This window comes from Vanellus vanellus (genome assembly GCF_965231255.1).
Source record: "Vanellus vanellus genome assembly, chromosome: Z".
Lineage (NCBI taxonomy): Eukaryota > Metazoa > Chordata > Aves > Charadriiformes > Charadriidae > Vanellus > Vanellus vanellus.
The window spans coordinates 62,970,351-63,109,507 of record NC_138908.1 but is presented as its reverse complement, the minus strand read 5'-3'; the positions used below and the strand labels follow the sequence as shown (position 1 = coordinate 63,109,507).

At 40.5% G+C, this 139,157-nt stretch overlaps 1 protein-coding gene across 1 annotated transcript; it reads left to right on the top strand.

The window, feature by feature from the left end:
• Positions 1-55,250: 55,250 nt before the first annotated feature.
• Positions 55,251-120,685, top strand: HOMER1 (homer scaffold protein 1; the record flags this gene model as incomplete). Its single annotated transcript, XM_082497999.1, has 9 exons — positions 55,251-55,282; positions 56,176-56,332; positions 63,667-63,798; positions 68,502-68,594; positions 76,579-76,721; positions 100,581-100,737; positions 113,801-113,911; positions 115,596-115,676; positions 120,181-120,685. The coding sequence occupies 9 exons, from the start codon at positions 55,251-55,253 to the stop codon at positions 120,367-120,369; spliced, it is 1,095 nt and encodes a 364-aa protein (XP_082354125.1). The 3' UTR covers positions 120,370-120,685.
• Between the last annotated feature and the right edge of the window lie 18,472 nt (positions 120,686-139,157).

The window sequence follows — 139,157 nt, the reverse complement described above, 5'->3', positions numbered from 1 at the left end:
ACGCTATTTCTAATACAAGCCAGGATGCCATTGGCTTTCTTGGCCACCTGGGCACACTGCCGGCTCATATTCAGCCGCTTGGCAATTAGAACCCCCAGGTCTCTTTCTGCCAGGCAGCTTTCCAGCCACACTTCCCCAAGCCTGTAGCGCTGCATGGGGTTATTGTGGCCCAAGTGGAGAACCTGGCACTTGCCCTTGTTGAAACTTGATGTTGGCCCAATGGTCCAATCTATCCAAGTCCCTCTGTAGAGCTTCCCTATCCTCCTGGGAATCAACACTCCTGCTTAACTTGGTGTCATCTGCGAACTTGCTGATGATACACCCTATGTCCTTATCGAGATCGTCAATAAAGATGTTAAACAGAAATGGTCCCAACACTGAGCCCTGAGGCACACCACTTGTGACCGGCTGCCAGCTGGATTTAAATCCATTGAGCACCATTCTTTGGGACCTTCCAGTCAGCCAGTGCTTGATCCAGCGGATCGTATGCTCATCCAGGCCGTGCGAAGCCAGTTTTTCCACAAGAATTGTATGGGGGACAGTATCGAATGCTTTTTGAAAGTCCAGGTATACAATATCAACAGCTTTTCCCTCGTCCAATATTCTGGTTATCTTGTCATAGAAGGAGATCAGGTTTGTCTGGCAGGACCTGCCTTCCATAAACCCATGCTGACTAGGCCTGATCCCCTGGTTTCCCATTATGTGGGTTTTGGTGGCACTCAAGATGACCTGCTCCATGACCTTCCCTGGTATCAAGGTTAGACTGACAGATCTATAGTTACCTGGATCCTCCTTTTTGCCTTTCTTATAGATGGGTGTTACATTTGCCACCCTCCAGTCCATTGGGACCTCCCCAGTTAGCCATGATTTCCTGTAAATGATGGAAAGCGGTTTGGCGAACACGTCTGCCAACTCTTTCAGCACTCTTGGGTGTAGCCCATCTGGTCCTGTAGACTTGTGTGCATCCAAACGGCATAGCAGGTCACTGATCTCTTCTTCTTTAATCGTGATGCTCTCATTCTGCTTCCCCTCCCTGTCTCCTAGCTCTTGAGGCTGGGTGTCCAGGGAACAGCTAGTTCCACTGCTAAAGACTGACCAAAGTAGGCATTGAGCACCTCAGCCTTTTCCTCATCCTTTGTACCTATGTTTCCCTCTGCATCCAATAAAGGAGGGAGATTTTCCCTAATCCTCTTTTTGTTATTAATGAATTTATAGAAACATTTTTTATTATCCTTAACAGCTGCAGCCAGGTTGAGCTCTAGCTGTGCTTTGGCTCTCCTTATTTTCTCCCTGCATAGCTTCGCTACATCTTTATAGTCTTCATGAGAGACTTGCCCCCTCTTCCAAAGGTCATAGACTCTTTTTTTTTTTGAGATCCAGCAAGAGCATTCAGCATTCAGCCAGGTTCAGTGATGTTCATGTACACCTTTATATGCTTTCTTTAGTGCTTTTTAAGTGAGAGAGTTGATATATTTGTTAAGTACAATATGCTAATTTTTATATATGTATATACATATCACATAGTATACAGTATTTATGAAATTCAATTAGTGTATCATAGGCATTGATATGAAAATGTTAAGTAATAGTGCAAACATATATGTTATATCTATGAATTCCAACTTAAAATTATAAAATACATGTTTTATAAATCTACTGGGCTGATTTATAGCAAAATATATATTTACAGTTTTCTTTATTTGGGATGATCTAAAACCACGTCTACATATGAATGATCCCTGTATCTTTTTCAGATGAGTTGTTTGGACGAGGCCGTTTTAGATTACTGTTGAAAATACACTATTTGTTTTTGATAAGAATTACGGCTGTTTTGATAAATGGTTAATGCTGTGCACTGGTTAGATTAGTGAGTATATTTGCTAGTAATTTCATTACTTCAGTCCTTTGGTTTTGTAACTTTTGTAATTAAATTCCTTTAAATACATTTTTAAAGGAAGGTCTAATTTCTGGATTTTTCTGAATTTTAATATTTTGTCTTGCATGTGACTAAAGACAAGTTTTAAAATAACTAAACAGGGTCATGAATTTTGATTGAAAACAGTGGATGATGCCAATTAATTCTTCACAAATCTACAAAACTTTTTTTTCACTTAGTTTTGTTTTAATCCATTGTACTCTTGGCAAGATATTCATGTTCCCCAAGTCCTAAACTAGTCAGTAAAGTTTTTGAAGGATTTGTCCAATATGTCAGTTCCTGAGGGTTAGGTATTTAAGAAGGAATTTGGTTATTGTTGCAAATGTCTAGTAGATATTTCACTCTGGCCTGTTTTTTCTCAGTGGCTGAGAAAAATCAATTTAGGGTTAATGTATCTGGAGGCAATACCTACTCATTAACTTAATTTGTGCATATATTGACATCCCCAAACTGGGGGACAGACAGATGTAAACGTCTTTTCTCTCTTGAAATAGGCATTTTATAGAGATAGTAAGTATTACGTCTATTTTATACCTGACTTCACTAAGCATGCACTTAGAAGTTACAAGGTCTCAACGAGCATATTTAGATTTGAACAACTTGGGAAGGTCCTACTATGAATTAATAAATAAAATATAACTTGCTACCTGCTGTCTTTTTTCCTAATGTTTCCTATGTGCTATGCCAAAGGTTGAGTAGAGTGCAAGAGCTAGCTGTTGGTGGTTATCTTAAGTTCTGTTGTATTTAATTTCTTCACTGTTTTTGTCAGATTTTTATGTCTGGTTTTGATTGCTTACATGTTTTTGGAAAATGCATCTGAACACCCAGTTTATTTGATTCAGGAGTTTTCCCATGTTTAAGAACTAAATTTCGTCACGTGGATGTAAATGGTGGCAGTATTTTATGGAAAAAAAAAATTATGTAGTAGCTATGCTGGCAAAGATGTGTGCCTGTTGACTAAGAAATTCCTCAATTATAGCCCCCCAGAGCAGATTATTAAAGATATTACTATTCTTGGCATTACAAGTCTCCTTACACAAATGCTGTTGGAAAGTTTGCCAAATTTAAAATACGTTTGGCAGAATGAGGAACATTTCCATGTATCATAAAAACTTTGAAATAAAATGTGTTTAAGAGTTTTTATTCAAGAAAACAGAACACTTTTGTTAACAAATTCAAAGATTATCTTAAACTTTGCAATATGTGTAAATGTGTTTTCTTCAGGGCTTTTCCATGAAGCCTTACAATAGGAATAACTAAAAGCATAATTTTTACTTAGCATTTAAGTAAAGCAGCCTATAAAGAGTTGGACCTATGTACTTTGGCTCTGAAAACCCAGGTCCTCTCTCAAGTTGCTAGCACTTATGTTACTAGTAAGCTATAAAAGGGACTTTCATTTTAAAATACAGGCAGCCAAGAGATGGACACATATCTGTGTACCCATACACACTTGCTGGTCTGTTACAGAAGTCTAACCAAAAGGTATAGGTTCAAAATTGGAACAATAATGCAGCAGTAATTCACAGCGTTGCTTTTATTTGCAACCAGTATTTTTCCAGGTGCATTTGGTATATATTCTTTAATGAGTTGTAATTCAAATACACTAGTATTTTTCCCATTTTACATTTGCAGTTGTGTTCCTTCTTGCCTTCAGTTTTAATCTGGCATTTTTCAGGCCAGATAGTTTTTCATCCAGTGTCATGGAGAAAATGAACAAGGGCTCCAAAGGGAAGCTGCCAGCACCGTATCTATGCAGAGGCTACCGCATATCCATAATACATTACACTAGCTTGAGGCAAGTTCAGTCTTTGTTGTGAGCTATGTATTAGTAAAGTTTCTTCTGAATAATTTATAATGTTGCTGCGCAAACTAGGTTAGTATTAGGAGCCCTAGAAATGTCAGATTTCAAAATAATCCTTCTATTGGTAAAAGTATTCAGTGTGAAATACTATATTAAAGCAAAACTGAAGCTGAGCTTTTGAAATCACAAAAGGCAGGAAATGCAGAGTTAAGGTTGCCATGGAAACCCTAACTCTACACCTTTAGGTAGGTAGTATGCTATGGTTTTAATTACTTCCTCTTTATACAAGTCTGCATAGGTGTCCTCCTTTTATTATGTGAATTCTAATTATATTGAATGCTATTTATAACACATTAATTGCACTGGCTACTCAGCAAACATCAGAAATCAGGTGTTAGCTGCTGCTGTCTGTATTTTTAATATTAAGGTGACAATATGCTGTGTATCTAGAAAAGAATATTATGGCTAACTTACTAGCCAAGGTATTAAAAAGTGCTTTTTCTGAGTTAGAATTGCACAGTATGGCCATCACATTACAGAGTATCATCACAAGAAGAGGAAAATCTTAGAAAACACAGGCAATCTACAGGAGATAAAGTGAAAATGGTACTTCATGGAAATTTAACCAGGATGACAGTACTCTTCTTCAGCGAAGTGTGAAAATACAGCATTAGTGCTTTACAAACATGCATTGTTCCCTCCAGTACTTCATCTTGTACTTCACAGGACATAGCTCTTGCTCCTTCTCCTCCAGTTTCCTTTCCAACAGCTTGGTGAGCAGCATGAAGCCTCTGCAAAGTTTGCGTTAGGCTACAGACCCGGACATTCTCCAGCCCAATTCAGAATTTCTGTATCTGCCTGCAGATTTATATGACGTTTATGTGAAGTTTTGTCTTCTTTGGCATGATTGGCATGCAAGTAACATTGTTGACACGTTGAACATTAGGAACCTCAAGCCATGACACCTAGCAGCAAGACAACATCTTTAGTATTGTGTCTTTAAATGTCACAAATTATATGGTCAGAAAAAGTCCTCTCTCCATGACATAATTCATGTATGTCCGGGAGAATCTGTTTCAGGAGAGGGCACACTTGCAACTAAAATTTTGAGTATGTTCATTAAAGTTTGGAAGATTGTAATCTAAAGAGTATAAATAAAAGGGATGCGCTGTGAGGAAGATGTTAAAATGAGAGCACCGCTAATTCTTGTTTCCGAAACTGCTGGTAGCACTTTTGGCAGCACTGTTTGGGTAACAGTAAATGTATTTCCAGAACGTATAAATCATAGAATCATATAATGGTTTAGGTTGGAAAGGACCTTGAAGATCATTGAATATTAAAACAGGTGAGTGTGATGTTCAGGTAAAGTAAACTCTAAGTCTACAGTCCTCATTGGCAAACACTCCTTAGGGTGCCACAAAACAGGTGTAAAACGTGAGAGCATCTCGCCGCCTCCTGACGGCCGGGGCGGCTGCCCTGCCAGCCCTCTGCCCGCGGGCTCACCAGGAGGACTCAACAGCCATGTTGTGGCAGGCCACGGGTTCACCCATGGCACTGTCGCACTCGCCATGTGCCGGCAGCAGCCACTCAGGGCTCCCACCCCTCTTTTAGAACGCCAAGTTTTCTGGCTTGGTCCACCACGGCCCTTTCTAGCTGCGGGGCAGACCCTCTGAGGAGACGCTCGCGCTGCCCCGCGCGGCACACAGCCGGCTGCGGGCGGTTCCCAGGGACCCGCCCCGGGGAACAGCTCAGCCAATGGGAGCAGCCGGTGGCGCCTGGGGCGGGGACAGTTGGGGCGGGGCCCCAGCGGCCCCTCAGGGAGTGTGTGGGGACGGGCGGGGGCGGGCGGAGCCCGCGGGAACGCGGCGCTTCCTGAGGTGGAGAGCGGCGGGAAGCGGCACGGTGTCGCCTGGGGGCACAGCGCGCTGTCCCTGCAGCGTGTGTACCAAAAGTTTGAGATTTCCTGCCGTGACAAGCACAGGGATATATGTTGTGTTAATATGCTGGACCTGCAGAACCGATTTGGCCTTCCAGGTCAGATTTTTTTTTTTCTCATTTAATTCCTCAAAATGTGAGTTGTGCTCTTCACGGTACTTACTCCCCATAAGGCAAAAACGTAGATTTGCACAAGAAGGATTCCTAAGGTTTACATTGGTTCCTATGAAATAAGGGAATCTGCTGTCAAAATTTAACAGGTAACCGCAATGGAAGGCAGGATGGGAGGGGAGGGGTTCTGCTTCTGCCCTGTGGCATCTCTCAGGGTACTGCAGTCTGTTTTAACTTTCAGACCACATGTGCTTGGCAGTTGATGCGTTATGGAGTGTCTACATTGATACAGCTAAGGTTAATATCACACAGCACCCACTGAGATTAAGGCTAAATACTTGGTAAAGGTGGTTCAACCTGCTCCGTCCTGGTCGTTTGCGCTGATTTTGAGCGCTTCTGACTGTGATGACAGTGGACAAACAAGGGCCTAAATGTCAGGCTGTGCACAGGCCCAGGAAGAGGCATGTCTCTGCCTTTGAGGCTACATCTGGTCACCATCAGTGCTCCTCAGGGCTCAGTTCTAGGGCAGGTTCTGTTCAATACATTTATCAACAATCTGGATGCAGGACCTGAATGCACCGTTAGCAAGTTTGCTGATGACACCAAACTGGGAGGTGCTGTTGACTCCTTTGAGGGACAAGAGGCCTTGCAGAGGCATCTAAGTAGATTGGAGCATTGAGCAATTATTAATGGGATGAAATCTAACAAGCCCAAAGCTAACTCCATCCTGCACCTGGGATGGAGTAACGCCAGGCACAGGTATAAACTGGGAGAGGAGCAGCTGGAGCACAGCCCTGCAGAGAGGGATCTGGGGGTGCTGGTTGATGGCAGGCTTAATCTGAGCCAAGCAGTGTGCCCTGTCAGTCAAGAGGGCAAACTGCATTCTGTGGTGCTTCTAATGCAGCATCACCAGCCAGTAAATAGAGGTAACGATCCCTCACCCTGAGTACTGTGTGCAGTTCTGGACCCCACAATTTAAAAAGGATGTGAAGGTCATTGAACGTGTTCAGAGGAGGGCAACAAAGCTGGTGAGAGAGCTGGAAGGCATGTCCTATGAGGAGCAGCTGAGGACTTTGGGCTTAATCTAGTTTGGAGAAAAGGAGGCTGAGGGGTGACCTCATTGCTCTGTACAGCTTCCTGAGCAGGAGAAGTGGAGAGGGAGGTGCTGAGCTCTTCTCCCTGGTATCCAGTGACAGGACACTTGGGAATGGTTCAAAGGTGCACAAGGGGATGTTTAGGCTAGACATGACGAAGCATTTCTTTACCAAGAGAGTGGTCAAACACTGCAGCAGGCTTCCTAGAGAGGTGATCGATGCCCCAAACCTGTCAGTGTTTAAAAGGCATTTGGACAATGCCCTCCATAAATATGCTTTAACTTTTGGTCAGCCCAGAAGGGGTCAGGCAGTTGGACTAGGTAACATTGTAAGTCCCTTCCAATGGAATTAGTCTTGTCTATTCTGTTCTAACTGTGGGATGCTGTGCAGTCTCTGAGCAGCAATGCCCTGTCCTGTCCTGCCAGGAGGACATGACCAAAGAAGGGGGAGGTTGAATGGGACAGGACTGAAGGCTGCATTGACTGCCCTACCCAGCCCACAAGCTATGAGTCTGACCAACGAAGATGAGGCAGAGGAAGTGAAAGGGCAGAATGAGGTATTTGGCCCCATCAGGAGGACAGGGGAAATGGATTTTTCTTCGGGCTGTTTGAGAGCAATGTCAGGCTGGCAGTATACTGGCAGCTGGTGGGGCAAGACAGCAGGCACTGACATGGGGCTACTACAGAGCTTTTTAAGGTCATTAAATGAACAGGATTGAGAGTGTAAAAGTACACTGAAAAGACAAAGGGAAACATAAAAGCCAGAAGAAAATGGGAACAGAGCTAGAGGAGAAAGGCAACATCCCAGTCTGATTTCTGTATTTCACTGATTTGTAAGAAGGAAAACCTCAACCCCTTTCCACAAGTCTTTGACATAGAAAAAACTATGACAGACTATGCCAACGGAATTCAAATAGAAAGCCAAGGAGTCAGGGTTAGAGAATGACAGGAATGAGGCTGCTTGTGTCCTTTCATTCAGCTGCTTTGCGTGCGTGTATTATGCTCACTTCATGTATCCTTCAGTCTGCTGAAACAGAAATCCTACTAACAATCCTAACAGCTAGTATTCCCAACATCTCGAGTCTCCCAGAAGATGGAGAGCCCTCCTGCCAACTTTAAAGTCGTCCCTCAGCTAGAATTACACAGGTATTGTGGCAAGGAGGAGTTTGGTTCCCCTGAAGAGAATTCAGCTCCTAGAACTATAAAGTCATCCCCTCTTTCATTTCATTTGTCTTCCACTTAAAACCTACCTCTGTGGCTCTCCGTAGAGCCTTTATAGTACAAGCCTTTTGTCGGTGCAGGTAGAGACTAAGTTTCCACTAGGAAATGCCTACCTTCCAAGCAACGGCACACACAAGGCTTCTCAGAGGGAGGTTTTCCTTTGCTGCAGATCGTCTTCCAAGCGGATCGGTCCGTCCTGTTTACTGACTGGGGTAGGAATTCTGTGCAAAAAATAGCTACAGTCATGTTGTTAGTTCATCATAATGTGTATATATATATACACAAAAGGGAATTACAAACTTTGCCTGTACATCCTCATCTGTGGCATTTCTAACCCTTGAGAGCCTAATGATACGACCTTTCAGTGCGATCTCTGAATGTCCTTGAAAAATCTGAACCATAAAAGACAAATCCCACCCTCTGACTGACCTCTTATGGTCCACATGGGCCATAGTAGATGTCATTTACCTTGACTTTAGCAAGGCTTTTGACACTGTCTCCCATAACATCCTCATTAGGAAGCTGAGGAAGTATGGGCTAGATGAGGTGACAACGAGGTGGATTGACAGTTGGCTGTGGGACAGAACTCAGAGGGTTGTGATCAGCAGCACAGAGTCTAGTTGGAGGCCTGTAACCAGTGGTGTCCCCCAGGGGTCAATACTCGGTCCAATCTTGTTCAGCATATTAATCAATGACCTGGATGAGGGGACAGAGTGTATCCTCAGCAAGTTTGCTGATGATACCAAACTGGGTGGGGTGGCTGACACCCCAGAGGGCCGTGCTGCCGTCCAGTGTGACCTGGACAGGCTGGAGAGCTGGGCGGAGAAGAACCTAATGGGGTTCAACAAAAGCAAGTGCAAGGTCCTGCACCTGGGGAGGAAGAATGTAAAGCACCAGTATAGGTTAGGGGTGGACCTGCTGGGAAATAGCTCTGAGGAGAAGGATCTGGGGGTCCTAGTAGATAGTAAATTATCCATGACCCAGCAATGTGCCCTTGTTGCCAAAAAGGCCAATGGAATCCTGAGCTGCATAGGAAGAGTGTGGCCAGTAGGTCGAAGTAGGTCATTCTCCCCCTCTACTCTGCACTGGTGAGGCCACAACTGGAATACTGTGTCCAGTTTTGGGCTCCCCAGTTCAAGAGGGACAGGGAACTGCTGGAGTGAGTCCAGCGAAGGGCAACTAAGATGATTAAGGGATTGGAGCATCTCCCTTATGAGGAAAGGCTGAGAGAGCTGGGACTCTTTAGCCTGGAGAAGAGAAGGCTGAGGGGAGACCTTATTATGGCGTACAAGTATCTAAAGGGTGGGTTGAAGGAGGATGGAGCCAGGCTCTTTTCAATGGTTCCAAGTGACAGGACGAGGGGTAATGGGCACAAGTTAGAACATAGGAAGTTCTGTTCAAATACACGGAAAAACTTCTTTACGGTGAGGGTGACAGAGCACTGGCACAGGCTGCCCAGGGAGGTTGTGGAGTCCCCTTCTCTGGAGATTTTCAAGCCCCGCCTGGATGCAGTCCTGAGAAATGTGCTCTGGGCAATCGTGCTTAAGCAGGGGAGTTGGACTAGATGATCTCTAGAGGTCCCTTCCAACTCTGAAAACTCCGTGATTCCGTGATGTGCCACCGGCAGGATAGAGTCATGTTGTTACTTGACTCTTCAGAATAGCTAGTAGGATTTAGAGTTTACCACTATTACACGGGCAGCACTGGACAGGGGTGAAATGCCAATGGAGCCTGTGGGTTTTACTGCTTTGTTCTGACAGCAGAGGAATGACATGCTGTGTCCTTTACTTGCATCTGGAGGAAACACCTGCCCTGCTGAACAGACTGCCCATCCAGTTTCACCCATAAAACCATAAATCAGGCTTTAAATGTGTTGATAATTCTTAGCGGGAGAAATATTAATTGTTATTTAACACTGAATGAACAATTACAGCCCTTACTAAAACCAGTTATAAGGAAAAACAAATAAAAAATTAGACTTTAACAAACAGTACTTTGAAGGAGGAGAAACACTTTGGAGGGAAACTCTGGGATCTTAAAACCCATACACATTAGTCAATCTAGTATAGAACTCTATTATAAATGCCACTGGCTGCTCTGTGTAAACAGAAACAAACTTCTGCAAAATCACAGAATCATAGAATCATATAATAGTTTGGGTTGGAAGGGACCTTAAAGATAATCTAGTTCCACCTTCCCCCTGCCACGGGCAGGGACACCTCCCACTAGACAGGGTTGCTCAAAGCCCCATCCAACCTGGCCTTGAACACTTCCATGGATGGGGACTCCACAGCTTCCATGGGCAAAAAAAAAACCCAAAATAATCATAAGCTACAAATAATTACTCATGTATTAGTAATTGATTTTATGAAAGGTTGCAACATGACTGCTGGACATAAAAAGTAAAATTCAAATTATTTTCTTGGTTTCATCTTCTCTATCTTACAGTAAGATTTGATACTTCCTTAATGTTAACTATGGCACATGCTGGGGAATTACAAGGTAAAAGGATGACTATAAGTGGTCAAACTTGCATGCTGTCCCTTCTCCTCCTTCCATTTTTGAAACAGAATAAGGCACAGGTGGAATGCTGGTCAGTTCTAGTGTGGTATCCATTATGCTCTTAATCTGTACTGTTCAGTGGCTCTTTCAACAAAGAACTGCACCAGGACTTCTGCTGAGACAAGTTGACAATGTCGTTCATTTCAATTTCATTGATATAGTTTCTGCTTCAACTACTGATGCCACAGCAAGCTGGGCGGTATCTACAGCTGAGATTTCAGATACAGGAATTTCATCTAGATCTTTTCTTAATAACTCAGAAAATGGGACAGACAGATTTTAATGGTCAGACAACTTAGCCCCATATAAATCTTTCCAAGTAATCTGTAAAGAAAATTTGCTGATAATGAACAGTTCAAAAATGACTAAAAAAGCAGATCCAGTTATTAATTCTTTGTTTCTAGCTATCAAGTTACAGGCTCAGAGAAAGCCTCAGCTCTTAAAAATTCTTCTTCGTGTGATAAAATTACAAATTTGAGAGCAGCTCTGAGCAACATCCTTGGAGCTTTTGAGTCAGCAAGGCAGTGCACAGATGCAAGCTGATACAGTGACCATCCAACAAGTGGCTAAAACTGGCACCTGCTTCAGGAGCCCTTCAGGTTGGTGAGGCATCTGACATCCAGCATGTAAGCAGAACAAAGGGGAATACTGCTATTATCTGTAGTCACAAGAGTCCAAGTACAAAGAATCCTCCATGTGATATATCAGTGAAGACAGTCCTCCTCTGGGTTAATTTATTAGAAAGGGAAGAAAAGAAAGTTGATATCTGACTTCAGGCTACAAAACTGACTTTAAATCTTGTTTGCATTTCAAGTGTCATAGTGATTAACATGGAGTCATGAGGAAAAAAAATGACCACCAGAATCTCCTATGGTTAAAAATTACTGTTAAGAGAAAGCACCTGGGCAAACTGTAAAATGGGGATTTTAGAGCCTTAGTTGAGCACTAACAATATTTGAATCACAGTATTCCTAAGCAGGGTAGATTACTTGTAGTAGGATCTTCGGGCAGCATGAAGAAAATAGCAGCTAGGAACAAATACCTCCTAGGTTTCACTATTCCCTACTGAGAGCTTGCTATGTATCAGTGTAGAGAAAAGCTCAGAAGTGCTAGAGAGGATTTTATTAAAAGAAGGATGTTGTTCTCACTTTTCTTGCTAGCAAACTTTGGGTTAGAAATTGACATCTCCCCACAGAGATACTGTTTCTTCACAGTATCTACACAGTCTCCCTTACTGCACACTACAACTATATTCCTTCAGGAGACCAAATGCACTCTTCTGTGCCCAGTCCTGTCCCAGTAGAGATCCTGTTGGAATACACCATTGCTCCCTCTGTCTGTGCACTCAGCGTTTCCTAAAGAAAAACAGAGCAGGTGGGGGAAAAAGGGAAATGTTGCTTCCCAACAGGTATCTGGGCTGTGGCCAGGGAACATGTCCGCTTCCTAGTGAGGTTTAGGAAGTTCTTTCCTATCTCCCACAGTTTAGATATGTCTAATGGCCATCTGAAGCACCTCCATGGAGCCTCTGAAAGAAAACTATTTCAGAAAGACTGATTTCCCCATACTGCCTCTGCAGTGAATGTATGTTTCTGTAGAGCAGAAGGCTAACTTAGCTCCCTGTTATGAACTTCATCCATAGCAGGGCTACCTTTTGTGCATCAGCATGAGCGAGAACCTTGAGAAATAAACTTCCCTGAGTTTATGTAAGCTTACAGAACCATTCAAAAAAACTAACAACAATGAACCAACCTATACTTATTATGTTACCTTGCCAGACTTTAGAAAGTATCCAAAATTGTTTATTACTGCAAATGCCATAGAACCCTACACTAATCTTTGCCTATTTTGCTCTTATATTTACTCAGAAATCCCTGAGACAATATCTTAAGCTAATAATAAAACAAGCACTTAAAAATATTCCATGTAAGTGCACCTAAGCTCCTGCAGTTCTACTGGTCTATTCAACTCAACTAAACAAGATAAAGACAGTGAATGCACATTGTTTAATGTACCGCATTTTGTGCAGTTAATGCACCACTCGACTGGTGGTTATGTGCATACTTCTTTTGCTGAGTCTATATCCAAAATTTTTCACAATCAATGCAAAGGATGAACTAAAATAAAGCGTTTGCTCTGTATACCTTTTGACACTAATTTCCTTGTACCCATAATAGATGTTTCTTTGTGGTGAGATTAAATGGATCTAAACTTCGACACAATCCAGATAGTTTATTGTACTAATAAAATCAAAGAAAAATGACAAAGAAATAATACGACCAATGCACACATCAGCCAGGAAGCACATTTAAAGAGAAATATTGTGGCTGACTTGACAGGCTGTTAGTTTGGGCCTCAGAACCCAAGTTTGGGCCACGTTAGCAGACCTGCTGGTTTCTGATGACCTTGGACAGGGTTATTAATTCTGTGATTTTTTTCCCCAGACTATCTGTTACATGGGTTAGTGATACTTAGTCTAAACATCTGAAGTTTCTTAACCTCTGACCTAAGAGCCTCATCTAAGAAATATTACTAGATAATGTAACTGAATAGTGTCATAATTTGTATTTGGAAGCAAATATGCTATTTCTCCTTTCTTCTTAGTTTCCATAGGACATTAGTAAGGATTACAGAAAACATCAAGTTTTATCTTTTATTTCATTTGTTATATAATCCCCTGTATGATGACTGACATCTTGAAGCTGAGAATTTGGGTTTTTTATTTCTCTTCTCCTGCCTAATCAATATTAGAAAAAACATATATTTTTTTCCTTCCCAAAAGAAACTGTTCCACCTCTGTGCTTCCATAATAACCCACTTATCGAAAACCTAGCCCACTTAAGTCAGTAGCAAAATTTCAGTTTAACCAGCTAGTATTCTCCTTAAGACTGTATTGCTCTGGAGGGAGCAGAAAGATAAAAAGTTGTCAAAGCTTTTGAGTTCTCAGCAAACTATGGAATATGCTTAAATATAAAATGAGTTGAATCAGCTTTTTCTTATAAAGTTATACCAATTTGTGTATCAGAAAAATTCCAAGCTTGTTGATAAATGGCTTAGTTATTTTAAAATTTAGTTTGAAGAATTTTGTTACCTCAGCATGGTTTTTCTCATGTAGGACACTGTCCTTCATACCGTCATTTCAGGCCATAAGAAATAGCCATAGTGGAAGAAAGTATAAATACAGTCCAATTCACCATGACTAAAAACTGTGTTTATAATCATCTCCTGCTGAAAGGCTTGAGGGTGGTGGGGAAAATGGGACTGAAAGAGGAGAAAAATATTTTAGGTGATACTTCAAGATGAGGGGCAATTACAACTAACTGCAAAACTGGTATTCTCCTCCCACGTTGTAGTGCTGGAGTTATTTTTTGGCCCTCCTGCTGAGCACTGAAAGATGTATCAGAGGTTCTTTTTGTGTCCTTCCCTGCTCCTTGCTATCAGCCGATGCTAGGATGCTTATAACTTTGTAATTCATCCATGAGCTGCTTTTTTCATTGCCACACACTGAATAACCAGCTGAGCTGATATGTAGACACATATAGTTTAATTCTTTTTTTCTATCTCTTTTGACAGTGGTGGTTGTTCTTTTCTTTTTTATATGGAACTGGCAGCCTGTCCTTGTTTCCTGTCATAAGCAGGAAAAAAGATGCCTCTAACTCTTTGCTAAATTTAAACCCTTTTCTTTCTCCAAGGACAAATAATTTGAAAAGGACTACCTGAAGTCTTCACAATTATTAAGACACTTTTTACTCATATATAGGATCTAATGCAGCAGTACTCCAACTTTAAAAGTCTCCTTTACTGTTAGAATGTTCACCCACCCCTCTGGCTTTTATACATGTGCTCCATCTTCTGCCCTTGCCCAGGGTTTCTTCTCTTGCGTGTAGGTAACTGTCTCTGTTCTCTGGTCTGCTTTCTACCATGGTGGCATGCACTTCAGTGCTCTCAACATAATTCTATCACCTTTTCTCTCCTCAACAACCTCAAACAGCAACCCACTCATACACAAAACTTTCAGTAAAGTCTATCCTGACTATTCAGTTCAAACCCCGCACTACCCACCTCAGGTTCCAGCAGATGATCAGCTTCTTGTACTCCTAGAAAGAAACACTTTCCTTGCCCCCACTAAAATCCTATGTATTCCAGCTATCAGGCCTCCTTCTTTCTGCTCTCAGCCTCCTCCTCTGCTCACAGTACCAAGTTACTCCAAATGAATTTGTGTTTCATTTCTTTTATTTCATATCAGAATGAATTTTTCAGATGTCTCTGTAGCATCATACTTAAAAATTGTTACCTAGGCATGGCTGGCATGAACAAATCAACAAATGCTAGACACACAAGATAAGAAAAGGGAGAAAAAGCTAAGAAATTTCAAATTATGTGGCTATAGAATCAGCATGAGGACTAAGAAGACCATCACCTCAGAGTTTCTGCCATGCTAAGGCAGGAGTTGGAAGCCAGTAACTAGCAGTGGGGTAATACTGTGTCCAATATTTTTCAACATCTCTGTTAATGAATTGCATGATGGGGCAGAGTGTACCCTCAGCAAGTTTGTTGTTATGCCCGGAGGGTCATGCTGCTACCCAAAGGAACTTCAACAGGGTGGAGAATTGGGCTGAAAGGAACATTATCAAGTTCAACTAGCGGAATTGAAAAGTCCTGCACCTGGGGAGGAGCAAGCCCATGCACCAGTATATGCTGGAGGCTGACTAACTAGCAGCTTTGCAGAAAAGGATCCTGATGGACACCAAATGGAAAATGAGCCAGCAGTGTGCCTTGGTGGCCAAGAAAGCCATCAGTCTCCTGGGCTGTGTTAGAAGAGTTGCCAGATGGTCAAAAGAGGAGAGAGCTGGGACTGCTCAGCCTGGAGAAGAGAAGGCTCAGGAATGGTCCCATCAAGCTGTACAAATGTCTGGACGGAGAGTGTAAAGGAGATGAAGCCAGGCCTTTTCCACTGCTGCCCAGTCACGAGGCAATGGGCACAAACGGAAACACAGGAGGTTCCTCCTGAATATCAGGAAACAGTGTTTTACTGTGATGGTGATAGAGCAATGGCATAAGTTTCCCAAAGAGTTGGTGGGGTCTCTATCCCCGGAGATCTTCAAAAGCCACCTGGACACAGTCCCAGACAAACAGCTGTAGGCAGCCCTGCTCAAGCAAGGGAGTTGGACAACATGACCTCCAGAGGTCCCTTCCAAGCTCTGGGGCTTTCCTGTGGCAGACAAGGGGCAAGTCCTTCTTCCCTGACAGCATTCTTGGAGGAGCCCAGTCAGGGCGCTCCCTTGGAACCCGGGAGGTCACTGGGGTTCCCCACCTGCATTACTGGGCTGCCCATTACCAGGTTGGCAGGCAGTCCCAGAGAACCCTGTGAAGTCACTGGGGGGCATCTGAGATGGCCCCATCCTTGCTGCTCTTCAGCAGACACAGACTCTGTCCCGGCACCTTTGGTCCAGACCTCCTGGCAGTGCACATGCACAGCGTGCAAGCTCCATCAAGACTGTGGACCTTCCCCTGGAGTGCTGCCTTTGTGCAGAGCCTTGACTGGCAGGGGTGCTGTGGGTCCTGCATGGTGGCTGTCCCAGGGCTGTGGGCTTGAGGGGGTTTGTAGGGGCCCACTGAAGGCTCCCAGACAGTTCCTCCACTTTCCCTGACCACCTCCTGCAGGTATCCTGTGCAAGCTCGAGTGGTGCTGGTTGTCTGGGAGGAGAATGCAGGAGGTAGGGGGGTCTTGGACTGTGGGCAGCACCCCTGCGGGGAGCCAAGGGGGACAGGCAGGTGCGGAGGGTGGCCCTTGGGACTGGCTGTCCCACGGGGCTGCTTCTGCTGCCACTTTTCAGCCCACAAGGAGACCCTTTGGGAGGCCCTTACCTCCCCTCTCCCTCCGCTTCCTGGGGCTTTCTTTGCTTTTCTGTTCCCAGCCCCAGGAATGCTCAGGCACTTTGTACATCTCTTTTGGCAGGACATGGCGTTGGGTGCTGAGGGGCCTCCAGTGCAGAGCAGCTCTGCTGAAACAGCAGCCACCAGCCAGCTGCAGCAGGCAAGGTGGTGGGAGGCAGCAGCAGACGACCTGTGCCCCATCTGCCTGGGCGAGATCAACAACGCAGCCTACATCAACATCTGCTTCCATGCCTTCTGCTTCAGCTGCATCCAGCAGTGGGCCACCATGAGAGCTGCGTGCCCCCTCTGCAGGTCGCCTTTCGACCATGTCCTGAACATGTCAAGGGTGGATGACAACTTCTAGTAGTACATGGTCAGCTCATCTGCCCACGGGCAGAGGACCATGGCCAGGGAGTGGGTGTGCAGCAGATCCCCACAGTGGCGCTACCACCTGCGCCCAAGGCCCACCATCAATGACCCCGCAGTGGGAAGAAGGACCAAGTGGTGTGAGGGGATGCAGCTCCAAGGACCTCCCAACGCCTCCGCTCAGCAGGCTGCAGAGGAGCACCCGGCCAGCCCAGCAGATGGACTGACCTTCCACTTTGACATGCTGGCACTAAGAGCATGGCTGATTGCTCCATGGAAGTCGAGTAATGATCCAGAAGCTTTTCAAGCTTCAAGAAGCTTTCAAAACCAAAGCACAAGCTGTTGCAGTGAATGCTTTCCAGCCTTCTCACTTCCCCCTTTCCAACCACTGGGGCATGACTGTCCAAACCTCTTGGCCACCAGTCAGGCCACCTGTCCTGAAGCTGTTCAAAATCGTGTGCACCAGACAGAGGCCATGCTGACAGCTTTGTCCCCACTGTGGCCTCCTGCCGGCACCTCCACACCCGAATGGCCCTCATCACCCTCCAGTCTCAGTCCTCTGAGCCTTTCTCTGACACTTCTCTACAACAACAGCCTGACTCCTCCAGCCCTAAGCTCTGTGGCCATGGCTGGGGAGCAGGAGGGAGTTCCTCTTCTCTTCTGGGGACAGGCTGCCTGCTTCCCAAAAGCCATTTCAGGGGAATGAGTCCCATCTGTTGATTTGCACACCTTGGCTTGGTATCAGTCAGGAAAGCAAAGCTCCAAACCCCAAGAATCCTGGGATTTCTGCAGCCATCCAGAGGCCGACTGCCATTCGAGCAAAGTACACTTCTGCCATGGGCTGTGGCAGATTGCATCCTCAGCAAATTTGCAGATGACACCAAGCTGAGTGGTGCAGTTGATATGCTGGAGGGAAGGGATTCCATTCAGAGGGACCTTGACAGGCTTGAGGAGTGGTGCCATGCAAACCTCATGAAGTTCTACAAGGCCAAGTGCGAGGTCCTGCACCTGGATTGGGGCAATCCCCAATACATACTGGGTGGTGAATGAGTTGAGAGGAGCTCTGAGGATACTGGTGGCAAAAGAATTGGATGTAAGCCAGCAATGCGCACTTGCAGCCCAGAAAGCCAATCATATCCTGGGGTGCAGAAGCATGGCCAACGAGCAGGTCAAGGGAGGTGATTCTCTGCCTCTACTCTGCTCTTGTGAGACCCCACCTGGAGTGCAGCATCTGGCTCTGGGATCTTCAGTACAAGAAAGGCATGGACCTGTTGGAGCAGGTCCAGAAGAAGGCCACAAAAACAATCAGAGGGCTGGAGCACTCAGTCTCTCACTTTTGAGCCTGCCCCCAGAAACCCCAGCATGAGCCTTGCTCATTTCCACAAGCCTCACAACTTCATCCCAACTTTTGGGCACCCTCAAGAACATCTCCCACAAGAGGAAAGGCTGAGTGTTACAATTTCTTCCTGAGCCCCTTCATCTGGATCACAGAATCACACAGTCACAGTATGTTTGAGGTTGGAAGGCACCTCTGGAGGTCACCTTGTCCATCCTTCGTGTTCAGGATCTTAACAATGTGGACAAATACCTGACGGGAGGGATTAAAGAAGACAGAGGCAGCTTTTTCTCAGTGGTATTCAGTGACTAGACTAGAGACAATGGACACAAACTGAAATACAGGAAATTCTATTTCAAGATAAGAAGAAACATTTTCACGGTGAGGGTGGTTGCACTATTCTGTGATCTCTGAAAATATCTGGCAGCTTATCTGTATGCAAAGTTCATACATGAGAGATGAAGTTCAAATTTGTGGAAAATATTTTAATCTTTGGTCATAATTATTCAATGTTCAATGAAGTTGAAGATGCTAGCCTTCCTCTTAAGCTGAAATAGAAGGAAAAAGAGGAGGCATTAGTGCGCATTAGGTATCTTTTCACCCTCTCTGCCTGCTGACTGATGCTACATCCCACGTCCATTTCTACTGTGCTGTGTAGATCATCAGGAGAAATGAAGGATCATGCTTAAAAGGTAATCCACAGAGTAAAACATAGGAAGAAGTGAAAAAGGACACTTGTATTTTAGCTTATATTTACTTTCTCAATCAAACCTTAAAAGTGTCAGGAATAGATTAGCAAGGCCCTGGAAGGAAGAAGTGGTCTAGCCACATCTTCCAACTTTTTGCTGTGAGGATAATTACCCTTTATCATTTTTTGTCTCTGCCCTGGTATTGGGGAGACGAGTCCCCAGTGCTTTTTCTGTGGAATAATCCTGCAGATACTTTTCCCTCGACTACATTTTTTTCATTGAACTTGGAATGTATGAATCTATTTGCTAACATGCCCCTGAAAAAATATATTGAACAAAGATCTCAGCAACACCTATAACACAACCACATAAGCTGCTCCCCCACATCCTTCTCATGCACAAGATTTCTTTAGTGACCCCCCCAATGCAGGTTCTGAGAAGCTATATTTCATGTACTGGCAGCACTGAGCCTTGGTGCCTGTCACAAGGAGGACATGTTCGTTTGGTGATTTGACTCCTACCATGGGAGAAAAGCTGCAGCACTGCATAGCAATGGGGCAATCTGTGCCATATAGCAAGGTCTTACGTTTCCCTGACCGCAGTTGTGTCCTTCCCCCAGTGATGTACCTGACGCTAGGATTGCATGCAGCAGGTAAGGAAAAGGTTGATGTTTGTAACCTAGTTACCTAAATGTTATAGAGTTTTCTCCACTTGCCTAGGTAAAGGTAAGTTAGCATAAGGGATGTACACAGTGATGCAAGTATGACTGATGGTATGAATCAACACAAAATCCATAGTTCTAAGCAAGCAAAATGCCTTTCAGAAAGTATAGGGAGATAAGGAGGGAGGGAGATAGATCGGTTGATCGATCAATCACATAATTCTGTTTAGAAGCTTTCCAGTTTTTTAGTTTCATAGGTTTTTTTTCTCATTGAGCAAAGTTTACCTGTATTTCCCGTGCTGCCCCCTTGCTTACTGCCCATGAAGGTCTCAGTGCTTCCACAATATAGTAAAGGACGGCGAAAGAGGGCTGCAGAGCTTGGTGCTCTGTTACTGCAAGGTTCAGGGAACTCAGCGGTAGTGGTTTACTGAAAGCCCTTGAATTAGCCAGAACATTTTGGCCAAAATTTATGAAACAATAAATCCTGTTCCCTCTATGTCAGTTTCCACAAAGAGTTCAAAGCTAATGCCAGTATTTTTCCTTACTAACACTGTAACATACCTGTGAGTGCTACTTTTTTGATAAATTGCTTTTATATTTGGGGGTGTGGAGGTGTGAGGGAAGCTGGTGAGTTTTGCTTCCACCAAGGTAAATCAAAACTATGGTAAGAGGTTCTGAACAGCAAAAAGTAATGAAAAACATACTTCTAATAGAGAAGAGGTAAAACTGTGTAAACTGTAATTATATGCTTTCCATATAATTTCCGAATGTCATCCATGTTCAGAGAGGTGAAGAGATGTAGGAAATAATACCCTAATATATTGTTTGTTAGATACCAGTACAAGAGTACTGGTGGGGGCAGTATTTTTTCTGTGCATATGGATATGCTGCCAAGCCTTGGGATAAACTATAACTTTTAATGGCAAAAGCATCTGTCGATACACTTGCTTTTACAACTGATGTAATAAAATAGCTGACTGCTCACCCTCAGAAATAACATGGACCTGAATACTACAAACAGGTAAGCACATACTTTCCTATCACATATACCAGACAGTTCATGTACATAACTATTTGCAGTCTGAGGGCATTAGAGGTTAAGTAAATGTGCTGACTTCTCTGCTTCTCATCATTTACTAAGGACGTTTTCTTTTGATTTTTGAAGAACCATAGTGGTAAAAAGGTATTAAACTAATTCTTCCTGAACGGACACATCATGCTTTTCCTTCCTCATTTAAGCTTTGTTTTATACTCGTAACTAATTTCACACTCAAGATCTAACATTACCCTAAATACATGTGGCTGTAATGTGGCTACTGCAGCCTTCAGGATATGCTTCTTTTCATACCAAATAGGTGTAACTTCTTTAAGATCTTAACTGCTGCTATGGTACAGAGGGTAAACAAATAAATAACGGATAAAGAACAAATTTATTATTTGCCTACAAGAAATGGAGAGGTGAGCTAGCTATAAAATGAAGACATCAAACTCAAATGCCAAAATGATAGCAAAATATGATTTTCTCTCTTTTTAAACAACTAAGACCACATGCATTAGGAAAATTAGGACATGCTCGTATCCTTTAAAAAAAAAAACAACAACAAAACAACAGAGACCACACGTCTCTTGTGCACAGTTGGCTGTGGCCGAGGACTGGGCATGTTTCTCTCCCTTCGGCAAGGGCTGACGCAGCTCCTCAATGAACTCTTGCACAACTGCGTCCCTCCCCAGTGTTTATAGAATCATAGAATGGTTTGGGTTGGAAGGGACCTTGAAGATCATCTAGTTCCAACGCCCCTGCCATGAACAGGGACGCCCTCCCCCCAGACCAGGTTGCTCAAAGCCCCATCCAGCCTGGCCTTGAACACCTCCAGGGATGGGGCATCTACAACTTACCAGGGCGACCTGTGCCAGTGTGTCACCACCCTCAGAGTGAAAAATTTCTTCCTAATATCTAATCTAAATCTACCCTCGTCCAGTTTGAAGCCATTACCCCTCGTCCTATCACTTGTAAAAGGTCCCTCCCCAGCTCTCCTGTAGGCCCCTTGAGGTACTGGAAGGCCGCTATAAGGTGTCCCCGGAGCCGCCTCCCCTCCAGGCTGAACACCGCCCACCCCTCAGCCCGTCCTCACGGCAGAGGAGACGCTCGCGCTGCCCCGCGCGGCACACAGCCGGCTGCGGGCGGTTCCCAGAGACCCGCCCCGGGGAACAGCTCAGCCAATGGGAGCAGCCGGTGGCGCCTGGGGCGGGGACAGTTGGGGCGGGGCCCCAGCGGCCCCTCAGGGAGTGTGTGGGGACGGGCGGGGGCGGGCGGAGCCCGCGGGAACGCGGCGCTTCCTGAGGTGGAGAGCGGCGGGAAGCGGCACGGTGTCGCCTGGGGGCACAGCGCGCTGTCCCTGCAGCGTGTGTACCAAAAGTTTGAGATTTCCTGCCGTGACAAGCACAGGGATATATGTTGTGTGGTTAATTAATATTATGGTTTTGCTGGGCTATTACAGAGCTTGTTAAGGTCATCAGGAAAGTACGATCAAGAGTGTAAAAGTACACTGAAAAGACAAAGGGAAACATGAAAGCCAGAAGAAAATGGGAACAGAGCTAGAGGAGAAAGGCAACATCCCAGTCTGATTTCTGTATTTCACCGATTTGTAAGAAGGAAAACCTCAACCCCTTTCCACAAGTCTTTGACATAGAAAAAAACTATGACAGACTATGCCAACGGAATTCAAATAGAAAGCCAAGGAGTCAGGGTTAGAGAATGACAGGAATGAGGCTGCTTGTGTCCTTTCATTCAGCTGCTTTGCGTGCGTGTATTATGCTCACTTCATGTATCCTTCAGTCTGCTGAAACAGAAATCCTACTAACAATCCTAACAGCTAGTATTCCCAACATCTCGAGTCTCCCAGAAGATGGAGAGCCCTCCCGCCAACTTTAAAGTCGTCCCTCAGCTAGAATTACACAGGTATTGTGGCAAGGAGGAGTTTGGTTCCCCTGAAGAGAATTCAGCTCCTAGAACTATAAAGTCATCCCCTCTTTCATTTCATTTGTCTTCCACTCAAAACCTACCTCTGTGGCTCTCCGTAGAGCCTTTATAGTACAAGCCTTTTGTCGGTGCAGGTAGAGACTAAGTTTCCACTAGGAAATGCCTACCTTCCAAGCAACGGCACACACAAGGCTTCTCAGAGGGAGGTTTTCCTTCGCTGCAGATCGTCTTCCAAGCGGATCGGTCCGTCCTGTTTACTGACTGGGGTAGGAATTCTGTGCAAAAAATAGCTACAGTCATGTTGTTAGTTCATCATAATGTGTATATATATATATACACAAAAGGGAATTACAAACTTTGCCTGTACATCCTCATCTGTGGCATTTCTAACCCTTGAGAGCCTAATGATACGACCTTTCAGTGCGATCTCTGAATGTCCTTGAAAAATCTGAACCATAAAAGACAAATCCCACCCTCTGACTGACCTCTTATGGTCCACATGGGCCACCGGCAGGATAGAGTCATGTTGTTACGTGACTCTTCAGAATAGCTAGTAGGATTTAGAGTTTACCACTATTACATGGGCAGCACTGGACAGGGGTGAAATGCCAATGGAGCCTGTGGGTTTTACTGCTTTGTTCTGACAGCAGAGGAATGACATGCTGTGTCCTTTACTTGCATCTGGAGGAAACGCCTGCCCTGCTGAACAGACTTCAGTTTCACCCATCATATTTGAACAGTTCTGTCCCCTCTATCTCATTGACTCCTCAGGTCTGTATCATCTTTGACTTGCCAGTTTGAGCTTCTAAACATCAGACTTCTCTATTCGCTGCCCTACCAGTTTGAAGCCTCCCTTCTACCCTCCAGCTTAGATTTTCCCCACCCTATTTTTTCATCCAATCAATTTCCCTGCCTGTTAAACTTTTTCAAGCTTCTTTCACTGGATTTTAGCCCTGGGTCTTTATCTGATCTCTGCTTTATTCTTGATTCTGGTTCCCACTCTTTTGCCTGCCATTTGTCTCTCTGGTCCTTAGTTGTGGTTTCCACTTGGACTCCTAACTGTTTTTCCCATAATGTGAAAAGCTGGTCTGACTTTTTATCAAGCTGGTTCCAGTCTCAAAGTCATCTCCTCTCTTAAGCCTGAGCTGCAGAATGCCACTTTTGTAGATAAATTCCCAAGTGTGTGAAAAGTAATTTTTTTTTTCAAGGTTCAGCCTGTTGTAAATTGGACCAAACCACTAGAGGAATGGAAGAAGACTAAAAATGAAAAAAAAGAAAAAAAGATACTCGGAATATTTATGGCCAAATTTAATTTTTCTGCTTCACAGCATGAAGATATTAGTGCTTCTTGAAGCTTGGTTAACATTTTTTCACGTGGAGAAAAAATGTTGTATATGCTAGGACTTCATGCTCAGCAGCAGCTGAAGCCCAAGTGTATGGAAACTCTGTGGAAATAGTTGGAAATTTTGGATGTTCTTGATGGAAAGATTTATAGAAATACAGCATAACTTTTTCCAAATATGACTTTTTCAAAGTCCCAGGAAAACTCACCTCTAAGAAGGACAGCTCAGGCAGAAAATTAAGCAGTTTATTCAAATATTGACAGATGCTCTTATTGGAACATCTACAAGAACTTTTAAAAAATAAGTATGAAAGAAGAATTGCTAAAACCAGCAGCTAATTATTCTAAGGCAATCTCATAACTTCACTAGTGAATGAGTATTTCATACACTACAAGCTTTCAAACCCTGAGAAATAAAAATACTAACCTATTACTTCGAAGACAGGAAGAATGGATACAGAAATCATGGGTGCTGCTTGGAATTTGTTAGTTCTACTAGAAATCAGCTTGGTCTGATTTGGCAGGAGTTATCAAAAAGAAAAATGCATTATGATTGCTATGACTTACTCTTTCTGAAAACACAGACCATATTGTCTATCATGTAAATATGACTGAAAAAGCATGTGGTTTCTCAGAGGTGATCCACAGAGAACACACTAGAAAAGAAGACTCATATGCAAGTACAGTTTTGCCAAGAAAGGAATGCTGTTGGAGAAGTTTCAGATTCACAATGCCATTATTGCTATATTTCAAAACTCATAAGTAAAAAATACACTGTTTTTTTACAGTATTTTCAGCATCTTCAGCTGAAACTGCAAAAATATCTGCAAGGATTTGGGGAAGCAAAGCTGAGTGATGTATCTAGATAAACTCAGAGTAATTAAACAGAAATGACAAGCTGACATAATCGGTCTAGTGGCATAAACTGTGCTCTCTCTATGGTCAGAAAAAACACTGGAGGAAATAACAGCCACGGATAAACCTGACTAAGAAATGAAAGCATTACTCAGGGCTCAGTATCTTTAAAAAAATTCCTGTAGGGGTATAGTGCCGCAGAGCTGTGTAGGAGATGTGCAAGCTATTTCCGGTGGTAAGACAATGAAATGTTGGAATTGGGTGCCGGAAAACGAGCATTCACTGGCAACAGGACAGCGTTAGAAATATTGGACCATAAGGCATCTCAGGGAATTATGTCATACAGTTGCTTTCAAAAACAAATCTAGTCTTAGTTTGACAGTACCGCATTTACTTGAATATAAGGCAACACCTAGGTTTCTTCATCTATTCCAGAAGAAAAGATGGTGAATATAAATTCCTCCAGGATCCCACCAGGCCCACCTGATGTGACAGTGGAGATTTTTCTAGACTGATGAAAATGCAGACAGAAATCTTGGGCTCAGGGAAGAGGATACAATTTACTCCCTTCCCCTCTTTTCTCTACTTCATTTATAACTTAATTGCAGATACTCCAAGGAAAATGATGGAGAAGTGATCCCACTCACTGAAAGAAACGTGTGTGTGGGGGGGAGGTTTGCAATTAGACAGGAGAAAGGAGGGCAAGGAAAAGGCATAAAGAAGTAGGAGGAGGAAGAGACACAAAATAGCAGCAATGCATGAGAAGTGAGGGAAGTGTGAGGTGCTGGCTCCCTCATCTTCAAAAGGGATAAACATCCTCAGTTTCCTTAGGGATTTTGGAATTTACACTCATCTGGTATTAAAACAAACAGCAGCTGATGTGAGGGAGCAGCAGTAGTACCCCAGCCCAGAGCCCTGGAGGAAGCAGTGTCTGCAGGCTGTGAGCCATGGGAGGAAGGATGTCTCTATCCTTTCAGCCACCTTCACCTCCTCCCACGTGGAAGCAGTGATGGGTGCCATCTGTTCAGTCATTGTTTCTTTTGCACCCCATCCTTATTTTGGAAGACTGCTCTTGAAGCTACCAGCTCCTTGAAGATCAACAACCTTTGGAGTGCCAGGAAAATATATTTATAGCGACTTTATACTAATTTATTCTTTTACTCTTTAATAGCACTTTTTGCTCCCTTGCTTGTGTTAACCTCACCCAAAATATTTGGAGAGAATACATAATAGTAGTTTGTATTGGATTTTAGTTTGACAATCCAAACACAATAATTTTTAATTTTTCTACTCTCAAATCACAGCTCTGAGGTTCCCTAATCATCCTTAGAGTGTCTCTCTGTTTTTGGCGTGCTATAATTCCTGGTTTTTTGAATGTGCTGACCAGAGCTAAACAAGGAATTGCAGTTCAAATATTTTCAGTGCTTTATCCAGTGAAATGGCGTTTCCCTGTCTCTTAGAAGCACGTTTGTCTTTCTGTAGGAACGGTAGCTCCTAACCAATGTGCAATCAACCGTTACAGATCTGGTTTTGCATGGACAAAACAGAGGTACCATAGAAGGTTAGGCAACGTGCAGACCCTTGCAGTGCTTCTTGCTTTTCCAGCTCTGTTGTGCTGCTCTTCCAGGACTTTGGCCAGACCAGTGGCCATGTCAGAACTCAGCAGGCTTGAGGTTCAGACAGAACAGCCATCTGTTTTTTTTCCATCTACAGTTATCCCACTGGGAGGTTCGACCCAACACTCCTTTCAGAGGTATCGATGCTGCTGCCAAGTTTACAGGTATTGCCCCAGCTGGTTGGCCATTCAGGGCATGGGTGTCAGAACAGGGTTTGGCAGCTCGATCATTGGCTATGAGTGTACATGCCAGGAATACGCTACTTCAGAGCAGCAAAAAAACTTTCTCCTGCACTAGCCTGTGCTTTGCCCTGCCTGAAGCCATCAGTCTCTTGTTTGATTGTGGCATTGCTTGGTGTCTTTGCAGAGTAACAGCTACAGACCTGCTGATAGTTTCCATCAGGCAGCGTGCTCTACAGCTCAAGACTGCCTCCATCGGAGTGCTCTAGACAAAAAAGTGTTCTGAAGTAGCAGGGGAAAAAACCCCAAACAAGCAACTCAGAGCTGAGCCTCTTGCCTTCACTATTAAATTTCTCCACGTTATATTACTTCAGTCTTCGCGATGAGGTGATTGTGTATTGTTTCTCCTATTTGTGTCAACGATTTAATCGCCTAGTTTGCTTTCTTTGTATCTGCGTGTACAGTTCAGCCTTAGCTGATGGATGTCACCACGTTTTTGTATCATAATAGTAATTTGGGGAATGGCAAGACAGAGAAGTGATTTCAGTAAGCTTGGCAAGCATAAACAAAGGCTTTTTGCACAAGACAAATAGTGTTAACTCAACCAAATCAACCCAGAGACTGATCAAAATTGTAAAACAGTGTAATTGAGACAAAGCTTAAGGCTTAGAGAAAGCTCAGTCAGACCTGGAGGAACAGTAACAATAAATATGGAAGGGAAGTAATCAACTATGTGGAGCTTCTGCACTTCATTATAATAATCAATTAACATTGTTTAAATGAAGAATTAAGAGGAAATAAAGATGAACCTTGAGATTTACTTGGAGCGATGCTTTCATTGTCCCTACAGCTGTGTTCCCCCACCCAGCATCCTATCTGTCCCAGTACTCATTTTTTTTACAGAGGAGCATGAAATGTATAGAGCATTTTACAAGTCAGTAAAGACACCCTTGGTATCCCACATGGAATTGTTCTGGAGATAGCAGTGGGGTTTTTTGCCCCTGAATCTGTTCACACCTCTCATTCTCAAGTGAACATGCAATTCTTTCCCCCCAGGGCTCAGTGTGTGTTTGGTTTCTTTTATATTTTTTCTTTTATCTTCAGTCTCAGGGATTTCTGGTTTTGCACCCATACGGTGGGAAAACATACTTCATGCAAGCCAAATATGTGAACAAGTTGAAAGGCAGAGACAGATGGAGCCATCTCTGTGATATCTAAACAAAATACTTTGGACATAATGAAATACTAAAGCATTTGCATTAGTGTGTGAGCTTGAGCTGAAAGAACAAAAATGATGCAACAGAGTTACTCATATGTGGATTTAGAGCCTTAGTTTCTTTGCTTCTGACCTGCTGTTACTGCATGCAAAATGTCATGTGGGACTTTTAGAAGCTAATGAATCTAGGCTCCTAGCTGCTTGACATCAAGCAATATATTTATAAGCTGTGTGTTGTTTAGGCTTGCCTAGTCTGAATTATTTTTGATCCTAGTCTCTTTCACTGTTACCACTCTTATCACAGGGAAGAAGAAACTGTTGTGGATCTTCATCTTTCCCCCACCAACATGGGGGACTGCCTCAAACAGTTTTACAGGTAGAAGCCTGTACATCTAATTTGATTTTTAGTGGAAAATACATAGAGCTTTGTGTGATTCACAGTTAGCACGTGAAACCCAATCAAGAAATGACAACGGCAGTCCAGAAAAGTAATGCAGCCTCATCATAACTGTGTGTGTTCCAAGTGTTGCCCACCACAAACCCTGGACTGTTGCCACTCAGTCTGAAGTCTTTGTAGCTCAGTGCCTTCACTCTAGGTTATGAAGTAGTGTGTGAGAAACGGGAAACTGAGGAAGCTCTTGCTTTCTCCCTTGTAAGGCAGTCTGCCTGGCTGCGACTGCTAAGAATGATTCATGCCAGGTTTCTCACTCTTGTTTTTGTCTGGAGAAGGTTTCCCTTGATATTTAATTTGTCATCTTCACTCTTCCCATAGCTGATTACTTTTATAGGTCAAAATGTTGAAGCGAGGGTCTGTAAAACACATGCATGTGTGAATTACAATAACCTTTGAAAATGTGTGTCCTTACTCTGGGGAGAGCAGATTGTTCCATAAATCCTTCCGCTGTCTTTCATTCCAGCCTCTTCATGGGATACACTTGGTCCCAGATCTTACCAGAGAACAAACGACCTTTTGTTAAAGCAACAGCTGTGAATGTAACATTGTTGTTTTTGTCATGTTTTACAGTAACATCCATTAGTAAACTTGGGTCTTCTTCCATTTTTATGTGGGGAGTCACATCTAGTATCATACTGATATCTCCCTTTTACACTTATTAGAGTTTGTTATGCCTCTGGTGGCTACAACATCGCTGAAGCAGGAAAAAAACACTGAAAATATCAATAGTGGTCCTAGACGAAGCAAGGAGCTGGGATGCATGTTCCACCATCCCAATGCCGTTGGTGTTGTGTAGCAGTTGCACCTAACCTTTAGGAATTCAGGAAATATTGGGAGAGTTAATGGAAGTATTTGCTGCATCTAAGATGAGGTAGGTGCCCTGCACGGTAGTAGCTGGTGCTGGAGCTTGGGCTACTCTGTGGAATTAGCCGCAGCAACATACGCTGTTTGCACGGCACCAGTGAAGGACTCAGCCAAAAATACCAGATCTGTCAAGCTCGCAGTGCTGGCTGTTTCTCTGCGGTCCTACTAGCACGGACGTGCTGGAATCACCTTTTTTTTTTTTTGGGGGTGTGTGTGATTTTAGAATGGCTGCTGCGTTTCCTCCCCGTTTAGCCGGTAAACGCTGTCGGGTTTGAAGTGATGGCAGCTTTGGGGGGGTGGGGGGGAGCAACGCGGCCGTCCGATCCCGACAGGCGACCGACAGCTGCCTTTGGAGCGGGGCGCCTTTGCCGCCCCCACTCCCCCCGGGGCGGCGGGCTTAGAAAAGAGCCGCAGCCTCGCTGCGGAGCGGTGCGGGCCCCGCGCCGCCTTCACCCGCGGCCGCGGGCGGCGCACATCGCCCCTCCGCGCCCAGCCGCAGGTCGCACCGCCCCGGGGCGGGCGCGGCGTTGCCATAGAGACGGCGCCGCAGGGGGCGGGGGCGGGAGGCGTCTGTCCGGCCGCCCCGCCGCCAGCGCCCCGAGGAGGCGCACGGAGGCGGCCGCGCCGCGCCGGGCCCCGAGTCCCGTCCCGTCCCGTCCCGTCCCCCCCCCACCTCCGGCGCTGTCCCCCCGCCGCTATTCCCTATTATAGAAAAGCTTCCGGCGCCATGGACCACTCTGACATCATCCCCCGCACCCCGGTGACGTCAGCGCCGGGAGCGGTGCGTGACGTCGGTGCGTAGGGGAGCGCGGTGACGTCTGCTATTTAAAGCTCCCCGGGCGGAGGATGGAGGCAGAGCGAGCAGGTGCCGCCGCCGGCAGGAGAGGGGCAGCGGCGTGCGGCGGCGTGTGCGGGGCACTGTAGGGGCAGGGCGCGGCGCGGCGGGGATCGTTCCGGCCCGGCCCGGCCCGGCTCTCGCATTCCCTCCCCTCCCCTCCCCTTCCCTCCCCTTCCCTTCTCCTGGGAGGAGCGGGACGGAGGCGCGGGCGGCGGCCGTGCCTGCCCACCGCGGGGGGACGGGCGGGCAGGCGGCGGAGGTGTGAGGCGGAGGCGGGGGATGCGAGCGGGCAGAAGCAGCGGCTCGGGGGCGCCGGAGCAGCCGCGCACCGCCTGACGCTGCGGCGATCGATCGCTCCCTCCCTCCCTCGGTCCCACCGGCGGGGTCTGAGCCCGCGGCCCCGCCGCAGAGGAGCGCGGGCTCAGCGGCGGCAGCCCCTCCCGCCGGCCGCCGGCAGTGACCGACCCGCCGCGCCCCAGGACGATGCCCGCCCGCTCGCCGCAGAAGAAGGCGTGACGGCGAGGAGCGGACCCGCCGCCGCGGGAAGGAGGAGCGGCGCCCCGTATCTCCGCAGCCGGGGGTGGGCGGGCATCGGGGCAGCGAGGCGCTCCGGTGCCCGCGGGGGACGGGCGGCCGCAGCCCGCCGCTAGCCGCCTCACGCCGGGAGCCCGATGCCAGCGCCGGTGCCGCGGCTCGCTCAGCCTCCTCGGGAAAATGCATCGCTGCCCGCCAGGCTGCCGGCGGGGGTGCTAGGGGGAGCGGCGGCGTGGAGTCCTGCGCGCACCGCCTGCCCCATCCCGCTCCGCCTCTGAGGCGCACCGAGCCCTCGGCGGCCGCTCACGTCCCGGCGAGAAGCGCCGCAGCCGCCGCCAGCCCTTCGCGGAGAAGGCGAGCGCCTCCCCGTCCGCCCGCAGGAGGGGACCCGTCTGCCCCCGGAGCCGCCGCCACCGCCCGCCCGGGTGCCGGAGCCGCTGCTGCCTGCGGGCGCCTGGCGGGGCCGGCGGCCATGGGAGCCCGGCCCGCGGGGGGCGCTCCCTAGGGCGCGGGCGGCCCCGCTCGGCCCGGCAGCCGCCAGCCGGCGGCGCCCCCCCCCCCTCCCCGCCCCCCTCACACCCCCCCCCCCGGGCCTGCGCGGCGCGGCGAGCCCAGCGCAGCGGCCCGCCGCCACGGGGCTGCGGAGCTGCCGGCGCGGCGAGGAGCGCCCCGGGGACGCGGCCCGCGCGGCACCGCCGGTGCCCGGCGCCGCCGGCCGCCATGGGGTAAGGATCTCGCGGGGGCCGCCGGGCTCGGTGGCGTGGCGGGGAGGGTGTGCGGTGTGGGGGTGTGCGTGTGGGGCGGAGGCGGCGGCCCGCCCGGGCGGTGCGGGATGCGCACGGAGGCGGGTGGTTTCAGTGGCGGGGCGCCGGCGGAGCGGCAGTGCTGCCGGCAGGGATGGCGCGCATCAGGGCCGGTGGAGGGAGAGCAGTGCGCTGGGCGGGGGGCGCAGCCGCCTCTGCAGAGGTTTGCCGCCGCCGTAAGCCACATCGGGTGGCTGAAGAGGCGTCTTGGCTTCCCGTCAAATCCCCCCGCCGTGAGGACCACCCCCGGGTCGTTCGGGGGTGGTCGGTCCTGAAAACGACTGCTTTGGGCTCAGTGTGACGAGGTGAAACTTCAGAGCAGCCAAGGCTCGTTTTCACTCCGCTGGAGGCTTCAGGAGATGTAAAACGACATGTGAATTTCCCGATAAAGTGAAGAAGGCTCGAAGGAATTCTGCTTTACAGCAGGTCCTCTTGTGAATTGGGACATCCACTTCAGGTTTTAAGGAAATGAGAAGGAATAAAATCTTTAAAATGAATCCGATGGCATCTAAATGAGCAGATAAAAAAGGTGACATAGATACCTGTGAAAACTTTCCACAGTTGTATCCTTACTAATAGAGTGAGATGCAAAAATAATCTCTGCTACCAGGCTTGCCTGGTAGCTCCTCAGTGGATGGAAACTCATCCATGTTCAAAAGCAACAGAAACCTGGTATGATCTGGTTCGCTGCAAGGTGGAGGCAGACTTTTTGTGCATTGAGAGGATGCTGGTTTTCTAAGACTTTATGACGTAGTTCAGGGTATAAAAGTTACAAATCACATCCTTTGTATTTTGGTCATTCAGGAATTTGATATATTAATATAATTGATATATTAATATGGAAGTTAAAAGTGGCTCTTTCCTCAAGCCGTTATGGACACTTGAATTCTCCAGTTTATTAACTTCCTTCATGTGGGGTGGTAACTGCTGCATCCTTGGCTATGTCCTAGTCACTGGGGTTCATGGTACAAGATATAGGAAGGAATGACTTCTTCAGCTAGCTTTTATTTTCCTATTGTCTTCCTTTCCATGTAAAAAAAAAATAATTAAAAAACCCCAAGCAGAGTAAACCCAAGCTTGCAGCTACGTACTTATTCAAGAAAGTGATAATGTGTTTCAAAAATGTGCCACAAGGCTAAATGATATTATAATGGGATATATTCTTAAAACTGCTAAGCAGACACAGAATTAGGTAGCTTTTTAAATTCAAGTAATGGAAAACATCTCATTTATTTAAAATCACTATTGTGTCTGTAGATATGTCAGTTAAGTATTACAAATACAGAGAACTGTTGAGGAGGAGTAAATGTTCTTTCTCCAGAATTAAATTGAGCATTTCTGAAAACAAAAAACCTGACTTAAACAACAACAAAAAAAGAATCCCTCATTTCATCAACTCCAGTACTGCTGGTGTTTTAGTGTTGTAGCTTCTTAACAAACAGTACAAATCCATATCTGTAGAGGGAGTTGAAGTAATCCCAAATACTGAAGTTGCTGGTGTGATGACTGGGGTAGTACCTTGGTACGTTGAGGTCAAGAAGACAAAACTTGCTGGCAAAGATCATAGAATCCTAGAATGGTTTAGGTTGGAAGGGACCTTGAAAATCATCGAGTTCCAACCCCCCTGCCATAGGCAGGGACACCTCCCACAAGTTTTTGAAGACTCTTTAGACAGTACATATTGGGGTATTGTAGTATTGAGTTCCTTTGCAGACTATCTTCTAACAAGGTGGACAAAACCAGAAACAGAGGTATGTGTTACTGGTAAGCTGCGTGCTCTCTAAATGTGAGCGAGTGCATCCAAGCCAGGGCCAGCACCAACTCTGTGGATCTGCCATTAAGTATCAGATGTTTGCTAGTGTTCAGAGCAGAGGTCTTGATTCAGTAGCTGCTTGTATTAACATCTAAATGCAGTTGCTGGTGGATTTCTGAGTATTTCTGGACCAGGTTGTACTGGACTTTTAACACTACGGTTGTAAAAACAGTCTTCTGATACTAAGGTCTTAAAATTGAGCGCTCTAGAAGCAAGTTGCAAAATGGTTGATAATCCATTTACTGTGCCACACGAAGGTCTGTATACTGTATTCAGTATATACTGAGTACTGCTGTCGTGCATAGGCTTGTACAGTGAGCGTGTAGAACGTGGCTGGTGGATAGTTTACCTATTCCAATGGTCAGAATGCAGAAAACTTGAGATGGGGGAGAGGAATTGGCTTGCAGACCAACAGTGGCTTTATTAGTCTCATTTATTATAGTGAAGAATTCACTGTTCTGCCAGCGTAGTTCAGCCTGCTTGGCACGTTGAATACCATCAGGCAAGCCAGGTAATAATGTGCTCTGTGTGTGGTGGGTACCAAGCTGTGGGTGGCTGGTCTCTGGGCCACTGCTGCTGTGAAAGACTTGTTTTGAGAAACTGGAAACTAGAGAATAGTATACAGGGTGCAGTAGTTCAGGAGACACTCTTCTTAGTGCTGTATTCCATATGTCTGTGAGTGTCTCTTACCTCATTGGTGAAGCTAAACGAATTGAGCCCAGGGGATTATATAGGCCAGGCACAGAGGATGTCCACTCTTGCTTCTCTACCTGCCAGTCTGTCTCCCCTCTCCTAGTTCCTCATCCCTGTTGCATAAAGATGAGTTCTTACCAATAGTCACTGTTAAGTGATATAACCATTTATTTGTGAAGTCCCTTCTCTTGGGTTGACTACACAGAACATAGCGTTCTTTCATAAGAAAACACGTATTTTTCTGTCAATAAGATGACCTCAGTATGTTCTGTCCTAGTTCATAATGTGTCTTTCTTGTATTTCTCAATACTGGGAATACAGAATTTGTTGGTATTGCACAATCAGTTGTCTTTGAGCAGAGATTTGATTACATTAAAAATCCTCAAGAAATAGATCTTATGTAAACATACTCCAGATGTATATTGGTAGCCTAGATTACTGTGTATATTGACCAGGTAAATTCTGTGTTAAAACCACCACTGCCTTTACTATTAGCTGGGGCAGGGGAATTAGAGGTTTGTATTTTTGGACTGTGATGCAGTCATTGCTTAGGCTGAAATGAATACACGTCATGCTAGACACAGTATGGAAGCTGCACAGCCACAAATTCTCAAATTCTGCTAGGGGTGAGAAGCTGATGTCCTGTTAAACTTAATCTCTTGGATTAATTCCTGGTTTATTTATGGGTAGTCTCTCCATAACTACTTTCCTTTATGGCCTTCTGTGCTGTGGACAAGTATCCAAATTTATTTCACTAGCTTTTCCCTTCACTCTTGCTGAATGGTAAGGAATTACAAGGTAAAAGCTTCTGTAAGATCTGCTTGTCTCTGTCATGTCACGTTAATCAAGATGTCTTTACAAAGACTTCAGCTTTTCTTCACTTTTGTTGGACTATATTTAGCATATTATCTTCATAAAGGTGGTTATGATATGTGTCGGTTTGAGATGGCAGAATTAGAATACTAGGGTTCTTCAGTTGGCTGGAGAATATTGTGGAAGATTAGTATTTTAGGATGTACTTATTAGCATTGTAGTTGCCTAGAAATAAGTATTTGATTTTAATTTTTGGCAGTTGGGAAAATGTCTGTGGCTGGTTGATCTGCTCCTAGCTCTTACCCTTTTTGAAGGATGGGGAGTTAGGCAAATGCGTTTCTGTAAAGTGCTCAGGATGCAGGGTCCTATTTTGAAAAGAGGATACTGTAGTTGTAGGGCAATTGACAAATCATGCTAATTCTAAACTGTAGGATGTAATAATTTTTACAAAGCCCATTTGAAGCTTTTAAAATCTAAAAATATTTGAGTCTGTCGTGTTTGAACATATGGGATAGACAAATCTTGCTGTGGAAACTGGTTTTGGTTTGCTGCCTGTTGACTTGCTTTTTCAGGTGTTTCCAAACCAGGGTCTTGTCCTTAGACTTTCCAGTTTCCTTTCTCTATAGCTGGATAGCAAGACATGAACACCATAAAGCTGTTAGGAGCTAGAAGCATTGTTGACTGTTGGATTTGACCTGGTTCAGGTTCTTGAACCTGTCTTATTCCCTCCCACAAGGCTTAATGATAGCTTTCCCCAAACTTTGTCTTAGCAACAGTTCCATCAGCTGTGCTCCTCTGACACAGAAATGTTTCTGTAATAGAGCAGAAGGTACAGCTTCTTGACAGTAGTATGGTGTCACTGCAGCTCCTGGCCATCTTGCTATCTCAGGGGTAAACCGAGATGCTTATTGTGTGAAAGCAATGGCAGCAAAGTAGTTTATGCTGTCTTCTGTAGCAGCATGGAGAGTGTCACAAAAACAGATCAACATCATTTACTACAGGTAACACCCACAAAACCTGATCATCTGAAAAAAACCCTAGTAAGGTATAAATACCTAGACAGATGGACTGTATGTAAATCAGCTTGAAATGGTTAATGAGCTACTTTGTCAGGCATCAGTGTGTGGAGACCTCTACCATGCTTAAATTATCTTCTGTCATGGTAGTTTTATGACCATGAAATAAGCATGAGAAATCTAAACCAGCTCTTTTGGCCTGGCAACACATAAACAAGTGTCCGGAACACCATGGGGGATGATATCCGTGCTGATATAGTAAAAGTATTTGTAATGCCTTAAGGTTACGATTGATCTGTTTCAGTATTTCCGTGTATTACAAAGATTATATAGACCAGCTCTTTGACTGAAATCCTAGTTCTGCTGAAAATAAACGTTTAAGGCCTTCACATTCATCATGTTGAGATTATTTTTATTCTCAGTGTCTCAAGGCAAGCATCAGATGAATGCTTTGTGTGTGTGTTCTTGTGATTTCTCCCTTCCAAACAGCGCTTGCCCTACCACAATTGCCATTATCTTTGCAGGACTCATAACCAGATGTCAAGCCAGTACGTGAGGAAACATGCAGTCGCAAAGCCGTGGAGATTGCAATAGCCTGAAGTACTGTAACACAACTCTGTAAGCTTTTAGCTGATGACTCTGTAAATCACAGCTTTCCCAACCCATGTTAGTGTACTACAATGAGAAGAGCATTGTCTGGTGATGTAACACTAATTTACTAGTAGTTTCTCATTAGTTTAGGTGTCTGGGACATCCTGACATAATTTTAGCTGAGCCTATGGTTTTCCAGTGTATTCCAGATCAGTGACTGTCTAAACAATGCTAACACTTCATACACATTAGAAACTTAGTTCTTCTACTCTTTTAGGTTGTTGGTCTGTTGAGGCCTAAAGTAATTACCAAGGGCTGAAGTCTCTTCTAGTCCATAAGTTTCAGTTTAAGAGGGGCTTAGCAAGGGAGCAAGTGTGGTGTGGAGATACCCAGTGAGGCTGAGATCTGATCTGGAACAGAACTCACATGAGTATATGTATATATATGCACACAGAAATTAAGTGTGCTTGCGTTTTAACAATGTGCCTTTTGTATCTGAGACAGTCCTGCACTAGAGAAAAATCTTAGGCTTCCTCATGTGTGTGGTTATAGTCTTAGTAACGGGAAACTGTAACTATGAACAAAGGCACAAAGTATACTGTATTATTTAAAGTAAAAACAAAAATCAGAGTACTCAGTCTGTCTTCTTTTTTTTTTTTTTTTTTAAACAGATACCATGTTAAGTTGAAATGTGTATTTAAAAGACCTACTTAGGTGAAAGCCTTCTGTAAAAAAAACTTGCAAGAACATGCTTTCCAGTTCAGGGTTTTGTATTGTCTCTCAGCCTCTCCCTGTGAAGCTTTTTCAGATGTATTCAGCCTTAAAGGTAAGGTGCAATGGGTGTGGAAGCATTGCACTATGAAAAATCCGCTTTTAGATCTAATTTTGGTAATAGGTTTCTTTTCCCCATTCTGTTGTGAGTGTTTCAGTTTTTATTTTTTCCAAGACTGGGCAGTGTGAGATCCGCTAAAATTGTGTTCAGGAGAGGGAGGTTAGGAGGTTGGAGGAGAGAGGAGGCTAGAGGGAGCTGTGGTTTTATTCCACCTGGGCCCTGCACTGTGCAGTGTTGGGCTCTGTTGTGCCTGCACAGAGCCCTGGTAGTCGTGTTAATGTCGTCTGCTCCATTCTGCGAAGTAATGGAACTGTGTTTGAATACTGTATTGATTTTCGGGAACTGCATCACAAATACGCTTCTGGCAACACACTGCATTCTGACACGCTTCTCTGGTGGCAAGTAGTGGCGAATGCCAGTCATCATTAAAAAAATTAGTCTAGGGAGACACTATTTAAACATGCAATAGATGATGCTGGATTGCCAGATACAAGCATAGATTGATATTTCCAGTGTGTAGTCCTGATTTTTTTTTCTGTAGCTACAGATACCAAGTTAGCTAACTTAAGCAGTCCGCACCGCTTGTTTTACTAATGGCTTTTACCTGAATAAAGAGGGAAGAATTTGGAATACATAGTTCCTCTCATGTTTTTCTTCTTCCTCCATATACATGCAAATGATTCGCAGGTAATGTTTTGTCTATCTTTGTGACTGTACTCTTTGTCAACGTCTTGATTATTAAGTTTTCACTGAGCTTGCAAGTAAAAAAGTGGGAAGAACGGAAGACGGGTTGCTTTCTTCTGTTGTCTTCTGCAGCACAAACAGAAGTGAGTGAAGAAGTGTGCAGTGAGCAACATCAGTACTGTAACCTAGCTGACTGCATGGCTGTACAAATACAGGGGGTGGCACAAGGGAAGTGTCATTACAGGTGGGATAGACCTAACTTTTGCTCCAGCAGTGTCTGTTGATTCTGGTGGGAAGTGTTCAAAAAGATCCAGACTCAGAGCTATCCCTGTCTGAGTTTGCTCCTCACTTTTGAAGCTCAAGTCTGGAAAGGTTTGTTTTTGAGGCTGTCCAGTAGGTTGAGTCTCAGCTTGTTGAGAAATGTCATTTTTTCCCCTTCCCATAGTGTCTTTTGTGGTAAAAAACATAATAGGTAGTATTGCTGGGGTTTAGAATTTGGGTTTTTTAAATGCTTTTAAATTACTTACTCTGTAAATAGTATGCTGTAATCTTGAATCCATAGTTAATCTTGAAGCTATTTTTGTAACAGGGTGTATGATGAAATCTTTCTTGAGTTTTGAAAACTGAAGAATGAGCTTTAAATGGTCAGCACTTCACAGTGAAGTGTTGGTGAAATAAATAATCTTTGACATGTATTCTCGCAATTCCTACTTCTTGTGCAGGTACATTTCCCGCAGTCTGCTAGCCCTGGCTTGTCTGTACAAAAATCTAAAAGGAGGTCCTGTGTGATATTGGAGAATCCAGTGTTTCCTCCAACACGTGACTTACTGTGGAGTGTGCAGTCGTGTCAGGGCTTCTTAGGCTATGAAGTGTTTTCCATGCCAACAAAAATAAGCTTATGGAATAATACGTGCTGTGCAGCTCTGTTGTACAATCATTGCATGCAGTAACTGAGGTCCTAAGCAGCTCTTTGGCCATTTGACTTTGAAACTGGAACACCTGTGCTTTTGCACTAACTGTATTTTTCACTAACTTGTATGTGACTAGAGGAGTTAACCTGCAATTAGACAGGAACAATTTTCTCTTGGATTAACTTACTTCCAGCTTCTGGATATTGATTTTGAAGTGCTTTTTCAGTATATGTCCCTCCCATGTCAATATTTGTTCTTGTTCTTTTACAAAAGATGGAAGGATTTCCTGTATCTGCTTTAGCAGGCCTCCTACGTGGGTGTCCAGAGCTCTCTGCATCTAGACATACGTGGGAACTGGGTTTCCACCAGGGAGTAATTGCCAGTGCTTGGGGAATAGGTGATGTCCTGCTGATTTGAGTTCGGGGTAGGCTTGGTTCTCAGAAGCACTGCACACCTCAGATGGCAGCATGTCTGGTTATGCACAATAGGAAAACTCTCAGGATCTTTGGGAAGTTTTCTGGAAAAAGACACAGGCACTGAAGCACATGGTTAAGTAATGTTCCATTTTGATGGGATTTCTGTGAAACGCGAGCAACAGACACTAAATTCCCTGAGTTACCTCACATCTGCTGCGCATGTCTCTTACAACAAACCTTAATGGGCCACTCAAAATCTGAGATAATTTTTACTGATAATTATGTATTTGGTGACCTTAAATGTGAGATATGTCTTTAAAAAAATCCTCCCTTTTTGTCCACATTAATTATTAATTCTATTATGGGATGGGTTGATGGGCATTGTAGGGGCCTTTCTATAACATTGATGACTTACTTTTTTTGTTAACAGGATTTGATAATGAATATTTTTCTGGAGCGAAGTTCTTAGGAAGTAGCAGATTGTTTTCATTGTCTCAGTTGTTCTTACAAAGAACAGTTTTACTTAGCATGGAAATATATTTAAAGAGTCCTTCTCTTCTGCTCCATAGTAACAACCTTAAATCCTAGATTTAAAGAATACTGCTGCTCTTGAGTGCTGAGAGATAGACATGGTAATCCTGGAATCACTTGCACTAATGCAGCCTTTACAGATAACACCCAAGTCTAGATTTTGTAAAGGTTGCCTTGTGTTCCACTGTCTTGCCTGTCTTCATGTCTTGCTACTTCCGCCACTGGCTATTGTCTTCGTAAAACTCAAAACTTTGCTGTCTCTTAGAGCAACATACGTAGGATGTTGCGTATGTTTCTGGAATAATTTGGAACAGAATAGTTGAACACCCTGGCGGGAGGATTCTGTTGAGGAAGGCTATTAACTGTCAACACCATGTTCAAGTTCAAGTGGTTTTACAAAATCCAACCATCCAAACAGTTCTGCAACCTTGGAAAATGCTATTTATGCAGTGGGAACCTGGAACAGGTGATAATTTGATTTCCTATGTGGCTCTGGACAAATCTGGACAAATAGACTCATTAGTCTATTTAGACCCTAAAAATTGCTGAATTGATGGTCCTGCAACTTCCATGTGATAATACTCCTCTGAAGTCCCTTAGGAAGAACGGGTGGAACTTACCCAGTTATTAACATACAGACTTTTGTTTTCACCCTGTACAAGTCGTGCTAGCTTCCTCATTGTAGAGAAGAAATATTGGGAGGGATTGAATGATGATTTCAGACTGTAAGTTAACTGATTTTTGGAAAACCATGTCATTGAATGTTGCATCATATGGATACCAGTTTTGCAGCAAAGTACACGACTATATGGTTCTATTAAGAACTTGATGATAACACACAGTTTATGATTAACATTGCTGGTTGTGATCACAAAATGAAATTTTGTCTTTCGCATTTGAAAAATGCAGCTAATATTCTATGAGAAGAATTGTTCTTTGTTCTATTGAACAAGAAATACCACTAACCAGAGTGGCACAATTACTGAAACTTGGACAGTCATGGTGACCTGCGTATGTCACCTGACACCTTTATGAAGGCCATTGGAAAAAAGAAAAAAGGCAAGGATTCTGGTTTCAGATACCATTATGCTTATAAACTAGTGTGCTTGTATGCTAGAGGCTTGGGAAATTAGTGGTCAAGATCAAACTTCACACAGAGCCAATTAAGTAATGATTAAAACCGATGCTTTAAACTGTAGATAAAAAAAATTTGCTCTAAATCATCTTGTCTTATATGTATGCTTTTCATCTTCCTGAAGAACTATTCCTCGTCATTTGCTTGTAAACACTGAGATTTTTTTTTGCAATTAAGTATGGTATTAGTACCTCCTACCCATGGCATTCTATTTACTAGGTTAAGCGGTCGTATATCATAGTATGTATTCAGTTTCTAAACACAAAACCTGTTAGAGAGTGGGAAATGGCAGTTTCTGCTTGTATTTGAAGCTTCAGTTAAGCCTCTTTTGGAAGTAAACATGTGAGCATGTATGTGCTGCAGTTTGGGAAGACTATACCATGTTTAGCATATATGAGTAAAATGTTTTTAAATACAGCTTTCTTTAAAACTGATTTGCAATGCAAGCATTCAGTAAGTAGCTAATAAACCTGCTTGTTTCTGGCCTCTGTTTATTTCATGGATACAGAAACACTGGGGCTTAGCTGCTTACATTTAATATCTATTCTGATATTTATGCAAAGGAGTGGGTGATGGAGGCTTTTCTAGTTCTTATCTGGTACCTAGGTTTTGACTACATTGAACCTCACCTGTTCATTCAGGTACCATGTCAGGAAAATAATTCCTGTTCATAAAAAAAGTCATATAGCAAGTTATAACTAACTAGCTCTTAACGAGCACTGGTTCCTGGTCTTTGATTAGATGCTTCCTAACTGTGGTAGCATGTATTTATTGCTTGAATTTTTTATTGAACTATTAAATATAGACCTCTAATGTAGGCAATTCCAATTCCATATGAAATAGCTAAGAAAATTCCAGTGCTATCTGTCACACAGGCATTTGAGCCAGCACTTCTGCACAAACTGTATGGTGTGCATTCTGTTGCTCAGTTTGTCAAAATGCTGAGCAGTTTCCTGAGATCTGATTTTTTTTTTTTTCCCTATAATTACACTTCCAACAAGTAAAGTAACTTCCATCTGAGTAAAGCCCTGATGCCTACCTGCTGTCTTGGGGTTAGAATTACAGTCATTGTAGGTGCCTTTCTGAAATATAAGCTGTATTTTGAAGTATGCTTTGCAAGGTGGTTAATAATCTAGTTCCAGTACAACTAACACGTAATACTTTCTCTTTACCAGTCTCCACCAGCGCAATCAAAGCAAGTGCATGAGCTGTCAGTGAAGAAATGTTTCTTTTCGTGGTTTGGATAACAATACCCAAGGGTAGTACTGATGCAGCCACTGTGTTTCCAGCACGGTCATCTTCCCTGTGAACTGCTCATCAGTGAGACAGCCTAGTCCAGGTTTGGCCATTCTTTTTCCAGCTGTTGGGGGCCCGTCCCCATGGCACAGCACTTGGCAGAACCCCTGGGCTGACCCTCGCTGTGCGGACCTGGGTACCTATTCCCATGTCAGCCCCTGTAGCGGGCTGTGCAGGGCACCGTTTCTTCAACACACCATGTGTGGTCATACTGGCATATTTAAAAACGGGTTGGGTCCTGTATGCTTGTTGTAAATCTCACTATTACGGCGGGAAGCTGCCTGACAGCGCAAGGCACATCATTGGAGGACACAGGATTTGGAGCTGTCCTAGGAATGTCTTTGGTGATCTGACGAGCAAGCTGCTCTGGAGGCCCATCAGGAACAGTGTTTGGCTGTCCTGCCTTAGGAGGAGTCTCACAACATGTTTGGTATATGCGTGGTGCAAACAGTCCGGGAAACGGAGATCTGTCACTTCCAGTTACAGCTCAATATAGATGCAACCACTGCTTCCAAAATTCAATGGTGTTTACTAGGCTGTAAGTTATCAGAAGGGAGGGACTTGCTGGCATGGTAATGGCACACTCAAAGTGAATTAAAGAGGCTTTATAGCTCCTGCAGTGCTCAGTGGGATGATTCAAATTGATTTGTTACCTATGAATATAAAATTAATTTGTTTACCTTTCTAGGAGTCTAATTCAGTTCCTTGATACAAATGAAATAATCCAATTCTCATCTTGTGATGTGGACCAGTGATTCTTTTTGAAACTTAGCATGCAGCTGCAGCAGTCTGGATGGGATTGCAAATTGTTTGAAGATCAGTTGATGGTGATAGTGATGAAATGCATGTTTATTCAGCCTGGTTCATTCTGCTTACTCCATATGTGAGTTCTGATACAGTTCCACTGGTGCGGGTGGAGGCATGATTTCAGCTTTGAGGTGTGTGTGGTCAAAGTGCAGGTCATGGTAATGATGTATTTCAGGGTATTTCTGAGAGTTAAGTGTAAAAGCTCTAAAAACTGACTGTTAACTGACAAATTTTTAATGTTAAATAAGGGGTTTGTGAGTTTTAATCTGGAATTGAAAGGAATGACAAGTGCCAGGCCCACTAAAATAAAAAGCATTTTTACATGTAGAAGGCACATCAAAATTAGTAACTTGGAGATGCAGAAGAAGGTGAGATGGACTTGGTTGACAGGGTGAGAAGTGGTAAGGAGGTGTGATAACTTATGTATGAAGACCTACATGGAAGCAAAATGGAAGTTTAAAGCCAATAAGGAGGGTAATGAAAGAAAACTGTTAAGAAGTATTACAAGGAGGGGTTGCTGAAGATTGTGGTGCCAAGTGAGGAAACCTTTGCTACAGAAATATGTTTGAGACAAATTCCAAGTGTCTCATAATAAGATATGTATCCCTTGTTTTTTCTGTAGTGGACAAGTTGCTGCGAGATCTAGTCTTTAGAGTAGCAAAATCATGACTAGTATCAGTTGTTTTCTCTCAAAGATGATTGGAAAAACAGCAGTTAAGCTTAACATCATCTAAAAATGCTAATTTTTAAATAACATCACTGTTTACCATATAATTGCTGATTATCTCAGTGGAAACACGTGATGAATTGATTCTATGATACTGTCTTCCTTTTATTCCTTTTTAGGCTCCAAAATTCTCATCGGTCTCTATTGTGAAATGCCCCACCTTTGTCTCTGTTGCCTCATACCTGTGAAATGCAGCCATCAGAACAGGAATTCTTATCATAGGCAATGACGAGACTTGATGGAGCACACACAATCACGCTGAACGTCAAATTAGAAAATACTGCATTTACATTGTTTACATGAACTCTTCCGTGTTTTGTGGAACTTCAGCTGATGTAGGATCGCTACTCTTACTATTTCAGTGCTCTGCATGGCTGTGTGTCCTAGCGCCAACTTTCTGTTCTTGGAGCCTTCTTGCTTTGCTAGGCTGTGCACAGTGACACTTGTCAGTGCTGTTAAAGGATTTCATTACAGCCCCTAAATTGATCTAACCAAACTTTAGGACAGAGGGTGTTTATTTTTGGACAGTCTCATGCTTTCATGTCGGGACAAAGCAAGGAGTTTTAGTCTGTTGACTGTTTGAATGTGCTATTCTGTGTGTCATTTCTGCCACTTCTACCTTCTATCCCACCAAACAGTATCCTTAACATCAAAGAGTTTTCATGTGCTTGCAGGGTGCTGTTTTTCCCCATCTGTGCCTCAGCGACAGCACCTAAGTTGCCCCATCCGATTTGGCTTAATTCTCACCTTGTTTAGTCAGCATCAATTGGTCTAATTAGTTATTTGTGAGTGGCAGTAACAGCTCTTCTCACAAACTGAAAATTGCTTTGCAAAGGAAACTACTGAACTTTAGATCTCAAAGAGTCCATGAACTAATTTGAGGGTGTCTGTGAAATGTGACAAGGAGAACACGCCGGATGGGAATAGGCTTGCATTCTGGAGATAGCAGTACGTTGAAAGGCCTTGTCCTGTCTGGAGCCTTCCTCCTCATCCTCCTCCTCCGCTGCCCTGGAAGGGAAAGTGCATGTGGGCCTACTTGTAAAGCAGAGCATCGAGTCCTGGCTCACCAGCAGCATCTCTGGATCCCAAAGCAAATTTGTGCTCTCCCCATCTCTGTTTCTCTATTTGGAGAGCTGTGCTTGTTCTGCTGGTGGAGGGGTTTTCTTTCTTTCTTTTATCTTCTTTTTTTTTTTTTTTTCCCCCCCCTTAAAACTGTAGGTCTTGTAACAGTTCTGAAAACTATAGATACTGTCCCTGAGGACCGTGTCTGGAAGATGTCTATTCAAACTCAAGAAAGTTGGTGGTGCAGAACACTGTAACTTACTGGTTGTATGACTATGTTAGAGTGCTGTGCCAAATAACTGTAGAAGTTCAAGCTGAACAGTTAAGCTGCTTTATGTTCTCCCTTAAAATATTTGCATGGTTCTGTAAGAGTAATCTGAGTAATGCACTGCATGGGAGATTTTAGATGCCGATCGCAAAGGAAAGATTGCCTCTATACAGAGATTATCAAGGGACTAGGGGAAATAAAAAGAAAACCTGGTTATCAATAGCTTTTGGACCTTTCCAAACTTTTTTTCCTGATGGGTATGAATGACTTTATTTCTTCCTTTGCTATGTTGTGCTGTATGGGCTTTGTTCCTCTCATTTCTGTTTGTATTGCAAGTGTGGCTAAGTTGCTTTTCCATGCTGTAGAATGGAGGGAAATGAGTATTTTTAGACCATTGCCTGCCTGTTTCTTATTACAGATGCATCTTAGCTTAGTTTACTCTATGTAAGGGCTGTTGCAGGAATGTTAACATCTAGACTGCTTTCAGAAATGTCTTGCTATCCTGTTTTTCCAGGGTTCTTTGTTCACAGAATGGAACTTGACATTAGGTTGTTTTTCTGTTTGCTTCTGGTTAACACTTTCAGTGACTAGATGTGGAAAACAGCTATACATCTTAAACCTAATTGTCTAGTCATAAAGATAGAAGAAATCTTCTTTTGACTTCCTTGACAAGAATTTTTGGACAGAGCAACATCCAGGAAAAAACACGACTTTGGATCCATTTTTGCTGTCATGATTACTTAGTATTTTCACTATAGGTATATACCTATCCTAAAATTCAACCTAAGATAGTTTAGCTGCTCTTAAGTCATTAAAAGTTGCTGATTAGTTCTCTCTGATCTCGTAATTTAAAAACAAATTTAAGGTAAAAGTTAATTCAGAGATAATTTGTCCACTTACTTGCACGATTTAGAGGAATAATCACTTGGATACCTAGAAAAATTCTGAAGATGCCTATATCCCTGGAATAACTTAATAAACTGAAGTGAAAAGCATGAAGATAAAGCTGAGTACTTGTCCTTGGTAATACCCTTTTTGTTCTCTCAAAGCTTTCACTTGATTCATGCTATGAAAACGAGCTTTTGAAGGTTGGGTGGAAGGGCAAAAAGGAAAACCTTGGAGAGATGGATCTTCAGGCGGCTGTTGGAGGAACTTTCATATTCAGTGTCAAACTTTTGGTGTGGATGTTTTCTGTAACACTTCAGCTGGTTGCCTACCTGCAGGCTTCAGCAGCGTGTGATAGCTGGGGTCGTTGGAGAACAGGCATTTCTTAAAAACCCACAGAATTATAGAAGTGAAAGCAAATCCAATGTTTATTTATTTTCCTTCCTTTTTTTTTTTTTTTTAAATCAGGTTAACATTACACTGTCATATCCTCCTGGTACCTTTTTTAGTCTTTAGCACAAGCAGCTCCATGTTCACTGACATGATACCAAAAATGTAAGAGTTTTGTTGTGTTTTTTTTCCTTGCGCTAGAATATAAGCCTTAATTTTAAGTGGTATCTATTTTATTCAGAATGTAGGAGTTTGCATCTCAACTGGCAAATGTAATTCAGTGTGTTCTGTTTTGATCAGGACTTTGAGGGCATGTTGGCTCTGCTTGTTAATGCTCAGCAGGAGTGCCCTTACCATCTTGGGAGCCCCAGAGAACAGCGGTGGTAGACTGCAGGTTGTGCGGTGCAGTTAGGAGGCAGACTTCTAGCAGAGGTTCAGCCTGGCGAGGACAAGCAACTGTTGAGGTACTGCCTAAATAGCAGGATGAAATGGCTGAGCTACAGGTGTAATTGTGACTCACATCTAAGTAAGCCGAATTTTACTGCAGAATCCTGTGCGCCATGTCCTGCTCTTTCTCTGAGGGATGTGCCTGCGTTTTCATGTTTCAGTTTTTGCTTTCTCCAATTTGGGAGAAAGCAAAACATGATTTTTTTTTTTTTTTTTGGCTGTTGCTTTGGATATTGAGCGTTATTTAGTAAGACCCATCTGATTTCACTGTATCAATGTATCAATTTGATCCATTGCTTGTGTGAAGGAAAATGAGTGGACACTGTCATTCAGATTTTCATTGTATTCTGAGAAATAGTAATGCAAATAGAGAATTCATTTGTCTTCTACTGATATCTTAAATTTGCTGTGGAAATTAAGAAAAGAAAAAAATGTAAACATCTGGCATGCAGTGAAGTTAACACTGACCTACTAAAATCATTTATTCCATCAATCTCATTAGTTTTAAGTTAACATATTAAAGCCTTCCCCACCTGATGTTAGGCATCTGAAGACTGGATGAGACAAAAGACAATTTGTGGTTTCTGAGTGCTTTTGCATTTTCTGTGCCTTGTGATATGGTGAGGGCCAAGGAGGGCTGCGAGGGGGTTGTTCCTAATGCAAGGTAATTGAGGGCAGAATCTGTCTGCTTGGTGTGCTCAAAGTATGCTAACTGATTTAGTGACCAACTATATTATTAACACGCTTTGGCATATCTTTGAGGTGTATATATGTGTGTGTGTGTATGTAAAAATACTGATCGGAGCATGTCAAAATGAATGTGACATTAAGGCCATGAAAGCACAAGGACAAAGAAGAGTGTCAGAGAGAAATACTTCGGGGACAGTTGTTTAAGGGACCCTATTTACTCATGATTTATAGGGCTTTCCCTGTCAGATATTTGAACAGACGTGCCGGTGAAGCAGATTGGAAAAGTGTGTTTTCTAAGATGGATGGTGCCAGAGAAGAGTTGGTGAGGTCAAATGAATGACTTGCAATGAGGCAAGAAGGTAGGTCTGAGGGATAGATCACAGCCAGGTCGCTTGGGTCCTGGTCTAAGACTCACTCCATTCTCCTGTGCCTGGGTCTGCCAGCACGGGCGGTGTCCTCTCCTGCCACCACCGCTCTCACGACAATGAACTCATTGTGCCTGGCTTTTCTTCTCCTCTGTGGAGAGTGGGAGCCGGGGCACTGGTTTGTCCTGTGCTTTGCAACTCTGTCAGCTTCCACGCTGTTGATGTTACAAAATTTTAAGACTGTAATCTCTGTGTTGTGCCACAGTTAATTTTAAATCTGTGCTGGGAAAGAAGCTCTTTACTATTCTAAAGTTTGCCAGTGACTACTGTCCTTCACTAGTCTCTTATGAATGGGAAGCTCAGACACAAGAGGAATGAGCTTAAATGAACTTCCTCTTTGCTCTTCATAATTAAGTGGTTTTGGGGGGTTTTGTTTCGTTTAATAGCAAGAGCCTTATTTCCCCAGGTATGGGAATCCTAGCTCTTGCGATTTTATATGATGACTATAAATTGTAAGTGTTGTCTGCAGTTGTCTTACAGTGCCTGCTTGTAGGATACCCCTCTGCCTTTCTTCTCTCCCTTGCTCCTCTGGGAAGTCTGGTGTATGGGTTTCCTGAGCATTTAGTTGAGATTGGCACATATAGAGTGGTTCATTTTCTTCCCCAAATGGACTATTTTATAGGATTACATGCTCATAAAGATGCCATCCACATCAGTGGATGTGCCAAAACATTATGCGAAGGAGTCGGTTTCAGAAACGTGTCCTGCCCAGCATTTTGAAGTTTCCTGCTTTCCTGACTTGTCTCCTGTGTCATACAGAAACTGTTACTCATTGATACGAATAATCATAAGTAGACAGTTTTTCTACTAATGAAAGTCCATAATCACTGATTTCATTAGTTCTGTCTGCTCATAGGTGTCAAATTTAGCCTAGCTTGTATAAAACTATATTCTTTGCACCTAGCTGTATACATATGTATTTTGCATGTACTTCTTAACCCATAGTAAAATGTGGTGAGTTCTTTTTTATTTTTTTATTATTTTTTTTTTAAAGCCTAGGGTTTTAAGGTATGCAAATAGAGTGCAACCGTTCCCCCTCCTGCCTGAATTGCTCTCAAATTTCAGCTAATCTTTAGAGGGACATTGACATTTCAAGGATAATAGATTTCTGAGAATTTTATCACAATAAAGAGCCGTGTCTGAAACGGTGCTTGTTGAGAGAGCAAGAGCTCGATTTCTAATAGTCACAGAGGAATCTCTTGGAATCTGCCCAAAATGCAGGAAGGTTTCAGATGGAAGTTTCCTTTTGTTAGACACTGGAGGACCAACTGTGAGTTTGAATTTTGTTTTAAACCAATTTTTATTAATACTATTTGTAAAAATACTTCAAAAAGACCCTCCCAAAACTCGGTAAGGAAGAGGAAAAGGGGGTTGCCCATCATCACCAACAGCTCCTTACTGAATGAACAGAGTGTGGAACTGTGTGATATGCTGTCTCTTTAGGATGATACAAAATGATGCAGGTGTAAAATTGGATGAATACGAAGTTCTCTGTCACATTCCACTGTTCTGGGTATTGTGGTATTTCTGTTACATCTAATTGTCTGCCTTCACTATAAGTAACAACAGTGCTCTGGAATCTTTTCTTGTAAGCTGTTTTCCAGGGACTTTTCTATGAACCCATCACAGAATCATTTCCAGTTGTAAAAAGCATTTTCCAACTTGGGCGGTATCTTAGAGCATGTTGTGATTTCCCATTTGCTGGACTAAAGCTACTAAGTCAATTTGAATTCTAAAACGAGCTGTGACTCAGTCCGTTTAACATTAGTGGCACCATTGTGCAGTGCAGTTTAAGAGGGGACTCCAGGGGACTTTGCTTATTTATATATCCTTTAATGTTAGAAGCTGTTTCATCGATTCAGTATGGGGTTTGCCATTATCTTCTGAAGTTGTTTGACATCTATGGAAATTTAAAAATCTAATGTTTGAATAATTCTTCAGTATTTTCAAAGTCTGATCTGCAATTTCGTAGGATTGGAATTAATTCATACTATGTTCAGTATTTCTACCATCTTTGAAACGTCTTTGTTCATGTTTAAGACTGGAGCTAATGAGCAAAGAACATGGGTGAAGAAGCATAGATGCTGTAGCGTCGGCAAAGGTGGAGGGGCAGGGGCAGAGGCAGGCTTTATGCGCTGGGGTTTGAACTTTGACTTCTTAAAAATAGGCAATATGGGGCATCAAAATGTCTACTGCAGATTTATAAAAATAAATGTTAAAAACATAGGGCACAGCTTACCCTTGGAAAAGCGAAGTGTTGGAGCTGGCCAATCTGATTAAAACCCAGCAGGCCATGCCAGTGTCTTGTGGCATGTCAGCACAGCCTTGTCTCCTCATCACCCATGATAAAACATTAACTTAATAGAAGTGTAAGTATGCGCAGATCAGTAAATGATTATCTTCTGACTTCCTGTATCCTGTGTCATTTTAAGTACTGTGTGGTACCAGATTTCAAGCTGAAACAGTTTAGTTGGTCAAAACTTCATATCATTGAAAATCTAATGTACAGTACATAATCATGTTTCTGTAAAGGTAAATTTATTTTTTACTTAACCTTGCAGGTTTAATTAAAGGTTCTAGATCATTTTTCTACCTTCAAATCCTGAAAAATTGCTGGTATTATTTGTGATGTTATGCTAACTCAGAAGTGGTTAATGCTCTAATACTAAAAGCTGATTGTTAAACGGGAACAAAACAGTTTAGAAAACAGCTTGAAGGCACTGCTCTGTGCAGTATTATGTAGTTATAAACATATTTTGTGAAGTAAGCCATTGAACTTTATAGGTAAATAAGCACATACATGTATTAACTTCTAACTGAATACACAAAACTTACCAAGCTTTTAGGAACACCTTCCTGAGCTTTTACTGACCTTGAATAAACCTGACTCAACCCCAAAACATAACAGCAAGAGCAGGTCTAAGAATGTAAGTGTAAAATTAGATAAACCACTGGTGGTATAGGATAGATTTCAGTTTGGTTGTGCAATTGTAACTTCTACTTTTCTTACTATCTCAAAGCTTGTTTTGAGACATCAAAGTTGTTATTGTATGTACGTAATATAGAAAGCAAAATCTTAAGATGTACTCGTTTCACAAGTCTGCTGAGTATGATTTTTTCAAGTACTTTATAATTTTAACTTTTATTTCAAGATGGCAGTCATCAGTCACTTTCTGTCCAGAAAAAGATTTTATTACAAGAAGCCAATGTTATGCAATACTGTCCCAGAAGCTACCATATACGGTATTCGTCAGACTTAAGAGCATCTTTATGAATAAGGAAAGTTCTGTGTTTTTCTGTTGCTTTGAATTGTGTTTGCAGAGCTTGTTGGCTCAGACTCCTGAGAAACGACTGGTCGTGTTTGGATGCCATAGTTGACAAATTAGTTTTGACTATAGCTGCACTTCTAATCGCTCTCCTCATTTCTTCTCAGGGATCTCTCCTCAAGCCGCTTAGAGTAACAAAAGCTTGCTACAGCTTTAAAAACAAGCTGGGGAGAGTATTTTTGAAGACTGTAGCAGGGAATTGGGAGAAAGCCGTAGTCTTGGTATGCTGTTATTTTGAAGAAGCAAAAAAGTCTTTGTCCTACCTGAGGATAATCGGCCAATGCCTGACAGATCATGCAGGAGATTCATGTTGTGTGATTCAGGGAGAAATTACCTTGGATGACAGATATTATAGAGGCTCAGAACTCACTGTGTGCAAATTTACCACCAGCAAAAGCACGTGTGTGATGCCCACTGAGAGAGTTTGCAGTCCGTGGGGCTGCCAGAGTTCGCGCGTTGAGCATGCAGGCTGACGAGTTGGTGGCATCTGCTGTGCCTGTGGCCGTAATGGGCTGAGGGCAGCACACCTTTTGTCCAGCCTCCACTGAGGCAGGGGGAGCTTGAAGTGTGGTTGGACTCCAGTTCTGAGCACAGGGATGTTGTCCTGTTTTTGAATGCACAGGGCATCATCTTCCTCTGAAACTCTGAGACTGAAGTCTGGAGGGTGGGATCTTGCTCTCTTTGGGACATGCAAATGGGGTGAAAAGGACTACCAAGGCAAATTTTGTTGGACTTGTCTTGAAAACAGCCTGGTATGTGGACTCTATGTGCATCAAAACCAGTAAGTCTGGATAATGCACTTTGGAGTTTTTTACGACTCGTATCAAGGAAATAGAAATTGCAGAAAGGAGTGACATAAACGTTCATTCTCATGGACGTTTTCATTGCTCCATACATAAGTTGGAGCTATCAAAGCTGAGCTGAGAGTAGGAGGACCCCATCACACCAGACCTGTTTATTCATCCCTTTTTGTTCTACTGGTTGGGAAAAACCAGTCTGCTTAGAGGTTGAAAACCTCTACTGTATTTGAATGCTTTGAGGATTCAAGAGGCTGTTATATAAAGATTTAAGTCTGTTTTTTGTGTTTGTGGCAGGGAGGGAATGTCAGGCACAACAAAACCATTTTGATTCAGGAAATTAAGTTCAGTCTGTTGCCAATGAAGATAAGGACAAACAATTAAATAAACACAGAAAACACCTCATTTTCCCTGAGAAGACATCAACTCCTTCATGATCTCCCATCCCCTCACCACAGGTGTCACTCAGAAGATGGTGGTCAGTGCCTGTGGTGGCTCCCTCTTTTTTTTTTTTAATTTTTTTTAGCTCAATTCCTCCATGGGCCAGAGTCCCCTCAGTGTTATACCTGCCCCCATGTCTGCTCCTGCTTGGGCAACTCTTTGCTCCAGCCCCTGCTCGAGTGTCATCTCCTGTGTCTCTTTTTTTTTTTTTTCTCCAGCCCCAATCCTGGTCTGTTCTTGTGTCTGCTCAGGTAGTCCCTGACCTCATCCCACACAGTGCACTCACTGCCAAAACCCTGTCAATTTAGCCCAGTATGCAGGAGGAAGGGAGAGGGGTGTGTAATTTAAAAAATATTTTTAGCATCATTAACACACCATAAGGTGCAGCAAGTAGGACATCAACTAATGTTGTAGAAGTTCATACCTTCTTTTCAGCGGCCTTATTGTTTTTATGGTACCTAAGACAACAGAATCCCAGCCTTGAGAAGTTATGGATATTATGGCAATGAAAATAACTTGAGTCATGGTAAACAACAACACACAAGAACTAAGTGGAAGGAGGTCTTCAGCAGTAGTGTTGGTGTGATTTGGAAGTATGTCAAAGAATAGATACTTTAAAAAAAAAAAAAGCAAATATTAATTATGGATAAGCAAGGAAAGTTCTTTCTAACCTTCTGTACTAACTTAAGCTTCTTTTGTGAAAGCTTTAATTAGTCTAACATATGGAAAAACGAAACCTTAGGTTCTTATATTCAGTAGTCTGCATTTTTTGAAAAGGAAGTGTTAAGATGTCAAAATGGAAAGAGAGGTTGAAAACACTGTTCATTTAACATTTCTCCTAAGCCTAGCCTAGGACTGATGACATATCAATGAAGGGATATCTGTATCAATGAAAAAAACTGGTGTGACTCTACCTGCATAAGTGGTCCTTCTCATACTTCTTTAGTCCTCACATTTCTGCTCAAGTCCAAGAGGACTTAACACTTAACTTCCTTTTAGTCTGTGTTTGACCATTGTAATGTTGGAGCCTAAGTAAATGAAGAACAGCAGCATATTAGCCTTAATGTTTCTGCCATGCCTAAGTGGACATTTCTAATAGTCAAACTGTGTTACTATGGCATTCTGTTAGTTTCTTTTCTTTTTGTTCAGCATCAGGATATTTCTGGAAAAATTAATGACTCCTCTTTGTAATTAGTGATGAGGCCTTGTCTTAGTTCCTATTACTGTTTTTAACTAGTACTAAATACTTTCTGATAATAAAAGAACAGCAAGAGAAAGCTGAAACAGAAAGAGAAGAGAGGGAAGAGTAAGGAACTAATAGGAGTTTTTTATGGGATTGTTTTTTCATATCTAAAGCTGTTCTCTTCTTTCAATCTCAACTCTGTATAGGCAAAAGTAAATTTTTAATTCTTTATGTATATAAATATATATCCTACAGGAAAGTACATTTTTAGTATATATTAATTATCTGAGCGCTTAGCAAGGGAAAAGGGAAACTATTATCCTATTTAACTACTACCAGTACTCCTGTAACTACTGCTGCTTCAGCTGAATTAATTGGAACTTTGAGATTGGGAGGGTATCATGTCCTGTGTGGATAATGGAAGAACAAAAAGTTTGAGTAAAGATTGACTACCTGAAGTTACAAATCCTGTATGTGTTTTATATATTACCTTTTGTTCGTTTCTGTATGTAATAGCAAATCTAAAATTTAAGTAGCTCTATCACATGTTTCTACAGAAAAGTACAGATGACCTGATTGTACAGCAGCTTCGAATGACTTCAGTGGTATACCAGTGACTGATTGTATAACACATTTAGTCCTGTGGACATAAGGCGGCAAAATCATGATTTATCCAGCTAGTTTAATGAAGGAAGCTATGCTACACAGAGTGTAGACAGCTTGTCATTCAGCAAAGCCGTAGTTTCAGTTAAAACTTGGAAAGAAAAGACTGTAACTCTAGTTTATCAGAAGCGACTAAAAAAGCATACGTAAGCTTCATTTATGCTGTTCCATACCTAACTGTAGTGTCTGTGCCAGACCCACACGTGTGCACTGCAAAGTGCTCTGGTTTGTCTTTGAGCAGCGCTGCTGAGCAGTCGGCAGGAGTACGCGGGCCACCTCGTCACACAAACGGAGGATATTGAGCTGGGGATATGGAAGACTTTTGTGCTGACAGTGCAGGAGAGCAGCAGCTCCGGGCTGAACAACTGAACTTTTACTGCCACTCCCACTTGCTTTAGTCCTACGGTTTTCGCTTGCCTTTTACATACTGAAATCCTAACCTACAGTATGTTGAAGGTCCCATTCATGGGGAGATATTTACTGTGACGTAATTGGATATCAGTGCTGGTCAAATGTGTATTCATTAACCACACATCTACAATTTGGATTCAGCTCTTCTTTTGTCTTTTTAGTTAATGTGGTCAGAGTATTTATTTTCTCCTCTCAATGTCATCCAAATAACTAGCAGGCTTCTAAGATTTTTGTTTTGATGGGCTCTTTAACTTTCCAGAGTTAAAGGACTGGTTGCATTATGGAAATACACATCACATTACATTTGGATAGCTTAATTGAGAAGTAAATGCAAAATGTATCTCATATTGAAGACAAGAACTAAAGTTTAAGTATGACTGAAGAAGTAATTGCAGATACTCGAAAGAGCAGTAAGAATTTGGGTAAAGGTTCTGTTTAAAAAAAGGACTGCAAAAGTCACCTTTGCATAACCTTTGTGTACACAGGATTGGGATTGGGAAAACAGCTACCCAAGCTCCTATAGCTTGGTGGATTAGAAGAAGATGAGTTGGTGGTGAGGGTAGGTGACATTTGTATAGAGGACTACCATCTGCATTGATCCCCCTGGCCTGCCTTCCTTTTCCGTTAGCTTTCACCGAAACTGTCTGTTCCGCTGTCTCTGGTTTGTTCTGTGTCCTTTCTGTCACTTCTTCTGACACCCAACATAGGAGAACACCACATCTTCTGGCAGGATGAGCTTGAAGGAGCCTCCACTCCCAGCTGAGTAATGCAGTTCTGTTGAAAGCAGCTGGTCTCAGCTGGTCTTGCTGCCAAGCAGCAGAGATGTTTCTGGGAGTTCACATGTACCCCTTTGTAATGAGGCTAGATTGAAACCCTTTGGCTATGAGTACCCAAAATCCTACTTTTTTTTTTTTTCTTTTGCCTCTATTTTGGGCAGAAAAATGTATGAAAAACTTACCTCTTAAAGGGAGAGGAGCGCAGGCACAAAGGCTATGTTTCCTCACATCCTGGAAATAGGAGAAAACAAGAGAGTCCAAAAACATAAAAGGTTACATCCAACTTAAAGTTTTGGTACTTAATATCTTTGGGATTTGATGGTAACATTCCCTGAAGGATACAGCAATCTATTTGTCACTGAATTTAAACTGGCAACCATCTTAGTGATACTAAAATATTTTTAGATTTCTGTGCAGTACTGTATGTCCTAGTAATGACCATGGGGAAAATAAGTTCTAAGTTGATTAGAATAATCAGAGTGTTAAAAGATTTTTGAGAAGGTAGGGGTTTGAAGTCATACACATTCTGCAGTGTAATGAGATGAATTTACACATGTATTAATGCCAGTTAGGTTAGAGGGATAGATGGAGGGTGAGGACTGGGAAGGTGATGGGACAGGGCTGAATTTATATTTAGAGATGTCTGTCTTTATCTGACTCTTTGGCTGGGTGCTGATTTTTGTCTTAGAAGGCTTGCATTTTTTTGCATGTGCATATTAATGCACTTATCTGCTCTAAGCAACACATACAGAAGTTCTTAGGAAAAATTTATCATGCAAAATGAAATGTGCACATCCCAGTGGGCACAACTGGCAGATAACTTGTGTGCATCAATATTATGTACAAATTAGATTAATGATTTTTATTCTCTCCCCTTCAGGGAACAACCCATCTTCAGCACCCGAGCTCATGTCTTCCAGATTGACCCAAACACTAAGAAGAACTGGGTTCCCACCAGCAAGCATGCTGTTACTGTGTCCTACTTCTACGACAGCACAAGAAATGTCTACAGGATAATCAGTTTGGATGGCTCAAAGGTAAGTTTTGTTTCAGAAAACTTGCCCGTTTCATCAATTTTTTTGCTTATTTTCTGATGTCCTTCATTTATCTTCTTAGATGATTTTGTCGTTATCTGAGTAACAGATTACCGACATGTTAAAATCATAACATTGCTTCATTAAATGTTTTAAGTGTTTATTTGAAAATGCTATTTTCCATGCATTCATGTTTACTTTGATAAATCTATTGCTGAATTTAAGTGATGACTTGTTACTTAGTATTATGAGCAGACTAAAAAGGCTTTCCCTGTGAAATGCATTAAAAAGTACAGAGAGGGTTACAATAACCTGTTTTCATCTCCACATTCAATGATCTATCAATACCATTGCCTTCAGTGTTGTGAAGGACATCTGTTCAGTGCCTATAAGCACTTAGTAAATCCTTCTTTGTTATGTAATCTTCCAATTTTTGCTGTAGAGAATGTGAGGATTCCCTCCTAATAAAGCTCTCTATGGTAAGCTTTTATCAAAAGTCAGTTGGTTTGGTTTGTTGTTTTTTTGGGTTTGTTTTTTTTTTTTTTCTTTTTTTGTTTAACTAGGAAGGATAATGAGTTGAGCTGCTGTTGTAAGAAACCTAAGAAATTAATTTGACATGGAGAAAATACTCGACTGTTCCTTAGGTTTATACCAAGTGGGTATAAAGACCCTGTAACTTTACAAACAGCATTTCAGAAGTGTGGGCAATAAGGACATTAAAGATATACAGAGTGAAATAAAAAGTTGTAATCCTTTCAAGAGACTTTCATTTGCAACTTCTGGAGATGCATCAGTTCATGATGGTTGGAACTGAAATATTCTGTTAGAGAGTAGCAGTATTCACGGAGATTTTGCGGCTATTTATTGGAAGCTGAAAAATATTATCCTGCATTTCTTAAAAATACCCAGAGTATTGCTATTTTAAATGAGGAAGGAGAATTTCTATCATAAAGAGGTATACAGAAATATCTTATAGTCAGAGATCTCTATGCCATACTACTTTAAGTGAGTGAGACTCTAGTCTCAAATCCTACCAGAATTTTTCCAAGTTTAGGGCTTAGTTTGTTTCTTCCCTTCCCCGCCTTCTTTCAAATGTTTCTTTTAGTTCTGTCAAATAATTAAAATACCTTTTGTCAAATGATTAAAATACCTTTTGTGTGACTTTATTTTGGCATTGGAACTAGATGCTATGTGAAGTCAAGACTACCAGTTGTAATCTGTAGCACCTTAATTGATCTCCAAGGTTTACAAAATCCTTGTTTGGGTATCCATTGGAGTTCTTCTGCCATTGTCCAAAGCTGCAGCTTCTGCGAAGTGGCTGCTGAGTTAAATTGTCAGGCAGTTGTTCATCTATATATTTGGGATTTTGTCTGCTGCAGCATTTCCTTTACATTTGCAGTATTATTGGCGAGGTATATTGATAATGCAATCTATCACTTTTATTTACTCTCTCTGTGGTTGCTGCAATCCTAATAATGTTTTCATCCCATTGTTAGATGTGTGACTAAGATCTAGGAACCCAATCATGATTAAGAAAGACCCATTGTTTTAGGCCTCTCAACATTGCTCTGAAACATACACAGGTGAATAGCGGGGGGGACCCAAGGAAGAATTTTAAGGATGTTTACAGCATAATTCCCAGAGAATGTTTTTAATTTTAATTCAAGGCCCATCATTTTTAATATGCACATATATATAGTATAGTATGGACAAACGGCTAAATATAAATATATGAAGTATTCTTAAGTTTGGAATGCATACAGATAGTGTCTCTGCTATATGGCGTACGGCAGGGTGTCAGTAACACTACTGGCATCTGAGTTTGCAATGCCTTGTATTGGTGATTAGTCAGACAGAAGTGTTAAATTTGCAAAGGAGAAAAAGCTACGCAATTTAACTCTCCCATTTTAAGTTTTGAAACGAAACTGAATAAAGATGATTTTGTGTTGGTGTTTTTTTTTTCTGTTTAAAAAAAAAAAAAAAAAAACAAACAAATTTTACATTGAAAAAGTCTCAAATACACATGCTGCCAGTGGCCAGAAAAACTCGTCAAACCATACTGGTTTTGAAGCTGTCATGCCCCTCCTCGGAGGGAATAGATATATGACCTGACCAGGTTTTATTGTAAACCTTGTTGCTGGTGGGGTTTACAGCACCCTGTGGGTTTGTACGTTGGAGAGAATGACTTGCATGTGGCTGCTCAGTTACAGCGGCTCAGGTGCTGAGCAGTAAGTCAGTGGTGGCAGCTCACATGTATGTTCACTTAGACTTCAGTAAGGAAAGTTCGAGAGAGAGATACTTAGGATTATCATTCAAATCTAATTTCTGTCCCACACCCTTCCCTCTGTTTAGGCCAGTGGATTTCAGTAGGATTCCTGGATAAAATGTAACATCTGTACTGATTGTCTTAACATCATTAAATCTTTCTTCTTGAAAACAAAAGTACATGTTAAAGACATGATCTTCACTCACCGCTGAGGGATGCTACTGTACATTGCAGATTCCCACCCGAATTTGCTTGTGGGGGTCTTTGGTGTAGTTTGAGAGAGGGGTTGTTTTTTTTTCCCTTATTCCATATCAATAGGTATGAGCCAGATTGAGCTGAGATAAGTTTTACAGAGGCAATCTCTGCTTATTTTTAGTGCATTCTGTGTAACGTTGTTTTCTGAAGCTACAGTCTGCTCTTAAAATACTTTGCACAAGAAATGATGCATCTCCCTCTAACTCGACTCCAGAAAATGTTCTAGGACAATAAGGTGTTCGGTGTGCTGGCCATATTTTATAGTCACGTGCAGTGTCTGGATCCCTGTTGCCCGTGGCAGGGAGACCCTGATGCAAATAATCTGATAGAACTCAAGGCTGGTTTTATGACCTCTTGAGTAAGTATGTTTTATGTGACCTTTTTCTCCTACCACTCTAGGAATCCAGAGAAAGCCTGAAAAATAAAATTTCTTATGCAATATGACATGACAACATTGAGCAGTTGTTGCTAAGGCTTTCAGTGCTCATTAATTATATAGTCATTTCATAGCTCCTTGGAAAACTGTGTTTTAGTACTTCTTTCTCCTAGGTGATGGAAGGAAGCCTCCATTATTTCTCCAGTAACACTGCAGACAGACACTAGGATTATTCCCAGAATCCCACTGTCTTTTCTGTTCAATCTCTGGCAGTCACTGAGAAAAGAAAGGAGATCAAGTAACGTGGCTCCTGCAGTGCTAGTTAACTCTCTGGTAGTTTTTTCACAGATGCAAGATAGGAAAAAAATACCTAATAATTTGTGCTCATCTAAAACAAGAGAAGGCTCTGGAAAAGAGTGGTTTCACAGTCTGCAGGTTTCATAAGTCTTGTGTATATTATTTCCGAGTCAAGTCTCCCATCAGTGTTACTGCAATAGATGATCTTTGCATTTTAATGACTAGTGTAAAATAAACTAGTCACACGTTAAAACGATAACCTTTTTAATGCTAAATACAGGTTTTAAGTAAGGCCTGTAAGCAGAAGTCTTCAGTTATCTTCCTTTGAAGAAGTTAATAAATATTATGTGTTTTAATTATTATTATTGCCATCAATTTAGCACAATGTAAAATTGTATTTCACCGTGGCTGTGTATCTTGCAGCTGTTGGGTTTGCAGTCAGTGAAACGAACAGCTAAGACACATGCCCTATTTTCTCATAGCTAAACTAATATGAAAGGAAAACATGAAAGCTATTTTATTATTCCAACAAAATCTAAAGATAACAAAATCAGTTTTCTTCAAAAGCTAAATGTCTGCCTGTCAGATTGACTCTGTTCTGTTTTTAAGATATTCTTGTACGTTTATACTAACAACATTCTTAAAAGTTGATGAAATATTTGACACTTGTTATACTGGTAACTCTACAGTGAAATATGGCATAGAGGGGAGCAGTTAAAGCAGTACCTATCTGAGTAGACAAGACAGGCTTAATTATAAATTCTAATTTAAAAAATAAATCTTTTTTTTTTTTTTTTTTGGCTGAAGATATGAAGGATTCATATCTAGTATTTTCCAGAAGTAGCTGACACTGACTGTATCTGTAGTATGCTCTAGCATTGCACTTTTTAAAAGCTTAATTAATTTAGCACGTGAGATATCTAGCATACTAATGATTTTAATTCAGAGAGGATTGAAAGTCTTGTTTTCCTTGTAAAACTTGCAAATCTAATGAAAGGATTCTTTTTTTTTTTTTTTTTTTTATATCAATGGGATCTGAATGTAGTCTTCCCAATGAGAAACTTGCTGGTTTTGGACTAATACTGTCCACTGGACTGAAGCCCTCCTCATTTTTCTCTGCTGGAAAATAAAGGGAAGAATCACAGCAACTCTTTCTCAGTGCAGTTACTTTTTAAAAATTTTTCTTCCTGCCTTTCTCCCTTGCAGGGAAGCAATTTGACAGTCACAGTAACCCAGCCTAAATGCAGACTGCTGTCAAAACAGATACTCCATTCTGGTCCAGGCAGCCTGGTCTGGGTTCTCTCGCGCAGCCAGCCACGCGGGCAGCTGAAGCAGTGAGCAATCTCAGCTAAAATTTGGTGTGTTTCTCCGAGGTTTTTCGCTGGGTTAATTTGCAACCAGATGTGCTACTGTCACTGCAGTAAATGCCAGTTCTGCAGGCTTTAAACCTGCCTGTTGCTTGGAGGTCGTAAGTCCCTGTCCTCAGAGCCATCTTCTGCGTTGAGGAATTTACATCCATGACATAATGTGCACACTCTCAAATCTGTGATGTAATATCAAATTAATCAAGCAGTGGATGGAAATAGGGCTTAAGCAAGCTGGACAACATAGCTAGAGCTTGAGTTGGGAGGAAGACTCTTTTCTACATGGTCCCCAGGATATTTAATTTCAAACATATGAGTGTTGACAGCTTCCACAGTAAGAGAGATTGAGCATTAAGTGAACTTGCACAGCTCTGTTCTGGGCTTCCACCAGGTTATTTCAACAGTGGGCTTCCAAGCACTAACAGTGCAGCAGAAGACAAGAAGCATGCAAGAAAAAAAGAGCTCCAGAACATCTCCTTTCCAAGAAGTCGGCCTCCCTGTGTCACTTTACCTCTTTTGTCCTATGTGGCGTGGACAGCTCTTTTCAGTGAGGTCAGTTGGAGGCCATGGTGCTGGTGCAAGCCTGCTGGCTTTATTCGGGCTCCAAACCTTATGCCTAAAGAAAGGATAATGATGTTTGAATTATCAGTGACTTCACTGACCAGCTTCTCCTATATGAAAATCTGAGGAGACCTTATGTGGACAATTAATGCTGGAGATGATTCTCCAGTGTCTGATCACACAGCAAATCCTGTCCTTGACCTGATGAGGCTTGTTGGTTCAAATCTAAGCTTTCAGGCATTCCAGAATTTTCCAGGAGTTGTTCACAATGGTAGCAAAAACTTGCATTTTGAGGCAAAGGTTATCAGAGAGGACTGCCTGTTTGAGATCCTCCACTGCATCCAGATTTGCTCGTCTAATTTAATCTGAGTATAGTGGAGCTGTCAAAGCCACTGCAGAACATGCCAATTTTGTTAAATTCATCAGTACTGCAATATCTTTGCTTGTCTTTCCACATGTTGTGATACAATGTGTTCTTCTGAACTTTCTTGCAATGCTCCTCTCTGCCACTTCATCTGAGAGTCACCATGTGGCCATGGAAGCTCTTTGTGGGCTTAGCTGGCCGCTCAGCTGTGAATTTTTCAGGCTTGCCCTGCAGAATTCAGAGAAAATTTTATGCTGATGGTAGCTGTGCTCCAGTGCTACCCAAATCTCAGCAAAAGCAAAGGGTGCTAAGTAAACTCCATAACTACTCATTTTAATATCCACCCAGAAAGCCATCTCACACAAAGAGTATAGACTGATTTTTGACTTCTAGATCTCGGGCTTGGGAGAGCAGTGCTTTGTCTCCCTGATGTTGAAGTTTCTCACTGTCGCCATCCTGAGAAAATACTGTTGTTCTCTACACATTTGTATGGTTGATTTCGTTATTTATGACAGAGAAGGTGGTTTGGACCCTGTGGATTTTGTTGCTGCTCTAGGATTCTTAATAATCACTGACTTTGAACTGCCAGTGGTAAGGCAGGGGTTATGGTTTCACGAAGCAGGAAACATGCACACTGATGTTCAAAAGATTCCCAACTCAATAGCGTAAGACAATTGCAGTAGGAAACATACTGACAATAACCTTTGGAGCACAGTAACTGGCATGTAAGGACTCTCGCTGAATTGTTCTGCTCACAGTGTGTGCTATTTTCTGGGAAGTATTAAGGACATTCTCTTTCACGTGTGTGTTACAAAGCACCAGTGATTCATGAAATGGGCTGTGACTTATTTAACAAATATGGCTGAAACTGTTAGTAGCACCAGACAGGTGAGAAAGCATGCCTGCATTTAACTTCAAATACCTTTATGTTGGTTTTATGGCTACTTTTTCTTGTTCATGTTGGCTGATTATAAGCTGTACTAATCTTCAGTTTTTTGGTTAAATGGAACCCACTGGTGTCACTATAAGACTTTATCCTGACATACTTGAAGCCAGCTGGACAGTTCCACATCACAGATTTAGAATATGTTAGACAAACTTTAATGTGGTGGAAATACTCTTGAAATCCATGGTAAAACTTTAGTCGCTTTTAGTGGAACCAGCATACCATCTAATAGTTGCATTTTTTGTTTACATTAGCAGAAGTTATATGCTGGAGGATTTGCTTCTTCCATCCTGTATATAACAGGAACGCGAGAAGAAAAATTATTCTAAGTGTAGCGCTTCTTCTGTAGTTGGTGTATGATACTGTCATTGTTAGACATGCTTGTGTGTGTATAAAGGAAAAACAGATTCTTGTAATATAAAAACTTAAAAAGAAATTGTGCTTCTTGCTTTATTACATGTTTTCCAGTGATAATCACATAATATAGTGGCAGTGGGGTGAATGCAACAGTGAAGCTTGTAGTGGAGCCTGAGAGGCGTTGCCTTAGGGGACAAAGCAATACACTTGTGAGACAGAAAAGGACTTTGCTAGTTCTTCTATTCTGATCTATTAGCCTATGCAGATGCTTTAATGGACTTTTTTTAGACTTGCTGAGTACTAAATGACTGCTTGTAATTTCAAACAGGTGCCCCCCCCAGCTTTTGCTCCTTTTACAGCATGTATGTGAAAATATGTTTTCATAATTTTAGCTTTCATTGAATTAGAAGAAAACTGTTGCCTAGTTCCCAGTTTGTGTCTTATTCAGTGTACACAGATACTTGACTACAATATTGGCATTTTCAATTATGAGTAGTCTAAAAAAAATCAAAACCACCAAACCTCTTTTTTACAACTGTTACTTTTTTCAGGCAATAATAAATAGCACTATCACCCCCAACATGACATTTACTAAAACATCGCAGAAGTTTGGCCAGTGGGCAGACAGCAGGGCAAATACAGTCTATGGCTTGGGATTTTCATCTGAACATCACCTTTCAAAAGTAAGTATGACCAGCTAGTCAAAAGTAAGTATGATTCAGCTAGTCAAATGGCTTAACAGTATTTGATTCCTGCTTGCTGTATCTCGACTCAGTGCTCACTACTGTTGTTATTTAAAAATAATTAGAAAAAAATGTTCTGTATCAATCCTTATAATGTAAGAAGACAAGACAAAGTGCGATACCTGCAAATTTACTTTTAACTGATGGAGGAAAGGAGGGAGATTTAAGCTATCACAGTGTACGCTGTTAACACTTTCTAATTATTAATTTTTTAAGTTTCTCTTTTTTTAAAGTTTTTCTTCCATTACAGTTTTTCATGATAGAATTTAAAGGAGTAGACAAGGAAGTGTTTCTTCTGTATTTAGATCCTCTAGAAGAAAAATTGTTGGTGATCTTCAGCTGAGTTTTTTGTCTTCTAAGCCACATTTATGTTCACTTTTCTACTATGTGATGTATCAAATTACAGGTATTTCAACATCTGCAGCTTAAAGGAAAGCTAGTAGGAGATATATTCAGTGTAAAGGAAAACTACATGGTCTTGTTGGAATACAGAAATTGAAATGTTTACTAAAGAAACTCTGTGCCATAAGTGAGGGTTTTTTTCTGTTCTACTTGTGCAGGAAGGAAGTACATCTTATTCCGAGGAAAGCAGTAATCCTTGTCTCTCAAAATGGTGGTATAGTTCCTCTGAGCACCCTTTCTACAATACCTATTACTATTGATATTACTCTAGTAGATGAGTCCAGGAAGCTGTACCAGCCAGTGTCATTTTTCTCCAGATGAGGAATTTCAGTTCAGTTTAAAAACATGTCTCTACATTAAGCAGAGAATTTTCATCTTTGAAGTGTACAAAAGATCTGGAAAGCCAAGTGCAATAAAAAGAATGCATGATACATGTTTATGTAAGGAATTATGATTGGCTTGTTATTTAAAAAGAAATAATGATACCAGCCCTTTGGAGAAACCAATTGTCACTATCCAAGGATAAGTATGGGCCTGTTAGAAAACCATTAAAATGAGAACCAGTACATCTGCTTTATTTGGGCAAGCGTTACACTTGTAAAATTTCTTCCTGTCTTAATCAGATAGCTTTCATTTCTACAAAGCGACACAAACACAGGAAATTCTGAATGATACTAATACTGCATGTGTGTTTGTGCACCTATCATTGCTTCAGGGAACTTGGAAACTTTGTCACTTACTTGAATTGGTGTGTATGTCCTAGACACACTTGCTTACCAACATGGTAGTAACTTTTCTTAGTATTTCAATGTATTTAGTATACATGCTAATTTATTTTACCTCTCTCATAGACTAGCTTATTTTCTTTAATCACAGAATGCTTCTTTGAAGGCATAGTGTCGCGCTGTAGTCATGCACACTCTGTGTTTGCCTGACTTTAAACACTAGGTTATTCTTGCCAGTGAAAATATTTTGGGTTTCTTATCTGTCCTATCCTTGGCTCTTTTCTTGCTCTCCCCGTATGGTACTTGTTGCCTTCTTAACTACTGTTGTCTCAATCCCATTCTTTCACTGCCCTCTAACAGATGTCTAGAGTTTGAAGTATGCCCTTGGCTTAAAACTTTATATTGCTGTTGAAAACATAATCTTAAAAGCAACAGTAGATATTTTGTCTTAAGTACATGTTTGATTAGCAGTTACTCAGATTGCTGTGTTTTACAAAGAATACACAAATCTGCTGAGGAAAAATGCCAAGTCATAGACCTTTTCTGAAGCTTATGGTAATGAATCTCCAGGACCTTTTCAGCAAACTGTTCCTGTTGTATTATGTCTTAATTATCAAACTGACGTTCATGTGAGTTGAAATTGCTGATTGTTGCTACTAAAATTTATAAAGGTAAAACTTTTTTGTGTTATTTTAAAATTAACAAACATATTTGATGGGGGAAAGGAAACTTTTCCTTAGATTACAGTCTATTCAGTCACTGGAGTTCATAGATATGTTGGTCTTGGAATCAGAAAAGCTGAATTAGAAACCCTGGATCTGCTGTGTAGCTTTAGAGAAACCACATCTATATTCCCTTCCTTGTCTTGTCTCGCTCAGATTGCTAACTCTCACTTCTGTGCACTGGCATTGTAGGAGGTTTACCAGAGCACTCTTAGGTACACCTAGCATTGTAGGACAGGTACTACTAGATATTAGAATAGGGCTAACAAATAAACTATATTAATGGATTCGTTCAGAAACAGGTTGCTTCTGGAAGTTGCCTTAAAAATGGATTCCGGAACTTCTTTTCTGTATTTGATTTGTCAAAGTCCTTAAGTGAACAGCCCTGTTGTGTATAACTTGTTTTGCAGAAGTGTCTCTGGGTCCAATGAAATATTTAACGTTCCAGGGAGCAAAAGACAGCCTGCAACCCCAAAAACTGAGCCTAGTCTGTGACTGATTTCAACAGGTTAATGAAGCAAATAATCAGAGCAGAGACAAGAAACTGTTTATTCTCAAATCACTGGCTGCTTAGCTTATAGTAAATGTTTGACTTTTGGACTACACATTTTTGGTTCATGTGCCTTTAACCTCCTGAACTAATTACCAGGGTAGGGTGCAACAGCAGTAACCTCTTCCTGTACAGTTATTATGACTGAGACTTAGCGGAGTGAGAATAGGGGATAGAAAAATAAGGGCACTCTAATCAACTTCACATACAAACAGTAGAGAAGAAAATTAATTCAACATTTATTTATCTTCATTAGACCATTTCTCAATATGTCAGACCACAAATTCACCTCCAGATTGTTCCATCAGAAGACAACGATACCTGAAAGATGCTTCCTGTGTTGAACAATATTCCTTTCACGAGATCAGGATTTGCTAGGAGAGTCCTTCTTGCTACTGCAGTAGAAGGAACAGACTGTCTTATGATTTTCAGAGAAAACTGAGACGACTTTCTCAATCAGAATATAAGTCTGTGTATTTGATAGTATCCTGATCTATGAGAAAAAATACTCCTTTGCAGGTTTGCTGTCCGTCTTACACCTTTGAATTAGTAGACCTAATTTTTTCTATATAACTTAAGAGTACACTAACTGGCAAAAGTGCCACAACAGACAGTTGTAAGACCCTCTTGTACTCTCACTGCACCATTTTTCATCTTTTCCTTAAAATACTGATCTTCCAGAGAACCTTTCGTTTCATACCATAAGATCTCATCTTTATTATTCAGGAAATTTATCAAGAGATTGCTTTTATCCATCACCTAACTATCTCAAGGCATTCTAGTAAATTTGTCTTCTTGTACACTATGTTACCCTTGTTGGGCCTTTCTTAGAATTTTATCTGTATATCTGTCTATATTTTTTTTACAGTTGCTACCACTCTGACACAGAAGATGATATTTATTGTCCTGTGTGTCTTCAGCCATTTATTCTAAACCTCAGCGTTATGTTTTCCATTTACTAATTCTCTGATCTTAAAGCTGGTTTAGATAATAGGTTACCCATCAGATTTTGAGATCTATGTACAAGTCTTAAATAAGTATCATCTAGTTCTGATGATATGTTGCCAATTTTATCATCTTTTCTGACGTGTTCTTTGATACTGTATCAATTAGACTTCCAGGGTGGTATCTTTTGTCTCCTTCTATATTGTGGAAGCATATGCTTTTAAATAACATGATAGGTGAAATATAGCATACAAGTGGAGAGAAATGATATTTCCTCTAATACTAATAGCCTGCCAATATGTTTTTTTAGGTCTTGCATAGCAAGTGAAGTTCTGATGGAAAGTAATTGAGGAGATTGTGTAACACAAAGAGTAGCCTTCGTCCCTTCTAAATACATGCAATGCAAAACAATTTCTTTGTATTCTGTATGTTCTGTATAAAAGCAATAGGAAAAAAGCCCAACCAAATGCATGGCTATTATAGCAATTAGTGTAGTATCAAGTTGAGATCTATAACGCTAAATTTTTCTCTAGCCAGAGAAACTAGGCCTTATCCTTAAGAAATCGATTTAATCTCTCAAGCTTAAGGGTGCATCTATTTCTATATTCCTGCCTTAGTTATTTTCTGGAAGAGGTACACGTAGCATAGAAATCAAGCCTTATATTGCAGTTCAACGTGGAGTTTGGGAATTTAATGTTCAGTATATGCAAGCATTTAGTTCAGCGAATTTGTTCTTTAACTTGATTGATGTCAATGAACAATCAAGAAGTGAAGTGAACTTGACTCAATATTCCCACTGCTGCTTTCCTAATTAGCTATTGAAATTATAAATGCTGTTAAAATTTGGGAAGAAATCAGTGTTGTTTCAGTCATGAGAGAATGAAGCCCATTAAAGGTTCTAGGCTAACAGTGGCCACAATAGGCTTCAGAACCAGAGGATTTGGTGTCAGGAGGAGAGTAAAACGTGAATCTGAAAGAAGCTGTGTAAGGCAACTTGTCACTATTATTAGCCATCTCTGAAGTGGATGTTTTTTTACACTATCAGCAACAGATCGAACTCGGTTGCATCGTAATTTTCCTGACATGTAAACAGTGTACATTATGTCTGAAAGGTACTGAAAGGTATATCACTGTGTAACTCACTTAAATGAGTATCTAATAAGGAGAAGAATTAAAAAATTCTGCTGACAGAATTTGACTTTGTAAAATGTTAAGTACAGCATTCTGTTCTGCATGTAATGTACTATTTCACGCCTACTCTTTCTCTTTCCTTTTTTTTTTAAACATATGTACCTTCAGTTTGCTGAAAAATTTCAGGAATTCAAAGAAGCTGCACGACTAGCAAAGGAAAAATCCCAAGAAAAGATGGAGCTAACAAGTACACCCTCTCAAGTGAGTCTTATTGCCTGATTCAAGCCTCGTATTTCATATCTGTTCTACTTACTGTATTGTATGTTACACACACATGTTGTATTTAAAATGAACGGGGTACTTGCCAGTTACCCTGAATCTGCACAGCAGTCAGAAGAGTCAGGAAGTCTAAGAATACATTTAACATACACTACAGAAGTGTCAAAGGGATTTACTTTAAAATAAAATTGGCCTTTAGTTTCTTCCCATTCCTTTCTTTGAGCTTTCCTCAGAAAATGAGTAAACGTGGTGAGAGTTATGCAAGTAAATCTAGAGTAAATACCTTTTTTGTTTTTTCTTATTGTATGTATGAAACTTCAGGCAATGCACTGTAAAGGACTTTTATAGAAGAATCTTTACAGCAAAAATCAAAGTTAAAGCAGTGAACTATTTTTACTTATTTTCTACTATGTAGTATTCACTTGTGAAATGTGTTGAAGGAAGATGACAGATTCACGTGCTGGTTCTGGAGTTTTATTACGTTAGCCATGATGTAAAAGAAGACTTTGTAAAAGGTATCTCAAAACATGAACTGGGTTAATATAGGCCTAAAAAGAGGATAAATTAATATAGTCACATTTACATGCCTAAAATTAATTTACTTGAAAATTAATACTTTGAATTTGCTTTGAAAAAAGAAATTGCATGAAGTTTTTATGCCCCTTCACTCCCGCCCCACTGTTTCTGGCCATGTATGTAGCTATATTTGCTTTATTCTCAGCAATAGTGAAGACAAAGGTAGTTCCTTCTCTGGGAGGATGAAGCAGCTGTAAAACTACCGAGTTGAGTAGGGTTAATGCAGCTGAGTCTTTTTTTCTGGGCAATGTTCGTTCATAGAACCAGTGCATCTCTTGGGTGCTTTGCACTGTAATGTGCTCCTGATCTTTGACGGAAGAGGGGTGGCAGGCAGTTTGCAGCACGCTGCACAAATAGTTTCATTGCCACCAGAAAGCTACATCTGGTGCCCTTCCAAGAGAAGTCGGTGGAAACCGCAAGAATATACACAATGAACAAACCTCATGTTGTTTGCCCAGTAGGCATTTTGCCCAAGTGCTAGGTTGGCTTTTGCTATTAACAGGAAACTGCTTGCTCTACTGTAACAAGAGAAAAACAAGGCAGTCTTTTTTTGATTACTTTTCTTGACTGTCTCTAAATTTCTGATAAATTCCATAAATACAGAGATAATGGAGGTATATTTAAGTATTATAACTTTATATACACTTGGCTTTAGAAACAGTGAAGGGCTTCAGCCAGGCGTCTAGTTACTTGGTATCATAGGGAAAAGAATTATTCTGCTTCTGTTTTGACATGCCGATTAACAGTCTGGATGCAGAAGTTAAATCTGATGCTGTCAAATGGAGTGACTTATTGTTTGGTTTGAACATAAATTTGAACTACTCACTCAGAGACAAGATGTTTTTGTCTAGCAGCTGCCCAGGGTTAAAGCTTTCTCTTAAGCTATACGAGCTATTAATATCATTCATTTTCCTGAACAGATTTCCTTTTATACTTGGAACCTAGTGTTTTATACTGTAGGCAGTTACAGACATGTTACCTTGAGTGATTCTATAATACACGTTGAGAGCTGCAATTTAATTACTGCGTGCTTAGGAATAATTTCATATTCGGGCCTTACTTTCCATCTCTTGCCTTTTCGCTGTGTTGATAAGTTAGCGTATTATTCTGAAAGATGGAGTTAGTGCAAGTGCTGACACATCAGCATAATAGTCTTCACATACTTAATGCTTCTCATTAGTTCCCCAGAGAGAAGGGAGTTGAATCAGGAGCTTCGGAGCTTGGAGCAGATGAGAAGCGATGGCTCCATGGCAAACTGCAGCACTTCCATGGCGCTGGGGCGCATTCAGAGAGATCTGTGACTACAGGGAAGATGGGTGCTTGGTAGTGGGGAGGGAAGGTGGGACCCTAGAGACATCTGAAGCCGCGCTTGCTGTCGTTTTGATCATCTGCCAAAAAGTGACTGCAAGGCAAATAATTCAAGTGTTGCTTTTCTCAGTCGTTTTGCAGCTCTTCTTCCCCTTTTGCATAGCGATGCTTTGCAGAGAGGGAGAGTAAAAGAGGAAGGAGGTATTTTCAGTGGCCAGTCAAGAGTTCTCAGGAACCTGTTTTCTTTAGGAAGCTTTGACAAGAAAGGCATTGGGAGGTAGCATGTGATTAGTGAGCTCTATAGTGGTAACCCAGTTAGCTACAAGTGTCAATCCCTCTGCTGTCTTGGACTTGCAGATATCCTTCTGCATTAAAGTAATAATAGGTAGGAAAATATTGCATGTAAAAACCGGAAAATAACACATGTCAAACTTAAATAAAATGTTACATTTCTCTTCCTTCTAAAAATGCCCTTATTATTTACCAGTTAATTAATGTACTAGATATGGTGCATTGCCCACCCTCCCTGCTACACAGTTCTAAAAGATAAAAAGTACGTGTGCTTTTTTCTGCATTCACTGTGTCCCTATAGATTGAATCTTGATTGAAATATCTCTACAACTAGTGTAACAAAACCCTGGACAAGGTATTTGCTGTTCACTATTGTTTGATGTACCCTTGCAGATACTACTGGTATGTGTGAGTTTCAGTTCTGAATGTCCTGCAAAAACTTGTGAAACTAAGGACGAATAGAAAGCAAGAGATAACAACAGAAATATCACATAAATAGAATATGAATTTGTAGTTCAAGTCCTTAGCAGTTAGCCATGTTAAAACTTAAGAACAATCTTACCTGAAGTCCACTGAGGTTAGGATGTTTCTCTAAGGTGTTACAAACTTTAGCAAAGTGCTGGTACTGTTTGGCTAGATATTTCCACCAGAAAAGTGCCTCAGTGGCCAGGAAGTAGTAGTTCCCTGTTGAGTATTTCTTGGATACACCGTTTTACCTGATGGCATGTATTCTTCAGCTTTTTGTGTTTGTGGGAAACACATACTGGAAAGAAAATAATACATAGCCCAATTTGCAGTTGCTTAATAGCAGGAGTTCCTTTTCCCCTAAGCTATGCTGCTGCTAATTTTAAACTCTGTATTCTTACTGTTTCTTTAATACGTCCTGTTCTCCTGCTATTTACCAGCAGGCTTTGCTTTAGTTTCCCAGAATATCAGATAATATATAAAATCACCATTCACCTTGACTTTAAAAAGAACTTAAACTCATCCAGAGAAAGACAGTGGCCTGGACCAGAAAATTACAAGAGAAATGCTTCTTTGTTATGTGTAAGTCCCACTGAGTGCACAGTGCTTTCCTGAAATGAAGAGGAAAGCATTGTTTCTGTTTCGGAGAACTTGTACTTTCGACCCTTGTGTATTAAGGCGGATTCATATAATACAGCCTTTATCTATTTCTGGTATGTCTGGAGGTTTTGGTCTAGAAAAATTGTCTATTTTGGTACTTCTAAGACCACCTATGAACATAGGTACCCCATCTGGTGTCCCTTAGGTAATAAAGCATTAGGTTATAAAGCTTTTCACAGCTCTTATCTTGTTTATACAAAACTAAAATACTGTCTCCCCTGCTGTGTCACCTACTATTTCCCAGACTCATCTTTTAATATAGGGAATTATTTTGCTTGTGTCATAAACTCCTGGATCTTACAGTGACAAGCCACCCATAGTCCATTTTCAGTTACAAGCTTACCTGTGAGCTGAAAGAGCAACACTTTGATCTGGAGTCCACTGAGCTGCATGAAGTAACAGCTGAAAACTGTCCCCCACCCCCCTTTTTTAAATTTCTTTTTTATACTAACCTTTATTAGGTTCAAGTACAGAACCAAATAAAGCAGTTTGTGGGCTTTTCAGTCTCACCCCATCAGTCTTGCAACCACCTGGAGTCTGAACCTCAGTTCTTTTTCTCTAAGCAAGAATCTGTCCTCAGATACTTCTTTTGACCCAGGTCATTTCAGATTGAGACCTCTGTTAATTCCTGAAATTGTGTGATGAGTAATTCACTCAAAATAGTGTTGTCTGTGATTCTGAGCCCCTCCTATGCAGACTGTTAGAAATAGCTATTGCCTGAAAAGTTTCAGAATCACAACATTTTTTTAGTGCGTGGAATGGGTTGGTTTTCACAAAATCATTGTGGTTTATCACCTGTTAGCTTTTTCTTTGTAGAAGTACAAAATTTACTTACAAAACTGTGGAAAAAGTGACTTTCTGAGATGTTACATGAGTTTCTACACTGGAACAAAAGTTTCACGTGCGTTATGGTATCAGAATCAGTAGCTGGCAGATTTACGCCATTGCCAGTCAGTACTGGGCAGAGAAGCCCTATGAAGAACACCAATGCCAGGGAAGTGTATAAAATACTTAATGAGAAAACAGTATAATCCTTAATAAGAAAACAAACTGGAATTGGTTTGGTTTGCTTGTGGTTTTAGAACCACCTACTCCTTTTCTTCTGTTCCATATCTAGTCACCATTAAAAGGTAGTTTGGTCTGTGCTGTGAAGTCTGCTTGGTTTACTTTACTCTTTTGTGAGTGCATGCATTTTGCTTAGAAAATTTTGAAATTTAAGCCATCTTTTGACGATTTCCCCTCTGTTTTGTTTAGTTTATATGCTGTAGACACTGACACTTTTATACTGCCTGGCATCACCTTAGTCCTGCATTAGTAGGGCCAGAGCTCCTTTAGATAGTGCAGATCTCTGACAAACTCTTAAATAGCAAAGTATACCTGAGTCAGACGTCAGACCCTCACATGTACTTGTCATGTAGAAAAATACTAATCCTCAGTCCATATTTAAGTCCAGGACTGGTGAGTGAGTTGAAGTTCAATATCCTCCAGAAACCTATATCTGATGTGGTTTTATACCACAGAAGAGCTATTAATCCTTTCTTCTCAAATGTATGAAATATCTGAGTTGGAAATATCAGGCGTTAAAATATATCATTGATTTACAGGAAGACTTGTCATTTTGAATTTAAGCACTGTGTTTTCCATATAGTGTCTATACAGTTGAATGTTAGAGCTAAGTTAACCTGCTCTCCCAGCCTAGAAGGTAAGGGTAAAAATCTCTTTTTAAGCTGACGTCAGTTTCTTCCCCAACTCTGTAAAGTCTGGAGTGGATGTGTGAAGCTATAATGGTATGGAATAAAAACTTCATTACATATGAACATCTCACAAAAAATGTTCCTGAAATTCTTTACTCTCTCTAATTAATACAAAATGGGAACATACTATTTGTAAGCATTTGCAAAAATTTTGTTCAGTGTAAGTGACTTTTTCTGTTGTCTTTGGTGCTTTATTCATATCCAGCTTCATTATAGTTGGCTGCAATTAAATTATTTATTAGGCAGGGATAGTTGTGAGTGCGTGAGAGCACTGATTAACCTGTATTATTGGTGGAAGAAATACATACTAGAATTTGATGTTTCTCTTGTACATACAAAATCAGCCCCTCATGGATTTGCAGGCACTGAACCTCAGATATTACATCGACTGTGATGTTAGTCTGCGTTAATTTTTGACACTTGAATTTTATTCACATTTGAAGTCTATGAGAGTGCTTTACTGAAAAATAAGCCTAGGTGGAACTTGCACATTTGTTTTTCTTCTACTGAAATAATTTTTATGCATTCACACTTAAACATTTTAATAAGTAGGCACTGCTTTATCTATCAAATAATAGTGTTGTAGGAATCTTTGTATTAAAGATACAAGCCATTCAGATTTTGTAGGGTGTGGTATGTATTTTTTAGAATACCTAGTGGACTTTGAGAAGAGGAGAAAATAAAAGAAAGTCTTGAGTCCATAAAGGTTTTCATTTAATGTCAGTGGAAACTGTTTATAAAGTCAGAGGATAAATAATAGAGAAAATCATATTATTTCTAGAAAATAATTCATTTGCCTGATTGTCTTGCCAACTCTGCTCTCCTTTCACACTTAATTTCAATTCAGCTTCAGTTCAGTAAAATTGTTCTGTAAAAATCAAGATTTAATTTTGACTTTTAAAGTATTAACACTCAAGGTAATAATTTTGAGTGTAAAATAACAAGATTATTCCTGAAAGTAGGTAACAATTTGAATTCATATAATTAAAAAAATTACATTTATGTTACAGGTAGCAGCTTATATCAGTGGAAGTAAATCAATGTAAACATTATTTCTGCTTTTTAGTCAGTAGGAGTGTAATAAGAAATTGCAGAATGGAGACACTGGTGCATGTACAGTGTATAACTTGATGAATGCTAAATATAGTAGAACTGGAAGTCAGTATTAAAATGTTGTATGACCCACTAATTCAAGTGGTAGAGTGAGGTACATGTCTCTCACTATGTGAGAAATATGGCAGAATGAAAGCAAAATTTGGCACTTATTGTGCTGCAAATGCAAATTACTTAATTACATTAAGTAATTTAAAGTGCGATGAAAACATTGAACAATATTTTGGTTAAGGGGTACCAGAAACGTGTGGAACGTGATGATGACAGCCAGATCATATGTTCCTTAAAGAACTGAGTTTTACCATCTAGTTAAGTCTCAGAATCAGTGATGCCATTTCCTATGGATGGAGGATCAGGTTCAGTATTGGCTTTCAAGAAGCCTTATCTTCGTAAACTAATTGAAGGCTCCAAGTGGAGGCTGAAAATTAAACCCTGATCTTGTAAGATCATGACTATGACCTTTAAAGGTCCCTTCCAACCCAAACTATTCTATGATTTTATGGTCTTCAGATACTTTGCAATTCCTTCTGAGCCTGGCACTCTGCATAGGAAGCTGAAGAACAGCAAAGAGCTGCAAAGAGGAGCTGCTGGCTTTCCAGAGACTCTGCTTGTGCTTCAGTTTAATAGTGTTAAGTAACAGCTTTATCTGTTCCCCGTGCAGATGGTAGAAGGCTGTGTGGCCGTAGGAGATGCTTAGCTTTTGGAAATACTGTAATTCAGCCAGTCCTGTGCTGTACAGACACCCCTCCATGACATCTGTTGAACTCTGTTTGTGAAATTCTCCTATCTTAGGGTTAAATGTTACCACTTGGTTACTGAAGGCCTACTAAGACATTTTAAAATTGAGATGAGCTGCTTAGCTTATATGACTCGCTTATCTCCTGCAAAAATCGTTACTTGAAAAAGAATACAGTAGGAAAGAAAATACTAAAATGAAACCACGTACAGGGACTGAAAAGCCTATAATGTTCTAACTTAGGATGTAGGCTCAAGAGCGTACTTTGTTTTTTTCGGTGTTCTTTTTGGTGACTAGAAATTAGCAAATGGTGTTTGTTGGCCAAAACATGAATGTACATGTTGCCATGATGAAGGGCAATTAAAGCCGCGCGAGTGCCTTCTGCTGGGAGGCAGCCATGAAGTTTTTCAGGTGTCCAGGTACACAGCAGTAGCAGAAGCTGCCTGGGTGTAGCTGCAGTATTCTCCTTCCTGGGTAATACCATGACCAGCAAGAGCCACGCCAGGATAACGTGCCTAGGAAAGTTCTGCCAGGACCCTGCTGAGCCAAGCGTTCTTTATGGATGGCTCATGGGTGAAACGGTGAACGCACCACCAATGGCCCTTCCACTGTTCACTTCAGTTAATAAACAACATGAAAGCTAGATTTTGAAACAAATATCGGAAGTGTTTGTTTCGCCGTGTTAGAATATAAAATGAGAGGTAAGAGTCCTGGGTGTCAGTAGTCACCCATTGCATGGCAGTATGAAGGCTGAGTATAATACCAGGCAAGGAAGGGCAAGAGGTCTGCAATAAGCAGGAGGTTGGATACTTGCACATAATTCATAGGTCAATTGTGTTTTGTACAAGATAATGTGAGTCTTAGGGAAATACACTTCCAAATTAAATTCACATGATGAAATAGGACCATGAGGGATGCTGGAAATCTGAGCCTCGCATTAATACTACCTAAAATTTGTGTATCATTTAAGACTTAGTGTTAACTTAGTGTTAGTGCTTATACACACATAGCCTTCCTGAGCATGACAGTTTGTAATTTTAATGTGTTGTTTGTTTTACTTAAGGAATCAGCTGGAGGGGATATTCAGTCTCCTTTAACGCCAGAAAGTATTAACGGGACAGATGACGAGAGAGCGACGCCGGAAGTGACGCAGAACTCAGAACCAAGGGCTGAACCAACCCAGAACGCATTGCCATTTACCCATAGGTACAGATTCCATTCCCAGATCCTGATTAAGTGATGCCTGTCTCCTTCCTCGTTAAAGGGACCTTCTCCCATATTGTATGAAAAAAAACCCAACACTCAGTCCCATCCCCCCCCTCCCCCCAAAAAAAAGCCAACCCAACTCGTCTGGCTTCTAGATTTGCAATATAATCTTTAACAAAAAAACAAGTATGAAAAAATCTCTTGGAATAAGATTCGAGGGGATGTTACTTTATAGTTTAATCAGCTGAATGTGAGCCCTTGAACACTGGTTAGTGCAGGTGTCCCTTTAACAGGAAGCGTTATTTCAATGTCTGAGGTCTTAGAAAAATGAACTGCTTCATAGAATATTCCAATTAAATTATTTTTGCACACATTCGTTAAATGACTGATAGGACTGGATGTCAGCCTTTCATTGACAAGCTGTTGGAAGAAAAGGGACTCTCACAACACTTCTGGATTGTGAAGTTTAAAGCAGCCTTTAATTGAACAGTTCTCTGACAGTTGAAAACGTTTTTCAACTTTTTTAGAAATATGAGAGAAGCATAGTTGCTTCAGAATGAATTATAATTTGTTGCACTAGGAATGCTGTGCTCTGTTGTTCTTTAAGAAAGCCAGGACTTTTTATTGAATGGTACAATTAATGAGTTAAGATGGATATATCTCCCCCGTTAGAAATGAATGTAAATGGGACACTCTTAATAAAACACAGAATGTATTGAGACCATGGAGAGTAACTGAAACACTTAATAAACTTAGAACAGAGCTAGAAATACTAGATTTATTTTTTTAAACATTGTCTAATTCAGTTTAAGTAGAGTTTAAGAGCTCTTGATCAAAGGTTGGGGAATACTAGGATGTCAGATGTGTCATGCAGTTCAGAATGAGCAGAGATGGAATTGTGCAGGACTTCTCATTTTTTTGTAAGAGAATACTACTATTAAACGTATATGGAAAAAGTAATACACATTTTGAAATGAGAAAAAAAATTATACTTTTGCACTAATTTTCTAACAGAGTGATTGTGTTTATTTTTATACTTCAACTGTCACCAGTGCATCTATTATATGTTTTAGAAGAAACAGTGCTTTGTAAGAGTGCTATGTGCATGTTGAAGGAGTATTACAAATGTTGCACATCTATCAGTGTTCTGTAATGAGTTCATTTAAACTGTTTGTGTGTTAGAATTCTCTTATCAATATTTTTGTGAAATGGAGTTGTGATAAAGTCGACAAGTAGTGTCTGTTTTGGTTTTTTTTTTGTTTGTTTGTTTTTTTTTTTTTTCAAAAATGAGAGCTGCAAGATCTTCCCTGTTGTTCTGCATATGTAAATATGTTTTCTGGTATGCCAGTATAGTAACTACGCTTTGCTCTGCTTTGAGCATGACTGAAGGTACTTTTTGAAACTACCTGGTTGTAATATTTGATGGTGTAGAATAGTTACAAAACTTTTACGTGCTTTGCATATTTCTATCTACTTCATGTCTGCAGTGTAAGTACCTGGTTTTATTTTTTTGTCCTGCTAAATACTTCTAGCTAGAATTGGTCTTCCAACAATAACTCTGCATTTTGAGGGTCACTTCCCATGATGATTCTCAAAAGACCAGAGTTTTGTCTTGCTAATGGTAGCTTCAAGTTTGTTACTGAGCTATTACTGAAGAAAATGCAAATTTTTAAAACCCTTGAAATAAATTTGATTTTGGACTAGATAAGGTTTTTATTACAAGTGAATAAGGATTATTTGTTTATTTTAAATAAATAAAGATGCATGAAACACATGCATGAAAGAAATGGAAAGTGAAGCCTCCAGGATTGTGTTAGTCCTGGTGAAATGGGCATGTTTTTGTAGAGGCATTTCATAATACTAAATTGGCAACTAGGTAGACATACCTAGCTGATTGTGCTGGCTTGAAAGAGTGCTCTCTGCAGGCAGTCTGCTTGCTCTGATTTAAAAGAAAAAAAAGTAATTGAATTTAAAACCTTACACCCCGATCATTAAGGACTCCCTGGGCTTTTTGTGTGTCAGGGGTACAGGAAGGGACTGTGCTTCTTGTTCCCTGCCCTTCTGATGATGCTGTGTGTTGGTGGCACTCTATGTGTGATAGAGAGGAGTTGCTGAACTGAGCCCTCTCCCTGTGCACCCTGGTGACTCCTGCTGATGGCTGACCCTCCTCCTCCTGCCCCTTGCCTTTCAGCAAAGGTAAAGTTTAGCCCGTGTTTCTGGGTGAGGAGGATAATGCTGGTAGAGCGTTTGAGTTCCGTCTTGTGCGTGGCAGTGCTTTTTACATACTTGCCTTGACTCCAGGAGCTGCTGATTAATCCTTAGGTGCTTTTCAAAAGAAGAGGTGGTGGTGTCTTCCCTCCGGTGAGTTCAGCGATGGGGGACATGAGAGTCCCTGAGGCTGGCTATGCTTCACTCCAATAACAATAGCGTAGCAAGTTCATTTCTTCCATAAATAGGAAAGCTGTTTTCTGCTCTGGCATTGGCAATACACACTTACCCTGGGGAAGGACCAAAAGGAGTGGTCCTCAGCGTAGGCTGGAGCACAGGGAAGGCACGTGTGGGGCTGCAGGGCAGGAGCCCAGGCAGCCATGGGGCAAGTGTTGGAGCTTTGCGGGCAGGATGAGGTGCCGTGGCACTGCATGGAGAGGGTGGCTGGTGAGGTGGGAACCGCACTGCTGCTGAGAGGGTCGGCACACTCAGCTGAGTGTGGGTGTCTCTGCAGCAGAGGACACGGGTGAAGGTTTGAAGGGGGTGGTTGTCAAAACAGTAATACAGGTCAGGGCCTCTCAGGTCTTTGTATGAACTGGAAGGGGCTGACGGGAGTTAACAAGGTCAGAAATCAGAGGTGGGAAGGTCATACTTTAGTCTACATCTTACTACTTGTCATTTTTAACCTGTACACCTGCAAAATGTTCAATTTGATTTCGTTATAACATGTCCTCACTGGCCAGATATGTCCTCTTCTGCAAGCGTTCTTCTCTGCGCTTTGTGTGTCTCAGTGTAAGTGGTTGGGGCCTGTTATTTCAGCAGCATAAGTATAGACTACGCTGGTATTTATAGTTATTTTCTGACCGCTTACATCCAAAAGCTGAAAAACAGCATTACTTAAGTCACCAGAGTTTTGTTACAGAACCTAAATTTCTTATTATTTCAGTAAAAAATTGTAAGTTTTGGAATGAACATCCTCCAGTACATGTCTACAATCACATTCATATCCCATAAGCATAACAGAGCAGAAGTCTAGTTGCTTCAATTTATCCTCATCTGGAAGTGCTAATGCTGTTCACGACCAGTGTGACTCCAGTCAGCTGCTGGAGAGATGAGGATATTAAACAGCTACAACAACCCTTGCACAGAAGATAAACTCTTGCAGTTAAACATCTTGCATTTTTTTATACTATCAATGATAGTTAATGTTAAATTATGAAGTAATACTACTGGGGAACTCCCACATTTTATAATGTACTGTACCCTGAGCTCTGCTATCATGAGTAAATGTTGCCAGAACAAATGAAAGTAAAATGTAGCCTAAGCCTAGCATTAGAATTTTTAAAAGTCTTGGCTGAGACACTGATCAATCATTTTCTGAATGACAGCTAGTCCAGGAAGGCTTTTTTTCTAACAGATGCTAGTTAATCAAATCAAATATTTAAAACAAGTAACACTTAAGAACAAAATTACATACTTTTTAAAATAAATCTTAAGTTTCCCAGACATCTTCCTTGTTTAAAAAAATCATTTCCACATTCTTTAAATTGTTTTTTGTTTGCTTTGTTTTGTTTTTTTTTTTTCCCAACTGAAAACTGTTGATCATAAAATGGGGTTTGGAGAGAAAAAAGTTGCTGAAAAATTTTAACCACTTATGATGTGACTGTCTTTTAAATAAAAATTTTAATCCTGATGGTGCATAGTATACAATTCCTGGTCATCTGAATGAACCCAAAGAAATACTATACTAAGCTTATTCAGCCTTAGAATATAATTCAGATATTAAAACTGAATGGTGTATCTGGCAAACTCTGCAACTGCTGCCTGGGGCTTTTTCGTAACTGTTTGGTGAACTTGCTCTATCTTTACCCTTGAAGAGAATACATTTGTTTATAACAAGCTTTATTGCATTTTTGGCACCTTTTGAAGCTGATAAAGCACACTTTCAGAATCAAAATGTAAGAGGATTCTCCTGGGATAAATCTTGAAGGTCTTCAATTTTCTGTCAACCGTGACTCGAACCTGTTGCCTCATTTTTTTCTTGTAATACGTAATCTTGGAATTTCTATTACATAATGTTTTGATCAGACAATATATATGTGTGTGTTTGTTGCTTGTTCGTTAAAATTCCTATTTTTGTATTCAAACAAGTTTTTAGTAGGGAAATTTGACTCCATTGCCTTAGTGGAAATGGACTTATTTCAAATGATGTTTATATCTTAGATATGTTATTGTCTAGATAGCTTACCATTTAATAATGCTGCATGTAAATCCAATGCTGTACAACAAAGAAAAAACCAAAAAAAACCAAAAAACAAAAATCTTGCTGCTAGCTCATGTTCCTTCACTGAGTTTTCATTAAAAGTTGTATGCAGAAATCTGTTTAGTAGATTTTTCACTTTGTGTATTAAAACTACTCACTTCTACAAGCTTAAATATTTTAGTTATGTTACAGTAAAGGTACTTTGTGGCTCATGCCCAACTGTTAAGTTGGCCGTAAGGAAAAGTTTTGAGTTAATTTTTGTGGTGTTTTGCAATTTGAAATTATACTCAAATCCTAGTATTTGGATGTTCTTTATAGGGTTGTGCATAGCTTCCTTACCAAGTAGTCCTGGGGGAGGGTGTATTAGTTTTTTTTTTTTTTTTTTAATTTTAAATTCTTGTTTTTGAGTGTTATTTAATCTGATCGTAGGATAATTTCTCATGAGGAAGCTCAGGAGCTCTCTAATCCAACCTCCTGCTCAAAGAAGGTCAGCTATGAGATCAGACTAGGCTGTTCTAAACTTTATCCAGTTGGATTTTGAAAACCTTCCAGAATGGAGACTTCTAAAGCCCGGCTTTTTAAAAAGGTTTCTCTTTAATGTAAAAGGCACTAACTGTCTTCATGTTGCACAGTACTATCATGAACTGTGATGTTTTAGGGCACACTGGGGGAACTCTGGTAAATTCAATTACTCTGTTAAGAAGAGATTATTATTTCTTGAGGCACACTCAGAGAAGAGACTCCAAGGTGATATGTTCCTGCTGTCAGTGTGAGCAGAGAACTAGTTAATATAGCAACTTAGATATAGGGCTTTACTTCACCTCAACCAACGTGCGTTTGATGTTGTGAAGGTCATAGCTTTACTGTCCTTCTGCCTCTTGAGGTCCACTGGCAAGAGCCTGGTGGTCTCTGGAAGAAGCATACCGGGAGGGATTGCTCTCCCCTCCCTCCCTGACCTGATTCCTGCTGCTTCCTGCACTTCTGCCCAAGATGCTGGGATCTAGCTCAAGTAGGCTGTCCTTCAAAAAAAAAAAAAAAAAGTTCTTGCTAGGAAATTATTAATTTGAAAGGAAAATCTTGCCTTGTGTTCATATAATTTTTTTTCAAGTTTCTGTCTTTCCTGACAGAAATTTCAGACAATTTCTGAAAATTCTGTAAGGAATCTCTGGAATACATAGTAAACCATTCTGTAACCTGTCAAACAGCATAATACAGCTCATCCTGTAACATTTTCATAGGATATCTCTGGTCATGGAAGAAGAGGTGGAGAGGACTTGTATCTGCTATTGGAAGAATGGTTATTGTGTAGATGTTGCTTAGCTCTTTGAAATGAAGAAACTCTGCAACTGATAGAGCTAATTTTAATGACCGGGAGCATGGATGAGAGCCAAAACTAAAAATAGCCTCACACTTAAGAGAGTAATTTCACCATCTCCCTTGTGCACCTCAGTGCGTTCTAGTTTGGAGTACGTGAATTACCCACTTCCTGACGTTTATTTAGTGAGAGCTCCAAGGGGTGATTCAGACGATGTGAGCTGGGTGTTTGAAATTAGATGATATAAATACTGTCCTCAGGGACAAGTGAGCACTCTTGAAACATATCTGTCAAGTACCTTCTTAGAAGAGAAATATAATCCTTATGCAATTTATATTTTAAAAACAAAAGAAAACCCACAAAAATCAAAATCAAACCAAAACCATACTGCTTGTACTACGTAATTTTTCCCCTTGTAATCACATACATTAAAAAAAAAGCCCAGTAAAAATGAGGAAAAAAAAAAAAAAACAACAAAAAAAAAACAAAACCAAAAACGAACTCTTGCTTGAGGAATGAACTTTCATTTTCTAAAATACATCCATTTTGATCAACCAGTCTAAAGTACAGATGACATTAAAAGATTGTTTGTTAATACATCAGCAATGGTAAACATTGGCTCTATGAGTGGGGAGATACGATACTTAAGACAAAATCAGATTGTGTAGGGTGGGTGGTTTGGGGTTTTTTGTTGTTGCATCCATTAATTCACATTCATCAGTTTTGTTAGGTATTTTCAAAAATACAGTTTTCTGAAATGTGTTATTCATCTTAGGAGTCCACTCTTGGCATATAGTGACTTTTTTGTCTTTTTTGGGCATTGGTAGAGGAGCTATTCTCTTTATTCTGGATTTTCCTAGTAATTTACTTGAATAATGAACTTCTTCTATTGTGCATTTCAATACCAGTGTGTATGCATGTTTAAATTTGTGAGCAGTGTCTGTGAGGTTTGTTTTATGATGTTTTGTACATACACTATTGAGAATGTCTGCTGTTTCGTAAGCTCAACCATGCTATCATCTCTTCAAGAAGGATTAAAATGATAGTTAGAGAAGATCTTATGTAGACAGCTGATACTTCATATTTTCTTTACTCCTCCTGCCGTCAGTGGTTTTGATACTGTTTAGTGTCATCATAGGAAACCTTTCAACCAGTAAGTAGGGATAAGGTGCGAACACAACTTTCCCCTCACACCCTGAAGGAGTCCAAGGTGTTGGATCTCTCACCCAGAGGTCTCTCTGGGTAAATTTTGCTGAAGTTAGGTCAACATTTCCAGCTATAACAAGTGTCTTTTCAAACATTTTTCTCCAAACTGAGAAGTGTCATTAGTATCAAAGAAAACAGACACCAAAGAAATGTTGCAGATCTCAATGCACTGTTGTCCAGAGAAAAAAAAAAAAAAAACAAACCACAATGAAAACTTTGGAAAGGAAATAGCCACTTTGTAGAATTGCATTTTATTTTTAAATCTTCTGTGGAAACACATAATACTTTGAAACTACCAATGTCATGCCTTATTTGGGTTGAAAGCCATTCATGCCCGTACCTTCAGCCTGGGATTAATTGGTGATGAGGAGGTGGGGGGGCTTTCTTCAAAGCCTGGAATTTTGACTCTTTATAACAAGACTTTCCTGTGGCAGTCTGTTCTGCAGGTAAGAGTATCACACAGTTTGCACCCATCTGCACACATGTGCTTTGCCTCTCTAAAGAAACCTCTTCAAATTATGCCCCGACAGCCACTCAAAAGTATATGTTAGAAGTTAAAGGCTCCTTGTAGCTGGTGTGTAGCTGCTTCATTTCAGGTGCAAAACTTTGTCTGCTTATCTTCACCGACACAAAGTACAATGCTTATGCAACCCAAATATGGATAGACAAATGCTAAAGAAACTTTTCCAGACTTCTTCATTTACTGTTTTCTGTCTCTAAATGGATTCTGTAGTTATAATCTGGTTCTGTGAAGCTGGAGAATAGTCCAGACTTGGGTTTCAGAGTACATATTTCCATCCATGTAGAAATTATTGAAAGGTTACACAGTTTTAGAGAAAGGAAATTAGAGAGAATTGAAGATCAGATCACTTTTAAGTATGCTGCAGAACAACCTGCCTCACTGTCTTACTTCAATTGTTGTGTATTTTACTCATCTCAGGGTTCACTTATTGTCGATTTTGGATTTTTTTGTGAAATCAATATACGGAACATGGATGATCTTGTGTTACTTATAGTCATTGTAGTCACAGTAGAATGCCTCTGTCATATTCCTTAGAAGTAAAGGAGACCGCTGAACAGCTTTGCGTTCAAAGTCCACAAACTAAAAAACAGTGAAAAAAGACTCAGAAAGCAAGAGAAAACTCAGCTTTTTGTCAGTTTTGGTATATTAAAGTATGTTATGACTCATAGCAACAATATATTCTCAAAATACAACCTTACTCTTTTTAAGCCTACACAAACCTGCCTCCCAGAGCCATACTTTCTTGAATGTTTGTGAAGTGTGTGTTTTTAATGAAGAAACATCTCCTGTTGTTCAGTTGTTTGACTACTTGAATGTCTTCACCCAAATTTTTTACGATGAAGGCTGATGAGACAGCAGAACATGTTGCCCACAGAAGTTGTGGATGCCCCATCATTGGAGGTGTTCAAGGTCAGGTTGGATGGGGCTTTGAGCAGCCTCTTGTAGTGAATGATGTCCCTGCCCGTGGCAGAGGGGTTGGACTAGATGATCTTTAAAGATTCCTTCCAACCCAAACCATTCTATGATTCTGTACCAGGAATTAGTTTCTAGCTTTACTGAGAAGACAGGAGCTAAAATTAATTCACCTGAACAAAATCAAAATAAACCAAAACAAACTGCAGCAAAACAAACCAAAAAAACAACCCAAGACTTTCAGTTAGTGGCTCTTTTCAAATGTAGGCTGTGTTTCCAAGTCACTTGGCCCTTCTGCCCTGCACCAGCTATAGTGTCTTGTTTTGGCTGCTCATCTGCTTTTCCAAAAGATATCTGTGTTGCTGTACCTCATCTGTCTGCTTTATTCCAAGAAAAAGGATATATGTTAAGTTTGTAGGCAGCAGGGCCAAACCCAGTGGAGTACTTAAGGGAAGTATTTTTAAAAAGGGTAAAAAAATAAAAAAAAATTTAAAAGTGTGTAACTGAGTACCTTTTAGTGAAGCTGAAGCTCCACTGAATGTATCGGATCGATACCAGTTTAGTCCTCTTACTGACACCGACAAGGTACTCTGTGGTACCTCAAGTGTAGTGGTGGATCATGAGAGACATGGACTTCCCCTATGAGAAGCTGCACAGATATATATAGATAGATATCCACTTCTCAAATTTTATATATGCTGTGTGGTTATGGTTTCACTGCCGTCTGGAAGGCCTGATGATAAACATACAACATATGATACCATTAGTGACTAAACAGCTACTATTCTTGAAACAGTGTAGAACTCATTTTTCCCAAACTTCCAAGCAGAATATAAATAAACGTACCTTCATCCTTTAACAACTCACGTTGGAGATGAAATGACCAATTGACTTTATGGATTTTTGTATTCCTTTTAGTCTTTTCTCTATTACTCCCTTCTTAACTGCCCTGTCTCCTAGGAGATGAGGTGCATTCTGGAAACGGAAATCAATTGGGCTAGCGCCATCTTCTGCAGATGTTTAAGCTTAAGAGGCTGTCATTCATGTCACTCCTCCTGTCATTTATAAGGATACTATTAGATATGGGGTATGGGAATTTACAGTACGTCTGACCTGAGCTACAAGAGGCCAAGCATCTTAAGTCTTGGTGAATTATTGATTGTGGATTCACCTAAAATGTGCTACATAGATCCTTGGATCCGCTGAGTTTTGCCATTTATGAAGTGCTTAGATGGTGTTAATGCAGCTCATGTGGACTTAAAAATTACCTAATTTTTAACCAGTTAGATCGCTTTCTCCTAGCGGATTGACCATGAAAGTCAGAGCCAATGATAGCTGGCAACAAAATTTTAAGTTGTGGATTCTTTTTCCTGTTGAAGATAGGAGATAGATGTGCTGCTGTGCCAAATTCTGCTTGGGTTAAAAGGAAGCAGAGACGGAGCGTGAGTTTAGGAGGTGGCTGCAGCTCCTGTTCCTTTGCTACCTCTCTGATGCCATAGTTGAAGCTTCAGAATTAGCAACTATAATTAGCCAACTGTACCTTGAGCAGCTGGTACAGGCTTCTCCAGCAGTCACACAGAAAGGAGGATTGGATTGAGCTGCATGAACGTTTCTGTCCCCTGGAATATTCACTCCCAGGCACACGTGGGTTAGGAACTAACTGTACTGTGTCCGTTGCCTTCTCCGGTTCAGAGCCAACATACAGTTGTCTGCGTGGTGCAAAGAAATCACGGTGAACTTGATGAAGCCACTCACTGGTCTTATGTATTTATTGATAGGTTTCAGCCAAATGGATTACCTCTGACCACTTCTTCAAAGAATGCATATTTAAAAACTAAAGTTTGACAAAGCAGAGAAAAGCAGTTTAGAAAATTCTCTACATTAAAAATACATAGGACGAGTACTAACAGCATTTTTTAAAAATAATTGTTTCATATTTAAATGAATCCCTTATACAAAAGTAGCTTTCATCAAAGTTTTTTTTTAGAATTTATCTGGAACAGAGCTGACTGAAATTCATAAGCTGTGTAACTGTGTGTGCTTTGAGGGATCATTTTGCATCCCTGCAAGAGATGTAGGGCCAAGGACCAAGAGCTCTTAATTTTCACATGAAGTAAAAAGCTTAGTTTCAAGTCTAATCCAAAATATCCATGCTGTTTTACAATATGATACTCTTTGGAGTGTGTCATTTTTGTCAGTTGAATTAATATTGCTAAATATTTCTCCCTTATTTAGAGGTAGGCTTTACAAGTATATCTAGTTAAGGTAGTAATTCCTTTGGAGAAACGCTGTGGCCTGGGTCCTCTGGGGGAGAACCAGCAAATTCTGCCACATCTGTGTGACACTGAGGCCAAAAAATTGCACCTGAGGGACATCCATAGTGCCTGATGCATTTCCTCCTAGATAGGCATCTAAGAGCAGTCAGATGAAGTGCCATCTCAGGATGCTTAACCTCCCTTAGCTTTTGAACTTCTAAACCTGGGGGAGATGGGTTCCATCCATTAAACTCTCTTTACGAGGTCCAGCCTTAAATTGTGTCTCCTGCCAACATGATGATCCAGAGTTGTGCTTGCTGTTTTCTATGGAGGCAGCACAGCGTGGTGTTCTCTGGCATTGCTGTCACCCTGCCGTGGCTCCCTGGTGGGCTGTTTCATTCACCCTCCCTACTCTCCAGGTCAGATCTCCTGTCCAGATAGTGTAAGCCCCCGGAAGACGAGAGTAAAAGCTTGTTGATTGAGTAAAAGTCCACAGTTGCTTTATCGTAAGCCATACCGGAATGTGTCTGAATGCACAAACAGTCTTCAGGCTCCACCTGAACAAGTTGGGTTATTGAACATAGTTGCATCACGTTGATTATTTTCTGTCACGTAGTAAGCAGAACCCTTGCAGTGCAACTTCGATAGCATCAACCTGCTTCCTGCAGGCACTGGTAGAGGTTAGGGGCAGGCCCACATAAACACACAAGTGGAATATTTTGTCTGTCAGAAATATGAAGTACTTAATGTATTCTGTTCTTGGGGTAAGAGTTAGCTTGAAGAATAAAATGGGGAATACAGCTAAATGGAGATCAACATTTCCTGTAGTTTTCCATCAGCTTTATCCTTTAGGGAAGCTTTCTGTACCTAAAGAGTCACATCTTTTGAGTTCCTTTAATACTGCTGTAGATGCCAGTGACATTTTGTAGTACAGGCAGAACATGGTTTGTGTTGATCAGTGTTTTGATCATCTAACAGGGGGCTCTGCTGAGATGAATTTTAAGTTGCTGAGTAGCACTTTGGTGAGATGTGGACAACTGGCAATTCATAAGCATCATCAAAGCATTTCACAGTGACACCAAACAGCCATCAAGTTTTGTCTGTAATGAAGGGTTGGCACAATCCGGCAATGAAGTAAAATATAAGAGTTTTTTTTTAATCAGCTCTTCAGCCATTTGGCAAATGAAGGAAGCTGGAGCTGGGTGAAGATGCTGAAATAAAATGTCCATGACCTCTAGGACTCTGTTTTCTCAAGTACACAATAATAAAACATTACGTGTGGTCCATTTGTTGTGATGAACTTTGACTGTAGGGTTGTTGCTTTGCAGATTTTACTCTGTGGCACTGTGATATAATGATGTTCTGTCTTCCTGTCATGAAAGGCAAAGGGTTTGGTTGAAAGATTAAAGTTAGGATAGTCCAAACCATTCTTCTGGGAGACTGCAACCACATAGGAAATTAAGTACTTTTATTTAAACAATGATGTGGCTCAGACAAAACCAAACCAAACCAAAACCCTAAAACTGAAGTGACTGAATTGTAGTGAGTTACCAAACTCTGTAGTTTGCCAAAGGAAGAAAAATAAAACTTTTTTTTCCCCCTCTCTGTAGTGAAAGTAGCTATGAAAATAAGATGTGGGTTTGCTGTCTGAAGACAAGTGCTTTTTCATGTAGGCAATACATTCAGATTCAGCTGGCCTGAATTTTAAGAGGATAGCTAAAATAGTTTCCTACATGCCCAAAGTGCAATCTAACCGATCATGGTGTATGACTGCGACTTGCCTGTTCACTTTATTTAGGAAAAACTCCGAAATTTAAACCCAATGTAATTACGTGGCAAACTGATTGTGTAGCACCTTCTTTCTGTGATCTCCAGAGATTTTAGTATTCTTGTTTATCTACTTTAGCACTTTAGGGATCGTTTGTGCTGGGCTTACGTTCAGCACCGCGGGAGGCTCAGGAAAGCTGGCTTTTAAACGTCTTCACATCGTGCTGTTTGCCCTTCCCTTTTCCAAGTCTAGGTGCCTTACCAGGGAAAGTGAAACAGAGCTCGCAATGTTAGAAAAACACGAGCTGAAACAGTGCTGTGGTACATTGGCATAGCCTTGTGAAAGGGTGGGAGCTCAGCATCTGTACTGCTGTTTGTGAATTTCCAAATAGCAAAACTCATGTTCAGCTTCATACTCATGGCATCCCTGTTGGGTTTGTGGCGAGTTAAGTAAGATGGGGCGGGGAGAGGAGTGGGGAGCCAAGCCTTATAGTCTTCTTTGAAACTGCTGCATCAATTAAGTGTTGATTTGGGAAGAACATATCTGTAAATTATTGTATTTTTAACTTCTGTCTGAGTTTTTGAGCCAGGTCATCTTACCTATGCATTATTCTGAAGAGAAGCTGTAGGAAACCTAAGATCACTTAGTCTAGGCTGAGTAAATAAGAAGTGGCAGCTACCAGTGAATTAAGCAAGGTGCCATGTTAAAAACTGGGATTTTGTACGGTAGGGGAGAGAGAGAAACATATAGGGACTGCTTCTTCTGAATGTTAACCTGTAGTTCATAGAAAAAGTGCCAGTATCAGAGACTTCCCATGTATTAAATTTAATCCTTTTTTAATCCATTTAATCTCTTTCTAGTAAATTTGACTCTAGAATCAGCATAGTGCAAGACATTTAGTCTTTTCTTGGATTCAGATTTGAATTAAAGAAGGCAAATTTAGTATTTTCATTCTCTTAAAAAGCTGGGATGGAAAAAAATATGAGTTGCAGTATCCACTTACAAGTGTTGCAACTCACTTGCAAGTTGTTTTGTTCAAACACGTACAGTCAGTAAATGTTTTACTGTCATCATATAGTTCATGTGACTTACTGCTTGGTCTTCAAAGTACTTCTGACAGCTCCATAGGTGGTTTAGTTTGGCCTTTATATATAGGCTGTTGACTCTTAAGTAATTGTATGGCTATCACAGGAGATAAATGAAACTTAATTAAATTTTCCATGCTCTCACATAGCTTCTGTTCCCTTAATGGAATAAAATTATTTTTTTGTCAGCGTGTAAACTGACAGTTCATCTCCGGAGCTAACTGTGCCATTAATGCATGTCGTTGTATTTACTGGGATAAGCAAACTGGCAATCGTAATGCAAAAATGAATTTCAGCAGTAAATAGTTATTATTAGATGTTGTAAGATAACCTAATGCACTCGCTGGGCGGAAGCCAAATAGTCATAATTCAGAACCTTTATGCAACTGCCTAATCACATATAAGTATTTCTGTAGGTCATTCTGTAGAATGCCTTTCTGTTGCCGGTAGTGGAGTTGTGAGGTGCCGCAGATGCGATGATTGTTCTGCTGAGTTCGGTGTTTGCTATGAAGGTAAGACAGGAACCAGCATTTAGGGGTCTTAGAGGCTGAGCTATCCCGTAGCGTCAGTAACAGAAGGTTCAACTTAAGATCTAAAATTGGCACTTATGAATCTTGCACATTCAACCACTCTAACAGCTGCTGTCTCCAGCAGAGGCACAACACGCTCCCGTTATAGCTGTGACAGTACCTGGAAATGCAGGCAGAGGCTTGTGCTGAGGATCTCCACCCCTGGTATGTCAGGTTTACGGGGTTGGGAGAGGTCCCTTCAGCCACATCACTGCTCCACGTGTGGCTGCAGGTGCTCGGAGCGTGGCTCTTACTGTCCTCCCTCTGTTGCTGCAGAGCTGAGAATCTCCGCCGAGGTCCATGGAGTCCACCTGTAGCTGCAGCAGCCTCGTGGGGCACATCTGGAAGGCTAAATAACATGGGCCGGGGCACGGGGGAATGTGGGCTGAGCCATTTCCACATGTTACAGTAATGACGCTGGATCTCTGCTGCACCCATGCAGCGTCCTTGCGGCTGTAAGACGCAGTTACTGTTTTGTATGGAGTCCTTTTCCAGTTCCGCACACCTGCGGTGGTTTGAGGGCTGCATTGCCGCTCACCGCAGTGGTATTCCCCTTGCGCAAAAGCACGGATGTGCGTTGCATGCCCAGAAGTGTTCCAGTTGGGGATGGAAGAACTCATAAAACTTTGGAAGACTGTAGAGGTGGAGGGGCACTAAAACCGATGATGTGCAAACTGTGCTTGGGCTGCATCTGGCCAGCTGACATGGACCAGGGCAGTTTGTGGGGACGGCGAAGTCCCCAGTCTGTGTGGCCTTCAGAAGCTGGGGGCTTTTCGGCCCTCTTTAACTTAGTGGCGGAGGTCTGGTCACTGGGAAGAGAGTTGTTCCTTGTCCTTACTACCACAGAGTTTTTGTGGTGAAGCTAGGGAAGGTCCTCACGCTCACCAAGGTGTGATTGAGAGCACAGTTCAGTGAAACTATTAAAATCAGAATAGCACTCAATAAATGAAAGCCCAGGTGAGTGACGCATAGCGCAGTCAAATACTCTCTTCTCTGTTACATTGCTGACAGAGTGTGGGTTGGTTCAATGCACACACAAATTGTTATTTTTGAGAGAAATGTAAGGTTTTGTCTAGCCAGGGGACTCAGCAAAATTAATCCATGCTAATTCAAAGTGTGAACTTACAGTTAAACTGCTTTAAATTCTTGTGTGTACAAATGAGCTCCAGTGTGAAGGTGGTTGTAATTCAGATTATTTTCGTGTCAGGGTCACCCTGTCCTGGTATCTGATTTGCCAGTAACCACATCATCGAATTTCTTTCATAAAGCGATTAAGTGCCACAGGAACCCAAGTCAATTTGACTTTCTTCACAAGCAAATACCTAGTCATTTTAGAAAGTGAGACGTAAGCTCCTAAATAACTTAGGTTACTTTTGAAAATGTGATTTTGTTGGAATATTTGAAGTATTCATCACCATAGCAACAGCAAGGAATTATGCCTAGAGTTTAGTGTACTAAAAAAACTTGCTGGGTATCAGTTGTGAAAAATATGAGATACATTACAGGCACAAGAATAAACTTACTTGCAGTGATACTAAAAAGCAATTTCAGTAAAGGAACAAGGGCAAATCTTTTTTTTTGCTTTTTCAGAGTGATAAAATTTTAGGTCTGCAAGGTCTCACAGGAATGAAAATAAACTACTTGCAGTGATACTGATAAGCAATTTCAGTAAGCGAGCAAGGGCAAATCTTTAATTTTTCAGAGTATGTGATAAATGTTAGGTCTACAAGGTTTTCGTGTTTAGTGCAAAAAAAGCTAGGAACTAATTAGGTATGCTTACTCTTGCATAGGGCTACAAGTTATAAAAAGAGTTACTGATTTTGGTTTATACTTGATGGTCTTCATGAAGAGATAACTTACTCTGTCTTTACTATATAAAATTAAATGAAAAAGACAAAAATGAGATCTTTTTTAAAATAACAAAAATTAAAATAAAAATTGAGCCTCTTCAGAGACATTAGGGATTTTCTTAGTGCTACGGTCATGATTCAGGTTAAATACAAATCTTTTGCGTTGTGATACAGTGTACAAAAGACGTGCATAAACCCATTCTTAACAGTCTAAGTTTAATGAGAAACAGAGTTTAAGTGTCACCTATGTAAACACACTCAGCGTACACTAGCAGACAATACAAGAAGCTTGCAAACGTCATTGTTTCTTGTGGAGAAGAGTGACTCTTCTCTTTGTCCCCCACTATAACTCAGGTCAGGACTGGTATCTAAGTCCCTGATTGATGAGGATCATAGCTGAAGTATTAATTTTGTGTTAATACCCAATATTCAGCATCCCATGGAGTGCCTTTCAGGAGCTCTTCTGCTGCTATTGACTCTTAGTGTTTCAATAAGCACCATGCTCTTTTTTTTTTTTCTCTGGCTTTGTTGTCTTCTGCAGGAATGGTGTGCTGGGTTACCAGAGAGAGTATTTCTCTTATTTTCTTAAAAATAATTTAATGTCCAGTCTATTCCTCAGTGATAAGCTTCCATATTGAAAGGCAGTCTGTGTTGTGGTGGTTTCTGTGGGCCCTGTGATGAATGGAGGCTGTATTACAAAATACAGAACATGGATTTAGGTGGTGGATCTAAATAGGGCATAGCCAACAATTTGCATTTCATAGTGGTCTGGTGTATAGTGGAAAGAGTCTGTACCATTATTCAACTTCTTTGGTCACCTTTATCTGACAAGTCTGCAAAAATATTGACCCTTCCCCAGTGAGCTGATAAAGCATAGCACAAGAGACCCTTAAGAAGAGGACTGCCTGTAACAGAACTGGAAAGGCAACTCTTCCTCTGCCCATGGGCTGCACAGGTACTCTGGACAATTCAGAATCTGAGAGCAGGGTCGAACTGAAAGACTAAACGAAAGTGAAATATCACACATGAAACATCTTTAAAGAGAAATCTGTAATAGCTTCATCAGCGCCTTTCTGCCCAAATTTGCAGAAAAAGCTTCTGCATTTCTGTCTTTTACGCTGACATAGAAATTGGGAGTTCAAGTATATTGTAGCTCTGAGTTGAGCAAAGGGATGCGCAAAACAAAACAAAACAAAACAATATATCGTGAAGTGGGGTAGACCTTCAATGTTTATAGAGAATGATAGACTCTCAGAAAAGTCATGCTGTCACCTGCTGATATCAGCCATTCGTCTGCCTTTCTCACTGTCCAGTAGGAGTGTGCCGCTTTCTTATTAGTTACCTCACTTAAAGTACAATGTGCTTCAAGGGCCTCCTTAATCTTTTTTTTGCTGTGATCGAGTTTGTCATTTAACCAATCTAAAGAGCTGATTCACAGCTATGTTTCCCTGGTTTTGTGCTCATGTAACTCCACTGAGATCATGTAGATGGTCCTTATCCCAAAGGGAAGAACAGATCTTTCATGCTCCATTAATGTTCCTACTTCTCTCCCCAGGGGAGCTATCCTCCTTTGCTAAAAATTCTTTTGAATACTCTAATTAAGGATAAGGATCTCTTTGAATATTAATTAGTTTTTCATTGGCCTCACTCAAAATATTTAACTCAAAGTAATTTCCTGGTAATTATATCTTGATTATAACTTTGAGAGGATTTACCCTTTTTTAATAAATTCCAGTTTATCCAATAAGACTTCCTTTTGTATGTGTCCAGTTAATCACAACTACAGATAAGACAATAAGCAGGAGCTGTAAAGAGGCAGTTTTGGTTTGTTTCTTAACTTTTCTTCTTACAAAAGCTGCCATTCTTACCGTAGCTCTCCCTCTTTTCCTGGTCTATAATGATTTAACTATACTGTAGATGACAGTGTCCCTCGTGCACATAAGTTCGGAGTCTTTTGAGTTGCTGAATCTACTGGGCCTGTACAAGCAGACAGCTTTGTAAAAAGGCCAAAATGGCAGAACAACTCAAAACTTTTCTTTCTTGCCTCTTCCTGGAATGGTGGGACAGGACCTGATGTGCTCCACTGCTCTTTCCTCTGCTTCCCTCTCGTTCTAGGGCTCCTGCTTATGTTAAATTAAATAAATGACAAACCCCTTTCTGTTTCCAGTTGTGCTTTGAATGTTCAAGAGAGAGGGAGAAATTTCTGTATCATTACTGAGGGCATATGGTACTTTGGATTAGCAGCAAGACAAACTCTAAAACCATCATGTTTAAATCTTTTCTGTCATGAAGTAATTTTACACATTTAATAGATAAGTCACAGAAGATGCCTTTTGAAGTCTCGGAAAAGGGGTGAAATTCCCCAAATGCCTGTTTAAAATTTCTTCTAGATCAGAACATGAAGTGAGGATCTTAACTCCCATTCTCAGCATGAATGAGAGGAGGATTCTTGTGAGCTTTTAGGAGTATCTTGAGGGATGCTGCACTCATCCTCTGTGCCCGCAGAGCCAACCTCCCCATCTGATAGGACAGTCACATCATTCCAGTGTAGGCAATAGCAAGAGTAGCCCATTGCAGAGATCTCACCCTTCCAGCCTGGGACCTCAGTGTTGTCTGAAGCTTATTTCATATGGAGGATTTAATAAGGACCTTATGCAGAATTCCTTCCCAGATGTACCAGGGAGTTTCACCTAAACCCAGACACTTGTCTTACACTTCCAAAGAGAAGAAGCTACGCTGCTTGTGTTCACTAGAGCTCTTGGATACTACTGTAACAGAAACAAGTCATTCACAATCCCCCTTTTGCTTCCTTAAGCATGAAGAGCTGCTCCGTAAGGCTCACCAGCAAAGCTGTCAGAAAGGATCACCCCTTGCTGCCAGCACAGCTAATGCATTGTCACCAGCTGGTTGACATCACTCTCTGGCTGATTGGTAACACTCACTCCACCAGGCTCTTGGGCTGCTTCCAACGCACACCACTATTTATAATCTGGGCAGCAGCTACAGGGACTCTGCTCTGTTCATATCTGTCAAGTCTTATGGATTTAGTTACTATACCAGATGCCAAATTTTGTAGTGAAAGTACTCCATTCTCCACTCAGTTGAATTCCTCCTCACTTCTGCTATCCCAGGGTAGCACTGCCCACCATACACCTGCAGTGCAGATCACAGTGACACCCGAAGAAAAGAATTTACGTGCTCTTGAATAACTGTAGTTCTTTGAAACCATGACTACCCTGTAGTAAGAAATCCAGTTTTCAAATTAATTAATTTTATGCAATTAATCCAATATTAAACCCCATGCAATATTAATAAAGCAGAATTCTGCATGTTTTGTTTCTATAAATCTGAAATAAATCTTAAACCATGTTTCATAGTGTTGGTACTGCGTGCAACTCAGCAAACAATGAATAAGCAGTACTGATACAAAAAGCAGAAAACATCTCTTGATTTGAACTGCTTTTGTTTCTTTGTGCTATGACGGTATCTCCATTCTGAATGCAACTCATTAATGTGTGCTCCCCGCCCCCTGCCTTCGTAAGCCTTCTCCAACTGGCTAAATGTGGTGACTGGAGCTTTTCGGATTAATTTTCCTTAAGTGACCTACTTTGCAGAGAAAGATAATCATGCATTTATAGCCTCTGGCACTCTATTCAGGTCACAGATGGACAGATAGCAAAGCTATTCCTCAGTGATTTACTGGGGTTGTAACTAATCCCCAGTGAGTGGGGAGATCAGCCTGATGTTAATTGGTCAGAATGCCTAAAAGTATGGAAGATCATTGACTCCTACTTTGATTTTCTGGGCTTGTCACACTTAGGCTGTATGATACCAACCAGCAGTTGCTGTAGGAGTGTTTTGTGGCAGTGATCGAATTACTGGATGCTGTAGATGCTAAATATCTGACTTTGAATCCTTTGCCTTGATGGTGGAGCACCATGGGTTGTTCTGACTGTCGGCACGTCTGATGTTACACGCATACCAGATACCATGGCTGGCACCAAGGGTTGGAGATTTGGGAGAGTTTTCACCTTTTTCTCACTAACAAGTGCTTATGATCCCATGAACCGTCACCATTGTAAAGATAATTCTCTGTGCAGTCAGACCTAAACCTCTGTTATGAAAGCATTTTTTGTATGGCATGATCAGCTAGGCCAATAAACCTTATATTTTGCTATTATCCTTTAGAGGCCAATTTCCCCTCTTGTGTTTGGCACTAACATAGTGATGTATGCAAAACAGCTTGTTCTCTTACTTTTGGATGTTCAGAAGTTTCATGAGGGAAATGACCAGGCTTTATTCTCTGTTGGGATATTTTAAAAAGTTTGGTGGAGCTTTTCACGTTGAGAAACAGGCAACAAGCTGGAGCGTTCAGGTTGTTGCTTCTTTTTGAAGGACCATCTTCAAACATTGAGTGTGCCGAGCGGTCGGTACATTCTGACAGGTCTGAAGAAATAACTGTGAAAATTGCGACACTGCCAGCAAAGGGATGGATGGTTTCCAGAACAAAATAAAACATGAATGCAGGTTTAATTCTTGCACCGCAGGACTGCAAAGGTGTATGCCTGTGTCCCCCAGTGTATACGTACATCTTTGCTCTGTCCACCACGGTGCAAAACTGAAAGGTGTTCTGGTAGAAGTTGCACTGCGGTTTGGATCACTTTGATCACTGAGTAAGTGTTTGTATTTCATGTGCGTCCCAGAGCAAATAATCTCAGAACACATGAGGAATGATTTGGGTTTGCTTTAGATATTTACAGCTGTTAAGGCAACCTGACCAGAGCTGTGTGTGTTTTTCCTATGGCAGAATCTAATGCATCGAGGGCAAAATCAATTCCTTTTAGCAAAAAGCCTTTCAAACAGGAATTAATTTAAAGGTTTTAGAGAGAAAAAGTATGTGCTGCCCTCCCGTACCTACCCTGAGGGACTGTAGTGAAGCTGTTCCACCATCAAAATTCTGGCCATGGGCTCTCGCAGTTGCTGGGAGCCCTTTGAATTTTCCACACGTGTCCTTCAGCATCTGGTTCTGCATGTTCCCTCTCCCAGGTGTTAGCCCTATCATTTTCCTTCCAAAGGGGAATTCTCTTTGTGTCTGACCCATATGTTTCTCAGCGTCTCCTCTAGTAGTGTTGATAAATGTGAACCAATGTCGCTCTGCAGGTTTAGGCATCAATGCAGATACTCTTATTCTAGCTTAAGAACAGCTACAGGTGTAGGTATGCTTTTATCTGATACTAAAATAATTAATCTAAATCCAAATAAATCCAGTTTTAACCAAAATAATCCACAAAGTATAATTTTATCTTTTTTTTTTTTCTGGTTTGTCAAGAAAGTATTTGAGAAAATTAAGATAGCAGTGCCAAGATTGGTTATGGGGTATTTTAATCAAATTATGATTTTATGAAATAGAAGATTCACATCTTTGCTTCTATGTTTCCTGGTATGATATCCATCACATGGTTGGTTTTGTGTCAGAGAGTGTGGAGTTTTGTAAGAAGAAACAGGATAAGTAAATAGTTGGGAAGTCTTTGTGTGTTATCAGGTACAAAACTAATTATAGTAGTATGTTTCTATTTTATGGAGCCATAGTACAATCTGTAGAAGATAAACTATTTGTGGAAAAAATCAGTATATGCTACAAACAAATAACATCTGCATTACAATAGACGTGTTCATGCCCACTATGTAGATCTCTTAGGGATAAAAAGTACGATTGAGAAATAATAGTGGTGCATTCCTATTGAAAACAACCAATTTAAAAATAACCAGTTCCAAAGAAACCTTCTAGGTTTTGAGCCAGGGTAGCTATAGCAGTAACAGAAAATACATGCTTTATATATTCTGGTGACATTCCAGTATACGAGCAATAACTTAAGAGCTCCTGACTGTTTTCTTGGCAGGGTAGTAAGGGCACTGGGCAAAGGCGAAGGTGAAACATGCCATGAATCCCCCTGGCATTATTACTTAGCACTGCTTGAGAGTCTGTTCTTCTGGGATCTTCATAGCTTAAAAGCTTACCTTGTATCATGGGGATACACATTATTACATTGAAAAAAACATCCATTCCCTTCCCTGTTTGCATATTAAATTAGGGTATTAAGTGATCAAACAGTTCTCGTCCTGTAACCATCCAGCTTTTAATCTGCTGTGTTACATCCATATAAAATCTTGTGTGTATATTCCGTCTGTGGGGAAAGATGAGTAATAAGGCATATTTTGTAAACATCTATAGGTCTCACACACACACAATTTGCTACTAGATGCTACTAAATGGAACTACTCACTTGCATGAAATGGCTGGAATGGATATTTGTTTGACATATCAGCAAGCACATCAAGGAGGAGTTATGAATATGCTAATGAACCAGATTTTTTTAGCATGTTTTTTACAGAATTTGTTGGTCTGCTGTGCTACTGTAAGTGAAAAGTAAATCTGATTAGGGAAACAGAAGAGTAGATGTTGTTACAGAAGTTTGTTCTCATCTTCTTTAATATGTGAGTCAATGTTCCCCGATGAAGTAGGATCATCATTACTTTAGTTTAGTCACCTATGATTTAAAATTTCCAGTGGTAAACTTCTAATTAGTTGAATAGATCATGAAAAGAACCCATATTCCTCTTCTGAAGGAGCTTGTATTCCCGTTCAAGGGGAGGAAGCAGAGTATTTGGAAGGAAATGCTGGAGCATGGAAGAATCAGACATCATGTTTTAGTGAAACAGTAGATGTGATCTGAATTGTTAATGAATATTCTTTAGTGGCTGGTTGATTTTGAATACCTAAGGAGCATTTATAAGAATCAGAATGTTTTTGAAATATGCTTTGGTGGAATGCACTGTGCATATGCATGAAGTGGAAGAAAGAAATTCGGTGGACAAAATGGTGACAGAATGTTTAATTGTTCATTGTACAAAGTTGAAACAAACCTATAAACTTACATGCAAAATAGTAATAATTTATAATTAAATTAAGCATATCAAAGTATATTTATTATAATAAATAATTAGATTATAATAATTCCTCATAATTCCTCATAAAGCTATGTACAAAATCATGTTGGCCAGAGTTACAGATCTTTGGTTTTCAATGATGCCTTTAATAGTAAGCTAATAAGACAAAATGAATTATTTTCTGTATGTATTTTCCATGTAGGCGTGCACCTCATGTGCTGTGAGCAAGTGGACATTATGTAAACACAAGTAAACATTAATGAGCTATTTGCATACTAACACATTCACCTGATGTGTCTGATTTGTTTTTCCCTTGCATACTGAGTGCAAAGATAGGGTCTGTGGATGATGGGAAACTAATTACCTGTGATAATTAAAGCCCTGTGTTTGCTCAGAGAATAACTAAATTGTAGGCAAGGATTTTTCCTCCATTGGCTGCTTCAGTAAACCCCAACATCAGCTTCCTCTTTGCAATAAAGCAATAATAGCTCTGTGCTCCTCGATCTTTATTGTCTTTGCTGATATTACTGAGGAAAGGCATATTAATAGTATTAAGATGTTGAAATTCAACATCTTTGATTTTGCAAGTAGAAATTAAATATGGTATTTAATAAAGACAGTGTATTTCAGGGATAGAAGACTTGCATTAAGACAACTGAGCTGTGGTTCCAAAGCACTACCTTAGCTCTCTTTAATCAAGTTGGTGACAAATCTTTTCCTACAGTACCTTTTATAAAGTAGCAGGTTAAAAAAGCACTTTCACTCAATACGTATATATTTAAGTAGTGACTAATCATAGACATATTCTAGAATTACACACTGTTGCTTTTGCAAAGCAGATGTGGATTTCATCATCCTTAAGATTTTATTAAAAAAAAAAAAAATACCCTGTTGAACTGGGGAAAAAGGAAAAGGGGGAGATTTGGGGGTCTGACCATTCTCATTCTGTCTGTGCAGTTCGACAATCAGCAAGCATTGGGAGGCAGAACTGGCCACGCTCAAGGGTAATAACGCTAAGCTCACAGCAGCCCTGCTGGAGTCCACTGCCAACGTAAAACAATGGAAACAACAACTTGCTGCGTATCAGGAGGAAGCAGAACGTCTTCATAAGCGGGTAAGTGAGGCAAATGGCCAGGATCCTTGAGGTGGAAGTAATGGTGACTGTATTTCCTCATTTTCAAGTAAAAAAAAAAAGAAATGTTTATTGTTGGGGCTTTAGGTTACTCTTTGAGACAAAATTTAATAATTACTTCAAAGCACACAGGGTTCCTCTGTTGGGAAATTCTTTCCTTTGTAGCAGTTCCTTTTCTGCAGAGGGTATTGTTGCATGAAGAGTTATCTAACCTGTGATACATAGGGCATGTTTGCCACCTTTTGCTCTTCATTTGATGCCACCTACATCACATCTGTTTCAGGACCTTCTCTATAACATTAAAGTGTAGTCCCTCTTGCATTTAAGCCCATAGAAAGTTGACATCAAATCCATAACTTAAAGAAGCTCTGTTGTATTTTCCACATATGACAAAACCAAACAGCTTCCTCTCATCCTTGCATCTGAAAAAACTGAATGTAGATTTATCATTATATGCAATTGGAGATCTGCTCCCACTTTCACACAGGAGGTTCTGGGTCCTGTTCCTTCACTGTAAATTTTGAAGAGGTAAAATTAGACCACAGTAGGGAAAGGAATGACAGCGTTTGAGGGAGTAATAAAGCATATGCAATGTTGAAAGCTGCATTGTGCAAACAAGTACACAATATTTTCATTTCTCTTTTCATATGTAACTCTTTATATATTGTATAGTCTGTTCACGTTTATCCATATGAATTTGTCATCATAGCTTAGGACACATTAAGATTAGCTCATGTATGGAGGGAAGATCATATTGATGAAGCTGTATTAGGTTTGTTAGTATCAGTTAACTTGGAAATTATCAAGAAGATGTACTTAGTTAGGAACGTAAAACCCAACAAAAGCATTGCTTTTTTTGCATGTAAACAGTTTACATGAATATGCTGACAAGAAGGGAAAGGTCAAGTAACAAATGCAGCAAACTTTTAATTTGTTTTTTTCTTATACTGTTTTCACCTATATGAAATAAAGCATGACAATTACAATTAGCCAATTACAATTACTCCTGTGCTGGACCTGTCTAGCTGGAGGCTGTTAGTAGCCCCAAGAACAAGGCTCATATTAATCTGAGGGAGAGGAAATTCGTCAGGCTACGTGTAACCTGGGGATGTGGAGGAGTAGCAAGAATTCCCTGGAGCTTGAGAGATCTGGGGAAATGGCAGGTTCTTGGGGCTGTCCTGTAGCTCGACTGACTTGCAGACGAGGATGCTGAAGTCCCAGCCAAATGAGCTGATAGGGAAGAACAGCAATTTCTGATGGACTGTATGCTATAGTTGGCTGGGCAAAATGCATGAAGTGTAATTAAAACTGGTGGTTTTTTTGCAAAGTGCTTTCAGTTCAAGAAATTGGCAGTTGCTTTCAAAAGTGCTTTGCTTCAGTCAGGCACAAGCGTGATGTGTTTTTTTACAGAGTGAGACTCTCATTTTATCATCTCACGTAAGCTTCTCCTTTGGAAGGGTGGAAGTTTTAACCACTGCTCCAGGTTTGTGAATAGATGATAATAGTAATTGTTGATAACATTATTTAAATTACAACCTTGTATTAAAATTACTATAGTGCAGACATTCAGGTGGATTTGACCACCAGATAGGCTTTGCAGTGAAGAACTCATTGCTAAAACATGGACATAATGTGGTAGCATTCTTGCTAATAAAATTTATTAACAGCTTTTGTTGCAAAGCTGAGACAGTACAGTTCTTACCTAAGAAAGAAAAGTAACACACAGCAGCAGCTGAATTTGCTGTGGGGAGAGCCAAACAGACAAGACAGGCAAAGATCACTTTTTCCTGATGTTACTCTCACTCTTAGTCAAATCTTATTTAAAATCTGTTATTGGAAAATACAATTAATAAATATAGCAATTAATGAATATAGGAATAGCACCTGGAGTGCAGCACAAAGGAATTTCAGCAAGTCAACTTCATTTGGTGGCCCAACTTAAAAGCCTCTATACAAACGCACGTAGCATGGGCAATGAACAAGAGGAGTTAAGAGATGTGCGTGTGCCAGTAGGGCAATAACCTTATTGGCATCACGGAGACATGGTGGGATGGCTCCTATGACTGGAGTGTTGGAATGGAAGGATACAGGCTCTTCAGGAAGGACAGGCAGGGGAGACGAGGAGGGGGTGTCACCCTCGATGTCAAGGACCAGCTGGACTGCATGGAGCTCTGCCTGGGGATGGATGAGAAGCTGACCGAGAGCCTATGGGTCAGGATTGAAGGGAGAGCAGGGACAGGTGATGTTACAGTGTGCTACAGGCCACCTGACCAGGAAGACCGAGCAGATGAGGTCCTCTATAGACAAATAGGAGCCAGCCTCATGTTGACAAGCCCTGTTCTTCATGGGGGACTTCAACCAGCTCAGTATCTGTTGGAGGGACAACACAGCAGGGCATAAGCAATCCAGGAGGCTCCTGGAATTCATCAATGATAACTTCCTTCTCTGAGTGATAGAGGAGCCAATGAGGAGAGGTGCCATGCTGGATATTGTTCTCACCAACAAGGAGGGGCTGGTGGGGAATGTGAAGCTCAAGGGCAGCCTTGGCTGCAGTTACCATGAGATGGTGAAGTTCAAGGTCCTTAGGGCAGCGAGGATGGCACACAGTAAGCTGACTACCCTGGACTTCAGGGAGCAGACTTTGGCCTCTTGAGGGAACTGCTTGGTAGAGTACCATGGGATAAAGCCCTGGAGGGAAGAGGGTCCCAAGAAAGCTGGCTAATATTAAAGAATCACCTCCCCAAGCTCAGGAGCCATGCATCCCGATAAAGAGGAAGTCAGGCAAAAACGCCAGGATGCCTGCATCGATGAACAAGGAGCTCCTGGACAATCTGAAACAGAAAAAGGAAGCCTACAGAGGGTGGAAGCAAAGACGGGTATCCTGGGAGGAATACAGAGAAGTTGTCTGAGCAGCCAAGGATGAGGTTAGGCAAGCTAAAACCCTGATAAAGTTAAATGTGGCCAGGGACATCAAGAGCAACAAGAAACACGTCCATAGCTATGTTGCTGATAAAGTGAACACTAGGGAAAATGTCTAAGATGGTCATCTTTTTTTCTTGTAATTCTTGGAGAGACAAAAGCATGAAGAGTAAGTGTTGCAGTCTTAAGAAAAATGACTAAGGTGTTGAGCTGCATTTGCTTCTGTAAGTCCTTGTCTTTCTCCGTGGGATAAGACATACTTTTAAAGTTAGATTAAATGAATGTTCTCCTTAGTTCACAAAATCACAGAATAATTTAGCATTGAGGGGAACTCTGGAGGTTATCTGGTCCAGTTCTCCACTGAAAGCAAGGCCAGCTTTGAAGTTAGATCCAACTCCAGGGCTGGATCAGGTTACTCAGGGCTGTGAATCAAGTCTCAAAAAATGGAGATCCCACAGCCCGTCTGGGTAGCCTGTTCCAATGTTTGACCACCCTTGTGAAATTATTTTTCCTAATATCTTTTCTGATTGAAATTTGCCATGCTGCAGCTCACATCTGTTGCCAGTTCAGTAGGAAAATGGGGTTTGACCCAAAAGAAATTTGATGAGAAATGTTGAATAGACCAGATTTTTAGAAATAGTCATTGGAAAACTGATTTCATGGAGAAAAAAAATTTGGAAATTAGTTTGCCTGTTCAGGTGTAATGTAGTTGTTGTTTTATATGGAAAAGTTGAATGTCAAAGCATCTTGCCCACTGGAGAAGAAGAATGTGTGTAGATGCCTGTGCGTTGAGGGGATATGCTCACTTACAAGATCATAGTCTTGTGTAAAATGGGCCATCCTCCAAAATGAAGAATGGTACTGCCAACATTAGCTGCTATATTTAGTTCAATTTAATAATACATTATGTGGTTTATATATAATGTAATTGTGGTATTCACCTCTTACGTGCTTTAGGTTTACATACAAGCTTTGGTGCCTGAGTCATCTGTCTGCAAGCTACAGCAGACTCATATTCTCTGTCAAGTGTGGTGTGTGGGGGGAAGTAATGCATATTAATTGGTAAACTTTGCATTATTATTTCCATCTTTAGTTTGTTTTTTATAGAAAAAGCCTTATAAATAGCCTTATTTACATAAATAGTTTCCTCTTTATATTAAAAAAAAATATTGCTAATATTGTCTTACTAGTTGACTTCTTTTGGTACCTTTTACCACAGTTTGAATGCCATCATGTTTTATTTATAAATATCCTTTGATTTTATGTTATATCTCATTCTTTTATCTTCTTTTTTTTTCATTCGTTGTAACAAAATGAGTATTTTTTGTGCAGTATTTCTTGTAAACTTTGCTTTTTAAGTTGTTTTAAATTATTTTAAGCCCAGCATTTTTTTTTCTGCAATTGTTTTCAAATTTGACTGAAATAATTTTTGTGTATTGCATTGTTTACAGTTTTTAAGATACAGAAACAAAGCTAAAATTCCCCTTTCTTTGATTTTGACTGCATTTTTTAAAATTAATTCCATTTATTATTTGCCACTTCTGATTAAGTATGATTTATTCATCTATCAGTTCTGTTTTTCATATTAACCTACATTTATTTGCTTTCTCTGAGGCCTTTGTCTTCCTTCTTCCATTTGTTTTCTGCATTAATAATGCCTAGTGGCTAAGTGCAAAGTCCTCAATAAATTAAAGTTTTGTTCTCTCTGCTCATATATTGTGAGCTTAAGCCAGACGTTATATGTTTCAGAAGTTTCCTCAATGAGTGTATGGATTTTTTCCTCTCAAAGACAATGGGATAATAATTCTGGGAAGATGTGATGCCCAGTCAAGAGCTTAACACGGAGCTCTCAGCCTTCTCTCCTCTAGTCTGCTCAGAAGCGACTTAACAACAAGGATTTCCCTTAAGTGCAGTTGGGGAGCACTCCTGCCCACCTTGCATAGCTTTTTGAAGTCGAAAGGGATTCATAAGTTTAGAACAGCTCAGTAACAGAAAGAAAAACCCTGAAGTGAGCTACTTCAGACCAACAGAATGGCATTGCTACTAACATTAGTCCTGATACCGGAAAAAGGAAAAGATTGAGTGGTGATATGAATTATGGAAAGTAACCCAAAGTTCTGTCTTTGTCATGTAAAAAATGAAAATGATGAATTTTTTTCTTGCATGCTAACTGCTAAAGTAAATCATCCTATGACACCGGGCAATAGCACAGAGTAATAACACCAGTGTGTAATAATAAGAGCTGCAGTCCTTGAAGATCATTCATCTGCAGGAAAAGAAACCTAAGATAAAAAGACATGAAGGGAAGTGATCAGGCTCTTGGGTATTCCTGAAAGAACAGAGAGGTAATCTCTTGAATTCTAGCTTGTTATTTTACCAGAATTTCCCAGGAAATAAGATAAAATTAGCCTATTATGTTCTGGTTCTTTCATTCAATGAATGAAATAAGTATGAGGGCATCTTATGTAGTCATCAAAACCACCTGACAAATAATGGACCCTGATTTCACTACTCTCAAAAGAGATTTTAAAGTGGATATTAAAAAAATGCATACGCATAGAGAAATGAAACCACGGTCATTTTATTGGGCTATTTCTGTGCTACTTAAAGGAAACAACCTGTAAAAGCAGTCCACAAGAAGTATGGAACGCTATATAAGCCATCAGCTCAGATTATCTGTAGAAAATCTCTGGAGAACCTTCAGCAGTCAACTCCATGTTTCCACCAGTTTCATTAATAACTGAGTCACCAAAGCTCAATTTTGGACATGCGGATGTGGTAAAGTTGCTTGCTGAATCAGAGCCCATATTGTGGCCTTCATACTTGCTGAGAACTCTTGCTGGCATGACTGTGGGACTACTGTGAATAACTGTTTGGTTTTATGTGGCCAAGGAGGGACATTATCTAAAAGTGGAAATATGAAAGAAGGTGACAGAAAGCGTGGTAACAGGAAATTTATGAATGGAGCTTCGATCCAGAAATTTATGGGCAACACACCTTTTTTATGTGTTTTGCCTATCCCTTGTCATCCTCCCTTTAAGACTGCGTCTCTCCTACCCCCACTGAACAATCCAAACTCACGTTATATTTAAATTTGGTTTGATTTATTAAAGAAAAAAGTTATCCAAGTATAACTTCCTTCTTAAGATATTGTAATTAGCATATGGCTGTAAAGCAGCTTGGTACCATTTGTTTATACTGAAAATAGATGAGCATTTTGCAGAGTAGATATGGACCGCTTGGCAATTTAATCAAAGCGGTGGGATTATCATTGTGTTAGTATTTGTCTATGCATTTATTTGAAAGAAATGTGTGAGCAGATGGACCAATTCTGAGTGCACAAAAAATAGACAACGAAGTCCCTGTATTTATGTATGCAGTCCTTTCATCTGGAATTAGAAGCAAACTCTTGTTGCACTAGAAAATCCTGAAAAGGCAAAAAAAAAGAACAGGACAGCTCTTGCCCAAGTGAGGTCCTGATGTTAAATATTGACCAAATGTTCAAGAGAGATGTTCTGGGAGCATTAGGGTTTTCTATGACACAGAAGATCTGGAAAGGCTAGTTGTTCTAACAGTGATAGTTGAGTTTTTAGAAGATGTAAGGGAGTATAGTGACTTTGGTTTTTACTTTTGAAATTACAGTCTTGCCATAAAAAAGAGTTTATGATGTTTCAGAGCAGGCTGTAATTATCTGTGTAAGGTTGGTTATCCTTCTTGCAGTGGAACTAGTTTCTAATGACAAGAAATCCAGAGGAATGGTTTTTTAAATTGTTGAGAAACCATTGCAGAGGTTGACCACCTTCTTTGCATGGCATTAGGGGATACCAAAGGAAAAATATGAGCATTTTATTTCAGAGGATATGTATTTTTTTCTCAGATGTACATTTTTGCTCCTGCAATATCGATTTCAGCTATTGTGAATTCCATATTATTTTTGAAATGGTACATGTTGTCAGTCTTGACGTTAGACTATCAGAGGATTTCCTAGGACAGGGTTTCTGAAATCCAGCACATACTCTCAGCTCCCTTGATTTCTAATACAAATAATCCATATCTAGCCAGTATCAAGATCCAACCATTAGTTAATAATTACAGTTTAGTAAAAAGACAATCTCTTTTCACACAGAGCAGGTGAATGACATTATGGTAGTTTTGTTTCCTGAAATCAAAATGTGAATTTGGCTTTTTTTAATGTACGGTAAACTGAAGGCAAGTTCTTTCTGTCTTTTTCTGTTTTCCTTGATTTGTTTTTAGAGCGGATTTGCATTTAGGACCCAAGACTATTTAATTACATTTTTTTTTCCTGGTAATTCACTTTCACTGAATGTGTCATATACAAGATTATAATTTAAAAAAAAAAACAAAAAACAGAGAAATCACCAACCAAACTACTGTCACTCTGGGAAAGAAAGAAGAAAAAAGTTTTCACTGAAGTGTCCCTCATCCCCATCTTCATCTTTCTAAAACACCTGACAAAAAGTGCTGCAAGTTGTAAAAAGCATACTTTGTGGAGGCATGCCACAAAGTTTTTTATGTAGTCAGGGCTTTGTAGAATGAAATATATCCTATAATTCCAAAACTCTGTTGGAGAATGAAGAAATTACTGGATTCAAATCCTCAGGATTAATGGATGACATTTCTGTACTGTGTTTGCTATTTCATAAGATGGCCAGATAACTGGAAAAATTATTTGCTAATTAGGTTGCAGAGAAAGAGATGTCCCCTGAAGTTAATATGAGCATTATCAGTTGCAAATAACAATGCATGGCTGAAGCTCAAAGCATCAATTTTAGTAAACTTCTTATATTTTCAAATATTCCTACTGCAGTTTCATTGCTTTCTTCACAAAATTCAAGCAGATGATGGATTATTCCTCTTTCATCTCTGTAGAAATGAATAACTGTGGAAAACATTTTGATAATTCCATGGCCTGAGGCATCAGTGCCCGCAGAGAAAAATGTGTCCTTTTCAGCAAAATCTTTAATTGTTTTCTCTGTTGAAAACATTAATATATTGTTGGTAATGCAAAATACTCCCCCCTGGCCCCAGTTTATCATTTTATCTGTGGGTAGATCTTGGAAAACTACAATAATTCATTTGCTGTCAGAAGTAATATATATGAATAATACCATGGTGTGTTTTCTGTTCTTTCAGCAGCAACCTTCAAAAGGAATTTTCCTTGTTTTCTGTATTTTCACACTTCTTACCACCAAAAATCTTTCCAGAGTTTTTTATTCTTGAAAGCTATACTGGAATTATTTTTAAGATCAGCTTGTTCGCATGCTCTCTTGCATTCTGCTGTCCACCATGAAGATCTGAGAAGCTGCTTCTACATAAATTATGTGAAACTTTTTGCAGTTATTCCTAGTTTTGCTGAGCCATGCAACACCATTTCTCTTCTCCTTGTGGAAAGCAAAGGGCTCTTTTTTCTTTGTAGGAGATTCATTATTGATGGAATAATATTATTACAGTCACAGTTACGATCCATTTAGGAATGTAACTCAAGCAGCTAAAAATACATAATTAATATTTAAAATCAGTCTTGCATGTGAGCATTCTACCTTTTCTGCACTGTAGCCTGGACTAGTAGACCTTGGTTATTGCATTCCACAATAAACAGAAGGGATAAAAATACCTTTAGGAAACAAGTTAATAGTGTTAGGTGCATAAAATGGGCTACAGCTACAATTAAAATATGTTCTAATATCTCTTTCTTTGCATTCCCGTAGAAGTAATTCTCTGTGAAGTTTAGAAGGAATGTCATGATCTGTTAGTACTGAATTTAAGATGCTGAATAAAAACTATTGTTTGAGATCAGAAACATACAAATTTATCTCAAGAAAGTGGTTTGAAAAAATGGCTCAACCTGCAGCAAACATAGCGCAGATTCACTCGGTCAGTAATTGCTCAGGGAAGGTGATCACTCGACATATTTCTGTCATTCCCACTTCCTTGCCTCTGTCTAACTGAAGTCTCCTCTTGCGAAGCAGTTGCCCCTGTTGGGATTTGATGCAGCCTCCTCTCTTGATTTCTTTGTGGTGTGATTTGGTTTGTTTTCTTCGAAAGATTCTACAGTCTTCTGAAGCTTTGGGTAGTCACTGTCTTAAGGTCATATGAAGGCTGTTATTCCTAATTGTGTTACTTGGCCCAAAGCCTCACTCCTCCAGTCTTTCCAGCAGCCCAGTCTGTGCCAGCTGCCTGCTGCGATGCAAACTTCTGCCCGGCCTCCTCCTCTCTCCATAGGCTGTTGACCCTAGATCAAAATTTCCAGGAAACTCTAGGATGGCCTCTGCTGAGAAGGTCTCGGCTCTGCCAGAACAAGTTGCCTTGCTGTCTTATTTCCGCTGATGTATTTCTCACTGAAGTATGCAGTTAAGTAGAATGACAGCCGTATCCTAGAAGAGTTAGGTCATTAAGTAGTCACTGAAAAACCCTTTCAGAATTTTTTTCCCTACGCGCAATCGTTACCTGGATGATAAATGCAAAAATAAAGAGGGAGAAGCTAAATACACGACCTCTTTCCTTTTTAGTCTCAAATATGAAGCCACAGTATTGACTTTTTTCAGATATGCAAGTCAGTGCAGTCTTACAATAGCACAATAGAAGAATCTTATTTAATCAGTTATTGTTCAAAGACTGTTCTTTCAGTCTGAATTCTGAACTGGAAACAAGTCTTAATCACAGGTACACTGCTCGGTGTTGCTGTGCAGAGACTTGAATGTCTGATGGAGCTTTGCTCTTAGACGTGAAACACTGAATGAGGAGATGGCCCTGAAAATAGCACGTGGGAGGGTCAGAATAAAGCATTTTAGCTTCCTTTTATGCCCCCTTCTGTGCATAATGCATAAACAGTTATTTTTAATGATTTTTGGACCGCTGGTCATGAGAAAAATGAATTCAATTTGAAACAAGGAAATAGAGCACGTAAGTGCTATCCAGATTTTTGCCTAGAGCTGTATCTTTTGTTACTTGTGTTTTCAATTGCATATTCTTTATATCGCATCATTTTCCAGCCCATCTTACTCTACAGATTTTTTTGAAAGGGTCACAATATGATTTTCTTTTTTATAGGTACATTCAAGGAGATAACATCATGAAGATATTTGACATCTTTTCAGATCTCTGTAGGAATGGGCATTTAAATAAGACTGTGATTAAAATAAACCCTTTTTTTTTAATTTAATTTGTTCTTTTTTTCCGACTTACTGATTTTTTGACAAACAGTAAACAAAACAGTTGAACAACGCATTCTTTCCTTGCGTAAGGAATAAGAGATTGATGTTTGCCCAGTGAAAAGCTGAACCAGAGTAAGACATCACAGGCCCCTTTAGTAATTAATTGTCCTGCTGACAGCAGTTGCCTCTGTTGGCGAGAAGGTTTGTAAGGGCACTCCTTGCTCTGCTCAAGCAAAATTAGCTGTGTTTGCTTAAGCAATTTCAGTAAGTGTCCTCAGTTAGTTGGACCAGGGCGTCCAGGGGAGCATTCAGGTGAGCCGTGCAGCTGGTGGGACTGTTGCAGGAGGTGTTTTCAACCAGTGACAATACACGCAGCCCAGGGCAGTGACATTTCATCCACCGCATCCACCAGCCTCCTTGGGTTCCAGGCTTGTGTCAACACGTGCGTCCTCACTGTGTGTACCAGCACTTGCTTCCAAGGCACTAAGTTCTAGGACAGAGTTGGTTTGGGACTGGGTTTTCTTCTGTCGCTCCGGTTGAGGCTCTTACACTTTGTGTAGATGAGTATTCACTGTGCTAGTGCTTGGTAAGAGCCAGTGGGTATTGTTCAGTGCAACAGCCTTGAGAGATAGACCTTCTTGGAGGTTACCATAGAAAGTTGTGGTCTTTCACAAGGAGTGGGAGAGGGCCTGACCCTGGGTTCCCCTAACAACCCTAGCCCTGGGTTTGTAGAGGCTTCCACCACCAATTCAAGACCCAGTTCAGCAGAAAAGCTTGGAAATGTTTAAGAAGTTAAAACATCAGAAGGTTTGAAGGTGGGCAAGGTAAATGAGTTTGAGAGTTCCAGCAAAACTTGGGAATGAGGTAGCACTCCGCATAAACCTTTAATGTAAGAAATACAGGAATCTGCCTAAAACTGGCAGCTCTGCTGGATACTGAAGAGTTCTTGACCAATCAAGGGCCTCACCAACCAAATGTGACTTCAAGATTGGCCCTGTTTTGAGCAGAGGGTCTCAACCAGATGACCACCAGGGTCCCCTTCCAGCCTAAATTACTCTGTGCCTCTGTGGTTCTTGCTGCATCTAGATGTTAGTTCAGAAACTGTGTAGGCTTAGGTTTGTCCTAGTCAGTGTGTTCCAATTCTGCTTGTTTGTGCTTGTGTCTCTGTAGTGGTGAATACTCTAACAGTCACAATTGGTACCCATCACAAGGAGTCTAAATAGATATATTTTTGTGTAATTGAAGGAAATTGAGAAAACTATCTAAGACTTCAGTTGCAATGCTCAGTGGCAGATAAAACTGCGCAAACTGCTATTACTTTTTGCCATGAGCACTGATACTTCTTTTGAAACAATTCCAGCAAATAAGATAGTTCTTTGGGGTGGGGGGTGGGGTGTTATGTTATCAGGCTGTATCCTCATCTCTCATTCCCCTTACCCCTCCCAAGAATTTGCTGTAATCTCAGTTCTCTCCCTTTATAAGTCTGATGTGCAAAAATGTCTAATCACAGTTTTCCAGTAGAAGAAACCAGACTCATTGTGGCTGTTACAGGGGGGTAGTCCGTGCCCTGTGACTCAGAAATGAGAAGTTGACAGGGATTTTTTTATTTTATTTTATCTTATTTCATATTGGCTTTCCTTTGACTTCTCTCTGCACACAGTATCTACCTTTTGAGCCTACAAAGAGTTCGGAGTCTGAAATTACTGGTGTCACAGTGGCTTCACTACCTAGACTACATTGTTGCTGGAGGACATCAACCTTGATTCCTCAAGATGCTCTTTTATCTAAGAACTAAAATTTTCCTGGAGAGTGCCTGCTCTCTGTTTAAGGGCTACTTCTCCACGAAAGTCAAATGGAGACCTAAAGGTTTTTGTTGCCGAATTGGGTAGCACTTTGTTCAAAGGAGTTTTTGGGCCAGATTTGTTCATTACTGTAGGTAGATGGTGCAGCTCTGTTGACGACTGTATACTAAGATTGACAGGCCCATATCTTCTGGGGGTGGGGCAGGAAAGAGTTATTAGGTTTTTAATCGTAATTTTAATATTTTAACAGTTTGTTATTAAACAAAAGGGTTTTAGTGCACACATCCACACAGACATGCAGTGTTAGAGTTCTCAAATATTTTGATCTGTAATTTGAGAAGGTACATGAACAATGACTTTTCTGCATAGTCTCTAACTGCGCGGCTTTTACTGCTTCAGCACAGAAGCTATTTTTTACAACTGTTTATTTGCGAATGGTAGGATATTAGCATCTCTTTGATGAAAAAATAAAATAAAAAGGGCATACTACTGCCAGGTATCTAACTTGTCCAAGGGCAGATGGAGAGTGTTTGCTGTCTGCTAATAAAGAGGAACTGTGCAAATCCAAATTCTGCCATTAGCTGTTGGCTTTGTGACTGAGAGATGGGATCTGAAACTAGAGGAAGTAAAAAGTTGGCAGCTGTACATTGGTGGCTGAGTGTCTGCTGTAACACTGCTATGCCAAGTCAGAAATTGAGACTGTGAAATGTTAATTGGCTTACTAGGAAGTGGGTGAGCGTCGTGGCTTGGTTGATTAAGAACGTGCAATATTAAAACATGTCAGATGGACAGGTTAGTTACACAGACAGGTCTGTGTTTAATCATCTAACCATTATTGTTTCTAAAATGATAATTCAGCTTTCTTAAAATTTTCAGTAATTAATAAGTATAACTTCTAAATGATCTTCTTTTCAGCCTGCAACATATTAAATTTAGTGTTTCCAAGAAGCCATAGCAACCATTTCATGCTAAACAATTTTTTAAGGAATTTTATGCTAACTTCCTAAGACCACCTTCACCATTTTAATCAGCATAAGTCACACAGAACTGAGGGTATGTTTCCAATGCAGCTATTGATGCAAAGAAGTAATAGTACCTTGAATTTGTTGAAATTTATTCTGTATGTATTGCTTCTACTTGTTTTAACAGGTGACTGAACTAGAGTGTGTGAGCAGTCAAGCCAATGCAGTCCACACACATAAAACAGAATTAAACCAGACAATACAGGAGTTAGAGTCTACGCTGAAGAAAAAAGAAGAGGTATTTGCTAACACTTATTCTTGGCTTTTCTGTTACATCATTTCTAAAGGCTTCCAATATTAAGCTTGTGATGGCTGATAAATATTATTTCCTGTAGATGGTACCGACAAATTTTTTTTTCAGCTTCTTTGAAATGATGAATATTTTTCTGTGTATATAATTACATCTGTCCAATATGGAGCTGGGTATCTGAACAACAACAGGAAGTAACATGTTTTCCTGTCTGCTTTTACCAGGCATCTCTGTTTGCAAAAGTCAGTCATAAGTGGTTTCCACAGAGCAGTCATCACACTGATGCAGTCCAAATTCACCAAGAAGGGAAGCTGTCGTTAGCACGCTTTCCTTTTTCTGGAGAGTGTGGTTTGGAAAAAGTAATCAATCTATGTCTTTTTTGGGCCAGTCTTTTTCAGGCTATGTTAATACAGCTGACTTTTATCATCCCTAAGACCAGCCCTTTCCTTAAATGCATGCCAAACCTCCGTCCTGAAACTTTATGATATTTATTGTGCCATCTGCCTTGGGCTGGACCAGCAGCAAGAAAATGAAATGAATTGGAGTAACACCTGCATTGTCACAGGTGCTAGAGGAAAGCAGATTTGTGCCGCAGAATGATCGAGCAATGTCCTTTATGGATGGGGAGAAAGGAGGTGGAAGGAGCTGTGCACGAAGGGTTATTTGCCCCCTGTGAGAACGGATCCCTTGAGCCCTCCATGAGAGACGCAGTGGGCACTCGTGTGCATGTTCGGAGGGGCAGTGCGTCTCGCAAGGTTGGGCTTCCAGCGGGGCAGTTGTTAGGTGTTTCGGAGGAGGATATGGGAGAGGCACAGTAGTTACAGAATACTCTCCCAAAACGGCACAAAGCCTTTTCCAAACTCCCTCACACTTAAGAGATTAGCCTCAGGTTGGTGATGTTTCCCATTTTGGTGCCCATGCACTTTTGAATTATGCTGAGCTGATGGCTGCAAAGAGGTCTTTTTGAAAGGAGTTCTGGGAGGGGAATATGCCCTTCCAGGGAAAAGTACTTAATAGCTTTGAATTTGATAGTTTTTTTAACTTTTCGTTTCTTTAACTATTTTTGTTCCTGTCTGTTGAAAGTAAGCTAAGAAAAGGTTTCTCTTCCGTTCATTATTTTAAACATATTTGTTATTTTTATAGCTTACTACTTTTTTCTTGCTAAATTAAAGATACCATTTCTTTTAGACCTTCTTTTTACAGAAATCAATGGGGAAAGCAGGCAATTTTTTTGATGCTCAGTCCTGCTGCTAGTGACATAATAAGCAGCTCACAGATGAAAATTGGATTTTTCTTTTGAAAAAATGGAGAAGGATAGATTCCAATAGAATTTAAAGTATACAATTGTGTCTCTAATTACAAGGACCCTTAATTTTCCAGGAAAAAAATATTTCACATCTCTTCTGTGGGAGAGGAAAACTTGGACTTCTATAAAAGAAAATGCTTATCTGCATTGTGGTTTATTTGCAATGGAATTGTTGGTTTGGGACTGTGATTCAGGAGCACTGAGAGAGCAGGGCTTAGATTTTGTGTGCTGTGATGGGCAGGAGTCAGCTGCCAGTTTTGGTATCATTGCAATGGCTTGCTCAGGAGGAGAAGCAGTAGCCAGCTTACCTGCACTGAGGCCAAACCCAGTAACATGTCACTAGCAAGGTTGTTTCTTCTCCCTTAGGAAATAGAAGGATTGAAACAAGAAATCGACAATGCCAGAGAGCTCCAGGCACAGAGGGATTCTCTGACCCAGAAGTTACAGGTGAGCTATAGTGCACCGTCTTAATTTAGAGAGAAGGGAAAAACGATCATCGAGTGAGCACTTCACATCAGCAACTTGTGCTATGTCCGCTGAAGGTGACAGATAAATATTTAAGTTAGACTGCATTGCAGAGTGGTGGGTTGGGGTGATCCTTAGGAATTTGTATCAAAATTTCCACTTGCTGTAAGTTGCTTTTTTTACCCAAGGGAACAGACCCAAATATCATTTACAAGTCCACAGAGTACTCTCAGGCTAGCAGGTGTCTTTCACTGGTACACGTCCTGGGCAGTTCTGGTCTCATTTTCACTGCAGTGTCTTCCCATAGGTCTTGTGTGCCACTGAAACTGTCAGGCTGTGTATCATCAGGTCGGGATGAGTCTGTGTTCAGGTTTTAAATGTGCCCTGAGAAAGTAAAGGCTAAAGCATTCTTGTGTAGTACAGAGTTTAAAAACACACTGTGACATTTTCTTGGAATTATTTAGAATCATTATGTTTTTATTGTGTTTTCTGGGTTGTTTCTTTACTGTGTGTAAAGCCAGGTAACTCAGCCTAATGGAATCGGTGTGCCCTCAGGTATACCCTCCCTTGCTACATCTGAGCTCCTGTCTTTCTGTCACTGGTCTGACCAGCCAGCACCTACACACCTCCCTTGTGAAACCTGCCTTCTGAATGAGGCTGACCCAAAGCTTAGGTGGGTTCAACTCTGAATTCAGACCTCAGAGTTTTGATAGGACTGGAAACTCGGGCACTAAACAGCTCCAAATCCAAAGCGCTGAAAGGTGACCCTTGCTCTTCTGTGGCTCGACCTAAATCACACCGAAAGCAAGCCCCGTCAGGGTAGCCACAGCTGAAAAGTCATTAAGCAGGTATTCTTTGAAATGCATTACATGAGTTGGAACCTCCTTGAATCTCATTTTAACCTACAGAATAAACTACGTAAGAACAAAATGAGTTTATTCATTTTTCCCCATTCTTAAGTCAAATTATTTGGAAAGAGTATGTTACTACTTTAAACAATCTTTAAAGATTGTTTTGAATACACCTGAACTTGCCTGTTCCACTATTCCAAAAATTGTTGCTGGCTTTAGGCTAAAAATGGGGAGTTTTCAGATGAAAAGGGCCTTATCTGAGAGACTCAAAAGGGAGATTATAATGAAAGTAGGAAATTTTTCTAGCAATAGCATAAGCAATAATTTCAGTCTAAGATGATATGAAAAGTAATAATGACCCAGGAAATAGCTATCCTTAGCAAGCAGAATTTTGAGAGACTAGTAAGAGATGAAAGATTAGAAAATGCTAAGTTTTTATTAAAATTTGTACTTTATAAAGTCAGTAGCTTCCTTTTGGTATATTTACATCTTTAGGAACCAAATGGACATATTGTGTATATACATCCATACGTCACGTTGTAGGCGATCAGTTTCTGAAAATAGTCCTATATGGTTCTATTCAAGTAAATTTAAAGCTCCCTTAGGATCCGAGTTAGAAGGGGCCTTTCTTAAGCTTAGGGCTTATTAATGATCTGATGTGGCCCACCTAAAAGATCTTGAGTTTTTGCTTCTCTGTAATCGTCCTGCTTTGATTATGCTGGCCCTCTCTGAGCCACTTCACCCTACATCTGTGACGTCAGTGAAACGGTGTTTTCATCCGTAGCTAGAGACTAACGGTCTCACATCTGTTCACTTAGTTGACTCATCATCTGTTTTCAGGGTGATTGTCTCCAGGGTCCGTATCTGTTCGTCTCGCTCTTTTTTCTTCTGCTTTATTTTTTCCCTCTTGTGCTTGCAAATGGATTATGTAACTCTAAAATATTTTGGAATACAGCCTGTGTGAAAAATGCTATACAGAGAAATTGCTATTTCAAGATGTAGTGCATTTCTGACACACTCATGTCAGGGAATGAATTAGAAATCCATCACTGGCAAATTCCAGTGAAGAACAATATGTTATCACTGTGAAAGGTAAGTATTGGGGCCCTTGTTACTTAATAATTTCATTGGCAATGTAGAGAAGACATATCAATGAGTCATGATCAGTGTGACTCTTACAGTAAGTCAGGATATCTTTATTACTATGGCTTATTCCTAAATATAGCTGTTGTGTATGGTTTGAATATTTTATTCAGGTAAATTCAGATATTCAGATATATAATTCAAATAAACTGAATTCCACAAAAGATTATTACAGTGTGAACAACAAATATAACTTGTTAATAATTTATTTCTTTTCTAAAAGAAAACAATGTACAAGAAATGATTGTGTCTGCTGTAAGATGAGCTTGAAAAAACAGTGTAAAATACACCTTGCAAAGGGCCTGAATGTATCAGAAGAGTCAGTTTATTGTTAGATGAGATATTAACTGCAAATAAAGTGAAATGACACAACTAGGGGAATAGATCACATTACATGGACACCTCTCCACTTCTCATCAAGAACCAACAGTTTTGAGGTAGACTGATTTGTAATAGGAAACTGCACGTGTGCTGGACATGAACTTGTGGTGCAATACTATTAATAGTAAACTTATACTAATATTAATAGTATTAATACTATTTGTAGTGCAAAACCATTAATACTAATCTAGGGTAAATATGTGTAAGTATCAAATGGAAAATTTGGGAGGAAGCATCTTCCAGAAATTAAAAGCAACAGCTCCTGGGATGTTTCAGTTAGTTCTACTTCCCGTACACCATTAAATATGTTAAGGATAAAGTAGGGAAAATAAAACAGGAGGAAGTGTGGGAGAAAGTATATGTCTCAGGAAATGTTTGGGAAGCTAAGTGTATATGGACTATGAAAGAGATGTCAAGAATGGAATATAAATAAAATATGGAAGCTGGAAGTTTAAACAAAAGAAGGGAGCTCTTCTGATTTGAAGAGATACTGGGCAAGGACTACCAACAGAGAGCCTTTTGCTGAATACAGATACAAGTTCCTACATCTAACATAAAGCTTTTGGTTTTACCTGGGTGCTCCCACCCTAATAGCTTACAGCAAAACAATTCCTCAGTTCAAGGGCATCTGAAAGATGATCTTCAATGCTAGCTGCAGGCCAATGGGATGGTCTTCAGGCCCAGCTATCACAAAATAAAACCGTATCCATGGATTTTTTCCAAAGTGGTCCCTTTCATCACTGTCTTGCCTGCTGATAGAAATTAATTATCTCTGGGGTAAGAGCAGTGGCAAGGAGACTTGCTAGAGCACACAGATTTGGTGAGTGGGGGAAGAGCAGTGACAGGAGAAGCAGGACACATGAGCAAACATGGAGAAATGGCAGTCAGTTTTGTGTGAGCTAAAGAACCGACTGTGTCATTCCTGCAGAGCTGAGAGGACCTTGATTTTCCCTTTTTGTCCCATACCACAGTCACTTGGCCTCAGAGGATCTTGAACCCATGCAGCCACTACACCAGGTCATACTTGTCAGTAACTTGGTTTGGAGGGCAGGAGTAGGCTGAACGAAGGAGAGACTTCGGAGGGTGTGGCTGGGTTATAATCAGTTAGCATGTTCGTTTATAGCAGCAGTGGGGTAGCTAATCACTACATAAGCACGTATGTATTTCAATTTATATTATTTCTACAAATACTCTTTTCAGTTAGCTTCCTCCAGCGCTTTGGCAACTATATTGTTCAGTGTTAAACAGATTAAACTAATTCTTCTCTCGGTCCTGGCAGCAAGGGGTCATTCCTGCTCTCAGCTGGAATTTTCTGTTCCTGCTCTCTTCTCTTCCTCCTGACCGAGAGCCGAGGTTGCCCAGGGTCAGAGCCCCTCAGCTGCCTGTAACGTGCCGCTGCTTCATCTTTCCACCTGCCGTATGGGAACAGGCTGTCCTTACGGCACTGTGCCTGCTCCCACAGCTGGGCAGCTGTGGGGCTTGCAGGTGGGTGCCCCGGGGCACCGAGCAGCGAGACAAGACGTCCAGCTTGCACTTGGTGGTTTAAATTTGTTACAGTCAATGAGGTCACCTTGACATCAGTCTCGCTAGTTTATGTTTCTGTCTTAATTTTTCGGGTGAAAAGGCCTATAATGTGGTGTAGGAGTGAGGTGGTACTCCTCCATCCATAAAGCAGTATTCTGTATGAGTTTCTGTATGAGACCATTTAGTGGGGACTATGTCCTTGAGCAATTCGTGTAGTCTAAATTAGGGAACACTTGAACTTAGGCAAACCTTTGAGAAGCTGTTTTCAATAGGTGGCATATTTCTGAATGATAGAAGCAATAACTTACTTGAATAAGTATATCACATCCGTTGTTCACTGACTAAATTTTATCCCTCTCCAAAAGTTTCTGTCCTTCAGACGCATTGCTGAAAAAACGGAGGAAGTGGTAGTACATACACAATTGTAAGAGCAATTTGGGTTCTGGTTTTGGCTTAGTGGAAACTGTAAAGGGTCACAAATTGTTTTAGAAGCCGGTTGACAAAAATAGCACACAAATACCAGCAGGAGGTTAGACTGCTTTCTGTTTGCAGACCACACATTAACATGTTATGTATTTTCTCTGAAGGAAGTAGAAATTCGAAACAAAGACCTGGAAGGCCAGCTGTCTGATCTAGAGCAACGTCTGGAGAAAAGTCAGAATGAGCAAGAAGCTTTTCGCAATAACTTGAAGACACTTTTAGAAATTCTTGATGGAAAAATATTTGAACTAACAGAGTTACGAGATAACTTGGCCAAGCTAATAGAATGCAGCTAAAGAAAATGGGATTTCAGTGCCAATCAGCTTAAAGATGCACTGTCTCTCTTCATAGGACTGTGTTGGGCTCTGCATCAAAGTTGCACAAAATTAGGAAATGCTCCTCTGAGAGGGCTTCTTTTAAATTTGAGTCGTATTTCAATGTAAAATTTAGAACTCAGTTTGTAGCTAGTTGAAGAAAAAAAACCAACAAAGAAAAAAACTTGAATTACAAATTACCTCCTTGTACATTATTGGCCATAGATAACTGGAAAGATATTAACAGTAATTGAATGCAATCCTTTTCTAATTATCAGTGATGGAGGAATTAGCAGTGTCCCACGTCACATCCCCTTTTTGTGATAGACACAATATAGGTTATCTGCTGTTTTATTTATTTGAGATATTTAATTGCTCTGTTTTGTGCAAGAACTTAGTGATGACAGCCCTGTATTTTGTTGTTCTTAATAATTTCTCAGGATACTTTGCACTGTGGAGAAGCAGTGCCATTACCAATTTATTCTTGCCAGGAGTGAGAGAGTTGCATCTTTAATTGAAACAAGGTTACTATAACTGCTTGTATAAAGTTCTTCCTTTTGGGGTTTTTTTGGTTGGTTGGTTGGTTGTTTTTTGGTTTTTTATATATATATATCTAATGGAAGATACCGTATTTCTTTATGGAGCTTACTCCAGTGTTCTACAATATTGTCCAATGTAAGGTTTACTTTTTCATATGAATTCCATGTAATTAGAGTGAGATACTATCTTCCACTTAACTATATTTTGAAGCCAACCAATGATGGAAGGTGAGTCCCCCAGGAAAAAAAAAAAAAAAAAGGGCAAAAAACCCCTGAGAATTTTAAATGTAAAATTTGACATGCACAGATAACAAGGAATAGCCAGTCATTTGTTTTCTGGCCTTGATACATATATTGAATATGTATGTTCAATTAACTGTTAACCTGTTCTGCAGGAGACTTTTTCAGAATGTCACATGAATTTCAGGTTTTGTGAATAATGGCTTATGGGGAGCACTGTTTTATTAGAGACTGCATTAAGGGCATAGAGCTATTGCAAGAGATTACTCGTACGCCGAACTTGTCCAGCCAAGAAAGCTGTTTCTAGAAGTTTTGTTGTCATCATAGCAAATTGAAATGGAGACATGTTTACTCTTTTATGGGTCTTCATATCACATCTTTATTGAAACTACACCAGGCAATATTCTGAACTGTTAACTAAATGTTTAAAAACAGGAAATTGAATTCAATTATCCTCAGTGAGCAGGTTTTAAAGTTGTTTTGATGTAATTTTAACAGACTTTTGGCAAACACACCTTTCTTTATATAATAGATTTATTTAAAAAAAAGAAACCTCTTTGAAAGGTAAGCCAAGTGTCATGTGTCTTGCATCAAAGTACATTCTGCCATAAATTGCTTGTAATGTTGAAGAGGGCTTTTTTAAAATGTATGAATGAGTGTTAGGCTTCAGTGTCAAAAGATGCACGGACCTTTGTTTGCTCCCCAAATTAATTTGAATGTTAAACATGAAATCTAGCTGCTTATTAAATTTGTACAACACAATTTTCTCCACTTAGAGACTGCTATTCAAAACTAGAAAAGATAAGTTCATTTTCATGTGTGTACTGTGTGTATATACCATATAATACACACAGGTTCTAATTTATATTAGAAATACATGCTTTATTTCTAAAATACTGTTTTTTTTGTTTACCAGTGATTTATCAGGTCTCCCCTGACTAGTCAGGAAAATGGTTTAGGTCAAATGCTAAACCGTGATGTATTATACTGTATGTAATGTACACAATGTTTAAGTTTCCTCCATATTTTTAGGGTATTTTCTCACCTATTTTATTTATTGATGGGATGGGGGGAGCTTGTTTCAGCGTGCTGCTGGTTGAAAACTTTGTGGTGAGCTACATGTTTTTCGTTCGGTGGATTTTAGACGGTGGTGTGTATATCTTCATCAGGTCCAGATGAGCAGATACAACTACTTTTTAATTTACCTGGGGATGTTTGGGCCTGATTCTCCTGTCACTTGAGCTGCTGTAAACCAGATGTGTCCTTGATTTTATGTCAGCAACATTCAGCTGGCATAGCATCTGTAGAAGTACAAGGAGAATCTGGCCCGTTAATGCTCAGTGGACATAATAAGGATGAAGAAAGAATAAAAACACAGAAAGTTGGTGATGGAATAAATGTAATATTATTTTTAATGATATTATTATTGACATTTTTAAAGATATGATGTCATTTACATGTGGGAAAATAGTGGACAGAAATATTTCCACTTAAATTTTGTGAATATGTGTGGTACATGAGTATTTCTATGTATAAGTACACACACATATGTATATACAGAACATGGAACAATTTAGATGTGCACATTTTTAATATTTTCCTATTGAAATTAAATTTAAAATTGGAAATTGATATTTGAGAATTTCTTTTCTCATAGAGTAGATACGCTTCATTTCCTTTTTTTTTAAATAATACAATTACTGAGGGCTGCACCTTTGAATTCCCAAATAGTTGCCAAACATAAATATGGGATAAGGTGGATATACGTGCACATATAAATAAAATCCCATTGCTACGACTATTTTAATGTTTACGTACAGTAGGTGAGTGTTTAGAAATTGTGACCTAAAGTTCATACTTAGGTGGCTATACCTACTGTAGCCTCTCCACTTCTGTTTTAAGATAAAAGTTTGCCTGCTTGAAACATTACTTTCCCAGAGACAGGTATTATACATTGTGTCTGTCTTTGATGAAACTATGGGAATATGGATATGAGAAAATGGTGTTGAGTACTATAGCCTGAATATATGACCATGAACTTGCACTGGTGGGGAGAGCAGTCACATCGCATATAACTTGTTATATGGCAACTACCGTCTTGTAAAAAAAAAAAAAAAAAAAGCATTAAGAATTACCAAAAAACCTAACAGAAATACCCAACAAAAAAAGAAAAAAAAAGAAAAAAATACATTTTTTTTTAATTTTGAAATACACTTGCTGTTCTCTGGAGAATGTACTCTTACTCTTTTTTTTTTTCTTAAATCTTTTTCAAGTATGTGCAAGTGATAGCAGCAGCTACCTTAATCTTTCAGGTGCTACTGGATTTTGCATTAGCGTGTTATGTTGTGAAATCCTGACTTTGACATAAAAGATTTTTGTAAGTATATCCCCGTCTGCATAGTTAGTTTTTGGAGTGTCTTGTTCATAATCCATATGCCTCAGTGATCCAGAAATTGCATTTTTCTATGTGGACGAAGTAAAACGTGTGAATTAATCTGTCTGTTACAGACTGGGAATTCCTTTTCCTGGCAAGTATATCCAGGAAAGACAAGAACAAAATGAACTGATAATGGAGAAATGCTGTTATAAGGTCTTTAAGAAAAAACATTTTCAGGTAAAATATAAATAAATAAAGGGCTAAACCAGATGTAACACAAATAAGTATCGTTTAATGCTAACGGTGGCATTCCCAGGATAATTTCTTTAAAGAAAACCCTGCAAGAATGAACAATGCATCAATTAAAGATTAATATTTGGGGATGTGTCTTTTCAGTTGTCAGTTGTGAGAAGTTTCTGATTTCTGCTCATTTTTCTACCAGTTGGGGATTAACTTTAGGTTTACCGTCAATAAGAGGGTAAACCTCAATTCGTTCTAACATATTTTGTATTCTGTACTGAAGTGGCTACTGAACAGCGCTGTGTGAACACTGCATTCAAAAATAAAAACCTTTTTTGGAAATACCACCTGGAGAGAGGAATGGAAAATTGTTGCAGACCTTAATTCTCTGCAGAACTGTGGATGTCAGTAAAATCACTTAATTTGTCTGATTCCAGAAATCTTGGATCTTGAGGCCAAAGATAAATCTGATTAGAGATTAGGTCTGGATGTCAAAAGACAATTAAAAAAAAAAGGACCATTAAGAAACCCCATCCAACGAGCGTAGTTCAGTCTCAGTAACCAGACGTGCCAGCTAAGTGCACAGCTATACACTGATTTTTTTCAGGAAATGGACCTGACTCTGCAAAGCAATGTTCAAATTGTCTTGTTTACATTTTCTTAGTAATGCTGCATATATGCACTACCTCTGAATGGTGCTAAGCAGAGAACATATCGCAGAATAATAGATACTTCTTAAAATCTCTTATTTTTTGCTTAGTAGCATTAGTTCCTTGTTTTACTCCATTTACTTCAGAAAAGTAGGATTAATTTTCCCCATTATGTTAAATGTTTGGGAACAATGAACAGAGTTTTGTGTTAGACCCTGGAGTCAGTTCAGCTTGTGTCCACTCTTGTGGCCGTGCAACGCAGCCAGAAAGCCGGTGCAGCTCTTTCTATCACAATACTCGCATTACCTCTAGATACTGTAGATAGAAGTGGGTTTTCACACCATATGGGGTCTCGTAGCTTGCCCGCCACAACCTCTCAGGGACCTGTAGCCGCCAGTACTGCCTCTGCGCTGCTGGCAGCTCATCCTAGGACCAAAGAAACACGAGCGTAATTGATACCCGCTTTCTCCCTCATTGCTGGGTCTTGCACAAGCAAATCTCAGCTGCAACAATATATCTGGCAGTTTGTGCCATTATTCAGATAGAGGCATGGGAAGGAGGAGTAACCATCAAAGACGTTTTAGATTTGGGGTTGGGGGACACAAAGAGTTGTCAAAAAGATTGCCTTCCATGGAACCGGTCGCTGTAAAATAGGCGAGAGTGGTTTGCATAGCAAAGGACAGACCACCTGAACTGCCAGCAGCGACAAAAGCTTCATTAGAAAGCATCTCGCTTTCCTTAGGTACTCCCATCATGCTAATATTGAGCACACCCGGCTTGCCCCAAAGCTCTGCCCTGATCGCTACAGGCTTCTCAAGGTCAGCATCGGGTGCGTGTTCCGTGAACACAGCCGAAGTTCTGGCTGCCTGCAAACCCTGTGCCCTTCCAGTCTTTTATCTTCACAACTCTAGAGGTTTGGTATCGGTATTAGTCATCGGTAGTGGTTGACGACACTCCCTATGTTTTCTGACATCACTTCCTATCACTTGTGGTGTTTGTGTAACAAAGTTTTCAGCTGGATTTTGGGGATTTTCTTTCTTTTATTATAACTTTGAAGTAGTTTCAGACTTTGTCTGTCTCTGCTCTGGGGATTCTCATCTGCTCTCATCCAAGTCTCATCTAGCTGCATTGGATCCACCAGTGTGTCAGACGTTTTTGCTTCCACTAGATCGCGAATAGCAACCTAGAAATTTTCTTGGAAGACAACGTGCTTTTCTGTGACTGTGGCAATTCTTGAAGAGGAAGAATTTTTTTCCCAGTAGATCAAGGAGGAGGCAGAGCCCAGGACCTTCACAAACAATACGTGCATTCAGGTGCTAAGGGGACAGGAAAAGCTACGCTGACGAGGTATGTTTAAGTATAATCTGCACTTACGGGTTTCCCCATTTTGAGTTAAATACGGTCATGCAGATACATGCAAGCCTAAGATTTTCTGAGGCTTTTGAAATTCTCTGAGTCTGGATTGTATTTTGTTAAATGATGACAGGAATTTTCTCTAAACAAAACAAAAGAAATGGGAAGCAAAATGATCTGGTACTTCCCTGCAAGAGAGACATCGCAGCCCTTACCTGTGGATGGAAATGTAAAAATTAAATCTACTTTCTCTGCATCTGAATATACTGTTATTTTTATAGCTCCAGCAGTGTTGTTTTTCAGGAATCTGCAGCAATGGGAACTAGAAATCTAGCAGTGGAAGGCACTCTTTGACTTTCACTTAGTGAGAGGAGACTGGATAGTGATGTTCAGTTGAGCGACTCAAGTCGTATCTAGTGTGAGCATCCTGCGCCGAATCCCTACCGCTCAGCGTCACGGCTGCACCCTGCTAGCTGTGTGGAGGGTAGCCCAAACGTGACTGTGCCCTTGCTACGCTTGCTCTCCATCCCAGAAGCAACCCCAGAGGGTTTGTTGTCCTTTGTTCAGAAGCTGGTGGTTCGAACCGTGGCCCCCGTCATTACCCGTTGAGCCCTTTTGCTCCAGAGCATTCTGCACCTTTGGAGATTTGCTTGCAGGGGGAGAAAACAAAGAGGAAATTTAACTCTGCAGATCTGAAAGAAGCAGAGTAATGCGCAGGTTTGATACAAGCACCTTTTCCCCGCCTCTTTCAAAGAAAAAGGAATTATGAAAGCTTTATTTGGGGTGGTTATTGTTATCATTTGAACCTACAAGTCAAAACTTTCTTATCCTGTATTTCTTGTATTTTTTCTCTTTGCTCTCTATGTTCTTTTCTCCTGTGTAATTTGGGGCAGCCAAGCACATGTTTACCGTAAATGTAAGAAAGTTCTAAACCGCTTATGGAATGAGATACATAAACATCCAGTGTCCTGCTCGCCAGGCAGGCACATCAGCAACCCAAACCAAAAAAACACATAAAAGATACCTGTAGGTGTGGAGCGCTATCTGTTGTGCATTGAACATCTCATGGCCTCAGCGAAGGAGTCAGCCGGCCGCAGAAGCCAAGAGGAGAGGCAATGAGGAAACATCGGTGATGTTCTAGACAAGCGTTACTGAGGCATGCCACGAGGGAGCATTTTGAATCAAAGCTGGCTAAAACAGAGAGCAGTGCAAGTATTCTCAGAAAAGGGGAGTTTGCATGCTCTTTATTGATGATGGCTGCATTGCAGAAATAGAAAATTCCTATAAGGCATGTTTAACTCCTCAAGTCAAAACACAGTAATGTGTCAGGATTGGCAGGCTGTTTTCAGAAGAAACGGAGCTGATGTTCCTGCTAAAACAAAGGGACCATATACCAGGCAGCAAAATTTCCCAACAAGCCGGAGGATTTCATCAGCTAGGATAGCAGACAGATCTTTTGCGAAGGAATAAAAGCAACATTTGGAAACTTCCCTGAGAGGACCAGTACAAAGATGAGATCAGATCTCTGTGTCCAAACACACAGTCGCCTCTCTAACCCTGGCAGAGGGGAGGGTTTGCTTACAGGATAAAAGCAAACAGATTAACCAGCCATTGAGGCTGGCTTTACAGCTCAGGAGTGGCTGTGGAACTTACTGTGACATTTTAAATCTCTGTTTCAACGTACCGCACCAGAAAAAGGAGATGCATCTTGAGGAAGTTGTAAGCTGACCTCCGTGGCCCCCATAAGCATAGCTCTGTGTCTTATGTTGGACAAAAGCTGGCATGTAGCTACTTGTAAAATAGCTGGTGACAGTGGTGTATCAAGGGATCAGGTCTTCATCAGCTGGAAGGTCTTGGCAGGTATAAGTGAAGAAATTCTAATTTACAGTATTTCAGCATATTAGAAATTTTTTTTAAGGAACTTCCATGACTTGCTATTTCAATGACATGTTGATGGGCGAACAGAAAACATCTTAGTGTCCTCTTGGGAAACAGCTGGGCTCCTTCCACTGCATGTGCTCCAAAGCGGGCAGGGGCTAAATTTTGCATTAAGTCGCTTAACCAAACTGGTACTGGCAGTACCAAACACTTTCTTGTTCAGAAGCATCCCTGAAACCCTGAGCATCCACTAAGGACTGCAGCAGATTTGTGTATCTGGGCCTTGAAAAGCAGGAAGGCTTTTAGATCTGTTGGGCAGTTGATGGCTGGGAGTAGAATCCAGGTTCTTCCCGGATGGCTGATAGCACGGTCTTGACAAATGCTGGTTGGGACACAGAATTTCTGTTTAGTTTCTTACTGCAAATTGAGCTTAAAAGCTGAAGACTTGAAGGTTTGGGTTCTTTTCTGTGAAACAGGACATAACATTTACTTGGAACTGTAACTGCTTTTGAGTATTTAAATGTGTTTTAGATATAATATATGTTAGTTTGTATACATATCTTAAGCAAAACATGTCCTGGTAGGCAACCTGTGGCTCATGTTCTCCCTGAAAACATAGCCTGAGTAGAAACCTTTTTTTTTTTTTTTTTTTTTTTTAATTTTGGTAAGAAAGGTGACAAACTTAATCTCCTGAAGAAATTTGGTCTTTCAATCAAGTATGTTAACTAGTGCTACCTTTTACTGAAGACAAGTCCTGCAGTCCTCCCATCTTTTCCCAGAACAGATAAAATGAGAGTAGACATGCTCCATGTGTCACTTGCTAGCGTGTGGCTTTTCTTGATCTCATCTGCTGGCCGTGGGCACTGGAGGAATGGCCCACGAATGGCCAGACCTCACAAAGGCCACCAGGCTACCCACTGACCGTGGTTTAACTTAAAGCTGAGTGACAAAGCAAGGCAGGGTGGGGTGGGGGGTGATGTGACACACAAAATGCTGTTGCAGAATGGGTGGAAATAATTTGTTCATACAGTGGTACTGGGCAAGGAGAAGTAATGACCTTACGTTTCAGCTTAGTTTGAAATATTAAGAGAAGCCTTCAACCAGCAGGGACTGCAATGGATCACTTGGAGAGGCTGTGACTTTCCATCAGTAGAAATCTTCAGGAAGCTATTACAGGAATGACACAGGTATATGTGCTCCAGCAACAAAAGGATTGTGCAATTTATTTTTTTTTATATTTTTTATTTTTAATGCCTATTAAAGACTTTATTTTTTTTTAATGTGTCATTAGAAAGAAAGAGCAGCGTGCAATGGCTTATTTGTCAAATTGTTTTTGCAGGACTCTGTCCACTCCAACAGTCATTTTACTGACAGCAAGTGAGTGTGGGGGAGAAAAAGGCCATCACTTAGTGGTGCTTCATAAGAAGTTGACTCATAAAACATCTGTTGTGTTGTTTAAATTGTACAGTTAACATGCATGGCAGTTTGAGCATGCATTGGTGATTTGTATGCTAAGAGCTCAGTTACATTCCTACTGAAACTTAATGGGATTAAAATAAAGTACTGAGAAAGAAAAAAGTATAGTTAACATAAATGCTTTGTATGAATTGCATGATTCTTCAATTTTTCTTACTCCTGTGACTTTTAAACAATAATATACAGAGGGAGCGTGATGCAAATTAGAGAAGTTGTCTGAGATAAACGAATGAAGTAAACCGTGAATTTTGTTTGAAAGACCATGAACGTGCTTGGCCTTATATAAGCAATATGGGGCATAGTGAGATGTCTCAGAGAAGTCAAGTCTGCTGTCTTCCATGGTGAGCAGAAAGGGTCAAAAGAAGGCAATACAGGCAATTTGTCTGTGGCACAAGCATCTCCAACAGACAGCACACAAATACAGTAGGAACAAAGGGATAAGGCAGCAACAGGGCATGATCTTCTTGAATGTAATTTTTGGTTTGGTTTTTTTGCCCCAGAGTGTTGGTTGATGAATGAGGAGAGCGAACAGACAGGCAGCAGCTGTACCAGCACAGATAAGAATCTCTGCCTGTTTTTATCCACCAGCCCTTCCCGTTGGGGCAACGTTTCAAGGGAGATGTGTTGTCTTTGAGCTGATGAAAGCCTGTACAGTCAGCATGACAGTGGTGAAGATCTGCATAAAGTTTTGAGAAAGTAAGAGCGTCTCACGCAAAGGGGGAAAGGTCAGGAAGGCACCTCTGTGGGACCGCGTCAGGTCTGCAGTTCTACAGGACAGAGTGTTGGACAGAAACTTGTAGCACTTCTGTGAGCAAGGCAGGTTATGTTGCGATGCTGCTACAGCTTCCTGGTAAAAACTCTGGAATCTTTTTCTGCTGTAGTGCAGTTTGTGTCAGCAAAGTGATGCTCGTAACAGTTAAATAGCTGACATGGCACATCTGAAGTGTACAGAAGCTATTTTATCATTAATTAGATCCCTGTCTTCTAAAAGGTAAAAACAGTGGCAAAACTCTATAGCACTGGAACTAGATAAGCAATCTGTGACAAGAGCATAAAGCTCAGGATTTGGTGGTGGCGGTGACACGCTGGTGGTTTGGTGATTCAGAGATACTGCAGAAGTCCAGAATCTGTGTAATGGCAGGAGGAATAAAGCCAGTAAAATGGGCTTCTCCCTACGACGGGAAGCAGCAGTAAGAACTGCTGAGAAAAAGAACAGTTCATCAGTTTTGGTAAAAGAGATCTGAGAAACTCGCTTTCCGTTTTTACTTCTCTCCCTTCTCCCCATCCCCTCTGCTGGTGTAACAGAAACAAACCCTACATACACGTTGTTCCTGTGAGAAAGAGGATGGTCTTTTATTTCTACAAGTTTGAGGACTGTGGCCCAGTGCATATTTATTGACAATGTACCTTTCCTTTACTTTTGGCATGTAACGAACATGAAAAAAAAAATAAAAGATGGTTCTACCCATCTCCCATCTTCTGTGTTGTACACACATTTAGGCCTTATTCTGCGTAGCATACGACTGCCTTCCAAGCGTGCCTACAGCTGTGTTCACTAATTGCAATTCTGATGCACGCAATAAATATAAAACTAAAAATCCTGTAGGCATACCCATAAGAGGCATAAAAAAGCAGCTACTTATCTACTGAAGCCGATGCCAAAGTAGACACCAGCTCACAGTAGCAAATGCTCTTGAAGAGAATCTGTCCCGCGGAGCGGAACGCGTGAGGGCAGCTGGACCAAGGTCACGCACACATGAGGGCACAGTGACAGCATTAGGAGCAGACCTCGGCTACAGATACAAACCTCTTCTTTCATGAGAAAAGTCAGCAATGATCACAGAACTTGCTTATTTCAAAACACACTTCCTACTTGTTCCACATGTTCTGCCACAAGCGAAATTAACAGCATATGCCATAATCGCCAGAAGTGAAAAGCAACACTAGAAAACCTGAGCCAGACAGGGCTCAGATTTTGGTTAAGACACTTTGCAGTGTAGATTTGTACTGCAAATACAACCTTTGTTTAACTTTGTTATTAGAATTGTCAAACCTTGTTCTCGTTTTCTCAGGATTGTAATTGCACTAAAAAGTTACTGGTGTATTTCTGGAACCGAAGGGGTTTTTTTTCTCATGTTAAGGGACATGGAACCAGCCTGCACTGCCTCATCTGTAGTTCTTGTACCAGAAACACAGGAACGGAAGGAAGAAGATGCACAATACAAACATACCTTGTTCATTAAGATTTATGTCTAGATAAATAAGAACACAAAATGGCTACAGGAAAAAACAAACAAAAGAACCACCCCTGAAACAGCTGACAACTCTAGTCTGGGACATGATCACCCATCTATTTTGGGATATTCCCCCTCCCCTGGGAAAAAAAGGTTGAACTCTTCAAAACACTCATAAAGGTACTTCTAAAGTATCCAAGTTCTTCATACACAATCTAATTTGCTTTTGAAATATTATTATGTACATACGCCAAAAAAGCAAATAGCGAAGAAGCTGCATGTTTTTGATTTGAGCTTTTCCATTATGGTTACTTGTCTTTTTAAGTGATTGCAGGTGGAGGCTTGCTCTCCCCATGTAATGGCATTGCCATTGGCTAGCTCTAAAAAGGCAGAAGAGTGTTAATAACGGAGCTAAGCTCTTAATATTGCTGGGTTTAAATTTTTACCCTTTTTTATAGACTGTTTTTATCTTCTGATTAAAAGATGGAATGTGTGATTTGTATTTAAGTGCAACTATCCCGCATTATTTAAGAGAAGAGTCTTCTGTAATACCTAAATTTTTCATGTGACTTAGTTTACAAAAGATGTTACCTAAATACAGTCATTCCCTACTGCATCATTGCTTGGGCACAACCACCTGCCATTAAGCGATGACAGGCAGCTCAAGCAGTTGTAAGAGTAACAATGGAAACCTAAATGAACAAGATACGTGGGGTTTTTTTGTGGGAACCAAACTGTACTAAAAATATTTTTTTAATGGTGGTACGCATTCAAAGTTAAAACCAGACAGTGGTCAAATAAATATTCTTTAATAAAGAAAAAAGGAATCATTTTAAAGCACCAAAACTGTGAGTATGATGTTACATCGCATGTACAAGAAGATGAGTGCAGTACTTTGTATACAGGTTTAAATTTGAGTCATGATAATAAAAAACATGAAATACACAGCAATAAACTTGCATTGCAGAAAAGCTGCACTAAAGAAAAAAGAGCAAAAAGCAGACAGTTAAAACTTTTTTTTAGTTCTTAGGTATTGCTAGAAATGTTTAACTTTTTTTTAAACACGTTGCTTAATACTTTATAACATTGAGCATTTTTAGGCATAGTAAATTTGCAGAGTCGTTTACGATAAAATATGCATTTAATATGTCCTTTTGAATATAATGGGAGTTAAAGAACTTTCTTAAAGCCAAGCACAATGTGCTAGTAGTGTTTGAGTCTACTGAGAATACTGCACAAAGCTAGTCAACGGCAAATTGGTTTTCTTTTGATTATTTCTTATTTATTCAACAGGCTTAAAGAAGTTAGTTTCATGAAACTTCACTGGCTTCATTTATGCAAGACAGCCTGCAGCCATCTGTGTTTCTTAATCTTACATTTTACGACGATGTACTTGCATATATTTAAGTTGAAATTCAAAACATATAGCAACCATAGTAACACACTGGGACATGTTAAGTGAATATCCCTAATCCCCAACACCTATTTCCCAATTCAGAAATCAAAAATATGTTTCTAAATCTGAAAATCAAGCCAGTCTATGGCAACCTAATTACTGAATAGGTGACAAGTCTCTTGAATAAAATCTCTGCAGAGTTTGAATTACATGCACCAAAACGGCCATCATCATTTTTACTTGTTCCAAACGGACACACTACTGGTTAATAGCCTTAGATATCAGCTTTAAATAATACTCTACTTTAATATTAGAAACTCTGCAGAATAAAATTTGTTGTGTGATCACTTTCCATATTAGCGCAGTCACATTTGAGAATGGAAAGACGACCTTTTCTGTCAAATTCTGAAGCTCTGGGCCACAGAATATAGATTACCTGAATCATAATAAAAATACGTAAATGTCAGGTTGTAGATTCACCAGTCAGAGCTGGGAGTTTTGGATTAATAGTCAAACTGAACGGGAAGTGCAAAGAACCATATATACAACAGACCCTCCCAAAAATATATTGGCATGCCCACCCACCCTTGACCCTCCTAAAAATTCTAAGTATTTATGTATTAGGCAGCAATTAAATATAAATTCACTTTGTAGGAAAAATTTAAATTACAGTATATTTATAGGTTAAAAATAGCCATTGCTGTACTTTTTACAGCATTGATAGCAGTATGTCAATGTGCTTATTACACCAAAGAGCAATTTGCAGTCAAGTTTAGGATGACCTACGGTCTGTCAGCTCCAGTAGCACTGAAATCATGCAACGTGCTATCCCAGTAAGGTGCTTCTATTTACTCCTTTTCTTTGCAAGAAGCTTTGCTTGTTCTTAACATTAATTCTGTAGTGCTAAGCATAACAACATGTTGTCCATGCTTATGGAATCATTACCCAAAACATATCAAGGTAATTTAATTACATAAGCATTACAATGAAAATAAGTTCTGATGACACATGTGAGCAAACATGATTTACAAATTACACTCTTGAAATTCAGTGCAACAAACAGAATAAGGGTAACATTAACCAATAAAAGTTTCTGCCTTATCTTCTCACTAAGTTGCATCTTCAATAATACACCTGTCATTACTTTAATATTAAACATTACAGAATATAGTGCTTATACTCAAAATGATTCTTTACAAATAATGTAGTGAAGTATGTTGAGTTCTATCCCCATTGCATCCACAAAAGAATATAATATATAATCACACTAATATATTTTATAGTTGTCTGCTGTAGGATGCAGACTGTCAGATTTTTTTTTTTTTTTTTTAAAAAAAACACCTTAAAAGTGATGCTTAAGAACATTTAAAAAGCCTTCATCTACCCTAGACAATTAACTAACATATGAAAGCACAGTAAAGTGAATAAAATAAGACTATTGGTCATTCCTAAAGGATCTGGAACCTCTGTGAATGACAGCATGAAATTCACGTTGATGCAAATTCCATTTCTGATCAAAAGACTATTGATGTTTACCTTAACATTTTGGTTATTTTAGCAGAAATTTAAATTTTCTTGTTCCCACTCAAAATATTTTTTCAGTCCTCACGTAAGCATTTGTACAATAAACATGATACATTCCAGCTCTCTGCCTCACTGGATCAGTTACACTATACTAAAACAGTTTTAATTTGAACAAAGAAAGAAGTTTCTAAAAATGGAAAACGCCCGAAAGCTGACAAACTGCTTAAGATAAATGACCAGCAATAGAACAGTGCAGCAACAACAGTGAAGTCCAGCCATAAATGAAAAATACCAATTATAGGTCGAATGGTATTTTTATGGAGGCTCTCTTTCCTTGCATATGTTTGAGTGTTTTTTCTGTAGTGGTGGTTGCTAAGATATCTCAAGGACCAACACAACTATCAGAGCTTTTCTCAGCTATGGAGGAACTGATCTCAATGCAGGACTATCATAATTTCCATAAGTTTCTTGTGAACATACTTAAACTTTCCCCATTTGCTGCTGTAACCATCCCACTGCAAAATTTCACATTACAGAGGATAGGCGTTTTATGCATTAGGCTGTACACTACATATGCACAATTTTTATATGAAAGCAGAGAATTATGTGAAATTGTGACATCTAGTGACTCAAGGAGGACTAAAATCCAGGCTTTTTTTTTTTAAGCAGTATGTGGAAAAAAACCCACACATTTACTTTCCACACTGAAGATGGCTGTTTTGAACTGATATAAACAGCTATACTCAGCATAAAAACTACTTTTTGTGTGCGCATAAAATACATGTTGGTATGAGAACTCCATTTCTATAAACTAAGCTATTACAGGAATCTAAGATTTCAGCTAAATATAAAACAGATTAAGGACAGTAATTTTTCTCAGTCATGCACACATTTTTCAAGGCAAAGATGACCGATCACGTGGCAAACAAATCTGAAAACTATAGTACAGTACAGCATGGAGCTACTTTGATAAATCACAACACAGTGGTAAACCGGTGACACAAATGTTGTGCAAAGGGACCATTGCACCTATACTTTAAAAATTACACTATTTTTCCTCGGCTTGGAATTTTGCTAGTGTCGCATATGCATACTCTAAGAAATAAAACTGCAGGCTGGAAAATAGGAAAAAAATGGACATAAAAGTTGCCCAATCACCACTGTTAATTTAGCACTAAATTTCAGATGAACTGTCTAATCTGGATTACCATCCTACATCATAGTTCTGCTTTGTGCTACAGCCAAAAATTTATTTGATTACCTCAGTTTTAACACGTGGTGTGACTGGAAGTACAGAAAAACAGAGAGAAAAAATACACCGCAGCTTACGGTACGGGCAATGTCAAACCGTTATGACGAACTTTGAAATTGCTGTTATTGCTGCATGAACACAGTATTTAACAGCTTACAACCATGCCATGTAACTCGGGGTTCAGGGAAGCGGTTTAAGAAAACAACATCACCTAGTTTTAGATCCTTGGAAAGCCAGTATCAAATGTTTCATAAAGCTGATCTCAGGACAGAAGAATACAGACCTGACGACTAATACAGCAAAATCAATACAACTCTACAGTAACGCTGCTCACCGGTGCTTTGAAAATGAGTGTTCACTAACTTATAAATAAGGCAACAAGGTTAAGAAAATGCCTGTTGATAGCAAGGGTAAAGTGACATCCTTTTGAGATATTTGACAGAGCTTTAATTTCAAGACAGTCACAGCAAAACAACTGAAGGGTCCAAGAGCCGAGGTTCCTTTAGGTTACCCAGCCTATTGCCAAGGTAAGTTCTCCTGTTCCTCTTTGTATAAGTACATGGCAAGACATGAAATCTCCTGTTATAAACATGAACACAGCACGTGTTCCATTACATGACAGCAGCAATGCACAGCTTCACTTAAAAAACCCCCAAATCCACGTAGTAGTAGTTTGTCTGTCACTAGAGGAACAGTGAATGGACCACAGTACATGAAGGACAGGGACGGTATATTTCTCAAACACAGTGTATGTCATGCTCTTAAAAATAAAATGCTAGTGAAAATTCAGTTTTCTTGTAATGGGCTGACTTTAATATCAGATAAGAGTTTCTAGATGGTAGAAGGCTACTTGGATCTCTGTATTGACATACCTCTTAGTACTGTGGTGTCATAAGAGTAGCTGCCTGCAGCCATTAGTCATGACGTTTAGGATTACTTCTAAGTATTCACTGCAGAGGAAGTTATAACTCTCCTTTAAGAAAACAACAGTCAGGATCAAAAGGGAACTTTTTTTTTTTTTTCACCCAGTAAGCTTTTGGTTATGAAATACAAACATTTTTGCAGCCACTAAAGTAAATAATGAAAACCAGCAAGAGAAGCATGATTTTCACAACTGAATTATCAGTGTCTTTAAGTGCTTTGATCCTTTTTAAAGAAGGCTGCTTACAGTAATAAAAAGCCATTTTAAACCAAAAGAGAAAAATAATTTTAAGTATGAAATTACAAAATATTGCTTCTTATAACATATGACAAAAGTATAATTAACCTGGTTCAGCATAGCTAAATATTATTTTTAAAAAGCATGAAAATGTATACTTTAAAAAGGTGTCAAGACTACAAATGACCTTATAAAAAAGTGCTGCAGTATGTCTTGCTAAATGTACCATGTTGGAAACAAACACATCCTTGAATATGTACTGAATTCAACTCTTATTTCTCATTGTGCTGTGGTCACTTGTTACTTTTCATAATGATGTAGACTTCTTCAAACTAAGAAGAAAAAAGGTCTTGGTTGCACATTACTGAATTGCAGCTACTGTAGTGCAACTAGGAATTCGGCTCTTTCTGGAATATCACACTGCTACATAGCAAGCTTCTCTGCAAGGAGCTATTTAGTTGGATTTTCAAGCAGATGATATATTCAGTGCAGTGAAGGGGACGTTTTATAGCTGGTTTGATGCCTTGGCTGAATCCCAAAGTTACTCTTAACAGCAAGTATTCTCCCAACTCAAAATGCCCCCCTCACTTAACTGGCCACACATTACTAATGCAAATATAAAAAGTGCTTAAGAATCGGGGATTCTTGATTATATAAAATGCACATCTAAACAATTTAGCTTTCTGCCCAAACCAAAATTTTTTGTACAAATTAAAGAAAAAAGTGACCCAAAAATTAACATTTCAGGCCATTTTTTCCATCTACTGGATCATTTGCCAAAGAAAGACTATTTCTTTGCCAAAGAAAGCCTCCTGTGGAATTGATGGTCATAACTGCTGGCTCTGAATTCTCAGAAATGAAGAGGAAAAGTGATCTTCAATGGGGGTTTCTTTTCTCACATCAGTGGCTGTGAATCACCTGTTTGGGGGGAAAAAAAAAAAAGGAACATCTGAAAAGCTAAACGGCTGTACAAATACTCTGTGATCAATGTACTAGGCAATTCCAAACATGCCTTGATTCTCTTTGCTCCCAGGGTAATGAATGACACGCTAACTCTGGAGCCAGGACACACAAGATATGACCCGGTCCTTCTTTTTTTTTTTTTGGCCTTCTGGCATTATTGGCAGTGAACACAGATTAGAGTTTGAGAAGGCCCAGAATACCGGATTAGAAGACAATAGAGAGCAAAAGCTCACTTATCCGTTACTTTGTCTGTCACTCCCCGGAACCCGGGTTTCACATTACTTTAGTATTATTAATGTACTGTAGTGACTTAGGCGTACCATTAGGTACACACACAGGTAGGCCTGGGATACATTTGATAATCAGTAATTCTCTAATTTTTCATACAAAAGCTACTGCTTTTTTATACTGCTTGTTCAGCTGTACTTCCAATACATAGAATGCCTCAAGTTTTTTGCACATGGTTTAGAGTGTCCGTAAGAAAGGAACTGCTCTTACAAACGTCAATCGGAACTGTAGGAGCTGACTCAGAGCAGGTAATAAAAGAGGTAACTAGATCTCCTGCAGGAATTAATTACTATTAGCTTGTCTTCAGACTTCAATAATTAATGAAGCCACTACAGTGAGCATTGTTAATACTCCTTGCACATACATGAAGACACTTTTTGGCACTTGATAAACATAGAGCATTATATCAGAGTTAGCCTTCATTCCTAAAGCAAGTAATTGCATTCCATTTAGCCTATAAAGATGTATATTTATTAAGCATAGGTCATAACCTATGTGCCAACATACTTTTGTGTAACTGTTTTCAAACCAAAATCCCTATGCAACTTTTTTTCGTATGTGCAGTGCTTACAGTTAAAAATCAGTAGATCAATTTTAAAGCATGGTACTAAATGGATAACCTTATAGTAAAAAAATACTATTCGGCAATTTCTACAACAGACTTTCATTAGATTTTACTCTTGTGTAATAAATATTGGGTAACCATTCTATATGTTTAAGCAAGCATACTCATCTATGTGAAAAATATTTATTCAGCTGAATTTCACAAGGGTTTTGTCTCAATCTCTATTTTCCCAGATTCTTTTGCACACTTCCATAGGTAGGGGCCCATTTTTCTTTTCTGAGCTGTTAGCTATTTTATACAATAATTTTTCAATTAAATCTGTGCTGTTAAATAGTCTCATCTCATGAAAACAGGATTGTTTTCATAATAAAATATGACATCAATAAGAGAAAGCAGGTCCCAGATATGTGAAGAATTCCAAGGAAAACACACTCAGAACTCTGATACTGTATCCTGCTTTAGGTTCAAGTGATTTCACGGGACCTCAGCATTTGACAGGAGTGCATCCTTAAAAGGGGAACACTAGACTGGTAAAAAGGAGACAACAATCAGTGCACTGCAGGTACTGCATGGCAGTGATTTTTCAACCTGCACTCTGAACTGCTTTCTATGGGGCTGCAAAGAGATAGCAGAGGA